General features: G+C 59.8%; 2 protein-coding genes and 1 pseudogene across 8 annotated transcripts; 1 reads left to right on the forward strand and 2 right to left on the reverse strand.

The window, feature by feature from the left end:
• Positions 1–12,633: 12,633 nt before the first annotated feature.
• On the forward strand, positions 12,634–18,397 carry LOC133750527 (transcription initiation factor TFIID subunit 9-like; annotated as a pseudogene).
• On the reverse strand, positions 17,903–42,118 carry LIMK1 (LIM domain kinase 1). Its single transcript, XM_062180384.1, has 16 exons — positions 42,031–42,118; positions 40,441–40,537; positions 33,572–33,710; positions 33,196–33,305; positions 31,761–31,967; positions 27,365–27,470; positions 27,108–27,277; positions 26,008–26,191; positions 25,449–25,535; positions 25,108–25,239; positions 23,813–23,872; positions 23,356–23,421; positions 20,689–20,845; positions 19,433–19,488; positions 19,147–19,304; positions 17,903–19,050 (listed from the first exon to the last, which is right to left on the reverse strand). Exons 1-16 carry the CDS (start codon positions 42,083–42,085, stop codon positions 18,888–18,890), a joined length of 1,947 nt encoding a protein of 648 aa, XP_062036368.1. The 5' UTR covers positions 42,086–42,118; the 3' UTR covers positions 17,903–18,887.
• Positions 42,119–48,705: 6,587 nt separating this feature from the next.
• ELN (elastin) lies at positions 48,706–76,547 on the reverse strand. 7 transcript variants are annotated; one of them, XM_062180319.1, is made up of 37 exons: positions 76,393–76,545; positions 71,820–71,894; positions 71,369–71,398; positions 70,917–70,949; positions 68,913–68,942; positions 67,795–67,830; positions 67,372–67,464; positions 67,146–67,214; positions 66,987–67,061; positions 66,269–66,316; positions 65,594–65,665; positions 65,337–65,366; positions 64,880–64,951; positions 64,200–64,241; positions 63,828–63,887; positions 63,485–63,529; positions 62,068–62,172; positions 61,912–61,968; positions 61,358–61,468; positions 59,239–59,292; positions 58,770–58,886; positions 58,561–58,599; positions 58,171–58,257; positions 56,978–57,037; positions 56,163–56,303; positions 56,018–56,077; positions 55,541–55,672; positions 54,863–54,901; positions 53,495–53,584; positions 53,335–53,394; positions 53,021–53,122; positions 52,479–52,517; positions 52,304–52,354; positions 51,712–51,756; positions 51,303–51,332; positions 50,818–50,868; positions 48,706–49,914 (listed from the first exon to the last, which is right to left on the reverse strand). In XM_062180319.1, the coding sequence occupies exons 1-37, from the start codon at positions 76,475–76,477 to the stop codon at positions 49,871–49,873; spliced, it is 2,409 nt and encodes an 802-aa protein (XP_062036303.1). In that variant the 5' UTR covers positions 76,478–76,545; the 3' UTR covers positions 48,706–49,870. The 7 variants fall into 7 exon arrangements, with proteins under 7 accessions (XP_062036303.1, XP_062036302.1, XP_062036304.1 ...); XM_062180318.1 differs by having other exon boundaries at positions 58,561–58,602; XM_062180320.1 differs by having other exon boundaries at positions 53,045–53,122; positions 58,561–58,602; positions 76,393–76,544.
• Positions 76,548–138,194: the final 61,647 nt, after the last annotated feature.

A 138,194-nucleotide genomic window follows, 5' to 3' on the forward strand; every position in this document is an offset into this window, starting at 1 on the left:
TCTCTCTCACTGTCCACTCTGCAGCAGATTAATTGTCAGGAGAGCTTTTCTGGGGCCAGACAAGGAGCGTGCAGATGAAGGAAGGGTCGCTCCAGGTTAAGAGGAAACAGCTTGGAAGCCCTCATCACCCAGCTCCCATGGACCTGATGCAGAAGACCAATAACCAGCGATCGCTGGATGAATCTCTACAGGGGTCAGCGGGGGAGTTCATTGTCATCCCGGAGGGTTCATTTTGTACTGACCGACTATCAACTACCAGCCTCCCAGTAGGCTGGGGACTGGGATTTATTCCCGGCCAGTGTCTCCATAAATGCCTGCCAGCGTGTGGGTGACGCGCTTCAGGCTGGGACACCCCTTGGATAAGGGGGTCACAGTGTGAGGCAGGATGTTGGACGTTAGCCTATGTGTGCGAGAGAGGCTGGAGATCCAAAACATGGGACTTTTGTGTGGTTGAATGAGGGAAGAAAAGTAGAAACGAGCCTTGGAAATAGACCAGCGTCTGCACCCCTGGAGTCTGGCCCATGTCCCACGACCGTGTTGGGTGGGCCCCAGCCATCTCCTGGGGGGCAGCTTGGGAAACTTCCCCGCCTTGCGCCAGGGAAGGCTTTTGATTTCAGTTACACGGTGCTGATAGGTGCTAATTCCATGCCTGGAAAGCCCTTCGCCCAGTAAGATCCCGGAGAGGGAGCGGACAGGAGAAAAGTTGGGTCCACCCCTGTCTGTGGACACGTAGACTGGGCTCTCAGTCCCTCACGGAGGGCCCGCCTGAGCCGTCACAGCAGGTGGGGTCTCTGCTGTGCTGACTGCTCCTCTCTGTCTGCCCTGAGAGGCTGACCTTGTACAAGGGAGAGGACCTGTGATCCGGCCATCCCTGGTCACATCAGACCAGGGGAGGGGCTGGCTGGTGGGCGGATAGGACGGGGGAGGGGGCACCTGGGAGAGCAGTGGAGGGTAGAGGTGGTTCTGTAGAGACATAACAGGAAGTGTCAGCTCTGAAGTCAACTCCCGCTCATGGATTATCGTATCTGATGCAGCAAGACTTAGAATTCTATTTCTGTTCTTAAAAATGTACTTGATGGAGCTGGCGTTGTGATGTCACCTGTAACACCAGCATCCTATATGGGTGCTGATTGGAGTCCCAGCTGCTCCACTTCCAATCCAGCTCCCCGCTAATGCACCTGGGAAAAGCAGTGGAAGATGGCCCAAGTGCTTGGGCCTTTGCCACTCGTATGGGAGACCCAGATGGAGCTCCTGGCTCCTGGCTTAGGCCTGGCCCAGCCCTGGCCATTGCAGCCACTTGGAGACTGAACCACTGGATGGAAGATCTCTGTAACTCTGACTTTCAAGTAAATGAATATATCTTTAATAATAAAAAATGTACTTGACAAGCAGAGAGACAGAGAGAGCTCTTCCATTTGCTGGTTCACTCCTCAAACGCCTACAGTGGATGGGTTGCGGCAGGCGAGGCCAGGCAGAGACAGGATCCCGGGGTCTCATTCTGGAAGAACCCAACCACCTGAGGCATCATTGCTGCCTCCCAGGGTCTGCTTTAGCCCGCAGCTGGCATTGGGAGCAAAGCCAGGACATGGACCCACACGCTGTAGTGTCCGACATCCTAACAGGTGTGTAACCCCTCGGCTAAACGCCTACCCTTGATCCAATGGGATTGAGATCAAAGTTGTCAAAAGACAAAGCAGTTTAGAGGTCTTGGTTGGTTTTGTGATTCTAGGACCAGGCAGCACTGAATTCCCTAAAACAAAATGAGTGTTCTAATGGGCTGAGAAGAGGTTGGTTTTAGAGGTAGAGATAGGCTGATGCAGAAACAAAGGGTGATCGGGCATTTCAAAGGAACGTTCCTTGTAAGGGGGACGGGGACAGCAATAGGACAACATTGATGGGGCTGTCATAAGCCTCTGCTTGAGACTTTGGCATCCCATATGGGAGCTGGTTCGAGTCCCAGGCGCTCTGCTTCTGATCCAGCTCCCTGGTGATGCACCTGGGAAAGCAGCAGTGGATGGCCCAAATACTCAGGCACCTGCTACACCACAGCACCAGTCAGCCCTAAAAAAAAAATCTTGTGCCAAAACAAACTCACTTTTCTTTATTTTATTTGAAAGGCAGAGAGACAGAGATGGTCCATTTGCTGGTTCGACTCCCCAAATACCCCCAACAATGGAGGCTGGGTCAGGCTGAAGCCAGGAGGAGCTGGCAATTCCATCTGGGTCTCCCAGCAGGAGGCCAGGACCCAAGCACTTGAGCCATCTAGGGCGGGCGCTAGTAGGAAGCTAGCATCAGGAGTGGAGCTGGGACTTGAACCCAGGCACTCCAATGTGAGATGCAGACATCCCAATGCTCTAACCACGATGCCCAACAACCCATAATCCCATTGGCCATTGTCTTTTTGAAATGCTCTCCAATACCCAGGCATTTGTATTTGATTTGTGCTTGCTTTTCCCATTGGACGGGCTCAGAGGTTTCCAAAATGAGCCACGCTAAACAGCAACTGTCCAGGGTGATACAAAATCCAGCAAATTCATATAAAAGGTGGAATCATCTCTGAACTTTTTTTTCTTCTTTTCTTAAACATTTCTTTCTAGCCAACAGCTAGGACCAAAAAGCCAGGCAGGATGGAAGGGGGTGGTTGAGAGTGGAGGATCTGTGAAAGGCTCTGAACTCAAGGCTGGGAGAGGACCCAACAGAGCACAGGGCTGGGCTGCAGGAGGAGCCTGGTGCCCAGCCCCCACTTGAAGTTTTTCTTTCTGGGGGCTGGCATTGTGGTGCAGCAGGTTAAGCTGCTGCCCGCGGCACTGGCATCCCATATGAGCATGGACTCCAGTCCCAGCTGCTCCACTTCTGATCCAGTTCCCTGCTAATACACCTGGAAAAGCAGCAGAAGATGATCCAAGTGCTTGGGCCCCTGCACCTACATGGGAGACCCGGATGGAACTGCAGCCATCTGGGACGTGAACCAACAGATGCAAGATCTCTCTGGCTTGGCTCTCCTTCTCTCTCTATAACTCTGCCTTTCAAATAAATAAGTTCCTTTAAAAAAAAAAAAAAGTTGCTTTTTGGCATGGGACTTCTGCTCTGGTAGCTGAAGTTCCCCCTTCCAAGGGGAAAGTTCACACATTGGTGTGAAGAGGGGGCCAGGGAGTTGGGGCAAAACTGGGAGATGATCAGAAATAGCAAGGCAGGCAGGAGGCAGCGAGGGGCTGCGTGGAGGTGCAGCTCCCTCCCCAGGGTCCTTCAGGGGCCATCGCTGTCAATCAATCCAGAAGCAAAAATCAGGGAAGCAAAAAAGACGTTAGCTGGGGTCTTAGGAATTACAGTGCGTGAGCCGCAGTTAGATGGTCTCGGATTCAGTGTTCGCAGAGGGCGGGAAGAGTGGGAGCGTCCACGGGCCACTGGATGTTGAAAAGGAAGAGGGGCTGAGACCCATAGAAGATAAAGACGGTATACAGAGAACAGAAGCAAAGCAAGCGTGAGACAACCTTCGATCGGCATCTTGAGGCAGCAGGTGCACTGCGAGTGTCCAGTCGTCTGGTCGTGGGAGACGCCCGCAGCCAGTGGGCGGAGGGGACAAAGTCCAGGCCGGAACGCCTGCCCCTGGCGCTTCCGCAGAGCTCTCTACCATTAATTTGCACATTCCTGAGACGCCGCGGACAGGGGCTGGAGTGATGGCCATCTGTATTTAGAAAACCTGGTGACTCTGGGGCTGCAGGTCTCGCCGCATTGGGTCTCGGAAGTCATCGTCTGGCGCCGCACCCCTGGCCAGCCCCATTCCCATCCTGCGGCCCCCGTCTCCCCCGAGGGTGCTGGCCTCCCACTGGCCTCCACCTACTCCCCGTCCTTTGTCACCCGCCTTTGTACGCGCTGCCCCCACATCCCAGAATGCCCTTCTCCCTTTCCCGCCCGTTGGCTGACGAGGTAAAGGTCTCGCTGCGCGTGGATCATCTTTGCTGCCGTGTGGTGTGCACCAGATTCTCTCCTACACCCGGGAGAGGCCAGCCTTCCCGGCGCAGCAAGCAACCTGCTGCCCCACGGATCACCCTCGGTGTAACCAAAGGACTGGTTCTTCCCAGCAAAATGTGCGCGGCTACCAGGGGAGACTGCTGATTGGCTCTCCTTGGGTCATGTGCACACTGCCTGCGCCAATCAGCACGCCCAGGGGGCGGGCACTGGAATCTGCCACGCCTGGGTCCTGTACCCAGCTTGTCTGCGATATTTAATACTACACGCTGATTGACAGTCTGGATGGAATAGGAGAACTGGCAGTTTTCCAAGAGAGACAGAGATTCTAGGGAGATAAAAACCAATAGGTATGTACTACTTGGCCTTAAAGATGGCATTTGGTGTAGCCTGAGAGCCATAGTTCACTGCGCTCTCAAAAAGAGCTTGCAGACATCTAGAAATTCTAAAATGTTCTTGTGAAGCCTTCCCTCCCTCCCTCCCCCCTCCCTTCTAATAATGCACACCCCAGGAGGCAACAGGTGATGGCTCAAGGACTTGGGTCCCTGCCCCCACATTGGAGACCAGGATGGAGTTCCTGGCTCAAGACTTCCGCCTGGCCCAGACCTGGCTGTTGTGGACATTTGGGGAGTGATCCAGCAGATGGAAGATCTCTCTGTATTTTTGAATAAATAAAAATCCGTTAATTTTTTTTTTCCAAAAGATCAAGTAACCATCATTCCAGCACTTGTTCCATGGGGTCTCCAGAAGCTTAGTGTCCCCCCCCCCATTGGATGCCCTTGAGGGCCCCTAGGGAGGGTCCAGCTCCACTTTGTCCCTTGCCACCTCTTGCTTTGCTCTGCTGCTTTGGACAAGCGTCCTTGTTCCTTGATTTTGCTCCAGTTTTCTCTGTCCTGTTCACCCCCAGATGTAGATCCTCCCAGTCTACATTCCACACAGCACGGCTCACATAAGACACTCTGCCCTGGGTAGCCGACTCTAATGCTTGAGGTTGAACTAAAACTGAGATGGAGAAATAGAAAGACAGGTGTCGGGCATCAGAGTCCTAGGGTCCACCCAGGGACTTCCCCTTGGCCCCACCCTGCCGTGGGTTGGTCCTCATTTAGGTGAGCCCCTCTTTGCTTAATCTCCTTCCTCCCTGTTGACCCCGCACTCTACCAGGGGGAAATCGTTGTCAAAAGCAAACAAGCAAAACTAACACCTCCACCACCAAGCTCTCCGGGGAGCAGGAAACCACCCTCTGCCAGCCCCGTGGTCTCCCCAGTAATGGGCCTGATGGCTTTAAAAAGTCAAGAGACAGAATGGTGGGAACCATGTTTTAGAGTCTGAGAGAATGGACAAGACAAGCAAACAGCCCTTGTGCCTTGAATGGAGCCTGGTTTGGCAATCAAAACAACAGAATAGCTATAAACTTTTTTTTTTTTTGAGGCGATTAGGGGAGCTTGAGTGTAGACTAGATATTAGATAATAGGAATTATAATAATTTCTAGTTTATTTTTATATTTATTTGAGAGAGTAAACTCCTATCTGCTGGCTCACTCCCCAGATGTCCACAGAGCCAGGGGCTGGGTTGAGGGATCAAAGCCAGTAGCTGGGAACTCAACCCAGGTCTCCCAAGTGGGTGGCCGGAAGCAGCCATTATTTGAGTCATGGCTGCTGCCTCCAGCCTGCGTTAGAAGGCCAGGTCGTATTTATAGCGGAAGTGACGGAGAGCGGAAGTGAGGTAAGCGATGGTCTGATTGGTTACACCGGGTCAAGTGGCCGCCGGTGATTGGCTGAGACTCGGGGGCCGGTTCTAATAAGTCACTTCTTATTTCCACATCAAGTTAGGTTACAGCTCACTATGCAGAAACCTTGAAGCCAAAATGGAAGTGTACGGAGGCCGCTGTAGACCGCACCTACCAAACTGGTGGCTCATTGCAAAGCAAAGCAAAGCATAACCCTGTGGAAGGCCGACGAAGCGCGCCTGAAGCCCTGGCCTGAGGCAGGCAGTGACGTAACAATGCAGGGGCAGCGGCCCCCAGGGGCTGGGCAGCGGCGGGCTCGCTCCAGGGGCACCTGTGACCCTGCAGGTTGAGAAGGAGGGAGGGCAGAGTCCAGGGCAGCTCCCTGGTGTCCGGTGGGGACTACCGGATGGGTACAGAGGACACACCGGCGTCCAGGCCGCGAAGGAGGAGCAGGATGCTGGGCAGTGCCTGCCCGGGGACCTGGCTGGGGCCCCGCGGAGTAGTGAGGCTCCCCGGGGTGTCCTGCCGGAGGTTCACGGGGCGGGAGAGGGCGGAGGGCAGACTGCGGGTGCTGGTGGTGACGGGTTGGGACGCCCGCCGAGGGAAGCCAAGGCCATTGCGGTTCTGTGAGTCAAGGCGTCCCAGGTCTGTCTCAACTTTGTGTCTCATCCCACATGCGTAAACAGGTGGGGCCTAATACAGAATCCCGAGGCCTCTAGGGCCTGCCCTCCAGTCCAGCTGACCCAGTTGTGGGGCCAGGGGAACTGGGCCAACCCAAATCCTTCCGTCCTGACCTCCATCTGGATCCTTAGAGACCCAAGTCCTGACCTCCAGCTGGATCCTTAGAGACCCAAGTCCTGACCTCCATCTGGGACCTTAGAGACCCAAGTCCTGACCTCCAGCTGGATCCTTAGAGACCCAAGTCCTGACCTCCATCTGGGACCTTAGAGACCCAAGTCTGACCTCCCTCTGGGACCTTAGAGACCCAAGTCTGACCTCCATCTGGGACCTTAGAGACCCAAGTCCTGACCTCCATCTGCGACCTTAGAGACCCAAGTCTGACCTCCAGCTGGATCCTTAGAGACCCAAGTCCTGACCTCCATCTGGGACCTTAGAGACCCAAGTCTGACCTCCATCTGGGACCTTAGAGACCCAAGTCCTGACCTCCAGCTGGATCCTTAGAGACCCAAGTCCTGACCTCCATCTGGGACCTTAGAGACCCAAGTCTGACCTCCATCTGGGACCTTAGAGACCCAAGTCTGACCTCCATCTGGGACCTTAGAGATCCAAGTCCTAACCTCCATCTGGATCCTTAGAGACCCAAGTCTGACCTCCATCTGGGACCTTAGAGACCCAAGTCTGACCTCCATCTGGGACCTTAGAGATCCAAGTCCTAACCTCCATCTGGGACCTTAGAGACCCAAGTCCTGACCTCCAGCTGGATCCTTAGAGACCCAAGTCTGACCTCCATCTGCGACCTTAGAGACCCAAGTCCTGACCTCCATCTGCGACCTTAGAGACCCAAGTCTGACCTCCATCTGGGACCTTAGAGACCCAAGTCCTGACCTCCATCTGCGACCTTAGAGACCCAAGTCTGACCTCCATCTGCGACCTTAGAGACCCAAGTCCTGACCTCCATCTGGGACCTTAGAGACCCAAGTCCTGAGCTCCATCTGGGACCTTAGAGATCCAAGTCCTGACCTCCATCTGGGACCTTAGAGACCCAAGTCTGACCTCCATCTGCGACCTTAGAGACCCAAGTCCTGACCTCCATCTGGGACCTTAGAGACCCAAGTCCTGAGCTCCATCAGGATGGAAGAGCTTGCTCACTCTAAAACTCTGCCTTTCAGTAAATAAATATTTTTTAAGACTTATTATTTATTTGGAAGACAAAGAGTTACAGAGAGGCAGAAGCAGAAAGAGAGGTCTTCTGTCCCTGGTTCACTCCCCAAATGGCCGCAACGGCCAGAGCTGAGCCAGGAGCCAGGAGCTTCATCCGGGTCTCTCGCGCAGGTGGCAGAAGTCCAAGCTCTTGGGCTATCCTCTGCTGTTTTCCCAGGCCGTTAGCAGGGCGCTGAACCGGAAGTGAAGCTGCCAGACACGAACCAGAGCCTGTCTGGGATGCTGGCTTCGCAAGCAGCGGTTCAACCCGCTACTCCACAGCACTGGCCCTGATGCAGATAACAATGTGGCTGAAGTGGACATCCCCCCTATGCCCTCAGCAAGTGGATTTAATACCAGGTGGATACAGTGAGAGGATTAGCGAACTGGAAGACAGGTTGGAGGAAGCAGAGAGAGCTGGAGTGATGACCGTGAAGTTAGGAGACAAGGACAGTAGAGCAAGAATACTCAACACTTGTCGAAGCTTCCAGAAGGATACAGAGAGGATGGAACAGAGATAATATTTGAAGAGGCAATGACAAAGAATTTTCCAGAACTATTGGGTCTTGAGTCTAAAAAATTGAACACTAAGAATCCTAAGCAGAGGGGCTGGCATTGTGGCACAGTGGGTTAAAGCTCCGGCCTGCACTGCCTGCATCCCATATGGGCGCTGGTTTGAGTCCCGGCTGCTCCACTTCAGATCCAGCTCTCTGCTATGGCCTGGGAAAGCAGTAGAAGATGGCCCAAGTGCCTGTGTTACTGGAGAAATGCAGGGTTCTTGTCTTCGTGCAAGAAAGAATTCAGGCGTGAGACAGAGTAGTGGAAAGTGAAAAGTAGCAAGGTTTATTAGGGCAGGGACATCCGCAAGAATGGATGGGCACCTCTCCAGACAGGACCTGAGAGAGAGTGCAGTCGCTCGGGCTGGGGGAAGGAGCGAGGTTCCATGGTTGAGTGGAGAGTTTACACCTGGCCAGGCAGGCGGGCGGCTCAGCAGAGAGGCAGAGGGCTGAGCGCGCAGTCCGGTTGAGGCCGGGGGTTTTTAAGGAGATGGGTCTCTGTCTTCACAAATCTCCTCCTGAAACAAAGGATTTTATGGATGTAAATATTAAGAAGCTCCTGAGTTTTCCCTTGAAGGTATCAGACAGGAGGAAGCCTAGCTGGCGCCATCCTGGGTTCAGAGGAAGGGTGAGCAGGGCCCCCTAGAGAATGGGGATCCGGAGCAGGGTGTTTGAGATGCAGATACTGGGCTGCATCTGGGAGATTGTGGAGGATTTGTCAGGCAGAAGGGGCGGGGACCTCCACCTGGCAGGTTATCCGGTAGAAGGGGGCAGGGCAGGATGCGAAGGCCAGGCTGCCCCTGAAACATTATCCGGATGACTCTGAGATGTAGATGCATATGCAGGACGTAGAAGTCTTCTCTTTAGGCCTTTGTCACACACACATAAGCTCATACCTAACTTCCTACCTAACACTTGGACCCCTGCACCCACGAGGGAGATACAGATAGAGTTCTGGCTCCTGTCTTTGGCCAGGGTGACCATTTGGGGAGTGAACCAAGGGATGGAAGCTCTCTGTCTCTCCCTCCCTCCTTCTCTATTCTACCCACCAAATAAATAAATAATGAATAAATAAACCTTTTGACAAAGAACAGAACATGTATACTCCATACAAGTGTCCGTAAAACAAGCGCCAGTGGGATGTTTTACATCCCGAGTCGCTGGGTGCACCTGCTGTCCAAGAGTGAGGCTGAGCAAAGTGCCCATCCCCTGTGCATCAGTCCCGCTTCCCTTAGGGTCGGACCCGGCTGGGCTCAGCTCTCCCCCACTGCTGTCCTCCGGATTTTTTTCCCCCTCCTCTTTGAATTTGCATACAAAACGGCCAGTGTAACATCTTCCAACCCAGAGGCCAAGAGCACATTTCTGGGTCACCATCGATTAAATGCCCAAACTGCAGATCTGACTGGTTCAGTAAAAATAAGTATAAGGACATTGATGGTGGCAGTGTCCGTAGAAAAAGGACAATCAGATGGGTGGAAAACGCCAGGACACACTCTCACCTCACCCTCCGAAAGCTGGCAGTGCATTTACCTGTCTGTTTTCGTACCTTGTACGTAACCTGTTACGTACAAGGCTCAGCTGCATACCACATGTACTTATTATTGTTGTTTTTTGCAGTAGGTATGTATGGATTTGCAGGGTAGAGAGAAACAGCAGTCACACTCTCATTCACTCCCCGAATGCCCACCCAGCCGGGCCTGGGAAGCCAGGAGCTGGGAACCCCCATCTGGGTCTCCCCCATGGGTGGCAGGAACCCAAGTACCTGAGCCACAGGTGCTGCCTCCCAGGGTGCGCATCGGCAGGGAGCTGGTGCCAGGAGCCATGCCGGGATTCAAACCCAGGCCACTCTGATACAGGGTGCAGTGCCCCAAGAGGCATCCTTTTTTTTTTTTTTTTTTTTGACAAGTAGAGTCATAGACAGTGAGAGAGAGAGACAGAGAGAAAGGTCTTCCTTCCATTGGTTCACCCCCCAAATGGCCGTTACGGCTGGCACTGTGCCTATCTGAAGCCAGGAGCCAGGTGCTTCCTCCTGGTCTCCCATGCGGGTGCAGGGGCCTAAGCACTTGGGCCATCCTCCACTGCCTTCCCGGGCCACAGCAGAGCGCTGGTCTAGAAGAGGAGCAATTGGGACTAGAATTGGCACCCATATGGGATGCCGGCGCTGCAGGTGGAGGATTAACCCAGTGAGCCATGGCGCCAGCCCCTTCAAGCGGCATCTTTTAACTGCCGTGCCAAACGCCCGTCCCCGCTAGGCACACGTCAAAATAAGAAAGAAGGAGACTGAGTGGTGAGAATGGGTGGGATGGAGCTTCCATACCAGAGCAGTCGCCACAGGGAGTGCCCGCGGACATGGCCATCACCAGTATTTACCAGTACTGGAAAAATAATTTTGACTTGGTATTGGCAGATCTGAGCTTCTGCAGGTAGAATTTTAAGCGTTTTACCGAGTGGTTTTGGACCCACCCCAGAAAGAAACAGCACACGGATTGCCCTAGCTGTGACCACTCAGCAGCTTGCGAGAGAAATTCACTTTAAAGGAAGGAAATTGTATAATTTTTCAGAACCGTATGAATTTGTACGAAACATCTGGCTCTACTATAAAGTCTCCCGAAAAGCCCTGGGCATTTGATTTTGTCTTTAAATGGTATTTTTGCTGTGGAAACGGTCATTAAAGTAATTTATAACTCCAACGAAAACATAGCTCGATTGTATTACAGAGCACCGTCTCGGCTTGCCAAAGTTTTATGATTTGGAAAAGGTAATGCCTTCTTTAGATGTGTGCTTCCAGAAACCTTTCTGATTTATAAGGCCGGGTTGTAGGCTGATAATATCCACTGAAAAATAAGTACTTCCGTCTCCAGGCGCTCTGAGCCCCGACAGAGGGGCGGCTGCTCTACCGCGTGCAATCACCACGTGTCAGTCACACTTCTGTAATGGCTAAGGCACGTGAGGTTAGATTTTGCTCATGTAATTCCGTTTGGAAGTAATTGTGTCCACAAACTACTCTTGTTAAAGGAGCCCTTGTACGTTATTTGACTCTGACTCAACCCCAGCATCATAAATCCCAGGTACTAAATGCTTTTAATACTCGGTGCCACAGTGGGGGGGAGGGGTGGTGGTGGGGGGGAACCTGCACAAACCACTACCTGCACGCAGAGGTTTCTATTCATGGGGAAATACTTCATTCTGATATTTGAAGGCTGGGTACTATCTCTTTTTTTTTAATTAATTTATTTGAAAGGCAGAGTTACAGGGAGAGAGGGGGAGACAGAGAGAGAGAGAGAGAGAGAGAGAGAGGTCTTCCATCTGCTGGTTCACCCCCCAAATGGCCACAACAGCCTGAGCTGGGCCAGGCCGAAGCCAGGAGCCAGGAGTTTCATCCGGGTCTCCCATGTGGGTGCAGGGGCCCAAGGACTTGGGTCATCTTCCGCTGCTTGCCCAGGTGCATTAGCAGAGAGCTGGATGGGAAATGGAGCAGCTGGGACTCAAACCGGGGCCTGTAAGGGAGGCCATGGTTTAACCCTCTACGCCACAGCGCCGGCCCCTTGGCGCTGTTTCATAATATTTCATGTAAGTGACCAACTTGCCAGGTTTCCTATAAAAGTGGAAGCTACTACGAGCATGGCAGCCATGGAAATGATGTACCGAGCAACCTGGACATTAGTATTTTTATATCTACTTGAAATGTTGTCCGGCCAGCGCCGTGGCTCACTAGGCTAATCCTCCGCCTGTGGTGCCGGCACCCCAGGTTCTGGTCCTGGTTGGGGCGCCGGATTCTATCCCGGTTGCTCCTCTTCCAGGCCAGCTCTGGCCTGGGAGTGCAGTGGAGGATGGCCCAAGTCCTTGGGCCCTGCACCTGCATGGGAGACCAGGAGAAGCACCTGGCTCCTGGCTTCGGATCAGCGCGGTGCGCTGGCTGCAGCGGCCATTGTGTGTGTGGGGGGTGAATCAACGGAAAAGGAAGACCTTTCTCTCTGATTCTCTCTCTGTCCACTCTGCCTGTAAAAAAAAAAAAAAAAAAAAAAAAAAATTGTCGTCTACAACGCTCACATGATCGTCTCTGGAGGTGAAGAAAAAGCACCGGCCAAGATTCAGCACACTTTCACGACAGGAACAACCAGCCAATGAGGGACAGCCGGGAGTGGCCTCAGGCTGATGGAGGACAGGACGTTGTGGGGGAAGGCAGGAAGACTGAACATTTATTTCCTCCAAGGTCAGGAAAAGACCGAGGCGGGCGGGCCTGTGGCACAGCGGGTGTACCTGCTGTGCTATTAGGGCGCCTGCCTCCCATACTGCATGGATTAGTTTGAGTCCCAGCTCCTCTGGGCTTTGGATCCAGCTCCCCGCTAAATGTGCCTGGGAGATGATGTCCTGAGTGCTTGGGCCCGTGTCACCCCCTTGGGAAACCCAGAAGAAGCTCCTGGCTCCTGGCTTCCGATCAGCCCAGCTCTGGCCTATTTGGGCTGTTTCTCAAAAAAAAAAAAAAAATTTAAAAAAAGATGGCTTCTCCCAAGAGCATGCCGCCAGACACATGGATGCCAGCACAAATCCCGAAGGGTTCGGGCATCACAGAGTATGCGCCAGGAGTTCTCAAACAGATGCTGGGCTTTGCCTGCCGATAGGCCACCACGGTTCCAGACGAGGTAGAACTTTGTTGGAGCCACCACACTAAGTTACTGTGGTCGTGGACGATGTACGACTGGCAATCCAGCATCCTGCCAGCCAGTCCTTTCCCTCTCCTCCCCCAAGAGAGCTTTTTTTTTTTTTTTTTAATTGGATTTTGCAAGGCAAAGAAATCAACCCCCTTTGCCATCAGCCAAGCCATATTTGGTTCCTGGATTGCGACCGACAGATAGTGCTTCACAGCTCCAAACGCCAGGCTGAAGTTGTCACACAGAAAGACACCGACTTCTGCACACCAGCGGTTCCACGGTCAAGTGTTGGGTCAGGGACCAGCAGACCAAGTACCCACACTGGGCACAGCAGGTGCACAAGCCACGGGTGTTTCAACCGAAGCAGCTACTCCGGTGCCCCTCCCGCGATGCAGGTCCACAGTACAGATGCCTGCCTCACAGCCACCTGCTGGACAAGCATCCATTCCTGCTGCATCAGAATGTTCGGAACGTTCAGACGAATCGTCATTAACTGGGTCCCAAAACATGCTCATGGCTACTCATACGGTGTCTTCACAAAATCCTATCAATGCATCAGATACGCTGGAAATGTGAAGATGATGATGACGATGTGTTATCTAACTTCATGTATGTAACATGGATACTTGGTCTTATTAAGATTTATTTGAAAGATAGAGTCAGAGAGAGAGAGAGAGAGAGAGAGAGAGAGAGAGAGGTCTTCCATCTGCTGGTTCAGTCCCCAATTGGCCGCAACGGCCAGAGCTGTGCTGATCTGAAGCCAGGAGCCAGGAGCTTCTTCCAGGTCTCCCACCCGGGTGCAGGGGCCCAAGGACTTGGGCCATCTTCTACTGCTTTCCCAGGCCACAGCAGAGCTGGATTGGAAGTGGAGCAGCCAGGACTTGAATTGGCACCCGTATGGGATGCCGGCGCTGCAGGCTGGGGCTTTAACCCACTGCGCCACAGCGCTGGCTCCCCACGTATTTGGCCTTGAATCTATTATGTACTGAAATTTAATGAGTGTGTTTGATGTTCTCAAGTTGTGTTGGAGAAAACCTATATAGTATTTCATAAGTAAATAGAGTTTTCAGCTGAAATGGTGGATTTTCTTTAATAGGATTAGTAATGGGCTTTCATCAGCCTGTAAATGTAAAAAGAAATGTTTATTCATTAAAAAAAAAAAAAAGGAAACATGTGTCCTTACAGAGATGTGTAATACCCCAAACAAACCCGGAAACAACCAAGATCTCCAGCAGCAGCAGAATGCATGCGCGAGCTGGAGTACATTCGTACAGCAGGACAGGCATCAGCACTAGAGTACCTGAGGCCGGCGCTGTGGCATAGTGGTTAAGGTGCCACCTGAGAAGCCAGCATCCCACGTGGCTGCAGGTTCGAGTCCCGGCTGCTCCACTTCCGATCCAGCTCCCTGCTAATGGCCCTGGGAAAGCAGCAGAAGATGGCCCTTGTGCTTGGGCCCCTGCCACTCACGTGGGAGACCCGGATGGAGTTCCAGGCTTCCGGCTGTGGCAGCCCTTTGAGAGAGTAAACCTGAGGATGGAAGATCCCTCTCTGTAACTCTGCCTTTTGGATAAATAAATAAATCGGTAGGGAAGAAATAATGCATAGGCCACTGAATGTCACGAGGCTATTTCTGACAGGCAAATTGCGAGCATTCGCTAAAGTCTTCTGCATTGTCGAGGGAAGGCTGGAAACGTACCACGCTGTCCTCATTTTTAGCTGCCACTCAAAATGAGTCTTTTATGATACCTAAAGCCATGTCCTTTTAACCGTTACAAATAATCCATGCAAGCCTGCATGCTGCTGATCATATTTAATAATGTGTTGCCCTTATAATAATATTGAATTTGATGTCTGTGTTTTCTGAAATGCATACATAATTGAGGGTCTTTTTTGTTAAGCCAGAAAAAGACTGTTGGCACTTTCTTCTTTTCTCTAGCTGTAAATAGTTCACTTAATTCCAAGTATAGTTTATTTATTCTTTTTTTTCTGTTTATTTATTTGAAAGGTAGAGTTACAGAGACAGAGAGAGAGAGAGAGATCTATGCGCTGGCTCACAGCTACCAACAGCCGCAAAAGCCAGGGTTGTTTCAGGCCAAAGCCAGCAGCTCCAAACTGATCTCCCCCATGGGTGGGTGGCAGGGACCCAGGGACTTGGGCCACCTTCTCTTAACTCCACAAGTCCTCAAATAAACACGGTAGAGTGGGTCATTTCTGAACGCCCTGCAGAGCTACGGAGAAAAAAGAATTAGCCTGGGACTTCAGATTCTCCGCTCAGGTCACGGCCAGGGGAGCGAAGAAGCCAAATCAGCCACCTGCTCGCGGTCTAACAAATGACCCGCACACCTGGCGACTTGAAGTACCAACAAGCATTTCTCTCCCACAGCTTCTGAGGGCGTGGATCCAGGGGTGGCTTTGCTGGGCGGCTCTGGCTCCAGGTCTAAGTCTCCAGCTGAGGTCCTGGCTGGGGCCGCAGTGGGCCGAAGGCTGGGCTGGGGCCAGAGCTACCTGAGAGGCACAGGCACTTAGGGCAGTCTCTTTTTCCTGGAGCTCTATCAGGTTTTGCTCCCTGCATTCTGAAGATTTATTTATTTATTTGAAAGAGTTCAACAGAGAGAGAGAGAGGGAGAGAGAGAGAGAGAGAGAGAGAGAAAGGTCTTCTATCCGATGGTTCACTCCCCAATTGGCCGCAACAGCCGGAGCTGTGCCAGTCTGAAGCCAGGAGCCAGGTGCTTCTTCCTGGTCTCCCATGCAGGTGCAGGGGTCCAAGGGCTTGGGCCATCCTCCACTGCCTTCCCGGGCCACAGCAGGGAGCTGGACTGGAAGAGGAGCAACTGGGAATAGAACCGGTGCCCACGTGCGCTGCTGGCACTGCAGGCAGTGGCTTTACCCGCTCCGCCACAGCGCAGGCCCCAGGTATTAAGTCTTGAGGTGGGCGTTCAGCCTAGTGGTTAGGATGCCTGCATCCCACAGCGGAGCTGAGAACCTGGGTTTGAGTCCCGGCTCCATCTCCTGACCCCAGCGTCCCGCCAGTGCACACCCCGGGAAGCAGCAGTGATGGCTCAAATCATCGGGTTCCTGCCACCCGCGTGGGCGACCTGGGCTGAGTTCCCAGCTCCTGGCTTCAGGCCTGGCTGGTGTGGAGTGTGAGCCCGGAGACAGGAACGCCCTCTGCCTCTCAAATACGCAAATGAAAAGCCGACATTTCTCTCCTCTGAGTTCCCTCCTTGATATGAAAGCATCCGCGATGCTGGTGAGTTCACTACGGAAGTCTCTCCCTGGAGCCCGCAGTGGAAGCCTGAGTGGCAACCCGACGTGGCTCAAAGGTGACCTTGGCTGTGGCTGTGGCCTAGCCGCAGGGGTGGGCTGTGCAGGGTTACGGGGTCCCAGGCGCGCTCTGTGTGAGGTTACCGGGTCCCAGGCGCACTCAGTTCGCCGCAGGGGTGGGCTGTGCAGGGTTACACGGGGTCCCAGGTGCGGTCCGTGCGCCGCAGGGGTGGGCTGTGCAGGGTTACGGGGTCCCAGGTGCGGTCCGTGCGCCGCAGGGGTGGGCTGTGCAGGGTTACGGGGTCCCAGGTGCGGTCCGTGCGCCGCAGGGGTGGGCTGTGCAGGGTTACGGGGTCCCAGGTGCGGTCCGTGCGCCGCAGGGGTGGGCTGTGCAGGGTTACGGGGGTCCGTGCGCCGCAGGGGTGGGCTGCGCAGGGTTACTGGGTCCCAGGCGCGCTCCGTGCGCCGCAGGGGTGGGCTGTGCGGGGTCACCGGGCCCCAGGCGCCCTCCATGCGCCACAGGAGTGAGCTGTGCGGGGTTACCGGATCCCAGGCGAGCTCGGTGCGCCGCAGGGGTGGGCTGTGCGGGGTCACCGGGCCCCAGGCGCCCTCCATGCGCCACAGGAGTGGGCTGTGCGGGGTTACCGGATCCCAGGCGAGCTCGGTGCGCCACAGGGGTGGGCTGTGCGGGGTCACCAGGCCCTACGCGCACTCCATGTGCCGCAGGGGTGGGCTGTGCGGGGTTTCCTGGCCCCAGGCCCGCTAAGTGCGCCGCAGGGGTGGGCTGTGCGAGGCCACGGGGTCCCAGGCGCGCTCGAAAACCACGCTTCCTCTGTGCCAGCTGTAGGGAACCAGAGGGCGAAAGGGGAGGGACTTCCTCCCGCTCGCCTGCGCTGACGGACAGGCAGGAAGTCCGCACCTGCCCCTCCCTTCCTGGGCCCATCAGCCTTCCCAGTCCCAGAGCTGGGTCCGGGGGCGACCCCAGCGGGCCTTCTGGGTCCTGGTATTCGCGTCCAGTGCGGCCCCCTACACTGGTGATCAATAGAACTGGGGGAAGCGATGAGGGGACCTCCCAGTCTGGGTCACAGAGCCCTTCGGTCGCCCCTGGACATCCCTTGCCGCCGGCCAGCATCGGCTTGCTGACCGCGAGCCCCGGCAAGGGGCCTGGACCTGGATCCTCCAGCCCGAGTCGGACCCGCAGCGTACAGCAGCCCTGGGCAGTATCTCAGCACTCTGCAGAGACCCCAGACCCTACCCAAGCCGCTCAGGGATGCTTTGTCACGCAACACCAGGGACACTCTCCGTGTGGCGGCCCGTCCCTGAAGTCCCCCTCCCCACCCAGTGGGCCCCTCGGCATCCAGGGATTTCCCACACCTGTAGGACCAAGCCCTGCAGTAAAGAGCGCATGGAGAATAAGAGCGGCACAGCCACGCCTCCTCTGGACGTGAACCCTGGGCCGAGGTCAGGCGCTCTCGTGCCCTCCCCATCCCCCATCTGCCCCTCTGACTCCTGGGGGCGCGGGGCGAAGAGCTTGGCACAGCAGCTCAGACAGCACTTGGGATGCCCACGCATCATTGCAGAGCGCCTGCTTCTAGCCCCAGCCACTCTGCTCCCCACTGCTGCGCACCCCAGCAGGCAGCAGGTGCTGGTCCCTGCCACCCACGTGGGAGACCTGGATAGAGTTCCTGGCTCCTGGCTTTCGCCTGGTCCAGCCCCAGCCACTGCAGCTACTTGGGAAGTGAACCAGCCGATGGAAGACCTCTACCACTTTCCAATAGTTAAAAATCAAACCACTTCAAGGAAATCAACCAAACGTACCATTTCTTTCTGGATCGCTTCCCCGCCCCCTCCCGCCCCCATTCATGGCACCGCAGGACCCGCGTGGGGAGCACAGAATTTATTTCGCTGTTCCCAGCCTGGGTTTTGTTCTTGGACGGCATGGTTCCCGGATGGAAGCGAGCGTCCCCCGGGGGGGCCTGTCCGGAATGTTCTCCAGGCTCAAAGTGCACGGAGAAGGCTTCACAGTTTTAATACTTCCGAGACGCTCAACTGAGGCAAAGTGACAAAATGGCCCTCCCGCCGGAAAAAAAATAAACCCCCTAAGCCCCCGGCAGCTGCTGCTGCTGCAGCCGTTATGAAAAAATAATACAAACTCTTCTTAAAAAATAGATTACACAGAAAGGACCCAGAGGACAGGACCGCCGAGGAGGGGGTAGGGGCCTCCGGGGATGAACCTCAGGGGCGGGGCTGCTGGTGGACACGCCCCGCCTGCGCCGCCCCGCCCCCAGGGCCTGGCCGCTCCCTCCAGCGCCCCCCACCTCCCTCCAGGGACCCCGCTTCACCCTGAGGCCTGGTACCTGCTTCCCACGAAAGTGGCTTTGATAAAGAAACAAAAAGGCCCAAAGCAGGAGGGGGGGGGGGTGGGAGTGCTGCCTGGTCAGGGGGCGTTCCCGTTCCGCCCCCAGACCCCTCCCTCCTGCGGAGAAGGCGTGGACACCTGTCAGTACCTGCCGCCACCCACCGTGACACCCAAGCCTCTCCTCCCAGCCCAGCCTCGGAGGAGCTGGGGTCCGGGCGCAGCGCTCAGTTAGGCCAGGACGACCCCCCCCCCCCCCGGCCCATGCAGGGAGAAGCGAGGGTGGCCCCACCAAGGCAGAGGTAAGGCGGGGCGGGGAGGTGGGGGGAGGCGGGTGTGAGGTCTGTGGCTGGCAGGGAGAAGGCAGGGCAGGGTCTGGCTCGGGGCAGAGGGGAGCTGCACACGGGGCCGCCCCCTCGGAGAGATCTGGGGTGGGCGGACTGCCCGGCGGCGGGGGCAGGGGCAGCTGGGTGGGCCGGGCTCAGTCAGGGACCTCGGGGTGGGCAGGCAGTCCGCTCTCGCCGCGCCGGTAGGTCTCCCAGAATCCCCTGTCCAGCTGCTCCAGCTGCGCGCCCAGGGGCAGGTGGCCCGCCAAGTGCATGCGCAGGGTCTCCAGCCACTGTTCCAGCTTCGTGAAGGACGGCCTGGGATGACAGGCAGGGCGGCCGCTGGGGCAGGCTCTCCCGGGGGGCGGCGCCAGGCCGAGGCCCGGCCCCCACCCCTCACCCCCTAGGCCTTACCTCTTCTCAGGGTCCAGGTCACAGCAGCGCACAGTGATGGGGAAGAAGCTCGGGGGGCAGTTCGGGGGGCAGTAGCGGTCCAGGAAGCCTCGCACGTTGAGGCCGAAGTCCATGGTGCGGGGCAGGTAGTCGGGGTCCGCGTTCACGCGCCCGATGATCTGTGTGGCCAGGCCCGGCAGTTACGCTGTGGGGCTCCCGGCCCAGGAAGAGGGTCTGCAGGGGGTCCCCAGGAGCCTCCCCGGCCTGCAGCCCGAAAGGATGGTGACCTGCCCACCCCGGGACCTACCTCACACAGGACGATCCCAAAGGAAAACACATCCACCTTCTCGTCGTAGCTGCGGCCTGCACAAGGGGACGGAGCATCAGCCGGGGTGGCAGGCCAGGGCCCAGCCAGCTCGGGGAGGTGGGGACACGGCTCATGGGGCTCTGGGTGCGCAGGCTCTGAGTGGCACTCTGGGAAGTGGGGGGAGGGGGCGGCCCTGGGCAAGCGCTCCGGGAGCTCCTGGTCTAGCCTGGCTGTGACCAGCTGCAGGTCTCCAGGGAGGTCACGGACTCAGCGCTGGCCATGAAACACAACGGGCTCCAGTCCCAGGAACCCTGCCACTGTCACCCTCCGGACAAAGGTGTCTTTGCAGATGGAAGGAGCTGTGATCAGCCGGGGGGTGAGGGGGGGAGCTACTGTGGCACTACCTGCAGAGCTGGCATCCCATATACATCCACTTCCGATCCAGCTCTCCGCTAATGCACCTGCGAAAGCAGTGGAAGATGGCCCAAGGCCTTGGGCTCCTGCACCCATGCGGGAGACCCAGAAGAAGCTCCTGGCTGTTGTGGCCATGTGGGGAGTGAACCAGCAGATGGAAGATCTCTGCCTCTCCCCTCTTTGTAATTCTGCCTTTCTTTTCTTTTCCTTTTTTTTTTTTTTTTTTTTTTTTTTAAGATTTATTTATTTGAAAGAGTTACACAGAGAGAGGGAGAGGCAGAGAGAGAGAGGTCTTCCATCCGGTAGTTCATTCCCCAATTGGCCACAACGGCCGGAGCTGCGCCAATCCGAAGCCAGGAGCCAGAAGCTTCCTCTGGGTCTCCCACGTGGGTGCAGGGGCCCAAGGACTTGGGCCATCTTCTACTGCTTTCCCAGGCCATAGCAGAGAGCTGGATCGGAAGTGGAGCAGCCAGGACTCGAACCGGCGCCCACATGGGATCCCGGTGCTTCAGGCCAGGGCATTAACCCACTGTGCCACAGTGCCGGCCCCTGTAATTCTGCCTTTCAAATCAATAAACAAATCTTAAAAACAAGAATAACAACAACAAAAAACAGTGTGGCCAGGCAGGGGAGGCCGCAGTTTCCCCAGAGATGCAGTACAAGCCGGAGCTGGGAGAGGCAGGGGGCGGCGCCTCCCTGGAGCTTCTAGAAGGAGTGTGGTTTGGTCTGGCTGGTGGGAGCGAGGCTGCACTCCTGAGCGACAGGGAAATTGGTTATGGAATTGCAGGGTGTGTGGCCTGTGCCACTGTGCCCAGGCCCCGCCCCTGGGGGAGGGGCCTCACCGTTGATCATCTCGGGCGCCATCCAGTAAGGGTTGCCCACCACGGTGTAGCGCTTCTTGCGGTCCGGCTTCTTGAGGCTGCGCAGGTCCTCGGCCTGACTCTTCTCATCCACCATGAGCCGTGCCAGTCCGAAGTCGGCCACCACCACGTTCTTGTTCTGGGGACAGGGCAGGTAGAGACGCGCTGGGCCACGGCCCTGGCACTGCCCGCCCAGCCTGCTCCCAGCTGGGATCCACCCCAGGGCTGGCACAGGGTGGGGACCCCTTCCAGCCTTGGCCTCTCCCCAGCCTGCTCGTGCTTCCTCCACCTCCCCAGGCCCGGGAGGGGGCACACCCATGGGCTACAGAGCCCTGGCACCTGCGATACAGGAGTGGGGGCACTGGAGCAGCCCCCGCTCCGATCCCTGGGACCTGTGAGTGTGCCACCTTCTGTGGACACATGCAGAGGCCACTGAGGGTCTTGGCAGACAGGGGCCAGCCTGGATTAGCCCTCGCCAGAGGGAGCTGGGAGGACCCACAGCCAGGGACCAGCCAGGAGCTGGAACTCCGCGCGGAGACCCTGTCCTAGGTGTGGTGGGTCACGGATTTTTATCTTTCTGCCAACCACCTGGTGATGTGGGTGCTATTTTTAATCCCCACTCGACAGAGAAGGTGACCCAGGCCCAGAGAGGCTAAGAAAGCCACCCAAGGCCACCCAGCTGGTCAGTGGCAGGGCTGGGGTCCCACGCCGGGCCTCTGCGTTTATGGGCACCCCAGGGCCCCGCCCAGACCTCTCTGTACAGGATGAGGCACTGACTGCTGGTTCGGCCCAGCCAGACGGAACCCTGGGAGATGAGGCCGGGGGGACCTTGGGCATTAGAGCCGAGGCCGGGGGGCTGGACAAGTGCTCTGTGGGTCCTGGGGCTGACTCCCAGCCCCAGGGTGGGCTGCTGTTTCGTGGGCACCAGGAGGATGAGTGGGGGGGGGGCCTAGCCAGGTGGGGGTTAGGAGCTGGCTCCTCTGCAAGGGGGGCCCAGAGCTGCTGTAGAAGTGACACGCGGGAATGCAGCCGGCCTGCTTTGGCCGCGGGGGCTGTCGGGCTGTGATTCCACGTGGCAGCTGGGTCAGGGGGTCCTAGGCCGTCCTCTCCACACCGGGCAGTGCTTCTGAGAGGCCAGTGTCCCCTGGGGGACTGTGCCAGAGCCGCTCCTGCCCCACCCCTTCCAGAAGGTGGGGGTCGGGGCTCCAGGGCAGGCACTGGACGCTCAGAGCTAGCGCTCTGGCTGCGCAGGGATGGCTTTGAGGACTGGAGGGCTCACGGCTCCGGACTCTCAAGGGGTGGAGGCTGTGAGGGTCCGTGAGGGTCCACACGGGCTGGGCCTGCCGGGAGGGACTCCCTTCCGGGCAGCGTGCAGGCACCCACTGGGAGGCCTGGGAGACCCACCCTCGCCCACCACTCACTGCTCCCTGCCGCCCGCAGCCTGCAGGCTCCTGGAGCTTTCTGACCGCCATCTGGACTCATCCCGTGCTGAGCTTCCTGTCTCAGGGCCTTTGCACGTGCTATTCCCCCTCCCTTGCAACTCCCTGTACTGCCCAGAACTGTGGGGGATAACAGTGTCCCCGCCCCCACTTCCCATCAGCAGCGACCTCACTCAGAAAGGGGCCTTTGCCTGTGGGCTGAGCAAAGGCGGGGTCATCGTCCTGGGGGGGTCCAGACAGCCGCGGGAACAACGGGGAGGCAGAGGCAGGAGCAGTGTGGGGGGTGCATTGCCAGCAGCCGGCACCGAGGTGAGCGACACGTGGGCCCAGAGCTGCCAGAAGGAACCAGCCCTGGCCACCCCTTAGCTTTTCTTTTCTTTTTTTTTTTTTTTGACAGGCAGAGTGGACAGTAGAGGGAGACAGAGAGAAAGGTCTTCCTTTTTGCCGTTGGTTCACCCTCCAATGGCCGCCGCAGTAGGCGCGCTGCGGCTGGCGCACCGCGCTGTTCCCATGGCAGGAGCCAGGTGCTTCTCCTGGTCTCCCATGGGGTGCAGGGCTCAAGCACTTGGGCCATCCTCCACTGCACTCCCTGGCCACAGCAGAGAGCTGGCCTGGAAGAGGGGCAACCGGGACAGGATCGGTGCCCCGACCGGGACTAGAACCCGGTGTGCCGGCGCCGCAAGGCGGAGGATTAGCCTGTTGAGCCACGGCACCGGCCGACCCCTTAGCTTTTGACCCGAGCTCTCCTAGCACCCCTTCCTGTGGTTGAAGCTGTCAGGTCCACGGGACTTGAGGCCAGCAGCCCTGGGACCGAATCTGTCCCCTCCCAGGCTGGGTGAGGCGACTCCTGCCCCCTTGAGCACCACCTCTCAGACCCGGGCTCTCTGCCTCCACCCCCCAGAGCTGCCACCTTGCCATGGGCCGTGCTCTGTGAGGCTACACTCCTGGGCCCTTCCAGCCTATGTGTCTCTAAACACCCTCCCCCCGCAACAACCCAGGGTGCTGAAGGCCCCGAGGGTCATAGCCACAGTGTGAGTCCACAACAGAACCAGGGCTCGGACCCAGGTCCACCCACCTTTGACCTTGAGCTGCTTCCCCACAGGCTGCTGCCCCCACCTCTCCCCAGGCTGCAGCTGCGGGGCCACCCAGGGGCCCCCGGGTCAGGGATGGCTCCTGCCGACGACCCCACCCCGGCCCGGCAGCTGCTCACCTCTCGGACCAGGCAGTTGTGCGAGTTGAGGTCCCGGTGGATGATATTCATGGAGTGCAGGTAGGCCTGGGAGGGAGGGGGCACAGGAGTCGGGGGGCAGCCGCACTGAGGGGCCCCTCCCCAGTGAGCAGTGGCCCCGTCCAAGGCTGCCTTGTGGGTTGTTTCATTAGTTTTTTAAAAATTTACTCCAGAGGTTTTCACTACAGAGATTCCCCCCGCCCCCAATCCACTGGTTCACTCCCAGGCTGGGGCCGAGACCCGGAACTCCATCCAGGTCTCCCATGTGGGTGGCAGGGACCCAAGGGCGGCCTCCAGGGGTGTGCGTTAGCAGGAAGCTGGAGCCAGGAGGTGGAGCCAGGGGCTCACCTGTCCTAACCATTAGGCTAATGCCTGCCCGCCCGTGGAAGCTCAGGATAGCACAGCCTTCGCGAGTGGGGCTGGGCCCTGGGCCACTCACCATCCCCGATGCGATGTCCTTGGCGAAGCTGACCCTCTGACTCCACGGGTACTGGCTGTCCTGGGGGTGCAGAGAGAATGGCCAGGATGGAGCCCGGGGGGCCCCGGTGGCCGGAGTCATGTGAGAGACAGGTGTAAGGGGCAGGTGTCCCCACGCCCTCCTGTGCCCTCGGCCATCTGCCTCTAGGGGGCGAGTGTGAGCAGCTCCAGGCATCCGTGACCTCCAGTCACGTTTCCTCTAGAGTCCCCAGCCAGCCCCCCTCACAGTGCAAGACTCTCCCGTGGCCCCTGGCCTCTGTGGGGGGGGGGGGACACGGCGCCTGCACCCCTACAGACACCCACACCTGGGGCCCTCAACTCCCTTGTCTGCCAAAGGGAAGAACCTGTGAAATCTCCCAGTGGCTTCCAGTCCCTCTGGACCAGTCATAATGCCTAGGGCAAGGGCAAGGTTGTGCCAATGGCTGGCATGACCTCCTGTGGTCTGGGGGACAGGAACAAGGGAGAGAAGTGTGCACGTGCTTAGGACAGACAACACCCCCCCCCCCAATATTTCTGATCCACAGTTGGTTGGATCCAAGGATACTGGCTAGTACTTGTCCTCCACAAAACCCCCTGCCTCTCAAGTTTTGCAACGGGAACAGGCAGAGGGGAGGGCCCGGTGACGTCACTCCCGCAGAACAGGGCTCTGGGCGCGAGCCATCCTTCTCTGATCCCCTCCCCCGGCAGCCCTCGGCGGGAGGGGACAAGGAGGAGCTGGGGTGCCAACAGGAACAGGACCCTTCATGAGAAGTGACAGCCCTCGGGAGCCCACGGGAGATGAGGTCTTTCTGGGTCTCAGGGTAGGGCCAGGCCTCGGTCCCACGGGACGAGTGACGGATGGCTCCGGCCAACTGTTTGTTTTTCTGTGCGTGGATCTGCATTTTCAGCCAGACCCTCAAACTGACACATCTTGTGGCCCGTGTTAAAACAGTGAAAATGAATTTGCTTTGCAGCGAGTCAAGTAAAAGCCCATGCATGGGCTGTAACTGCCAAGGTGCCTCTCTCGCCAGGTGTTCTGCCCACAGCAGGTGCAGCAGGTGCAGCCGGCTTGGGCTTCTCTGGGTCAGGCCCAAGGCCCACTGGATGGCTAACCCCACACGGTCCGTGTGTCCCCTCGGTGACGCTGCCGGCTTCTCTGCGGCCCAGCCTTCTCCCGGCTTGCGATGGACTGGGCGGCTCCCCCTGCCTGGCTCAGAGGCAAGGCCTCTGGGACCCCAGGGCAGAGCTCCGGAGACCCGGGCTGCCCAGGACACTCACCATGTTCTTGATGAGGGCCCGCAGGGTGCCGCCCTTGATGTACTCCGTGATGAAGTTGAGCCTCTTGTCCTTGTACAGCACCCCGATGAACTTGAGCACGTTGGGGTGCTCCAGGCAGCGCATAACCTTGACCTGACAGAGGACACACGGGCTGGGCCCAACGCGATGCCCAGCCGGGGTCTCCTCCTGCCTCCCGCATCCCAGCAGGGGCCACACCCAGTCCCAGAGACTGTGCCCGGCCCCTACCACCCCTGGCTGGAGCCGCTGCGCTCTTGGCCAGGGCTGCTTCCCTCCCCTTCCCTCCCCCAGCAGGCGCAGGGCCCCGGCCTGGCGTCACCGACCTCCTTGAGGAACGTCCTCTGGGTGTCCTCATCGAAGCGGATCAACTCCTTCATCACCATCACCTCGCCCGTCTCCCGGTGTGTCACCTGTGTGGGGGACAGTGCGGCGGCAGCACGTCTCAGGGCAGGCATGGGCTCTGGGGAGCCCCACCCCCACCCTGGGACTGCTGGGGAGATGAGAGACGGCGTGAGGCTCTTCTGGGTGGGGAGCTCCCACCCCCGGACAGTCAAGGACACTGAGGGTCGAGCCCAGCACGGCCCGAGACCACCCAGCAGGGAAGGGGGCTGCGGGTGCTTGGGTTTAGTTCTCCAGGCTCTGCCTCCTGGAGTTGGGACAGCAGCTCAGCCAGGGACCAGGGACAGCAGCTGGTGACACAGGCAGGTGATGTCAGGGCTAGGATGGCTCCTGTCCCAGCTTGGGGCGGGGGGGGGGGGGGAGACAAGCACCTGGATATCAGCAGGCTCATACCCTGGGGACAGGACTGCTGGGTCAACCTCCCGTCCCCCTGCTGGGCTCCAGGAGGCCCCCGGAGCCCCAGCCCGGCTGCCCACCCCGTACCTTGATGGCCTGGCCGAAGCAGCCCTTGCCCAACACCTCGCCGTGGATGAGGTCGGATGGCCGGAAGATGCGGTGTGGCCGGCAGACCACACGCAGGGACTCTGAGCGGCCCAGGTCCCTGTGCTGGGAGGCAGGCGAGCCCAGTGAGCTGGCCCCCGGGGACCTGTCGATGCTGCAGCTCCTCCTGGGGAGACACAGAGCGCCCAGTGCCATGGGGTGGGGTGGGGGCAGGCTCCGCCCCTTCCTCCTGCCAGGTCCCCTCCCTGCCCCAACCCAGTCTAGGAGGGGGTGGCACAGCTCTGCCCTCTGGGACAGTGTCGTGCTGCTTGCTTGTCCCACCCTCACGCGGGCCCCAGCACCTGCTCCCCCAGCCCCGCTCCACCCTCCTGTCTGAGGCCCACCACAGGGCTTGGTGCCTTGGTGGAATGTTTGGCCTCGGCCTCCTCTGCCTGGTGGCCCTAGGTTGGATGCTGTCTCCCAATGCATGGGGACAGAGGCAGACACCTTGCCTGACACAGAAACGCCACACAGAGGCAGCCCTACGTGGCGGCCTGCGCTCCAGGCAAACGTAGGCAGGAGGAGGGAGCAGGCCTCTAACCTCACTGTGTCTCAGGCTGTCACCCCAGAAGGCCCCGCAGTTGGGGAGAGGTTGGGGTTGCCCCTGGGTTCTTCGTCGTGCCCCTCTGCATCCTCCCCAGGTTCAACAAGCTGGGGGACCCTTGGCACCTGCTGCCTGAACCACTCCGACAGCCTGTGCGTTGTCTCTGGCCTCGAGTATCCCACCACATGCCCCCCTCTGCACAAGGAACCAGAGTGCTGTCTGTGAAACTTGTCACTTTGCTGCCACACCACCAGTGGGGGGGCTGCCGTGGACGGGACCCCATCCCCAGCCACACCCTTCACCCTGACCCCGTCGCTGGCTGCTCCCTGGACACCTCTGCAATTCTCTCAGCTTCCTGCTTCTCAGAACCCGTCCTCTCCCCCATCCCTGGCATCCCGGGGGAGGCCGTGGGCTAGCGGCAGGTGGGGACCAGGTCCCACGGCTCTGAGGCCCGGCACCGCGGCCGTGCCTGGAGACACCGAGACACAGGTTCACTTACAGCACGGGTTTCTGCCGGGGGGAGCTGCCCGCCTCCCCGCCGGGAGTGTGTGCGGCTGGGGAGCCCAGGGGGCTGGGCTCAGGCCCCAGCCCGTGGCCCAGCGAGTCGTGGGGGTCATGTTCGAGCGTCAGCTGAAGCAGGCGGCTGGTTTCCTGGATCAGCAGGTCAATCTGGGGAGAGCAGGGGCAGGGACAGGTGAGATGTTGGGGGGGTGGGGAGGACCGCCCCTGACCTGGCCCCCGCCCCGGGACCCCTACCTCATCCAGGGGCACGTTCCGGATGGGCGTGCCATTGATCTCCAGGATCCGGTCTCCGACGTGGATGGAATTCTTCACATCTGGGCTCATGCAGCCTGGGTCCAGTCTGCAGGCAGAGAGCAGTGATCACACCCATGTCCGCCCTGATCCCCCCCAAGCCCCGACAGGAAACCAAAGCCAGGCGGACCAGATGGGGCCAGGCGGCAACTCTCCAGGTCTCTGGTGGGGTGAACTCTGCAATCAATTACTGATGTCTGCCGTGGGTGGGAACGGGAGGCAGCTGGCTTGCCAGAAGGCACTTGCCACCCTGTGCGGGAGGTTCAGCTGCTCCCATTCAACACAAGGTCACTTCCACCAGGGAGGACAGACCCATCCTTCTAACTGCCTGCCATGCTCCGGGCAGACTGGCCCACGACAAGGCTGCACTGGCAGGCGGGCGGTGGTGGGGGTGGACTGCAACTTGCCCAGAGCCCCTACTGCAGGGTGCAGCTGGCAACGGTGCCCTGGGGTACAGGATGCTAAGCTAGCTCACAGACTGGCCCATGTGCCCCCCTCACTTGCTGCTTTTCTGTCTCGGGTGTGAATTATCTGGTTTTCATTCTGTCTCACGAAAGCCTTTGCAGGAATGTCCTGGGGTCGGGGGGAGAGTGTGGGAGCTTTAAGAGAAACAGATGCGTGGAAACTTCCCTAGGCAGAGTCTGCTCCCGGGGGGGGAGGAGCCTGTGGGGACAGCAGGAAGCGTGGGGCCAGATCTTGGTGGGGTCACAGCCACCGCGCAGGCGTGGATCACCGGCAAGGAATGCTAAGGTTGCCTGGCTGTTGGGGCCCAGGGCATCTGCAGACCGGGTGGGGGCCGGCGCTGTGGCGTAGCAGGTAAAGCCACTGCCTGCAGTGCCAGCATCCCATATGGGCGCCGGTTCGAGTCCCAGCTGCTCCTCTTCCGATCCCGCTCTCTGCTGTGGCCTAGGAAGATGGCCCAGGTCTTTGGGCCCCTGCACCTGCGTGGGAGACCTGGAAGAAGCTCCTGGCTCCTGGCTTCAGATCGGCCGAAGCGATCTGGGGAGTGAACCAGCAGATGGAAGACCTCTCTCTCTCTCTCTGCCTTTCAAATAAATAAATAAAAATTTTTTTAAAGCTCACAGATGGCTGATTACAAAGGGTTGAAAATCCTTTGGGGTTGAGAAAAACGAACCAAGGAACCGACGTTACCCTCTCGGATGGAGGGCGTGCTGACATCACGCGGCTCCCGGTAAGACACAGCCCCTACGCGCGCAGGATCGGGCCAAGAGGCAGCGGCTCAGTCTACCGCCCCCGGACGCGGAGGAAGGCCTCCGGCACCGGACCCTCAAGGTCACGGAGGGCAAAGCTGAGCAACCGCTGGAGACCCAAAGAGGCTGCAGAGGCGCTGAGGACGCCTGGATGGGGACGGGGGACCCTGCCATGGAGGGAGAGGCCGGCCGCAACCGGCAAAGCCTAATCGTGGAGTGGACGCTCCATAACGGTATCCATGTCAGGTCTCCTAAACGTGAAGTCACGTAAGAGCGCGCCCTGGACTTTAGCAGACCGTCTACAGCATTTGCAGGGTGTGTGTGTGTGGGGTATCCGCATCTGTCTACACAGTCACCCGCTACCCAAGGACACTGCGGTCCCGGAATACACCCCCCCCCCAGGACGCATGCGCAGCGTCTCAGCTTGCCAGTCGGCTCTGGGATGAGCGCTGATGACGTCACCTGAAGACACGCTTCAATCCACCATGCCTGATCCTGTCTGGTGGGAGACCCCCGCCTCCCATGCCCAGACAGGGCAGTTTCTTTCTTTTTTAAAGAGTTATCTGTTCTACTTGAAGGCAGAGTTACAGAGTGGCAGAGGCAGAGAGAGAGAGAGAGAGGGAGGTCTTCCATCTGCTGGTTCACTCCCCAAATGGCCACAACAGCCGGAGCTGGGCCTATCCGAAGCCAGAAGCCAGAAGCTTCTTGGTCACCCAAGTGAGTGCAGGGGCCCAAAGACCTGGGCCATCTTCCCAGGCCATAGCAGAGAGCTGGATCAGAAGAACAGCAGCCGGGGCTCGAACTGGTGACCATATGGGATGCCGGCACTGCGCGTGGTGGCTGTACCTGCTATACCACAGCACCGGGGCCCCAATGGCAAAGTTTAAACTTTGTGAATCCAGGTGGGAATTACACAGGTCATCAGCGCGTGTACCATTTTAGCCTAATTCTCTATCACGTTCAAGACGAAACGTTGAGAAACCAGACTATAGGAGGCCTTTGGCGGCCACGGCTTAGGGAGCCTTAGGCATCCACCCTGCTAAGGCCACCAGGGCCGACGGGCCCTAATGGATGGAACCTTCCCGGATGAAGACTCAAAGGGACCCACCACGTCCGGTGTGCCTTTGGGCTCCTGGGAAGGGCATGGCTCCTGACAGGCAACCGCTGGACCACCAGATGTGGCCCCACTGCAGGGGACAGCCCCCCACGGCTCCTCCTCACCTCGGCTGGGCTCTCCTGCAGGAGCCCTGGACCTGGGGGGCTTCCTGCCCGCTGCCCTGTCTGCGCACGCGCAAGGTGGCTGCTGCAGATACAGCGGCCAGCCCACCGTCCCACCTTCCGTCTGACTTCTCGCAGTGCCCAGGCGTGCTGCCTGGTTACCTGGCAGGCGTGTGAGAAACCTCGGCTCGATGCAGTGCCCACAAGTCAGGGCATTAGCATCTGGGGGTGCCAGTGAAGGCGCAGGACAAAGGTAGGTTTCCGCATCCTGCGCTATCCAGGCGGAGCCCGGTCCATGGAGGGCACAGGAGCTGCTTGGTCACATGGAGCGCTTACAACCCGGCCAGCTCTCGTCTTCATCCCTGCCGGCACCTCGGGTCTCTCCTACACACATTAGAATCCTCTTCAGAACCACCTGCCTCTTCCACCCTCATCCTTGAAGGGTGTTATAGAGAATTCTGGGCAAGTTACATTTGATTGGTGCACTGAAAACAACATCCTCGGGGCCCGCGCGCTGGCACAGTGGGTTAAGTTGCGACCTGCCACAGCGGCATCCCATGTGAGTGCCGGTTCGAGTCCTTGCTGCTCCACTTCCAGCCCAGCTCCCCGCTGATGTGCCTAGGAAGGCAGCGGAAGATGGCCCAAGTGCTTGAGCCCCTGCACCAGCGTGGGAGGCCCGGATGGAACTCTTGCGCTCCTGGCTTCCACCTGGCCCAGCCCTGGCCACTGTGGGCATTTGGGAAGTGAACCAGCAGATGGAAGATCTCCGTCTCACTCTCTCACTGTTCTCTCTCTCTCTCCCTAGCTCTGCCTTTCAAATAAATAAATACATTTTTTTTTAAAAGAAGAAATTAGCTTCTGATTTCTGGCTCCCCCTGTTTAAGAATTCAGCAATCTTTGAAGGTGGTTTCTTCCCCCCACGGTTGCTTTGAAAGTCTTGTTTTGCCGTGAGTGGAGTCCTTGATGGCTCTGCCTCCGTTTGAGACCTGCAGGGCTGGCAGGGCTGTCGTCCGTCAGCCAGCCCGCCTCCCAGGGCTGCCTCTCGGTCCTCCTCCCGGGACTGCAGGCTTGTGAGGGCCAGGAGCCCTCCCTCCGGCCCCCGCGTGTCCGTGTCTGAACCTCTCCCACAGCTTGCACCTTGCTGTCCGCTTGTCTTCTCGCCGGCTGTCCCCAGCACCCCTCTTACCCCGATGTTTCTGTTTCTTGTCATTCGACAGACTTCGCTGACGGGGTTCTAGTAGCTTCTTTTCTTTCCCAAACCCTGTTTGTCCTTTATGCATTTTAAGGCTTTTTTTAGGAGACTCCCAACAACTGGAGGTTTTGCAGGTCTCGCTCGGCCTTCTCCCTTCCATCACGGCGCCGGTCTGCCCGCCCTGTTCAGGGACTACTGACTACACAATTGCTCATCTTCCCGGGGCCTCTCATTGAAGCAAACACAGCGGAGCCCGCAGGTGGGCTCTCCCCGTGTCTCTGAGTTTGCCTGAGGTTTTCTGAGACACCCAGGCAGATGGCTGTGGCTTGGAGACCTGAGTGGATTTGATTCCTCCCCAGCTCCTCCATCTGGGTTCCCATCAGCCCAACTTTGTAGGGTCTGCCTCTCATACACCCTGCTCCCAAGGCCCCCTGGCTTCCCGGGGGCCCACCAGGCTCAGCCTGGAAGCGAAGCCCAGGCTGCCCCAATCTGGCTTAGCCCTGGGCTCCCTCCTTCCTGACCTGTGTACTCTCTGACCCTCACACCGCACCTGGTTTTATCTGGCATTTGATGGTTTTTCATAGGCAGGACCTTACATACCAGGGACCTGGTATCTCTATTACCGGAGCTGGCCTCCACCTGCACCCAAATGCTCTGCCACCCCCGGGGTCTCGCCACCTGCCATGGCCACCGCCCGCCCTCCCTGCAAGCCACTCACCCCTGGACGCGCACGGTGTGGGAGTGCTCCGTGCCGCAGCCCGGTGGGCCGAGAGGGGGGTCGATGGACACCGAGAGGCCACGTTTGCCATGCGCCGAGGCCGGGATGGACACAAGGGTGACCGTGTGGGGCAGGTGGGAGCCGGGGGAGTCGGGCAGGATGTGTTCAATGACGGGGGTCACCACGTTCTGGTAGTAGCAGTGCCCGCTGCAAGAGCCAGCGACAGGGAGACAGTGTCAGGACAGTGTCAGCAGCTCCACCTCCCCTCCACCACTCCTCCCCTGGGGGACTTAGCCGATGGGCGGGGCTGACAGCAGCTCCTCCCCTGCCCCTCCTCCTCCCAGGGGGACTTAGCCGATGGGCGGGGCTGAGTAGGAAGTGAGCACCCCACCCCCACCCACTCTGGGGTCATTCCAGTCTCTGGGATGATGTCGTGAGATGTGCCCGCCCCGAGGCAGGGGCTGAGTCCAGTCCAGGAGGAAATTCTAAGTGCTGAGTAGGGGAGGGTCTCCCGGGTCCTGGGGGAGGGGTGTCGTCGCAGCAGAAGCGCCTTGATTATGCATGAGCCCCGCCCCCTGCCGCTCTCGGCAGAGATGACTCAGGTGGGGGCAGGATGACTCAGGTGGGGGCGACTGCCACCAGGACAGCCACGCGCTGCGAGGGCTGGGGTTGTCAGTCACCCGCCCTCGCACCCAGGAAGGGCACCAGCGGCTGGAGGCGACTCGGGCGGCCAATGATTCGATGGCTGCTGACTACACAGCAACACCAGGGTGAAAACTCTGCCTGCCCAGGGTGCTGTGGAGGGAGAGGCGTCCCTGCTGGAGACCGGACCCCAGCCCCAGCACAGCCCTGCCTGACTCCCGCGAGTCACTTAGCGACGCCTGGCAAGGTTGTCAGGGACTGGCTGAGCTGGGCAGCGCCAGTGGCCTGGGGACCCTGGACACACGGCAGGTGTCTGGCCTGAGGATGGCTTTGTTGGGGACCATCCTTAACGGGTGCAGTCCACGCTGGCTTTGGTGGTGGGTCCTCCAGGTGGCCCCCCCCCACCGAGGCAGGCGGCTGCCTCGGGGTGGGAGCAGTGGCGTGGGGAGGGGGCACGTCTCGCGCAGTCCACAGGGCCCTGCGTCCGTCCGTGCGCGCCGCCGCTGGCCCAGGGGCGGGTGCGCATCCGCGCGGGTCTTGTGCGCTCGTCCGGAGGTTCTTGCGTGCGTGCGTGCGCGGGCACAGGCATGCTGGCTTTGGTGCCAGCCAATGCATGGGCAAGCAAGCCGGGCGAGGGCTGCGGCGGCCTCCGTGGGACCCCGAGCCTTATTTCTCGCTCGTTTCTACAGTCTGGGGAGAGGGTGGGCACGCACGCTTGCCCCTCCAACCTCACCCCGTGGGAAGGGCAGGGGCTCCGGGGGCGGGACCCGGGAGGGCAGTGTGCGACATTCACCAGTACAGCTTGGAGTGCTCCACCAGCGTGTAGGTGTCCCCGTCGCCGATGAAGGTCCCACACGTCCGACAGATGAAGCACTCGGGGTGATACTTCAGCTCCCCGGCCACCTAGGAGGGGCAGGGCCCAATCAGCAGCCGCTTCGGTCGGCAGCTGGGTTCCTGCACGGAGCTGGTGCCATGGACAGGGCTGGGGGAGGCCAGGCACAGACAGCACGGGGGTGGGAGGGGCTCCGAGGGGCAAGGGGGGAGGATGGGGGAGGAGGTCAGGCAGCCACGCCCAAGAGCACGTGTGCACAGGCACACAAGCGCCCGCAAGCGCTGGTGAGGCTGCGGGAGGGGCTGTGGGCGGGGCTGCGGGCGGGGCGGGGCCTCACCATGACCAGCCCCTTGGTGATGTGCTCGGAGCACCCGTGGCAGGATTCGCCATAGCGGGCCCAGTAGTCTTTCTTGCAGAAGAGCTGCCCATCCTTCTCGTAGTACTGGTGCGAAAGGGAGGCACTGCATTCACAGCACCTGCGTGGAGAGGGCGTGGCTGAAACGCGGACCCGCCCCCTCTGGCCCCACACACACATCTGGGCCTGGCCACAGTCCAGAGGCGCCTGGGCAAGCTCGAGGGAAAGGCACGCTCTCTGGGCAGGAGCAGCCTGCGCTGGGGGCACGGGGCTTGGCCAGTGGAGGCAGGGATGGAGTCGTGGCCGCTCAGCAGGGGGCCTTTGTGCAGTGCACGACCCGCACAACTGCCCACCGTGCTTCTGCCCACCGGCTAGCTCCAGAGGTGAGGGATGCTTCTCATCTCAGCCCCGTCTCTTGCTTGCCATGCAAGGCAAAACGGCCCAGAGAGGGCAGGCGCCGTGCTCCTGGTCACCAGTCAGGCAGAGGGAGGAGCGGAAGCTGGGAGCCCAGGAAGCAGCGGCTGGGGTGGAGCACACGGCAGGCCTCCCTCCCCTGCCCCTGTCCCCGCAAGACACAGGTGGGCATTCCACTCAATATGAACCCACCAGGATCGCAGTCAAGAACCCAGGCCCCAGCTGGACAGGCATTGCCAGTCACAAGGAGGGGCCGGGGCAGCTGGGCACCCCGCTTTCCTTCCAAGAGAGGTAGCATCAGGTCCAAGGTCAGGGGACCTGCCAGAAGGCCCGGCAGAGATGGGGAGGGCTGAAGTGACCTCTGGCCTCTAGATGGTACACAGGAGCTGCACCTGCCTGCCCGGCTTCTCCCCCAAGCAGCCCCCCCACCGTGGGGTGGGGTCCAGCAGTTCAGCTGGGTGGGGGCGGTAGGCAAATGCAAATATCGGGGGGGACCCCGTGAGCTCACAAGGGCATGGGCCCTACGGGGTTCTGGACTGTCTGGGCCACAGCACAGCCATGCAGAGAACAGGCCAGGGAGTCAGGCCAGATCTGCCCTGGGTCCCATGGTGACAGGAGCACAGGGCTTGAAGGGCAGCAGTGCGGGAGGGAGGGAGGGAGGGAGGGAGACAGGAGGATGGGGATCCGGTGAGCCCGCCACCCCCCCCACCCCCCGACTACAGCTGTGCTCCAGGCCCGGGGGTTAATATGGTGGACCTGGGGGGGGTGGGCGGTGGGGGGTGGAGGGCGGCAGCAAGACAGTGGGTGGGACACTGTCCCTTTAAGAGGATCCACTCGGTTCCCCATTGTCTGGGAGCCCTGAGGGGCGGGGCTGGGGCTAGAGTGGGAGGGGGAAGCCTGTGGGTGGGAGGTTGGTCCAGGAAGGGGGCCTGCAGAGCCTCCCCGCCCCCTTCATGGAGTGGGCGGAGTGGGCGCAAGAGGGCCAGGGCAGGGCTGTGACGTCAGGGCCACAGCCCAGGGCGGGGGCGGGCACCTCCGGGCAGGGGAGGAGTCAGGGTGGGGAGGTCCCCGGGGCACTAACTTAACCCCAAGAGGGGCTTCCCCTGGGTCCCGTCCTCCCTGCCACCGCGGAGGCCCAAGGGTCCCCTCGGCCTCTCTGGCGGGTGGGAGGCTCGGGGGGGCAGCCGCCTCCCTCCCTCCTGGCTGAAGATGCTCTTTACCCACCCAGAAACTCCTCCTCCGCTCCCAGAAAACACTCATCACTGTCGCCGCGGTGACTCACCAGAGGGCTGGGGGGCAGTGGTGAGCTCCCCGGCCCCACGCCTCCCTGCCTTGAAGCCCCCAGCTCCCCGCCCCTTTGCAGCCACCACCGGCCTGCATCTGCCGCTGCCCACAGGCTAGGCAGCCACCAAGCTGGGCCCTGGAGAGACCCCAGCCAGGGCCGGGCCTGCTCCGTGCTGCTCTGGCCCCGGCACCCCCAGAGTGGCTGCAGGAGCCAGGGACCTCAGCCCTCCTCCAGGGATGGCCCCTGTCCTCACAAAGGGTGCCAAGAGGGGTGTGGCCAGGTGGAGGAACTCCAGGGAAAGGTGTTGCCTGGACCCCTGTACAGACTCCTGGGGGCGAGGCGGGCGGGAGGGGGGAGGCTGAGAGCAGCAGCATCCAATCACAGGCCGGAACCCAGTCCTCTCAGGGTGCCCTCTGCCCAGGGCCCAACCCCTGGCCTCCAGGGAAGAAGCAAGTGGGGCCACAGGGCCAGGCTCCCGGGGCGGCTGCACCGGCAGGGCCGGAAGCCCCAGCAGCTCCCCCTATAGCTGGCCATCGTGAACACAGTTTCAGTTCTGCCTCCCAGCCAGAGCCCAGGTGGGTCTGCCCCTTGCTGGGCCTCCAGCCCCAGGCCTCGCCCAGGGTGGGTAGGGGAGCCCAGCCTCATGCCCGGGGCAGGCTTTCCACTTACTTAGGCCTCCGCAGGCCGTGTCTTCTTTGCAAGGCTGAAGCCAGCAGCATCCTCCCAGGCCCACGGCAGCGCAGGGTGGCCTGACGGGTGCTTCCCTGTCCTGCTCAAGGGGCTCGGGATTGGAGGCTGCAGAGGGTGTGGCCAGCGTGGCCACACCACTGGGGAGGAGAACCCCGCAGTGTGGGTGCCGAGAGGACTTGGTCTGAGCCTGCAACAGGAAGCAGCTAGGGTTCTAGTACTCTGCTAGGGCTTCAGTACTATTGGGGACGGAGGGATCTGACCCGGGCAGGGAGGTGGGGAGGGGGGGATCCAGGCTCTGACCCAGGCAGGGAGGGGGGGAGGGAGGGATCCAGGCTCTGACTGGGCAGGGAGGTGGAGGGGGGGGATCCAGGCTCTGACCTGGGCAGGGAGGGGGGGATCCAGGCTCTGGCCGGGCAGGGAGGTGGGGAGGGGGGGATCCAGGCTCTGACCCGGGCAGGGAGAGATCCAGGCTCTGACCGGGCAGGGAGGGGGGAGGGAGGGATCCAGGCTCTGACCGGGCAGGGAAGTGGGGAGGGAGGATCCAGGCTCTGACCAGGCAGGGAGGTGAGGAGGGGGGATCCAGGCTCTGACCCGGGCAGGGAGGGGGGGATCCAGGCTCTGACCGGGGCAGGGAGGTGAGGAGGGAGGATCCAGGCTCTGACCGGGCAGGGAGGGGGGGATCCAGGCTCTGACCGGGCAGGGAGGGGGGGAGGGAGGGATCCAGGCTCTGACCGGGCAGGGAAGTGGGGAGGGAGGATCCAGGCTCTGACCAGGCAGGGAGGTGAGGAGGGGGGATCCAGGCTCTGACCCGGGCAGGGAGGGGGGGATCCAGGCTCTGACCGGGGCAGGGAGGTGAGGAGGGAGGATCCAGGCTCTGACCGGGCAGGGAAGTGGGGAGGGAGGATCCAGGCTCTGACCAGGCAGGGAGGTGTCGAGGGAGGGATCCAGGCTCTGACCCAGCACCAGGCCCTCAGCCGTGTACACCTGCAGAAAGGCTCCTTGCGTTCTGCCCTGACAGGCACCATGGGACAGGGCCTTTCTGGGGACAGGGCCAGGGCCAAGTTCAAAAGCAGCTGCCTCTTCCTCCGCAGCCCCCTGGGGAAAGCAGTCTGACTTCCCAGGGACAGTCTGTCCTCCTTGCTGGCTCCGAGCCGGCCAGCTGCACGCTCAGCCCTCCTCACTCACCAGGGCTGGCCCACCCAGCCTGGGGGAGCTGCTGGGCCTGGCACCCTCTAGGCCTGCCCATAATCTTTCGGGAGGTAGGGCTCCTCCCTGCACCTGCCCTGCTCCATGCTCCTGAGCCCAGTCCCTCCCCACAGGCCAGGTGTCAGGAGACTCCTTCCACAGCCCACTGAGCCCTCTGTTCTCTGGCCAGGCTCCCTCCAGACACCCACCCACCTGGCCCAGCTCCGCCGTGCCGAGCACCCTCTCGCCCCAGGGCCTTTGCATGTGCTCAACCTCTGGAGCCTTGCTTCCTTCCGCTCTGCACTTCAGGTGCTCCGTGGCCCCTGGCCCTGTATCTGCTGACCGCCTGGCTGGTCTGCTACAAGGCCAGGGCCCTGTGTAGCCAAGGGCTGAGCTCCTCACTCCCAGGGAGACTGGGCAGTCCCTTGTGTGTAAAATCCCCTGTGTGTGTGTGTGGGGGGGGGGCTGGTACTTGGCAGGTGCCCCCAGATGGCCTGTGCAGGCCTTGTCACCTCCCTCCTGCCCAAGTACCCGCAGATGGGCTAGGGGGCCTGGAACCAAGACCTCAGTGATCCAACACGGGCTGGGCTGAGCCCGGCCTCAGAGCCCAGGGCCGGCTGCTGGCCCCCTGCCATGGCGCTGCGATGCTTCCAGAGGGAAACTGGATAGGGCCCCGAGCTCCGAGGGGCCAGCCCCGCTGCCGGCGCCTCCCGCCCGGGCAAGCAGTACCCCTCTCCGAGCGGCTTTGCTGACTGTCATGGAGGGAACATTGGCTTCACCCAGCTTCTGGGGGTTGGCGGGCCAGGAACACGGTGGAAGCCACGGTCTGGGGAGGCGACCAGGCCGGGGCAGCCCAAGCGTGCCTGCTCCCTGCGTCCCCGCCATCTGGGGCCTCACCCAAGGCAGGTGGCTCCCATGGCTGTACTCCCAGCCTGCGCCCCTGTCGCTTACACCCCTTCTCCCTCCCCACCCCAGCCCAGGGCCCTCCAAGTTCTTCTCTGGGTTTCTCGCATAGCTGCTGTCCAGATCCGAGGGTGCGTTCTCTCCCCACTTCCTCCCCGCCTCGGGACTTGGCTCCTCCCCTCCCCCTAGCCAGCACCACCACTGTGGCTCCCTCCCACCCCGCCTCCACCAGAGCCAACAGCCCAGCCCATCAGCCTGCACCCCTCACCCTGCAGCTGCTGCAACCTCCAGTCACCCCCACCCCCCACCCCGCGCCCAGTGCCTGGCATCTCTGGGCCTGCATTTTCCCTGCAAATACAGTGCCTCAGGCTGTTATGGTGAGAGCTGAGTGACCAAACAGCCAGAGGGCTTGGCAAATGGCAGCCATCACTACCAAGACAGGCTGTGGGTGTTGCACCTGGCGCCATGACAGAGCGGGTTAATCCGCGGCTGCCTGTGATGCCGGCACCCCATGCGGATGCCAGTTCGAATGCCAGCTGCTCTACTTTTTAAAAAAAATTTTTGAGAGGCAGAGTGACAGAAAGAGGGGGAGACAGAGAGAGAGGTCTTCCATCTGCTGGCTCACTCCCCAAATGGCCGCAAAGCCGCAGCGGGGCCAGGAGCCAGGAGCTTCTTCTGGGTCTCCCATGTGAGTGTAGGGGCCCGAGGGCTTGGGCCATCTTCCACTGCTTTCCCAGGCCACAGCAGAGAGCTGGGTCAGAATAGGAACAGCAGGGACTTGAACCAGCGCCCATATGGGATGCCAGCACTGCAGGCGGCGGCTTTACCCACTATGGCACAGCACTGACTCCTGCTCCACTTCTGATCCAGCTCCCTGCTAATGTGCTTGGGAGAGCAGTGGGAGATGGTCCAAGTGCTTGGGCCCCTGCACCCACGTGAGACACCCAAATAGAGTTCCTGGCTCTCGACTTCGGTGTGGCCATTGTGGCCATCTGGGAACTAAACTAGCAGATGGAAGATCTTTTTCTTTCCCCTTCTCTGTCTGTAAATCTTCCAGATAAATACAATACATCCTTTAAAGAAAACGAGTGAACGGGACCAGCAGTACTTTGGATCCTCCTGGCTCTGGGGCCCACTGCAGCCGTGCAATGCTGCGACCCCGGGGTGGGGGGGAATGACCTAAGTCTAAGCGCTCTGCACCGGCTACACAGAGGTCAGGGGTGGGACTTCCCACTCACGGCCTTGAGGTGTCCCGGATTTCACAGATTTCAGACGCGCCATCTGCCCTTGCCCAAATCCCAGGCACCCTCAGCCGCCATCCTAGGTCACACCTTGGGACCCCAGGGTCCCTGGACCATGGCCTCTCCCCGCCCTCTCCCCCGCCCAGCCACACAGTGGGGTGTGGGGGGTGGCACTCTTTAGCAGCCAAAGGTTCTCATCTCGGCATTCAGGCCCTTTACAGGGCAACCCTAACGCTGCTCCCTCCTGCTCACGCCCTCTGGCTCCCAGGAAGGCCACCTGAGGCAGAAGCCCAGGATGCACGCTGCCTGCCTCTGGGGGTCTCATGGGGCCCCCACCTGGGCATCTCACCCGCTGGCTGAAATCCAACCCGCCTCATCGGTAGGCTGGAATAAGGTCCTGGGTGTCAGTGCGGGGACCCTGGTGGACAGGGGGCCATCAGCTGCACCCTCCTCCTCCACGGCCCGCTCCCCTGCCCCACCCCCACCCCTCCTGCTGCTGCCCGGAAGTCCTTCCCACTCGGGAAATCTCGCAGGCCTTGAGACCCCTCAGCCCACCCCAGAGCTTTCCCTATACCAGGCATCCGTCTCAGGAGGGCCCCCCACCCGGAGTGGGAGACAGGGCTGCAGAGTCACCAGGGGCTCTACCCCTATCGGCAGCCATGGCTCCGGCCCACTGTCCTCCTGCCCACGGGTATGTGCAGGCCGGGGCTGGCTTCCCTGGGCCATCAGCCTGGGGCCCACTGGCAGTGGCTCGGTTCCTCTCCCCTGGGAGCGTGAGCACCCGGAGGTGGAGGCACGGGGCCCTCCAGCCCCCTGCCCCGCTTAAGCACCAGCAGGCCGGGGTCCCCCAGCCATGCATTCAGGCGACGGCAGATTGGAAATGTAAAAAACCTAAACCACAACCAGCAGGTATACAACGGGAGCAGACTTCTTGTCATTGCTCCCTTAACGACACAGCAAACAACGCCTTCCCCAGCGTTTCCCGGGCCTGGAGTGTCTGAAGTCACTTAGAGGTGACTTAGCGTGCACAGGACCGCACAGGTCACAGGCTGATTCCTGGCCCCTCTGGCAGGCCTGGCTCCTGGCCACACGGGCCCCAGGGCCGCCCGACCCCTTGCCCAGCCCTGGCCTACCTGAAGCAGTCCGAATGCCAGTCCGCACTCAGGGCCTGGAGGTACTGGTCGTCACAGATGCTCTGGCCGCAGCTCGCACACACGGGCAGCTCGCTTCCTGCACGGGCGGAGAGGGGATTAGGACGTGCGCTGAGGCCTGGGAGAGCCCGTGTGCACCTGCACAGATCCTTGTAGACTTGTGCACGCTCGCCCAGCTCCGGGGCGAGCCGAGCGGCTAAAACAGCGCACTGGGCTGAGTCCGGCCGAGACGCTGGCACCCTTACCCAGGGTCTCTGGCCTCAGCGTCCCTAAGCAGAAAACTGCAAAGGAGCGGAGGCCCAGCCCCCCGCAAGAGCACCCTTCAACTCGGGGTGAAGCAAGGTAAACGGGGAGAAAAGTCAGCCGTGACATTTAGATAGGGCAGTGCTGAGCCTCTTGTTACAGCTCCCCCCCACCAATCCTTCCCTGCCTACCCAGGAAGAAGGGCTGGGAAGACCCCATAAAGGCAGGGACCGGACAGGGCAGTGCTGGTCCTACCCAGATCTCGGCTCTGTCTGGCTGGCCACCAGGCGTGCTTAGTCATCCCTGGGACCTGGCACCTTTGGAGCTGGTGGGCCCTGGAAGATGTCCCAGGCCTGACGCCCCTCCCCCCATTTACAGATGGGGAGCTGGGGCCCCAGGGTGCGGGTGGGGGGCGCACCTTGCCAGGTGGCACACACAGGCTCCAAGGCCACGGCCTGGCCCCCTGTGAGCACCCGAGCGGCAGGGGCTAGGGTGTGGGGGAAGGGGGGAGCCTGGGGGAGGGCTGGCGGAGCCAGGACCTGCCTTGGGAGCAGGTGCACCCGGGTGATGGCACAAGGAGAGAAACTGAGGGATACAGACGCCAGGCCCTGTCTGCGCGGACGCCTGCCAGGGTGGTTGGGGGGGGGAGGCTTTGAACCCTAACCACTATGCAGCCCGAGGCCTTGGTCCTCAATGAGGGGGAGGGATTTAAGGGCGGCTAGGTCGCCAGTCATCCTCCCAGCCAAGACTGTGGCCCGCAAGGGGCTTGGCGCAATCGGAGGGAGACGGGTGGGGGGTCCCCCAGAGTGGGCCTTTCTGGTCCTCAGGGCACATCTCAGCTTTCTGCCCGTCAGCCCCCCGCCCCGACTCTACAGCAGGGAAACTAAGGCCCAGGGGGTCAGCTTCGGGCTCAAGGTCACGGAGGTGGCCAGGCGCGGGGGCAGCCACTCTGGACCCAGGGAGCGGCTTCCCCCAGGCCACTCTTTCTTCCCAGGCAGGGCCAGAGAGCGGCTCATTGGTGGCCCCAGGGCGAGGCCCCGGGGACAGAGCAGAGGCCGGTGGCGGGCCTGGGCCTCCTCGGTGGGGGGTGGCCAGCGGTCAGGGTGGGGGAGAGGTAAGGGAGCAGGGACCCTCGGCCGTCTGGAGCGCAGCCCACCCAGCCCACCGAGGGGAAAGCGGGCGGGACGGCGGCAGGGAGGGGCCTGCGGGCTGCGCCGGGGCGAGCTCATCCCCCTGGAGACAGGGGCGCGGCCTCGCGGCGGCCCCGGCCCCGCGCCCCCCGCCCACGCACCCCGCAGCGCCCGCGCCCGCGCCCCGAGCCCCGCGCACCTTCCTCTCCCATACGTTCTTCCCTCCAGGTGCAACAAAGTAGCGTCAACCTCATGCACTCGGCGGGGGGCGGGGCCGGCGGGGCCGGGGCAGGGGGCGGCCGGGCCCGCGAGCTCGCCCACCCGCCGCCGGCCCGGGGAGGCGGAGGCGGGGAGCGCGGGCCGGGCCGGAGGCTCGGGGCTCGCGGCGCCGCCGCGCCGCCTCTCGGACACCGGTTGGGACACCGGCCCCGCGCCGCGGCGGCCCGGGGAGCGCGCGGAGGGGCGGGCCGAGGCGGGGCCTCCGAGCTGCGGCACGGGGCGGGGCCGCCGGCTGGCCGCAGAACTGCCCTGCGCGGCCCCGCCCCTTGGCGGAGGCCCCGCCCCCTGCGGCCCGGCGGCGGCGCTGAGAGCCTGCGCGGCCCCGCCCCCCGCGGCAGCCCCGCCCCCCGACGGCGGCCGCGCCCCGCCCCGCCCTGCCTGCCCTTTCATTCATCCCGGGCCGGCGACAGCTGTCGCTGGACGCGGCGAGGCTGCGCAGCGGGTCGGGGCTGCACGTCCCCAGATGGGGCAGCCCGGGGAAGGGAGGGCGTAGACGCCCAGAGAAGGGGCCGCGGTGTCCCCACAAGGAGCCCCTCTGTTGCAAGCCAGCTGGAGGCCGGGAGCGCAGAGCTGAGCTGGGGGAGGCCTGGGAGACACGCGCGCGCTGACCCCATGCGCTCTGGAAGGCAATGGCCCCGGGTGGCAGGTCCTTCCAGGCTGCCCAGGGCGTCCGGACAGTGGACAACACCGTCTCCCCTCGTCCCTCCTCCCGCTTGGTCCTCATTGCCCAGGAAGCTGTGAGCCACCAGCCCCAGGGCGCCCAGCCGACAAGAGGCAGAACTAGGCCAGGCCCCGGCTCCACCCTGCCGCTGTAGGCAGGGCCTCAGGGCAGTGTGGACATCACCCCGGATGTAAAACCATGGCCTGCGCAGGCAAGAAAATATCGACGTCTTGATTTCGGATACGATAGAGGCGAGACTTTTTTAGTGCTGATACTGAGTGGATGCTGGGTCTGTTGGTCGGGTGGCGCTGGGGTCTCTTAACGTCCCAAAGGGGCTGCACATGAACATTTCACTCGTTTGTTGCTTTTGCACAGATGCTTCAGAAAGTTGGTGGGAAATAGAGTTCAAACGTATGTTTAGGGACTGGTGCTGTGGCATAGTGGGTAAAGCCATGACCTGCAGTGCCGGCATCCCACAAGGGCACCAGTTCAAGTCCTGGCCGCTTCACTTCTGATCCAGCTCCCTGCTAATGTGCCTGGGAAAGCAACAGAGGATGGCCCAAGTCCTTGGGCCCCTGCTCTCCACGTGGGAGACTCAGAAAAAGCTCCTGGCTCTGGCTTCAGCCTGGCCCAGCCCTGGCCGTTGTGGCCATTTAGGGAGTGAACCAGCATTGGCAGATTAAAGATCTCTCTGTCTCTGTTTCTCCCTCTCTCTCTGTAACTCTGCCTTTCAAATAAATAAATTAATAGCCGGCCCCGTGGCTCAAAAGGCTAATCCTCCGCCTTGTGGCGCCGGCACACCGGGTTCTAGTCCTGGTCGGGGCACTGGATTCTGTCCCGGTTGCCCCTCTTCCAGGCCAGCTCTCTGCTGTGGCCAGGGAGGGCAGTGGAGGATGGCCCAAGTGCTTGGGCCCTGCACCCGCATGGGAGACCAGGAGAAGCACCTGGCTCCTGCCATCGGATCAGCGCGGTGTGCCGGCCACAGCGCGCCGGCCGCGGCGGCCATTGGAGGGTGAACCAACGGCAAAAAGGAAGACCTTTTGCTCTGTCTCTCTCTCTCACTGTCCACTCTGCCTGTCAAAAATAAATAAATAAATAAATAAATAAATATAGTTTTAAAAATGTACGTTTATTTTGGTGCAAAAATATCTTGAAATCTGGGCATATAAAAGGAGCTTCAACAAATTCATAGAAAATGTGTATGGTGAAAAACACTGTGCATGAATTTCAACATCTTTTTTTTGCATCAAAATAAACATCTTTTAATTCCACTTCCATGACATTTTGGAAGTCCCCTGGTGTGCACGTGTCAGGCAGGAAACAGAAGGCGAATTTGGTGGAGTAATTCCGGAGTGTTTAACAGCAGGGATGCACTGGGCTAAGACAAGGGAGATCGGCGTGGACGGGCACAGTCGTGGGGCATCCCTGCTTCCCCGTCACCCCTCAGAGCCCCTGAGTGTGTGGTCCAAGTCCCTTCTGTCTAAATCCACACACCTGACTTTGCTCCTGGTTTCTTCTTTGTCCGTATTCCTTCCCTCCGTGGTCACCTTTGTTTAAATCGATACAGCCCCTGCTCTCCTAAGAGTGATTTGTTTGAAAGGCAGAAGGAGAGCGAGAACGCGTGAGAGAAATCTTCCGTCTGCTGGTTCCTTTTCCAAACACCTGCCAAGAATCCCATCCGGGGCCAGAGCCCAGAGCCAGGAACACGATCCATGTCTGTTACTTGAGCCACCGCTGCTGCCTCCCCGGGTTTGTCTCCACAGGAAGCCGCAGGTCTTCCATCTGCTGGTTCACTCCCCAGTTGGCTGAAACGGCCTGAGCTGTGCTGATTCAAAGCCAGGAGCCAGGAGCTTCTTCCGGGTCTCCCACATGGGTGCAGGGGCCCAAGCACTTGGGCCACCTTCCACTGCTTCTTAGCCTGCTACGCAGCAGCACCTACCCCTCTCCCAGTCATTCTTCTTGCTGTGTTTGTGACTTTGATAACTGTCGCAACCTCATCAACGAGCAGTGATACAACGTGTGTTATTTTGCTTTGTCACCTAAGTCCCTTCATGTTGTGGCAAGGGACAGGATTTCTTTCTGGCCCATCCCTTCAGCCACGTGGGCTGCTCGTACCTCCGGGCTATGGTGAATTCCACTGTGTGCAAATCTGTCTGAGATGGCTTTCAGTTCTTCTGGACTTACGCTAAGAAGTGAGGTTGCGACATCACGTGCTGGCTCTATTTTTAATTCGTGGGCAACTGCCCTGATGTCTTCTGTAGCGGTGGTGTCATTTTACCTCCCTGCCATCAATGCGAGGATTTTTTTTTTTTTTTTTTTTTGGACAGACAGAGCTAGACAGTGAGAGAGAGAGAGAGAGAGGTCTTCCTTTTTGCCATTGGTTCACCCTCCAATGGCCGCTGCGGCCGGCGCATCACGCTGATCTGAAGCCAGGAGCCAGGTGCTTCTCCCGGTCTCCCATGCGGGTGCAGGGCCCAAGGACTTGGGCAATCCTCCACTGCCTTCCCGGGCTTTAGCAGAGAGCTGGACTGGAAGAGGGGCAGCTGGGACAGAATCCAGTGCCCCAACCGGGACTAGAACCTGGTGTGTCAGCGCCGCAAGGCGGAGGATTAGCCTGTTAAGCCACGGCGCCGGCCTCAATGCGAGGATTCTAATCTTTCTTTCTTCCTTCCTTCCTTTCTTTCTTTCTTTTCTTCTTCTTCTTTTTTTCTTGACAGGCAGAGTTAGACAGTGAGAGAGAGAGACAGAGAGAAAGGTCTTCTTTCCGTTGGTTCACCCCCCAATGGCTGTTACAGTTGGTGCTGCGCCAATCCGAAGCCAGGAGCCAGGTGCTTCTCCTGGTCTCCCATGCGGGTGCAGGGCCCGAGCACTTGGGCCATCCTCCACTGCACTCCCGGGCCACAGCAGAGAGCTGGACTGGAAGAGGGGCAACCAGGACGGAATCCGGCGCCCCGACCGGGACTAGAACCCGGTGTGCCGGCGCCGCAAGGCGGAGGATTAGCCTAGTGAGCCACAGCGCTGGTCTCCTGTTTGCTTTTAGAAGTTGTGCAGTTTGGGGTCTCAGTTTCGATCTTTATTCTGACTCCATCTTTGCATGTGGCGTAAGAGAGGACCCAGTTTCACCCTTCTGTGCGCGGCTACCCAATTTTTCCAACGCGGCGACAAGACTGTCCTTTCCCCACCGAGCATCCTTGACCACCTTCTTAAAGGTCCCTTAACCACAGATGCTGGGCTCCTCCTCCTGCCGCCTCGGTCTGTCTGCTTGCCTGCCAACACCACGCTGCTTGCATGACCGAAGCTTTGCAGCAAGACCTGAAATCAGGAAGTGTCAGTCCCCCCTTTGTTCTTCCTTTAAAGACTTATTGGTTCATTTGAAAGGTAGAGTTAGACAGAGAGAGAGAGAGAGAGAGAGAGAGAGAATCTCTATCCACTGGTTCAGTCCCCAAATGGCCACAACAGCCAGGGGCTGGGCCAGACCAAAACCAGGAGCCAGGAACTCCTTCCGGGTCTCCCATGTGGGTGGCAGGGGCCCAAGCCCTTGACCGAGATCTGCTGTCTTCCCAAGCGCGTTAGGAGGGAGCTGCGTGGGAAGCCGAGCAGCTGGGACTCGAATGGAGACTGACAGCAGCCCACTCACTGTGCCCCTGACTCTTACCTCCGCCTTCCAATGTGAATCTCTCTTTTCTTCCCCTACCTGTTTGTTCTGGCCAGGACTTCCAGTACTGTGTTGAATAGAAGCAGTGCAAGTGGGCATCCCTGTCTTAATCCAGATTGGCGAGGAAAAACTTCCGATTTTCTCTGATGTCAGCTCTGGGCTTTGCATATATGGCCCTCGTTGTGTGTGTGTGGGGGGGTGTTGCAGGAGTGTGCTTCTGCCCCTAGTCTGGTGAGTGTTTTTATTTATTTTTTTTTTGACAGGCAGAGCTAGACAGTGAGAGAGAGAGAGAGAGAGAGAGAGGTCTTCCTTCCGTTGGTTCACCCCTCAAATGGCTGCTACGGCTGGCGCTGTGCCAATCCGAAGCCAGGAGCCAGGTGCTTCCTCCTGGTCTCCCATGCGGGTGCAGGGCCCAAGCACTTGGGCCATCCTCCACTGCACTCCCTGGCCACAGCAGAGAGCTGGCCTGGAAGAGGAGCAACCGGGACAGAATCCGGCGCCCCGACCGGGACTAGAACCCGCGGTGCCAGCGCCGCAGGCGGAGGATTAGCCTAGTGAGCTGCAGTGCCGGCCTGGTGAGTGTTTTTATCATGACACAGGGCCGGAGCTTGTCAACTGCGTTCTCTCTACCGTAAGGTTTTGGTCTTATGTCCTCTTCATCCGGGTAATTCCACGATCGAGTGTGCTGAACCATGGTTGCATTCCAGGAATCAGTCCCTCTCGGGGTGTATAATCCTTTTTCCTATGCTACTGAATTGGCTTTTGCTGGGATCTCGTGGAGGTGTTTTGCACCCAGCGCTCCTCAGGGAGACGCGAGTGCAGTTTTCCTGCGGCCTCGTCTGGTTTTGGTCTTTGGTAAGGCTGGCCTCCGGAATGAGGTTGGAGGTGTTTCCTCCTCCACGGTTTTCTGGGTGGGCTGCGGGAGGACTGGTGTTAATTCTTTACGTGTTTGGCAGGAATTCTCCGGGGGAGCCATCTGGTCCTGGGCTTTTCTTTCTTGGGAGAGTTTTTATGACGGATTCAACTCCTTACTCAGTATTGATCTGTTCAGCCGCCCCGGTGCCTGCTCCGTGAGTCAGTCTTGGTAGGTTGTGTGTTTCTAGGAATTTGCTTCTTTGATCTAGATTTTCCAGGTATTCTCAGCTCTGCCCCTCTCCGGCCAGGCCCCCTGACCTCTCCCCCGACCCACTCTTGGCCTGAGTCACCTCCCCCTTCTTTTTGTCCCCCCCCCAACTCCCTCAGGCACCGCAGGCTCCTGGGACACCTGACACCCCAAGAAGCCTCCCTCCCCACCCCATCCCTGGCCACACACTTTAGATTTCTCCATGTGCCTGCTGGCTGTTGGGGTCTGAGCCTCGTGGGACCCAGGAGCAGGCTGGATGTTGTGGGGAGGAAAACCCAGCACCTGGTTCTGGGATCATGGTCTGGGGTGGTGGTGGTGGGGGCTGGGCCTAGTGGATTTCTGCTCTCAAGTGAAGGGGGCGGGGCCCTGGGACTTGGTGCTTCTAGGTGTGACCTCAGCACAGGCCCCATTTCCTACCCTGTAGAAAGAATCGAGGGTGCTGGTGTTGTGGTACAGGGGGTCAGGTCACCATCTGCAACACCTGTATCCTCTCCCCTCCCCAGAGTGCTGGGTTCAAGTCCCGGCTGCTCTGTTTCTGATCCAGCTCCCTGCTACTGATCCAGCTCCTGAGAGGCCACTGATGATGGCTCAAGTGTCTGGGTCCCTGCCACCCATGTGGGAGACCCAGGTGAAGTTCCAGGCTCCTGGTTTTGGCCTGGCCCAGCTCTGATGGTTGTGGGCATTTGGGGAGTGAACCAGCAGATGGAAGAGTTCTCTCTCTCACTCTCTCTCTCTCTGCCCTTGAAGTAGAAGAAAATAAACAAACATTAAAAGAAAGAGAAGTGGGTGTGGGTGTGGGTGTGGGAAGAACTGGGCTGCCCTTGACCATTGGCCGTGTTCTCGGCGGGTGGTTCTTCAAGGCCAAGGCTGTGGTCCTGGTGGAAGGGTCGTTTCTGACCATGCCGGCTGCACCCTGGGTCCTGAGGCTGCCCACGGGCACCACGCTCAGGGCCTTGGGCCCAGGGGAAGGTGCCGTGCAGCGAGCCAGGCCCGCTTCCTCTCGCAGGTGCTTTCGTTGCTAAAGGATGAGCCGAGCCACGAACCACCAGGAGGCGGCCGGCTGCAGGTGCTTAGGGTCAGCGTGGGTTCTGCTCTCCACCCAGGCCAGGAGTGAAGGCAGACAGCAAAGCACGAAAGAGACCACAGCCATTTCCTTTCAAAGGTTTTCCTTTATTAGCTTTTCCGAAGCAGTTAATTCTCTTCTTATTTAGAAAAAAAAAAGAGTATGTTTCTTCCAGAGTTATACCACAGTGATTAAAATGAGTTTTTTTCTCCTAGGAATATAGTTCCCCAGATTTAAAAAAAAAAAAAAATTGCAATGAACTACAAAAATAAAACCCAAAGAGGACTTTGACAATCAAACATCATCCCCAAATATCCAGGACAAAAAATAAAATATTTATTGTTCTATCACAGCGAGACACAAAGAGACAGGTGGGGCGGGGGCAGGGCATGCTGGGAGTACAGTGGCTCGAGCGAGGGACCGGGCATACAGTACTGCGTGTGGGAGACCCAGGTCGGGGGAGACTCCAGCCGCCCCAGGCGCACCGCCCCGCGCACTCTGGGCTGCCTTGATGGGGTAGCCAGGTTGGGGGTGGGTGTGCCCAGCCAGCTAGTGGCAATGGGCACCCAACTGGGGACAAGGACGGATGGACAGACCGATGGACGGATGGATGGACGGATGGATGGTTCCACGAGAGCAAGGGAGCTGTTCCCCAGCTCTTCTAACCCAAAGGTGACCCGGATGTGGGATCAGCCATTGGTGGTGTGGTGGGGAGTGGTGGGTGGGGGGAGACAGGGATGGCATGGCCGAATCCAGCTTTGAGGCTTAAGGTGAATGGGAACCAACTGGACCACAGCCAGGGTGGACCCTGGTGGGCAGGGGGAGGCGGGGCTGCCCAGGGAGTGTCGGCACCATCTTCAGAGGAGCCCCAGCGTTGGGGTCCCCCCTCGGGGGGCTGCCCTTCCCTCCTCCCTCCCCCCCAAAATGATGAAAGCACCAGCGCATACATAGCACCATGTTCCCCTGGAGATGGACACTGTGTGGAGAGGGAGCTCCTGGGTGGGAAGGGGCTAGGGCCGGGGGGCTGAGCCCACCCACCTGCCCGCCCCTGGCCTCTGAAGTAGGCGGTGGGGGGGAGCTTCCACGCTCCGTTCCCATGCCCTGTGGGTTCCCAAGGCCGCCCAGCCGGCCCTGCCCGGCCCCTCCCGGGGTTGGGGATGAGGAGGGGGTTTGGGGAAGGGGTCACAAAGGGTTTACATTCTCCACCAAGCAGTAGCACCAACGTTGATGAGGTCGCAAGTCAGGGGTCCCGGGAGGCTCACTTCCTCTTCCGGCCACAAGATTTCCCCAGGCAAGCCCCACCTGGGAGGGAGGGTGGGAGCAGGGCCTCAGATTTCCAGGATGGAGGGGGGAGGCTCAGAGGCTGGGGAGGGACCCAGCCTGGACAAGGGACCCCCCCCTCCCCGCCCTCAAACTCTGAGTTCACTGCTTCTGGGAGCCCTGCAGGGAGGGGCCCAGGGCAGTGCCCATCCCCCACCCAGGAAGTAGGGCAAGTTGGGGGTGGTGACAGTGTCTGCAGGGGTGGCCCCCTTAGGGAGAAGGGTGAGCCGGCACCAGTCAGGGAAACCGAGGCCCAGAGAGAGGGAGAGAGGCTCTTAGCCACATAGCCAGTGGTCTAGGCAGGACTCGAACCCAGGATTCCTGGCGCTTCCTAGGCAGGCACTTGTTCAAGCCAGCCTCCGGGAAGGAAGTGTGGCTCGCTACCGCCACCTGGTGGCAACGAGCTGATGAGTGGGGCATCTAGCGGCTGAAGCCCAGCCTGGGTGGTTGGAAAGCCCCGCCCTGAGACCACAGGCGTGGTGCCAGGCCCCTGCCCTCCCCACCCCCGGCCTTAGCTGTCTCGTAAGTGGGGTCCTGAGCAACCACAGGGGAGGAGCTGCAGCCTATTTGGGAAGGCCGGGGGTAGGGTCTGCATCTCCTTGCCCAGCCCCATCAGCTTGCTCTGGCTCCATCCCATCCTTCCTCCCCCCCGCCCCGCCCCTCCTCTTTCCCAGGCCACTCCCTGCAGGTGGGGGTGGGCAGTAAGCAGGAGAAGGGACTTGGATGGGGCCTGGGGTGAACCAGGAGGGGCCTGCACCTGCTCTTTGCTCTGAGTGACTGTGCTGGGGCATCCAGCTCTCCACAATTTCCCTACTCCCTCCCAGGTAGGGGGCCCTATCCCCACGCCTCGCCTCTGCCTCTTCCAGGGGCTCGGACTCAACTCACCTTGATATCCAAGTGCTCCTAGGGCCCCTCCGTAAGGCTTGGGGGGTTTGCCTGTGGAGGGGAGGGCAGCCATGGGCAGAGGCCCTCCCACTGTGGTTCAGACCCCACGCACTGGCTGGTCTCAGCCTGGCCCATCTGGGCATACCCTCCCCTGCCTGCCCCCCGCCCACCCGCTTGTCCTGATGGCTCATCTTTTCATGGTTCACGGCCATTTGCAAGGTCAGTCTCTCCAGGCAGATTCCAAGCCCCGGGTGCCCAGGTCTGTCCTGCTCTCAGTGCCTCCTGAAGAGCCAGGCTGGGAGCCCCAGGAATCAGGGTCCAGGACCCCTGGCCCCATACCCCAGGGTTGAACGTCCAGCCCCAACAGTTCCCCCCGGGGCTCCATCCAGGACCAGCCCACAGCCACCACCCATGGCCAAGGCCACAGCCACGGCCATGCTCCCCTGCCCCTCCGAGCCTGGGATGCCTTCTTATTTCACACTCACCACCGACTCCCAGGCCCCCGGCACCGCCACCTGCAAGGCAAGGGGAGAGGCTGTGAGCGCGCGCCCCCACTCCCCGGTCCACCAAGCCCCCCAGTAGGCATGGACCCAGCCCCAAGCCAGGGTGAGCTGCTACTATTTAGAGTCCTTAGCTCAATGTGTGACATTGGAGCAGCCCCTGGTCCCCCCCCCCCCCGCCCCCCTGATCCATGTCTACCTCCTGGGGAACTGTGTGACAAAGCTACCTGTCCCCTGGGAGCCTTAAGGAACATGAAATGAGTCTCAGACCCTGAGGCCGTGGGCCCCACCCCTGGGTGCTGGCTCAGCCGTTCTGAGCAGGAGATGAGGAGGGGGTGGAGGAAGGAGAGGCCAGGGCTGAGGTCAGGGCCAGGGGCAGCGAGCCTGGGCGTACCTGGAAAAATGGGAGACAGTCCGAAGCCAGGGCGCGCTGCGACTCCTGTGGGGGAGGGGAGCCAGTGGAGTGGGGACCAGGCCTCCCGCTGGCCCCATCACCCCCCGCCGCCGGCCCCAGCACTGTCCTCTCTGAGCCTCTGTCTGGACTCCAGCCCCCAACTGGGCTCAGGGCATCTTGCTTCCTCTCCCTTTTAATTCGAGAGGCAGACAGACAGAGAGCTCCTACTTGGGTCACTCTCACTCCCCAAATGCCTACAACAGCCAGCGCTGCACCCAGTTGAAGCTAGGAGCCGGGAACTCCATCCGGGTCTCCCACATGGGCCGCAGGGACCCAAGCACTTGGGCTGTTACCTGCTACCTCCCAGGGTCTGCACCTGTAGGAAGCTGGCATTGGGAACAGAGCCGGGATTTGAACCCAGGCGCTCCGATACGGGCAGTGCGGGCGTTCCGACCGCTAGGTCGAATGCTTTCTTAACAAAGTTTGTCAGCACCTAGCACCGGGCGACCTGTGTAGCCTCAGACTGAGCTCGGCCTGGCCCGGCCCCAACCCTGGCGCCTCCTGAGGGCTGCAAAGTGGAGTCGGCCCCTACCTCCTGGGAATGGCCTGGTGACTCCAAGGACGCCTCCAAGGCCAGCAGCACCTGGAGAGAGGCCAGATGGTGATCAGGACAAGGCCCAGTGGAAGGGCGCTGACATCCCCTCTGGGTTTGGGGTCAGAGACATCCGGGGCACCGCGGGGGCGGGAGGGGGTGGGGGTTCACTCACCGTATTTGGCCGCCTTAGCAGCTGCAGCTGGGGACACACCTGGAGAAAGGGACACAGAGGCACTGAGGAGTGTCCCCTGGTGCCCAGAGCCAGGCCCTGGCTTCTCCCCTACCCACCTCGCGCCAGCTGCCCCGCTAAGTCGTGCTGGCCCCACCCCGCCACGCCTTCATCCACTCATCTCTCTAAGAGTCTTTATGGAGCCCTACTGTGTGTCTGCTCTCGGGGTGCACACGGAGCTGGGTGAGGTAGGGAGGGGGCCTGGCTTTAGGTCAGGCGAGCACTCGAGGGAGAGGGGGCGGAGTCAGTGCGTGGCCTGCCTCCATGGTGGAGATGTTGAGAGATTTATTTACTCTCCTTTTCTGGACAAGGGGCCTAACTGTTGGGATCCTGATCGCCTTGCACCTGCCAGCCGGGCTCAGGTGGATCGAGAGAGCAAAGAGAGGGAGGAGTGTGACCCTGGCTAGCTTGTGCTGGCCACCCTGAAGGCTGGAGGCAGAGGGGGTGGGAAAAGGAGGTTGTGGGCCTGTCTCTGGCTCACTTACTCACTGCTCCGGGAGCAGCCTCACCTCCAAAGGCCCCGGCTCCTGGGATGGCTCCACCGGCCCCGAGCCCAGCAGCTCCGAGCCCTCCAGGTCCCCCTAGGCCTGTGGAGAGAGCCGTGTGTCAGCTCCCGCAGGTCGGAGGGTGTGGAAGGGGCAGGTGTCACCCTCCACCCACCCCACTCTGACCCAGGCAGAACAGGGACTCCCTGGAGGGCCCTGGACAGGCCTAGAAATCCAAGTCTCCGACACTTGGAAGAGGATCCCCCCGAGCCTCGGGTCTGGCGGCCTCCCCTCCCACACCCTGCAGTACCCACCAAACTGGGAGGCTTTGGCTGCCGCTTTAGCTGCGGCAGCGGCTGCAGCAGGTCCAGCATCTGGGGACAGAGAGGGAGCTCAGGGAGGGGTGCTCCACAGTGCTCAGGACCCTCCCCCTCCCCCCTCCCTGCCCCGCCCACCCCGGGGGTTCCAACTCACCTACCGCACCTGGGACACCTGCTCCGCCCAGCCCCCCGGGCACGCCGAGACCCCCGGGCACACCGAGAGCTCCAGGCACGCCTCCCGCTCCTGTGGAGAGAGGGTGGAAGGATGGAGGGACACCCGGCCCCGGAGCAGGGGGGGCGCTGCCCAGGAGGTCCTTTCTAGAACGCCTGGCTGTGCCCCTGGCAATCAGGCAAGGGCCAGCTCCCTCAGGCCTTGGCCTTCCCGTCCCTAACACAGGAAGGCGTGGACCCCTGTCTGACGGCTTTTCCCAGGCGTATCAGCAGGGAGCTGGCTCAGAAGTGGAGCAGCTGGGTCTCGAATTGGCGCCCATGGGATGCCGGCGGTGAAAGCGGAGGCTTAGCCCACTGCGGCATAGTACCAGTCCCCTTGCTGCTATTTTTTTTTTTTTAAATTTGTTTGAAAGGCAGAATAACAGATAACAGAAAGCAAGCCAGTAAGACAGAGAGAGAGAGCGCTTCCACCCCATGATTTACTCCCCAGATGCCCACAGCAGCTGGGAGGTGGATCAGGCAGAAGCCAGGAGCCCAAAACTCCATCCAGGTCTCTCATGGGGGTGCCAGGGACCCAAGCATTTGAGCTGTCACCTGCTGCCTCCCAGGAGGTGCCTTAGGAAGAAGCCGGTGGGAAGCAGAGTGGGGATTTGAACCTGGGCACTCCGACAGGGAGTCCTCTAATTGCTCCACAAATCCGCTGCGCCGCCGTTCAGCCCACTGGGCATTGCAAGGGGAAAGCTAAGATCTCACCACCCCCATTCTGCAGACGGGAAAACTGAGGCCAAGCAGAGGTAAAGCACGTGCTTGAGGCCGGCTGTGGAGCCAGCGCGCTGTGCCGCACCACGTAGCCTCCCCGAAAAAGTGGCTGCTGAGTCAGGCCCGGCCCAGCCGCCAGCAAGGAAGGGCAGAGGGGGCCGCGCGGGTTCCCGGCCGCTGGGGGCGGGGGCCGAGAAAGCCCGGGGTTTTTCCGAAGTGGAAACTGGCCCCAAGTGGACCAGCCGGGCTGCTTGGCAGATCCCTGGAATGTGGGGCCCCGGGCGGGCGCGGAGCTGGCCAGGCGGGGCCGCCAGAGTGCCACGTCCCTGGGCTGGTTCAGGCCCGGCTGTCTGGAAGGCCGGCAGCAGGGGCCAAGGGTGTGGCGGGGAGGCAGGGGCCCCTCCTGGGGTTCTCGGCAGGGTGCAGCTGCTCCCCTGGGGGTCTGCAAACCGGATGGCGAGTTCTTCAGAGGCACCGCAGGCATTTAGTAGCAGCGGCCAGTCTGTGACGGCCCCACAAGTGGACTTTTCCTGTCCTGACCAAGCCTGCCGGTGCCCAAGGCGACCGCGGGCGGCGGGGATGCTGCACTCACCGTATTTCGCTGCCTTAGCTGCAGCCAGGGATCCAGGCACTGGAAGGGAAAGGGAAAGGGAAACAGAGCAGGGTCAGCGGCTGAGCTCTGGGCCTTGGCGTTCTTTCTGCCTCCTCCAGGGAGCCCTGCCTGATTTCCTCAGCCTCCGTTGCTTCCTCCAATCCCTGATCCCGTGACTGCTCCATCGGGAGCTGCCAGAGACGGAGTCCCTCTCCCTCACTCGAGCTTCTTCCTTCTACCCAGCCCTTCCAGTTCCCTCTAGAGGAGCCTGCCTGAGGTTGGGTGGGGCCCGGTAACCACACAGTGAAGAGTTGCAGGTCCTAGTGGTCTCTTTGCCATGGGGCATCGCTGAAGAAGTACTAGACCAGCTTACCCTGGCCCTAGGGGCCCCCCACACCCTTCTTCCCTGCCTGGCAGGTGGACTTTTGCTGAGTTTGGAGCCCAGTCACCCCTCCACCAGGGAGGGAGACACTCTGGAATCTGGGATTTGGGGGTCCCCTGGCCCATCCTCCCCCCCACTCCCAGTCTGCTAGCCCACGTGTCTCTGACTGCTCAGAAAAAGCTAATGAGGAATTCACTGTGCACCCTTGGGTGGTAAAGGGGAGCAGTGGAAATGACGCGGTGGGAGGAGAAGGGGGTTTCCTTCCTCTGAACTCGGGGTACGAGAAGGCCCCTCACCTGCACCTGCTCCGAAGCCAGGCACACCAGCACCAACTCCAAGCCCAGGCACACCAGCACCAACTCCAAGCCCAGGCACACCAGCACCAACTCCAAGCCCAGGAACGCCAGCACCAAGCCCGGCAGCGGCCCCTACAGAAAGCGGGGGGGCAGTGGGGTGGCGTCCGCAGAGAGGGAGCCCACCCTGTGGAGGTGACCTCTGCCAGGAGCTGACTCGGGCCCCGAGGGGAGGGGCCCAGGCGGGAGCAGCAGCTTCCTCCACGCCTTTGCACCCGGCTCCACACTTAGCCAGCTCCATCCCTGTTCTCCATGCCCACACAGTCCGGCCCTGCTCCCCTCCGGCCCCAGGCTGGCCTTGGAGACCGCCCACTGTGGATGCCACCTCCCTCTCCCAGGGCCTCTCCTGCTCTTGGGCAGCTTCTGCATCTGCTCTGGGCTCGGTGGGGGACAAGGTGGGGAGGCAGAAAGGGCACTCACGGTACTGAGCCTTGGCGGCTGCCTTCGCAGCAGACTTGGCCGCAGCTGGGGTCCCCACTCCTGGAGGGAGAGAGGGTGCTCACGGACGGGATCCAACAGAGAGGACTCCAGGGGTCCCTCAAGCCCGCCCGCCCCCGCGGCTCACCAGGGACTCCTGCCACCCCAGGGCCGATGCCGCCGGGGACAACGCCAGGAACTCCACCGATCCCAGGGCCGACGCCGGGAATCCCGCCAACGCCGGGAACCCCACCGACGCCGGGAACCCCGCCGACACCAGGGCCTAACCCTGCAGAAGTGAGAACAGTCAGTCCCTAAGCAAGGCCCAGCCAGTGAGGGTGAAGCTGACAGATGGAGCACAGGGCTGGGAGCCTGGAAATGGGGTTCTCATGGCAGCCCTGGCCCAGACTCGCTGTGTGACCTTGAACCTGCTACTTGGCCTTGATGGGCTTCAGCTTTCTCATACCTAATCCTGGGCAGGTACAGTTTCAGATGCTGCTAACTTCGAGAGGGGCAGGGACCCCTTGGAGACTTCGAGAGGGGGCAGGTGGCAGGGGTATGTGGGAAAGGGGGTTTTGCCAGGCAATCGGGCCTGGGTTCGAATCCTTTCAGCAGTGTAGCTGTGGGCGAGGTAAAAAAGCTGTAGGGGCCTCAGTTTGTACACCTATAAAATGGGAATAGTAACGCCAGCTTCCCAAGATTGGTGTGGCTCTGAGCTGGGGGGCGGGGTCAGTGAGACTAGGAGGCAGCAGGGGCTTGGGGGGGGGCACAGAGTCTTCTTCTCACCCTGTAACCATAATCACGCTCCATCAACGCCCCCAGTCACACCCCTACACGTGCCCCCAGAGTGGTAAGGGAGGCCCACGCCCAGAACGTGGCAGACCCCAGAGCCTGGGACACAGAAAACGGTGCTCTGGTACCAGGGCTGGGAGCAGGTGCACTGGGGGGCGGGGCGTCACTTACCAAACTGAGCAGCTTTGGCGGCTGCTTTGGCAGCAGCGGCAGCTGCCGGGGTCCCAGCACCTGGAGGGGAGAGGAAAGGGGGTGCTGTGGAAAGCCCTCCCAGAATCCATCCTTAGGGAGCTGGCCCCTCCCGGAAGTCCCTCCCCGTGCACATGTGGAAGAAGGAGGTGTGTGGAGGCGACCCTGGGGCAGGCAGCCTGGGGGCTCCATGCCCAGCTCTGGGGGACACCGCCTGGCTCCTGGCCACCTCCTTGGGCTCAGTGCAGATGCAGCTCTGAGCCTGTGAAATCCCAGCCCTGAGCTATGGCAGGGGGGAAGCTGTGTTTGGAGAGGACTTGACAATCTTGTCCTAAAACTATTCTAGAAGCCCAGGGAGCCAGGGGCAGGTGATTGGAGCAGTGGTTTAAGACGCTGCTTGCGATGCATCTCATGTCGGAGGGCCTGGGTTCGAGTCCGGCCTCTGCTTCCTATTTCAGCATTTTTGCTAATGCACACCCTGGGAGGCAGTAGTGACGGCTCAAGTACTTGGGTTCCTGCTACCTACGTGGGAGACTCAGATGGAGTTAGTTCTGGGGAACTGGTTCGGCCTGGCCCAGTCCTGGCTGTTGCAGGCATTTGGGGAATTAATAAGTGGATGGAAGATTCCTCTGTCTCTGTCTCTCTCTCCCCCTCCCCCTTTTGAATAAAAACCAAGGATTGGATGGGGAAGCTTCGTGCTAAGGATGCTGTCATTTCAAGAATTCTAATAGGGGCAGGGCTTGAAAGGGGAATTTTCTCCCAGAAAGAAAAAATGCAGATGAAAGTTTTCTGATGGGGACAATAAAAACCAAGCAAGTGTGTCCCTGGATGTCACGGTCACTTAATTTCATCATCCCTTTGCCATCTGATAAGTGGAGAAGCAAAGAGTGATGGGTCCTCCACTTGGTAAGAAACCAGAAAGGACCCTTGGGAAAATGAAACTCTCCCCCCCCAACTGGGCAGTGCAGGGCTCCCATAGGCTCACCCTTGGAGCCTCCCCCAGCCAGAGACGGGCGGCAGGTACCCATGGAGGGCCCGCCCTCTGCTTCAAGGGAGACTGTACGCCCTGTGCCCCATCTCTAGGCTCAGTCTTCCTGTCTGGGAAATGGGTCAAACTCTAGGACCCCTTCTGGGAGACGAAGCACACCGGTCTCCACCTTGGGGCCTTAGCTCACCTGGAAGGCCTCCAACGCCTGGCACCCCTGGTACTGCACCTGCTGCGCCTGGCACCAGCCCTCCCAGGGCTCCGGCTCCTGCAGCACCTGGAGCGGGGACAGTAAACCATGTCCAGTCTTGTCTCTCCCAATGCCCCTCCACCTCTAGGGGGCGCTGGGGTGCGGGCAGAAACAGCAGGGCTGGGGTTCGGGCGGGAAGCAAGGTGCCAGCAACCTTAATGGGATGACTGCATGGGCAGAGCGGTGGCTTTGGAAAACAGGAGATAGGGACCAGAGACTTGTGACCCCGCCCAGGTCCCTTGGCCGCTGGATGCCTGCACTGGGGAGCTGCTCTAAGCTGGGGCCCCACTGACAGCAGGGTCTGGGGTGTGGGCAGGGACGAGCACTCACCATACTTGGCAGCTTTGGCTGCAGCTGCTGCCTGGGCTGCTGCTGAGAGGAAACACAGGGACCCTCAGAAACCTTGCTTGCAGCTCCTCAGGGTGGGGTCTATAACAACCCGCCCCCATCCCGCCCCTCCCCCCCAACACAGAGCCAGACAGAAGAGGCGTTCCCCACCCCTCCCTCTGGTGTGTTCCCCAGACAGAACTAAGGCTCACGGGAAATGCCAGCTCCAGGGACTCCACCAACTCCCGGTGCGACGCCGTAGCCAGGAAAGCCCCCAGCACCCACCCCGTAGGTGGGAATGCCTCCCACGCCTACTCCGGCTCTAGCTCCTGGAGGGAGAGAGAATCGGGTGGAAAGGACCTCCATGAGTGAGGCTGGGAGGGCTCCGGGGTGGGGCGGGCTAGCCGACAGGGGAGGAGGACACAAGGGTCCTCCGAGCCTGGTCTAGGGCAGGACACCATGTGATGCAGGGACCAGCTCTTGTTGGATACGGGGAGCCTGGGGGCAAGGCTCGTATCCCCAGCCAGGAGGGGGCCATCCTGGGACCTGTGGCCTCGTGGGGGTGGTGTAGTCCTTGGGCCCTCCAGGTCCCCACCCCTGCCCCCTGCTCTGGGTGGCTGCACGTGGGCCCCTTCAATGCAAGCGCAGAACGGGGGCCAGAGCTCGCAGAGCGGCACTCACCGTACTTGGCCGCCTTGGCGGCTGCTTTAGCAGCTGCAGCTGGTGACACAGCCCCTGCAGAGACCCAGGGGGACACACACGCTCAGGGCGGGATGGAGGGGAGACCCTCTGCCCACCCACCTGTCTGTCATCTGTCTTCTTTCTATCCATGGAGCCAACACCGAGTTGTCCACTCCTCCACTCACTGGCTCCTGTCTCCAACCACTGTCTGACTCACTTCTATGTCTGTTATTTATCTATCATCCCTGGACCTCAACGCACCCACCCAACCATCTAACTCTGCCCAGCTACCCATCCACTTACCCAGCCATCTGCCCCTCTGCCTATTCACCCAGCTATTTGCCTAGTGGTCCACGTGGACACTTACCTGACCACCCAGCTGTCCATCTGCCCACCCATCCACCCATCCACCCATCCACCCATCTACCCATCCACCCATCTATTTATCATTTACTGAGCACCTATTCAGCTAAGGGCTAAGAAACAGAGATGAAAGACAGTTCCTGCCCCTATCCAACCACCTATCCCTCTACCCTACCATCTATCCAACTACCCTACCATCTATCCATCTACCCTACCATCTATCCAACTACCCAACCATCTATCCAACTACCCTACCATCTATCCATCTACCCTACCATCTATCCAACTACCCAACCATCTATCCATCTATCCAACTACCCAACCATCTATACTTATACCCAGCCATCTATCCATCTATCCAACTACCCAACCATCTATCCAACTACCCAACCATCTATCCAACTACCCAGCCATCTATCCATCTATCCAACTACCCAGCCATCTATACTTATACCCAGCCATCTATCCATCTATCCAACTACCCAACCATCTATCCAACTACCCAGCCATCTATCCATCTATCCAACTACCCAACCATCTATCCAACTACCCAGCCATCTATCCATCTATCCAACTACCCAACTATCTATCCAACTACCCAACCATCTATACTTATACCCAGCCATCTATCCATCTATCCAACTACCCAACCATCTATACTTATACCCAGCCATCTATCCATCTATCCAACTACCCAAACATCTATCCAACTACCCAGCCATCTATCCAACTACCCAACCATCTATCCAACTACCCAGCCATCTATACTTATACCCAGCCATCTATCCATCTATCCAACTACCCAACCATCTATCCAACTACCCAGCCATCTATCCATCTATCCAACTACCCAACCATCTATCCAACTACCCAGCCATCTATCCATCTATCCAACTACCCAACCATCTATCCAACTACCCAACCATCTATCCAACTACCCAGCCATCTATACTTATACCCAGCCATCTATCCATCTATCCAACTACCCAACCATCTATCCAACTACCCAACCATCTATCCAACTACCCAGCCATCTATCCATCTATCCAACTACCTACTTTGCATTTGCCACTCATTCATCTGTTCATCTGCTCACCCGACACTGTCTGTCCATCCATAGATCCATTGATCCATCAATCTATTCATACATCCAACCATGCCTCCATCCATCCATCCATCCATCCATCCCCCATTCTCCCATCTAATCCCTTATTCAATTCCCCACTGGCCTATCCATTTGCCTTTACACCTACCCATTCATCTACCCACTTAACTTTTTATCTATCATCTATCACCCGTCTGTCCCTCCCTCCCTCCCTCCATGTGTCCACCCATCCTTTTATCTGTCCGTCTACCCATCCACACACCAACCCACCTCCTCATCCATAAATTTGCCTACTCATCCACAGGGACACTCAGCTGACCGCCCAGCTGTCCATCCACCCATCCATTCACCTTTCCCTGAGCAGCTAGCTACTCAGCTAAGGGCTCAGAAACATGGAGATGACGAAGGCAGAGCTCCTGCCCCCAGGAGCCCACTGGCAGCCAGGATGTCAACTGGAGAAGATGACACAGGTTGTAGCTAATCAGAGATTGTTACGGTCAAGGGAGTGTATGGCCAGGGATATGGACAGAGGGATGAGGTGCCAGAAAACCCAGAGGTATTTGCAAGTCTCTCTCTCTCTCTCTCTCTCTCTCTCTCTCTCACACACACACACACACACACACACACACACACACACAATGCCCAGCTCACCTGGTACACCTGCAATGCCTGGGACCCCAATACCTGGGATCCCAGCCCCTGGAATCCCGGCACCTGGGACTGCAGCTCCTGGTCCACCAGGCACTAAGCCTCCAGCAGCCCCTGTGGAAGGAGGAGCGAGTGTCCTGGCCTGAACCCTGCAGCGGTTCAGGAGGAGAGATAGCTGTGCGGGACTGCCGGCGAGGCGGCCTTGCATGGATGCAACTGGTCAGAGGCAGGGAGAGAGCTGGGGGCTCTGGCTCCGCGGCTGTGTCTAAAGCACACGCAGAACCCTGCTGCTGGGCCTCCAGGCCCCAATGCAGCAGACACCTTATGGGGGCAGCCCTGGGGGTGGGGAGGAAGTAGGAGGAGCAGGTGTCCCCTCCACCTGCTGAGCCAGCTGGCTGGCATCCCAGGTAGGGTACAGCCAGAATGGACAAAGGCGAGGAGACAGGAAGACCACGTGCTTGGGGAGCAGGATAGGGAGGCTCTGTAGGTGGACAAGGGCAAAGTGACCCTCACGGGCCTGGGATCTCCAGGGCCCAGCTCTCTGGGCTTGCACTCACCATACTTGGCTGCCTTTGCGGCTGCAGCGGCAGCAGCAGCAGCGGGAGCTCCGGCCCCTGGAAAGGCAGGCACGGCGAGTGAGGTCCTTGCCACGTGGCCTCGGGGCACGGGTGGGGGGGGGAACCCCTAGCCTGCCCCGCCCCGACCAACGCTACCTGCGATGCCTCCGATCCCAGGAACTGCCCCGGGAACGCCGCCCACACCGACACCGGGGACACCGCCCACGCCAACTCCAGGGATGACTCCGGCTCCTGCAGCACCTGCCGTGGTGGGGGAGGGGCGCTCAGTGTGGCTCCCCTGAGGCCGGGCAGGATGGCCACTGGGCTGGAGGCATTTTTTTAGCTGGCACAAAGCCATGGGGGAAGGAACCCCAGATGTCTGCGGCTGGGCCTGCTTGGGAAGGCACCCCGTTCCTGCCTCCCTCCCCCTCGCCTGGCCCCCGTTCTCTGATTGGCCCCCAGAGTGTCCATTTCAACACGCTCATTAAGACGACTTGCATGTTTTTGGACAAATCCCGTTCTGATCGCTGCCACATATTGAGAAACCACAAGCGGCCGCTGGCCGGGCCAAAGGGGCCCCCGAAGGAATGTTCAAGCCTTCCTCTCCCTGTGTTCCGAGGACCCGGCCAAGTCTGTAATCCAAGCGCCTGGCCGCCTGGCGCTGCCCGCTCTCCACTCCTGCATTCCAGCCGGCCCCTCCACTCCCGGCCTGGCCAAGGAGCCCCAGCGCCTGGGAGCCTCGGGGCGGGAGGGCTCTGGGGACAGGGACCCGGCTCAGTGCTGCTGCAGCTGCCACCTGTCCCACCCTGGAGGCAGGAAGGGCCCCCTTGGGGCTGACCCCTAGCCAGCTGGGGTTGCTCTGATGCCCACTCCGCCCACTGCACGGACAGGGGAAAATCACGATGCACCCACAGTTGTGCTATCCAAGGGGATGTGGGCTCCAGGCAGTTTCAAATTTTTATGGGACACATTAAATTGATACATCGCTATTAAGTTTTTAAAATGCTCGTATATATGCCACCTAAAATTATCTCTGTAACCGCTGCGGAATGCACGCCTCTACCCAGGCTCCGCCTTCCCGTCCTAACCACAGCGGCATCTGTATTTGGAGGCTTGAAGCAAATGTCACTGTCTCTGGGGAGCTTTCCCCAGGTAGAAGCTGTAGAAGCTCTTTCTCCAGCAGAGCCCTCGCCTGCCCTGGACCCCAGAGCTGGAGGAGGGAGGGAGGCAGGGAGGGAGGGAGAGAGAGAGGTGGGAGCGGGATGGAGGGAAGGGGGGAGGGAGGATGAAGGGTGGGTGGACAGAGGGATGGGAGAAGTTCCGTGGGGGGATGGGAGAGATGAATGGGAGGATGGAGGGAGGGAGGGGATGGAGGGAGGGAGGGGTGGATACTTGGATGGATAGATGGAAGGATGGATGGAGGGGATGGATACATGGGTGGGTGGATGGATGGAGGAAGGGAGGGATGGTGTTGAAAAGCTCCATAAACGAGGGTTAGCTGTCTGTGAGGCAGGTTCCCAGCCATAACAGGGCTGGAGAAGTTGGGGACAGCGGGGGGATCAGAGGTACTCACCATACTTAGCTGCTTTGGCTGCCGCTGCAGCCTGGGGACCAACTCCTGGGGCGAGGGAGAAAGGAGAGGCAGGGGGAGACTCAGAGAACAGTGCACCTGCATCTCCAGCCCACCCGTGCCAGCCCCGAGTGAGCCACCCATTGCCGTAAGTTGTGGGCAGGGGCTTCCCAGGAGGCAGAGGCTGACAGAGCCACTCCTGATCCGGATCCTTCTCCAGGGTCAGACCAGGGTCTGGGTGAGGGGAGCCCGCCTGCTTCCTGGAGGGAGCCAGATAATCCAGACCATCTCTAGAGCCTGGGTCATCGGCTCCTCTTTAGCCACAGGTGGGTAAGGCTTTCCTTACCTGTGCCTGTCGGGTAGCCGGCCTTGGCCCCTGCACCTGCCACTCCTCCGGGGCCATAGCCTGTGACAGAGGCGCTCGGGGTCATCCATACAGGCCTGACCGCTGCTGCCTTCCCCCTGCCCTGCTGCCCTGAGTCTCTCCTTGTCACCCGCCCCCCAAAGAGGGAAAAGAAACAGCAGGGGGGTCCTCCCACTGGACAGATGGACACAGAAGCTCAGGGGGGAAAACAGGGCTTGCCCAAGGCTTTGCATTAAGCAGGAGGGTTTGGAGAGAGAATCAGGCTGGGGGGGGGGGGCTGGGGCCACAGCGCCCCCACCAGGCCCCTGAAGCAGGGAAGATCTAGAAGCCAGGCACCAGGAGGGCTGGGCTCACCGTAGGGCAGTTTCCCAGTGCTGTAGGGCAGTCCGTAGCCACCTGCGGAGAGGGCAGGGGGCTCAGGGGTGCCTCATCGCCACCCCGTGCCTTGCTGGGTTTCCCCTCACAGGTGCTGAGCCTGAGGGACCCCTCCCAGGGCCCTGAGCGCGCAGGTCACAAGAGAGCAGAGGGCCTGAGGACACCAGTCCCCTAACAGTTCAGGCCACCCCATGGGCCGGAGGTCTGAGTGTCTTTCTCCTGTCCCCTCCCCCACCAGGCAGCACCTGTTGTGCCGAGTGAGGGAGCAGGGGAGGGGTGCCAGTGGCTGATGTCGTGCCAAGACAGTCTTGCCAGTGAGTTATGTCTTCCCAGCTGCACCGTCAGGGCTATGGATCTCTGTGGGCGAGTGCGTGTGTGCACGTGCATGGGCACACGCGTGCAGGTGTGCTTGCATGTACTGTGTACATGTAAGCATGTGTGTGCACGCATGTGCGTGAGTACTGTGTACATGTAAGCATGTGTGTGCACACATGTGCGTGAGTCAGACCCCTGCGGGACTGACCTCCCTGGTCTCCTTGGCTGAGATGTGGCTTCCATACCCAGGTTTCCTAACCCCCACGGGAGATACTTGTGCTGTCCTAGGCCCCGCCTCTGACTGACCCCGCCCCCCAGTGCCTCCTGAAGCCCCCCTGACTTACCGGGCAGCTTGGGGGCCTTGATGGGGTACCCCAGAGGGACTCCAGGCTGCTGGCCCCCAAAGGGCCCGACCCCTGCGGGAACCAAGCGAGCAGCCTCAGAGCCCAGCTCCTGGGGCCCGCAGCTCCCGCTTCTTAAGCCTTCCACCTGACCCTGCAGCTTCTGCTCCGACCAAATGAGCTCCCTGCCCCCCAAGCATCCGGCCTGGAGGCCTTCCCAGTGTCTCTGTCCTGGGTCAGCCGAGCACTCCCCAGCAACAGGCCACTTCCGCCAGGAAGCTACGGGGCTTTCTCTGTCCAGGGGACTTGGGCTCCCCGTGGGCCTGCAGTCCTGGCTGCCCTTGGCAGAGACTGGTGGCTTTTCTGGGTCATGTGGGCTGTTTCGCAGGTAGGGGACAAGGGACAAGGGCTCCTGCCTGTTGCTCCTCCCTCCTACGGGGTGGGGGGCTGTTGTGCTCACCTGGGATTCCAGCAAAAGCTCCTCCAGCACCTGGAAGGACAAGGAACCAGCTGGCGCCAGGGGCTCAGGCTGCGGCACATGGCGGCATGGAGGGGCCAGTGCTCCCGGGTCCCCTGGCTCACGCTGCCCTGACATGGGCTCTGGGGTCTCTGGTCAGTGTCTGTCCATCGTGGCCAGCGGGGCCAAGGCTGGGACACACCAGGTGCCCACCCAGAGGGCTCCCAGCCCAGCCCAGCCCAGCCCAGCCCGCTGCATACCTGGGGCCTTGGGCTTCACTCCTGTGCCAGTGGGAACTCCAGGGAGCACCCCAACTCCAGGAAAGCGAGCTCCTGGGGGGAGCAGAGGGGAGTCAGACAGTGAGGGCTTGGAGGGCCCGCGGGGAGTCGCACAGCTGACTTCCCTCAGCACTGATCGTCTAGGACAGGCAGGGCTGGCTAGCCTGTCCACCCCCTCCCCACCCCCGCCCCGCCCCACCCTGCACGCTGGGGCTGGGCCAGGAGTGGGAGATGGGGCCCAATTGTCAGCACATCTTGCACCGTGGCCTGAATCTGGGCTTTTTGGGGAATTCAGGAGGTCATGTGTTGGGTGGGGCGGCTGGGGAGGGTGTCGATCTGAGGGGTCCCCTGTGGGGCAGGCTCGCTAGGGCGGGGTAGGGTGCTCCCCGGTGACTCATGGCATTTGGGAAACAGCTGGCCACACTGGGGACTCATTCTGTCCTCCGGGACCCGCCTCAGGGTTTGAGCCCGGGGTCAGGGCTTGGGTGGGGCTGGGGGAAGCTGCCCTTTGTTGGGGGGGACGGTGACTAGGACTTGATGTCCATTTAGCCTGGGTGCTGGGGCCTTGGGAAGCACTGCTGGCTGGGGCCCGTGGCCTCTGGTGGCCTCTGGTACAGGGAGGGCGGGGACAGGGCCCTAGAAGGTCCTCCTTCTCACCTGTGCCTGGAAGCACTCCTCCTGGGTACACACCTGGGAGCCCCACACCTGCAGCCGGAGGAAGAAGGAGGCTCAGCCCCCAGGGACCCCTGCCCAGCCCTTCCTACGCAGGCAGCGTGGGGGCAGCCAGGGACACGCGTGGGGCGGCCACGGCTCCCCTCCACCAAGTGCCCCCCACCTCCCCGAGTCATCTGCCAGCCCTTCCCGCATGTGGATCTCTCTCTGTCTCCTGCAGCCTGTTTACACGGCCCCTGGCCAGCCCACCTCCAGCTAACAGCTTCCAGATGTCCCCTCCCCACTGTGTGGACCCAAGCAGCCTTTTGTTGAACCTGAAGTCACTTCCTAAAGGGCTTGGCGCAAACGAGCACCAGATGCAGGAGCGGGGGACCACGCTGTGGCCAGCTGGGGGCCGTCCACCCCGACTCTGTGTCCTGTGCCTCAGTTTCCCCACCTGCCTGCCCCAGGGCCTGTCTCTGGGGACGGGGGAGGGGTGTCTTTTTTTTTTTTTCTGCTCCAAGATCCTGGGAGAAGGGAGTGGCAGCCAGGGCCTTCCGTCCCCATTCCACAGATGCAAGTATGGGCCTGGCCATTCTCCACCCTCTGCCGCTACCGCCCCAGGGCCTGTCCTCCCCACCCCCATGCCCCCCACCTGCAGTGGCCAGGGAGGCTCTGTCCCTTCCTGACCTCTGCCCTCCCACCCCGAGGATTCTGCACTGACCCGGCACTTTCCCCGGTTTCGCTCCAGCTCCAACTCCAACTCCGACCCCCGCCCCTGGCTGAGGCACCACAGCACCTGGTGAGGAAGTGAACTGGTCACAGATGGCTCCCCCAGGGCCTGCAGCCTGCCCCCTGGGGAACTCAGGTTCGGCCACCATACCTGTGGACACTCCCAAGCCACCAACACCAGCCACGCCACCAAGTCCTCCAATACCGCCCAGCCCAGCACCTGCAGAGCCGGGGAGGGGCCGGGAAATTAACAGAGCCCTGGGATCCAGCCCAGCCACCAGGCAGAGTGCTCTGGGACCTCTGCCTCCTGCCAGCTGCCCCTCCGTGAGCCCCCTGGGGTGGGAGAAGAGGGTCCTGCCCCAAACAGCACCACGTACCGGCCTTGGCAGCTTTATAAGCTGCGGCAGCACCTGCTGGTCCACCAGGCACCAGGGCTCCCGGAAAGGCACCTCCAGGGAAGGCACCAAGCCCTGCAGGAGGGAAGACCGGGTGAGGCCCTTGGCAGCCGCACAGGGGGAGGGTCCCGAGCCCCTGCCCCACTGGGGAAGCACACTGGGGCCAGATTCACTGCAGCAGATGGCTGCGTGCAGCCTGACACAGCCCCCGGAGGGCTGCCTCCCTCCAGCCCTCATCACATAGAACAGCATCACTCCCCAGTCTGTGCCTGGGACAGCTCACAGCCCATACCCCCTGACTGCGTGCCCCCTACCCCCGCCCAACACTGGGCAGCCGCTCTGAGCTGGCCTTGGGGGCTGCCTCCCGGAGGGACGCCTTGCCTCAGTGCTGATACCAGTACTAACCTGCGCCGGGACCGACCCCCGCCAATCCTCCAGGGCCTGTGGGAAGACACAAACACAGATAAGGAGAGGCTGGTGTGCACCTGCTCTCTGGGCCCAGGGTGAGGAGGGACTCATGGAGTGGGGGCAGGGACCTGGCAGCGCGGCCACCGGGGGCCCGAGTTTGCCCCTAAGTCTTGGCTGCCCAGACCATGATGAACAGAAGAGCAGCCACGGCTTCCTGAGCAGCTACTGCGTGCGGCTCCCTAACCAGCCTGGGCCAGGCCTGTGTTACCCAGGCCAGCTCTGCCCGCTCCTGCTACCTCCTGGCAGGTGCACCCAGACTCCGCCCCCTCCCCTGCACCTATACCCAGGAGCCCTGTCTGGCCCCCACCGTCTGTCTGCCCTTCCGTGCAGCCTGCCCTGAAGTCCTTGCTTCAAGGGTGAGTAGACACGTGGGTGCCTCTGGCTCCCTCCCTGCCACATCTGGGCCCGATCACAGCCTCTTTCCCTTTGGGAAAGCTCTGGCCCCGAGTGCTGGGCCATCAGGTTGGAGTTTGCAACCACGCCAGGTTTGTTACGTGCGAATCTTTCCTGCAAATGCCAGGGTGCTGAGCCCCAGCTGCGAGCGCTCTCTCTGTCTCTCTGGGGACTGGCCTGAAATACGGGGCCTGCTGGGCACTCCCTGCAGGGGTCCACCTGGCTTCCCATGGGCAGGTAGGGTCCCCTCCTACTCATTTCCTACCTGTGTGCCTGGGCTCTGGGAATCTCAGCCAGCCCCTCGGTAAGAGGGGTCTCTAACCCCAGGTGCGGTGCTGCAGGCAGGGCCCCGGGAGGGTCCTGTTCTCCCCAGCACCGCTGTCTTGGCCCTTCCTGGCCCTGTCAGTGGCTTCTCAGAGCCAGGCCTCTTTGCCCAGCTCCCAAGTGGCAGGGGACACACTCAGATCTTTCCCGTCCACAGAGACAGGGTAGAGAGGGTGTGGGCTGAATAGGAGGAGGGAGGAGGCTGGGACGGGGTTGGGGGCCAGGCCTTGCGGGGTGGGGGCGGCGGAGGCAGCCCCTCAGAGGTCCTCTGCCCCTTTGCCACCATCCCGGGGCGTGGCCAGCTCCACCTGCGCCTGGCCCACTTCCTTCCGACTCACCTGCCCCAAAGGCCCCAGGAATTGCAGCACCTGGAAAGGAAGAGAAAGGGGACTCAGAGCTCTGGGTTCAGATCCCACAGCCCTTAGCCACTCTCCATGGGCCCAAGCTGGTCACGTGGCCTCCTTGTGTCCCCTCCCTTCCCGGGAACCAGCAAGCTTGTGAGCAGAAAGCACCTACTATGTGCAACGGGCCAGGGCGCACAGTGGGTGCCCGCTGGCTGCTTGCCGCCCTTGTCCTCACCCCTCTCGGTGGGCGGCTGCCTCCAGCTGGCACAGGGGTGTGGGTAGTGCAGGCGCCCAGCTGCCTGGCCCCCCGCTGAGAGCCAAGGCAGGGCGGGGCCAGCCCGAGGCGCCCATGGGGAACAGCAGCTGCCAGGCCACCCACCCTCTATCGCCGAGGGATTAATTGTTCCCAAGTACGACACTCACAGCCTGTGCCCCATTCCATCCTGCCTGGGCAGGCCCGGATACCCCCCCCCCCGCGCCTCCAGCCCGGATGTGGGGAGCTTTATGGGGGGGCCCTCAGGCTGAAAGATGACCTCAGCAAGGTCATGGAAGCCAGCCCCCTGCCTGGGGACAGCGCCCTCTTCATTAGAACATGCCCTGCCTTTAGTCCTCCACTCTGAGCTGGAAGTTCTTTCCGAAGTCTAACTTAGATCTTCCATTAAGAAAAACTTGATGCTAGCAACCATCTCAGTGGAATCCGTTCTCCCTCTGATGTTTAAACACAACCAGCCCCGGGTCCCCCAGTGCGACTGGGACCAATCTGTGCGCCCTCCAGCTGCGCAGCCATGACCCCCACAGTCAGGATCTTTGAGGCTTTGCCCAGGCGTCCAGACACAGCTCTGCCCACCAAGCCCTTCCCTGTGTCCCCTCCGCTCCCCGCCCCTCACCATCAGAGGCTCTGCTGGGAGCCCGCACTCTGTAGGAAGCCAGGATACTGGTTCCGGCAGCAAGTGGCAGCGCGCCCCAAGGACTCCCGGCCTTGCAGACCCTGGCCCGGGGACCCAGCTCTTGGCCTCCCCCGTGGCCCCAGCCCTGGGGTTTCACAACCCAGATGGGCTCTCATCGGGCCGGAGAATCTGGGTCTCTCAGATTCATTTGCGCTTGGATCATCGGCCATCAGGATTTCGTAAGAGCTGTTGGACATGCAAACTATGTCCCAGAGCCTGGGGCTTTGGAGCCAGGGCGCACAGCGTGGGGTGGGGGTGCCGAGCCCACATGGGCTACAGCTCACACAGACAGGGGGCCGTGCGTCTGGCCAGAGACGCCACTTCCTCCACCTGCTCCTTGGCCACCAGGGTTTCCCCCTCCTTCCCGAGGTACATCCCCTGCAGCTTAGTGGGGTCCCTGGTGGCAGATCCCAGCACCGTGGGCGAGGCCAGGCTAGCTCCAGCCACACCTTCTTACTGGAAAACACCATGGACTGGACACAGCTGGAAAGGGATTGGGGCCAGGGTCAGCGCTCAGCCTGGACTTGGGGCTTGGCTCAGTCGGGGTTCAGCCTGAAACCAGTGCTGAAATAAAACAGCTTGGATTGACATCAAGGTCAAGGCTGCCTGGGGTCTTGGCCTGGGGTTAGACAGGGCTTGGGCTGGGGCCAAGGGTCAGGGGATGATCCGGGTGGAGTCTGGGGACTGCCATCTCCGTCTGAGCCCCTAGAGACTCATTTGAGAGGCACAGGGACCGTGAGACCCTCACTCCCCATCTCTGTCTCCAGCCCCAGAGCTGTGTTGGAGGCCCAGGACGAAGCAGCAGCAGGTGCACCTGGGGGCCCTGGGATAGTGCTCGGATGCTCCTTACAGCAAGAGGAACGCAGCCACCTCCAGCCGGTGTCCCCGGCTGCCACCTGCTGATACCTGGGCCTGTCTCTGCCCACACCTCCCTTCCTTGCTCCTGCCAGCTGGGTCCCTGGCTAGGCCCACACCTCTGCTCTGTTGGCCTGTCTCAGTGCTCCGAGGCCTCAGGTCTTACCTGGCCAGGCCTTACCTGGCAGGGTCTTACCTGGCTTGGGTGGTTTGCCTCCAGGCCCCAGCGCTGTACAGGAAAGAGATGGTGGTGAACAGGGAGCTGCAGCTCCCCGGTCTTTCCACCTATCTACCCTGTCCCCCACCTTGCAAGGGGCTGTAGATCTTAGGTCCCAGGGCTGCAAGGCAGGGGCCTGTGCCGCAGACACAGAGCCACTGCAAGCCCAGCTCTGCCTCTGGGCTGTGGTTTGCCCTAGCCCAGCCAGCCCCAGGTTCTCAGTCTCAAAGTGGGACAGGGACACACGCTGGCTTAGCACACAGGGTGCTGGGGCTCAGGCAATACCCCCCAGGGCACACTCGGTGTGTGAAATGCAGGACACCCCCCCTACCCCAATGCTGGAGGCTTGGGCCTCTGGGGGTCTCAGGTCTGTGGATGTACGTGGGCTGGGAGCACACCCAGACCCCTTCAAGTTGGGATGCTGTGCTCACCTCCTCCTCCCAGGCCTCCGAGACCAGCTCCTGTGTTGAGAGATGGCGAGAGAGAGTGGGGTGGAGAGAGAGACATCAATACCCCTGACAGCGAACCTGCCCCTCTCCATCCACAGTCCCATCATCAGGAACCTCAGCTCCATGCCCTCCAGGGGGTCCTATCTCTGCGAACCTCCATCTGTACATGTGTTCTTTTTACTTTCTCTCTCTCTCTCTCTCTCTCTCTCTCTCTCCAGGATTCACTTCGAGTGGAACTGACAGTGCCAAGACCGTGCCCGCCTCCCAACAGCCTCTCGGGCGCTCTGTCTCATCTTCCAGAGAACACGCCCCCCCAGGAGTGTCATGTGACATGGAGGGTGTTTTCAAGGGGGCTTGGCCGGGCACGTGAGCATCCCGAATCTCTGCAGGGTTAGAATGCGTCATCAGGACCACGGACCCCGGTCTGCCTTACCTGGAAAAAACCCCCCTCCGGGAACTCCTCCCGGAACTCCTCCTGGAACTCCACCAGGCACAGCCCCCGGGACCCCTGGGAACAAGCAGAAGGAATCCTCTGTTAGCTACAGCCCGGATGGGGCTCGAACAAGCTGTGGTGGCTGCTTACCAAGTATTTTCTCCCAAGGACCCAGCGAGGTAGGAGGAGTAGGGTTCACTCTGCTGGTGCTGGTACCTGGGGGGAATCAGGCTGAGAGGGTTTGGAGGCGGGGGTGGGGGGGTACGCCTGAGGCCACCCAGTTGTAACAAGCTGGAACCTGGGTTCGAATCCAGGTCACTCCTCTGAGTCTGATGGTGGTGGTGGAGGAGGGATGTCTTCAGCCGGGGAGAGGGCTCCTGCTCAGGGCTGGGTACGAGCACTGGGCAGCGAGCAGCAGGGGCAAGGGTCAGTGTGGCGGGAGGCTGGGTCGCAAGTGTGAGTGGCCAGGACGTGGCAGGTGCTGCCAATAGGGCCGCCGTTCCCACACTTCGAGGAGCCGTGCATGAGCTCAGCACCCTCGGCTGCCGGGCAGCCGAGCCTGGGCGGGGCGCTGGCCGTCTGACACCCGGCTGTCTTGGGAGGCGCCGCGGGGGCCCCAGAGGGGGGACACCGTCAATGAGCGAAGTGCATAGTTTGTTTCCTAACTCACTGGCCAGGGCAGGCGAACATCCTGGCCAAGGTCACGAGTTCAGGTCCATGCATCAGTGAAGCTGTCCCTGGGGAGATGCTGGCCCCACACCCAGCCAGGCCTGCGCTGCTGTCATGGCAACACACAAGGCCTAGATCCATCCCAGAAGGCTCCTGACCTTGACCTTGCTCCACAGAGGGGCTGGCGGGGCGTGCGCACAGGGCGGGGTTGGAGCCTGGAGTCGGGCAGCCATGCAGGGCGCCCGGGGAGGGGGGGGGCCCATGCAGCCAGATGGCCGGCGACATTACACATAGGGCTGGGCTACCACCAGGCTGTCATGGCCACCGCCTCCCAGGGCCCAGCCCCCCTCCCATCCCCCAGGGACTGGGGTGTGCCCTGCCAAGTTCACATGCAGCCTGCCTTGGCAGGTGGTGAGAGCAGGGGGCTCGGGCCACAGCCCTCTGGCTTCTATTCCTGGCTCTGCCGCCTTTTACCACCTGTGTGACCTCGGGCCAGTCGCTTAGCCTCTCTGAGCCTGAATTTTTTTTTTTTTCCAGCATGAAGCTGTGTCCCCTCCTGCCCCTGGCATGTACATGGTTTCTCTCTGTTCCCACATCGTTGCACGGTACATGGCCCAGGGCCAAGTATACAGTAGGTGCTCAATAAATGGTGGTGATAGTGGGCAGCAGGGAGGTTGCCTGTGGACCCAGGTCTGACCTGCTCCATCCCATCCCCACCTGCCCTAGGGCTCTGCCTGCTTTGGGTTTGTCGAGCCCTCCAGCCTGGGGCTCTGCCCGCCTGTACCCCACCTGCGGCCAGCCCCCCTCTAGGGAAAGACTTCTCTTCTCCCGGCTCAGTGAGTCAGATCCCAACAGCGCCCGCCAGCTCCACGCCCGCGCCGTGACAGCCCTGGAAATGGGAGCTTTGCGTGCCTGTTTCGCAGCTGAGTGGCTGCACAGGACCCCGTCCGTGTGTTCCAGGCCCGGAGAGCTGAGAGCCCCACCCGCCAGGAGCTGTCCAATCCCCCCCCCCCCCAGCCACCCTGGACCCCTGGCGTGAGCGGGCAGCCTGCTCCGGGAATGCCCCTCGCTGCCCCCCCAGTCCCGCCTGTGCGCCACAGCTCAGCCCCGCTCTCCCTGCTGCTTCCTTTGAGCCCCCCTGTGCCGCTCGGCTGGCGCTGGCCCGGAGCCGCTGTCCTGGAACGCACTTGTCTTGTTTTATGTGGGTTTGGCTCGTTCCGCCACCAGTCCAGGGGTGGAACTTGTTTCTTGCCTCTCACAGCCACAATCCTCCACTCCCCCAGCAATCTTCCGCACGCCTCACTCGTGCTCCTGCTTGCAGACCTGTCGCGACGGGGAACTCACTACCTGGCAATGCGGTCAGCTCTGTCTTCAGAGAGCGCTTCCTCCCGTGGAGGTGGAACCTGCCCCTCTGTTTGTCTGCTTCTCTCTGCCCCAGCCCCTCCTCTCATCCACTGATACCCCCCAACCTCGACCTATGTTTCAAGGTCGAATGTAAAGGTCACTTCCACCAGGAAGTCCTCCTGGATTTCCTGGGGGGGGGGGAGGCTCCTCTAGGCCACCCCATCTTCTTTCCTGTTGGCTTCTGTCACACGTATTTACAGCCACCCCAGCCAACAGACAAAACACAGAGTGAATAACCCCAGGGAGAATTCAACCTTGGAGATGTCTACTAGTTCCCGGGATCCAGCCATCTGAGTTACAAATTCTGAATAAGAGAATACATTTTTTTTTTAAAGAGCATTCCCACGGTCCTCTGATTTGATGCATTTTTGGCAGGCGTGACATTGCTGGAACCTTCCGCCGGCCCCTGGAGGTGCACAGCTTTGCAGCCAGAGAGATGAAGCGCCTGGCTCGGGACCTGCGGCTCAGCCCAGTCACAGGCAGGTCCCTCTGCCTGGGGGCCCTGGGCTCCCACTTCAAAGACCTGGGAGAAGCATGTTTGGGATGGAGCTGCGGGCCAGTGGGCCACAGCAGCAGCGGCGGCTCTGCCCAGCCAGCATCCAGGGGACCAGTTTGGCAAGATAAGCCGTGTGTTGCTTGCGTGAACAGCCTGCCAAGGGCTTTTCAAAAGCAGTGCGTCCAGTGACGTTGGGTGGCATATTTGCTTTCCTGCCAGATGCCCGGGGTGGGGGGGGGGTGAGGGGGAGGGTGTTCAAACCCTAAACCAGCGCTTGTCGGCACTGGCGGGTCATCCGTCACGGGGGGAGCCATGCTGGCTCCCCTCCCCCAGCGCAAATCAAACAGGAATTCTGCGGGGTGAGGGTTTGGGGTGGGGACATGGCCACGGTCAGAATTACTTGGAGTTCCCCAGGTATGGACTCCCCCCCTCCGACCCCAGGACAGCTAGGGCGGGGGATGGTGGCTGGGAGTGTGTGATTAGGGTCCCTCCAACATCCTTGACCTCATGGGACACTGGTGGTCCCAGTGCACAGACCCCCCTTGTCCAATCAGCGGCCCCGTATTTAAAGCCCCACGGGGTGGAGCTGAGGTTTATCTTCATGGAGAAGGACGCGGGTTCGAGGCGGCCCCTCCCTGCGTGTCGTACCCGGCTCCCCAGTGCCCATGTCCGTGTAGCTGGGGCAGACGGGGCTGGCGGGTGCTACCCCCAGCCTGCCTCTGTCTCCTCACTTGGAAAGCACAGAAGCTAATTCCCAAGCCTCGGGTCCCTGTGACCCTTCGCTGTTGGCTCCCAGCAGGCAGCAGTGTCTGGGGACAGGGGCGAGCAGGTGTTTGGGGTCGTCCTGGGCATGGAGGAGGGCACTGGCCTGCAACCCTCAGGCTTCCCCCTGCTCCAGGTCCAGGAGTGGACCCCGCACAAGGAAGCTCCGGCTCCCAGCAGCCGAACCGGCTGGACAATGTCACAGAAGCAGCTGCTGTTCCTGGCCCGCCTCTGGCTCCGGGCCCGGGGACGGGACGCACCCTGCTCCGCCCTGCGGCCCCAGAGCCCCCCGACTCCAGGTCTGCTGGACGGGCCTCCACCCAGGCCGCCCTCTGCTCTCTCTCCCCACGGCCGGATTCACCTGGTCCCTGCGGGCAGCCCCCTGGAGGCACTGGATCAGGACCCATCGAGATGGCCCAGCTGTACCCTGGGGCCCACAGTAGCACCCCCGCCACTGGCTGCACTCTGTCTGCCGGGAGGCGGACCCCTTCCCCGGTTGCCCACCCCTGGGGGCACCCATCTCACAGGCACACACTCACAGGTGCAGCGACAGCCCTGGAACCAGCTCTTCCATGTGTGTGTGACTCCCCCCCTGCCCCCACCAGGGCTACCTGCTCAGGAGCGACAGGCAGAGCCTCCCAGGAGCCCCCACCCTGCCTGGCTGCTCCATGACATGTGTGAGCACATGTACACCTGTGTGACAGCACGTGGCATGCGCATCTGTACACTCACACGCACGCATGCAGGGGTCACAGCTCCCCATCACCAACGTCACCCTGCCCGACCTCCCGGGGGACAAGGGACCTGCTGAGGTCACACAGCTCCCGGCGGCTCAGTGGTCTCAAAGCCACATCCCTTGTCCCCAGGGTCCACAGGTGTGCAAACGGCTGGTGCCTGCAGACTGAGGGGGGTCCCGCCGAGCTCTTCCCAGCGGGTCCTGGTCCCTCCCTCCGTGGGGAGGGTGTTTTGGCCAGAGCGGAGCGGCACAGCCTGGACGCTTGGTTGGGACCAGCCTGGGTTGTGGGGGTCTCTCTTTGACAGGTTCTTCTGCAGTACAGGGGGCAGCTCTGGGGACCCGGTGGCCGAGGGGTACCTGGAAGCCCCAGAGGCCAAGAGACCAGCTCCGTCAGTCCAGCCACCTGGCCAGGGGAGCCGCGGGCTCGTGATACAGACACCGGGGTAGGGACAGGCAGGGGGCGGAGTGGCGGTTACGAGGGGGCCAGGGGCGCGGGGGGCCCTTACCTCCAGGCTGCGAGGGGTGCAGCAGGGACAGCAGGAGCAGCAGGAGTCCGGGCCGTGGGGCCGCCACTGCCGTCACAGCCGCCATCTCCCGGAGAAATGCCCCAGCCTGCTCTCCACGCCGCGTTTTATCCCCAAAGCGTAATTGCCGCCTGGTCGGCTGCGAGGGCGGGCGGGGGGAGGGCGGGAGGAGGGGGAGGCTGGGGGAGGGGGCCAGAGGAGGGGGCAGTTACGAAAGGGCCGGGCTCGAGCCTCCCGGGCTGGGCCTGCCTGGGCTGGGCTGAGGGCTTTTTCCCTGCACACACACACACACACGCACACACACACACACTCTTTCCCCATCTCCTTCCCCTGTGCCTGTTCTCGAGGCTGGCTCCGTTCCCGCCAGAAAGTGTGAGGGGGCCTCTGCCAGGACAACCCTCGGGGAGAGAGGAAGCAGGAGGGAGGGCCAGGCAGCCCGGCCAAAAAATCCCGGCCCCAGCCAAGGCCTGAGTGGCCAGGCCCCCACCCCTCCGGCTGGGCCCCAGGCCCAGCGTGGGGACACGGGCCAGCTGTCCCGCGCCTCGGCCCCCACCCCAGGCCTCCAGACTCCCCAGCACCCCCAGGCCTGGCCAGAGACGGGCCCTGCCCAGAGCTGGGGCGGGGTGGGGGGGTGGGGGAGGAGGTGGAGGAGGCACTGGACAAGGCCTCGGGGTCCGGTGCCAAGGTCTGCGGAGGTCAAAGGGGCTGCAGGCAGAATGTTCTGGAAGGTGAGATGGGGGCAGCTGGAGGGTGGTCCGGGGGACCCTGGCCCACTCCGGGCCTCCGTTCTGCATAAAATGAAGTCATGAGGTCCTGCCTGAAGTCCGGGGGAGGGTACGGGATGTGTTGCGGGGGAGGTTGGGGCTATTGTCCACCCAGGCCAGGGGCTGCAGGCAGGGAAGCGGCCTGGGGGTGCAGGCCATGTTGACGCTGTCCCCTGGGGCACCTGGGGACCCTGACACACTCAACTGCACAGTCCAAGTCGGCCCTGTCGCCAGCGCCACACAGGCTGCAGCCCAAGAGCCCCGTGAGTCCAGGGACGTGGGAGCCCCTTGCAGACAGACAGGCAGCCCAGCCTCGCCCCTTGGCCACCACCTGTCTCCAGCAAGGCTGAGCCCCCACCAGGCCTGGGAGCGCCCCCTCATGTCTTGTTCTCCCTGGGAATGCCCGGGGGACTGCCATTCCTCCAGTGGCCAGGAGGGGGCGACCTGCACTGAGACAGCCCAGAGGGGATCCAGCTGAGCTCTGAGCCTGGGTGCCGCACTAGGTGCAGCTGGGACAAGATGGGGACCCTAGGGGTTTGGGTGGGCATGGGGGGGTGTGGAGCTGGGGAGTCCCGTTTCTTCTTACCCCTGCAAGTGGGGCAGAAATAGGGGAGCCAGGAGAGGGAAGCTGGCCCAGTTAAGACCATGGAACCCGTGGGTTCAGAGGGGTGAGTGCGATGTCCCATCCTCCATCACACACACCAGGAGCTCTGGGGCTCGATTCTGTCTCTAGAATCTTCTAGAAGGTCCATTTGCAGACTCTCAAAGGGTGTTCCCACCCCTACCTGGGAAGCTGCTGACAGAGATCAATAAAATGCGTCGGCCTTGCTCTGCACCTGTCCCGTCCCCGGGGCCGACACCGCCATTGCGAGCCCCACTCCTGCTTCCATAAAAGAGGTCAGCCCGGCTCTGCAGGGGCTCACCCTGGGACCCTGCACGGTCCCTCCCTGCCCCTCCTGGGACTCTGACACGGCGGCTTCGGCTTTTCGCTCGGTGGCCGAATAGGCTAGGGGTGGCTCTTTGTAGCTGTGCTTGTGCAGCAAGTGTGGGTTTATTTGCGGGGTGCTTTGGGAGGGGGTGGCTGATGGAGCTTTGGAGGGGCTAAAGGGCCCTAGGTCAGTGCTCAGGGCCAGGGTCTGAGGCTGGATGTTCCTGCTGGGGCAGGGGACGGGAGGGGAGGAGAGAGAAGCATCTGTGTGCCTACACTCCCCCACCCCGCCCCGAGGACGTGGGGAGGGAGAAGGTGTGGGGGGCAGCTGGGCCCCACTCTTCTCGGGGCAGTGACGTGCGCAGGAACCGGCTCTCAGACTTGCAAACCGCAGTCTGCTCGCGCTTTATTAATTCCAGGACCAGGAGGGAGGCTGGAGCCAGCGGGAGAGGGCTCTGCTGTGGGGGATCCAGGCATGACGCTGGTGCAGGGGGCACTTGCAGGGAAGGTCTTGAGGCTGCAGGGCCAGACCTCTCCCGTCCAGAGCCAGGCCCCCCCCTCCCCAGCCCGGCTCCCACCCCCGTCTCTCCCCCGCGGCTCGTACCCATTGCACCAGCCTCGCTCTCTTGTCTCTGATGAGGCTCTGGGTACCTCCTTACACAAGAGACCTCCACTGGGAACGATACATGTCGTGGTTTCTCACGTGTGAGCCCAGTGCATGCGGCCCAGGATGTGAGGATGTGTCGTGCCGCAACCTCTGCTCGCTCATTCATTCATTCATTCACTCACTCATTCATTCATTGGTTTGTGCATCCAGCAGCTTGTTCAGTAGCCCTCCATGTCATCAGGAGAAAGGCCCTTCGAAGGACAACCTCCGAGGCCTTGCGTCACCCAGCTGCCTCCTCCCCCCGGGGCGGGATGGCCCCTCTCTGCTGCTCCCCGGCGCCCACCCAGCCCTGTCCTGGACCTCGCTGGTGAGGTTGGCCAGGCCCAGCTCCCCCTCTGCCCCAGGGTCCTTGTCCCTGTAAACTCCCCGAGCATCCTGAGTGTGGACCCCCACTTTGGTGGAGCTTGGCCATCCCAGAAACAGTTTGAGGGTCTTCCCCGTCATCCGGGAACGTGGAGGCACCTAGCATGGAAGTGCCTTCTTCCCGGGGTTGGGACAGAGGCTGCTGGTCTGATGGACGCCCTGAGGCCCCTGGGGTGTGGTTTCTGGTTCTTTCCTTGTCCACACCTGTTCCCATCACGCACCTAGCGCAGGAGATGCTGCCACACGGGGCCTTGGGCCGACGAGAGGGATGGATGGGCTGCTGGGCCGGCCGGGGAAGAGTTGGCGTCAGCCAGGTTGGAGGCCGCTGTGGTGCCTGGATGGTGCCGGGCAGCCGGCAATCATTCACACCTTAGTGTGAGCGAGGGTCAACCCCAAAGAAAATAGGATCCAGGACACATGGATAGGGGAGCGTAAATTTCTCATACGGACCGAACTGAGGTTTGGGAAAGGTGGATTCAGGGCACAGGGAGGGACCTCCGTGTGTGCCTCTCCCTCCCCTCCCCCCATCCATCTGCCCCTACTTTGGGCATCGAGGCCATACCCTAGCTGGCCTCTGCTTTTAAAACCTCTCATAGCCACATAAGAGGGCACGTAAGTAAAATGAATTGAAGTCATTCAGAGTAATGCGATCTGTCTAAAGCAGTATTGCAGCCTGCCGTCAGTGTGGGCACGGGCTGCACTGGCTACTCCAAGGGCTTGGGAGCCACACATGGCCCACGGCTCTTACAGGGGGCAGCGCCCCAGGGCACCGGGGAGGAGGATGACTCAGTTTAAAACGAGTGAGGAAGGACCGTGGGGCCAGCCCCAGGCAGATCCTGCTCCATCCAGTAGGCTCAAGGTGGGACCGGCTGGAGTCCACGAAGGGCAGAGCGGGAGGGACATCTTCAGGGGCGGGAGGGAAAGTCCCACGGGAGAAGCCCAGCCCTTGTGCTGGTGACCGAGCCAGAGAGGGCGGCCACTGACCTTGGTTCCCCTGGTGGCACCAGCCCAGAGCCAGTAGTTCAGCCGGAAGTGGACGAGGGCCTCTGGCCGCTTGGCCCTCGGCACACATAGCTGGGCGTCCCTTGAGCAGACGGCAGCGGATCAGGTGAGAACGGGCCCAGGTGGCCGACCCCCGTGCAGGGAAAGGGGTGGGAAGCCACAGTGTCCTGCGCTGGGTCTCGATGCCTGGCCCAGGGTCAGCCAGGAGCAGAGCATTGGGTGGGGGCGGGGCTGGAGTGTGCACAGGTGCAGGCTGGGGGTGGGGGGTGGGGAGTGGTCACGGCATGTCAGAGGTCATGACCGTGACATCAACGATAATTCACCCCAGCAAGCTACATCCCCTGTGGGGACATCGGGTGGACATTCGGCTCTACAGCTAAGCCACTGCTTGGGACGCCAGCATCCCACATGGGAGAGCCTGGGTTCGAGTCCTGGCTCTGCTCTGGATTCTAGCTCCCTGCTGATGTGCACCCTGGGAGGCAGCAGGTGATGGCTCAAGTACTTGGGTCCCTGCCACCCACCTGGGAGTCCCAGATGGAGCTCCCCAGCTTCTGGCTTCAACCTGGCCCAGCCTCAGCTGTTGTAGGCATTTGGGGGAGGGAGTGAGCCAGCAAAGAGACGCTCTCCCAGTTCTCTGTCTTTTAAATAAAAAAGATGGAAAATTCATGTCCTGGAAGGGTCTGGTACACAGCGCGTGCTCAACCGCGGGCTGGGCTGCACGGCTCCATCTTGGGCAAGGGGAGCAGACGGCTGAGGCACGGGTGTGCAGGGGGCGGGCCCAGGAGGGAGCCCCCGCTGGACCCCCACGCGCCCCGAGTCTGACCCAGCCCGAGGTGTTTGTGTGTCTGAGTCATTTGTCAGTCTGGGGCCGGGGCCGGTGGGAGCCGGGGGGGGGCGGGTGGGTGTCCTGGACAGGCGGACCGGGTGTTCTGCTCACACAGGCTGTCTGGGGGCAGGAGAGGGAATATCCCCCACCCCACCCCCACCCCGGGCCCCTTGGGACCCTGGACGGACGGGTCCAGAACACACGTCTCATTTGCTTGGCACTTGACAGTTTACAAAGTGCAACTGCATCTTTGCTGGGGTTTATTATGATCCTCATGTATAAACACAGGGGTTAGGAGCCCTGTCTATGCGCCTGGCCGGCCAGAAACGGCTCTCTGGGTGGCTGCTTGGGAGCGCTTCCCTTTGATTCTAAGCTCCTGTCACTCCGGGCCGGCGGCAATGAATTCCAACCCAGTTACGGGGCCTCTCACCCCACTCCCTCCACTCCCTCCCCCATCCTGGAGACAGGATGGGGCCCCTCCTTTGAGCCAGCCTGTCCCGGTGCACCCCAAGCCTGCTTGAGTTGCGGGAGCCCAGGCTGGGCTGAGCCTGGGGATCTTTCCCGTTCTCTCCTTCTCGGGAGATATTCCCTTTGGGGTCTCCTGCCCCTGTGGGCCCCTCACTTGCAACTCAACGCCAAGTTCTGCCTCCTACCCCGACCCTGGGAAGTTCAAGAGGGGAGGGTTCCAGGCTAGACCCGCAAGGATACTCCTGACTTCTGAACCATCTGCTCTGCAGGGCTGGAAGTCCAGTCTTGAAGAAGCAAGGTCGCCCAAAGGCACTGTGGCCAGCAGCCCTCCGGGGAGGGGGGTTCACTCCCTCTCCCCCCACCACCCCCCAGGTTCAGCAGGGTCTCTGCTCCTCGGGGCCAGGCACACAGTAGGGCCTGGAGCTGAGCTGGCATGAGGAGCTGCCCGGCAGAGCGGCTGTGTTCTCCCCACCCTTGCACCCTTATCTCCTGGCCTCCCCCAGTCTGCCGTGCCCAGGAGCCCTTCCAAGAGCCTGAGCCGGGAGCTGCGGGCGGGGAGCTCTCTTCCTCCTGGGTTTTGCCGGTCTCCATCCCCACACCACGTTTCTCGGCTCCCCGCCCTGGGCAGAGCCCTCCACCCATGCCCGGAACCCTCAGCTGGCCTGATCCCTACGGCGCCAGGCGGGTCCCACGGGCGGCCAGGGCAGCTGCCAGGATGCTGGGTGGGAGGCTGCTGGGTCAGGGGCTCCTGCTGGGCCTGGGGTTATCCACATTCCTGAGTAGGCTGCTGGGGGGTGGGGCTGAGGCCCAGGCAGGGGAGCAGCCCTGGGCTCCCAGCTCCGAAGGATCAGGCAATCAGGGAGACTTCCTGGAAGAGTTGAAGGCAGAGCCCAGACTGGTTTCCTTCTCTCACTGGGAGCTGCGTGCTGGCTGCAGGCAGCCCTGGCCTGTGCCCTTCAGCCCACACACGCACGTGCAGCGGCTGCCTAGGCGGCTCCCGGAGCACAGGTCCTGGCTGCCCCTGCCCTCCCCAACCACGGCCCGGCTCCCGACTCAGGCCCCTCCAATGCTCTCCAGCACTTTTCAAATGTGAGGTTGTGACCTGTTAGTGGAGTGTGAAATCAGTTTAGTAGATCAAGAATAGCATTAAAAAATTTATTTATTTATTTCTAAAGTCAGAGTTACAGAGTGAGGCACAGAGAGAGAGATATATATATTTTCCATCCACTAGTTCACTCCCCAGATGGCTGTAGCCACCAGGGCTAAGCTGGGCTGAAGCCAGGATCCAGGAGCGCTCTCGGGGCCTCCCACGTGGGTGACAGGGGCCCAAGCACTTGGCCCATCCTCCACGGCTTTCTCAGGCGCATTAGCAGAGAGCTGGATCGGAAGTGGAACAGCCAGGATTCGAACCGGCGCCCATGTGGGATGCCGGCACTACAGGCTGGGGCTTTAACCCACTGAGCCACAGCGCTGGCCCCCTGGCATAGCATTTTAAAGGGACACAGAGTGCATTGCCATGGAATGGGATGGGCTAGACTAGACTAGAATGGACCTGACTTACGATGGCTCTGCTGTATTGAGATTGCACAACCTCTCGGCTTGATGACGTATGTAGCACAAACCGGACGCCAGATTTTGAGTTCTGAGCCTCTCCTGGGCTAGCACTAGGTGCCCTGATGGTCCCTGACAGTACTGGGCAGTGGTGGGCAGCCCTGTGGTCACTGGCACTCTACGGCGTGGATTGAGGGCGCGTTCAACTGAGTGGGTCAGGGTGGAGCCCATGCGAACGAGCACAATGCAAGTGACCAGATTCAGCACTGGATCCTGTGTCTCTGGTCACGGGTTGGTGGGAGAGAGAGCGAGAGAGAGACAGAGACAGAGAGAGAGAGAGACAGAGAGACAGAGAGAATCTTCCACTTGCTGGTTCACTCCCCAGATGGCTGCAATGGCAAGCCAAAGCCAGGAGCCTGGAGCTCCACCCAGGTCTCCCACGTGGGTGCAGGGACCTAAAAACTTGGACCATCATCTGCTGCTTTTCCACGCACATTAGCAGGGAGCTGGATTGAGCTAGGATTTGAGCAGGTGCTCCAGTATGGGATGCCAACATCACAGATGGGGGCTTAACCAGCTGCACCCCAACGCTGGCCCAGTAACACTTGCCTTTGAAAACCCCACCCCACCCCACTTTCCAGACTGGAAACCTGAGGCCTAGGGAGGTGAAGTGACTTTCCCAAAGTCTCACAGGCAAGAAACGGCAGAATCGGGACCAACAGGTGCACCTCACTCCAAGTCCAGCGCCTGCTCACTGGGCGGGCGGGGCCTGGGGTGAAGAGGGGAGGAGGGAGACGGGGGGGGGCACAGGAAGCCTCTTGGACTGGCCCTTAGTGCCGACCCCCCACCCCCTCCCTGCTGCCTCCGCTCTCTGTAACCTGGAGAGAGGTGCAGGGGAGGAGGGAGAGATACCAGCTCTGTCTTGGGAAGAGGAGGCAGACCTGCCTACATCCTGGCCTTTCTCTGGGGGTCAGGAGTCTCCATGTCCTCGCCAGGATCACTTGGGGACTGGAGCTGCCTTGGTCTCTCCCTGTCCCCAGCCTCCATCACAGCCAGGGGACCAGAACACACAGCAGGGAGGTGGCAGAAACCGAATGGACCAGTGGCTGTCTCCAGCTGTCTCCTCTCCACCCCTCGGCCCCTCGCCTGGCCATCTCTCGCTGTCTCCCACCCATCTCTATGCATTCCGGCCTGTGCCTCTCTCTGCACCCTGGGGTTCACTCTTGCAGGGTCGGCTCCCCCGGTTGGCTTTCGGCTGCTTTTCCAATGCAGCCCAGATTCTGAACCCTTCTTCCAGGCCCATGAGAATGTGGAGGCACAGAGGGGTGGTCTCCGTGTCCCCCCACCCCGCTACCCTGGGACCACATAGTCCCTCGCGCTCCTCCATGCTTAAAATCACCAGGGCATGAGCTGGCGCTGTGGCATAGCAGGTAAAGCTGCCTCCTATGGCGCTGGCATCCCATACGGGAGCTGGTTTGAGTCCCGGCTGCTCCACTTCAGATCCAGCTCCCTGCTAATGCACCTGGGAAAGCAGTGGAAGATGGCCCAAGTGCTTGGGCCCCTGCACCCATGTGGGAGACCTGGAAGAAGCTCCTGGTTTCAGATCGACTCAGCTCCGGCCATTGTGGCCATTTGGGGAGTGGACCACTGGATGGAAGACCTTTCTCTCTGTCTCTCCCTCTCTCTCTTAATGAATTAAAATAAAATCACCAGGCTGGATGTACCCTCTACCCCGGACAGAGCAGGATGCTGGGGCCAGATGTGTTAGCAAGGAGCTGGATCGGAAGTGGAGCAGCCGGGACTCAAACTGGTATCCATCCAGATACAGCTTTTACCCACTGCTCCATGGCGCCAGTCCTGATTTTTTTCAGTGAGGTTCTCTTGTGCTGTGTGTTCTGCTGGGCTACGATTCCTGTGACTGCGACCCCCACAATCCAAGTCGAAGTGAGGGCAGCCTCTTCCTCCAGCCCTCGCTGGGAGCACCCTGGTCTTGATTTTGGACTTCTGGGAGGATGAGATCGGAAGCCTTGTTGTTAATTACAGTCACCGTGGCAGGCTGTGAACGCACTCACTCCATTTGGAACTCTTTGAATTTTTATTTGTTTATTTTCACTTTATTAGAAGGGGAGAGAGAGAGAGAGAGAGAGAGAGAGAGAGAGAGAGAGAGAGAGAGATCTTTCATTGGCTCATTCACTCCCAATTGCCCACAACTGCCAGGGCTGGGCCAGGCTAAAGCCAAGAGCCTGGAACTCCATCCGGGTCTCCCACATGCGTGCAGGGGTCCAAGAACCTGGGCCATCTTCTGCTGCTTTCCCAGGCGCATTAGCAGGGAGATGGGTCGGGAGTGGAGCAGCTGGGACTCGAACCAGTGCTCCCATGTGGGATGCCGGCTTAACCCACCGTGTCACGACGCAGGCTCCTTAATGTTGTATTCTGATGGACCAAAGTCCTCCAATGTGGTCCCTGGTTGGCTAGCGCTGCGTGCTGTGGTGAGGATCTGTCCACCCAGGGGTGGGGAGGCCTCTTCGGTTTCCTTTGCATTCACCCTTCACGGGCGGTGTGAGACGTGCCCGGGCACAGAGCATTTGCGAGCTCGGCACGTGTGGGGCTCAGCCTGCCCGCCCGCGGCCGCCCCAGCATTTGGGGGGAAGTCTTCCCTCCTGGGTCACCAGCCGCGCAGCCTCTTTTGACGGCCCCAGCCTTTCCTCTAGGCCCTGGAGAACTGACAGAAGCTCTGAGCTGCCTGTGGTTTTCCGAGGCCAAGAGCTGGTTCCAAAGCCTGTCAGGATTCAGGCAGCCCGAGAGGGGCCTCCAAGCCCTCTCCGTATCCCACGGTGGGACAAGCCCACCTGCTCGTGCAACTCTGGGGGTCCCCAGACTGGGATTAGGACTCTCCAAGGAACCTCCTGACCGGTTCCTGCCCGAGAATAGCCAGGCTTAGCAGGTGAGAAGTTCGTAGTAGATTAGTAATGTTTGCCTGGGAGCGAGAGGTGGGGGTTGTGCCTTTAATAACCTGGATCTAGTGTAAGTCCCTTATCTCATTAGGGTTAATCCAATGTAGAGTTTAAATGTTGTGTTCATTTTTTAAAAAATATTTATTTTATTTATTGAAAGGCAGAGTTACAGACAGAGGGAGAGACAGAGACAGAAGATGTATTTATTTGAAAGGCAGAGTTACAGAGAGGCAGAGGCAGAGAGAGAGAGAGAGAAAGAGAGAGAGAGAGAGAGAGGTCTTCCATCTGCTGGTTCACTCCCCACTTGGCCACCATGGCTGGAGCTGTGCTGATCCGAAGCCAGGAGCCAGGAGCTTCCTCCAGGGCTCCCACACAGGTGCAGGGACCCAAGCACTTGGGCCATCCTCTGCTGCTTTCCCAGATGCAGTAGCAGGGAGCTGGATCGGGAGTGAACCATATGGGATGCTGGAATCCCAGCAATGGCTCTGCTTGTTATGCCACAACCCCGGCCCTTCATGTCCTGAGCTATAGCTCTCAGATATTAATAAAGATGATTTAAAAGCTCAGGCATTATGCATTTGACAGAGAAGCACTGATTCATGTATGCAGGAAATAGTGGCGGAGCACTTCCTATACAGGGTACTTTAAAAAAGTTTGTGGGGGCCGGCGCTGTGGCGTAGTGGGTAAAAAGCCACCTGCAGCGCCAGCATCCTATATGGGTGCCAGTTCGAGTCCTGGCTGCTCCATTTCTGATCCATCTCTCTGCTAATGTACCTGGGAAACACAACGGAGGATGGCCCAGGTGCTTGGGCCCCTGCACCCACAACAGAGACCCACAAGAAGTTCCTGGCTTTGACTTGGCCCAGCCCTGGCCATTGAGGCCATTTGGGGAGTGAACCAGTAGATGGAAGATCTCTCTCTCTCTCTCTCTCTCTCTGTAAGTCTGGCTTCAAATAAATAAATGAATCTTGAAAGGAGGATGTCCACAGATGAGTTCTGCAGATAAATGGGGGACTCTGGGGTCTTCAGGGAACACTGTTGATGGCAAGGCCCCCATTTCTGCCCTGCTGCCCTGCCTCTCTGTCACTGAGCCGGCTTTGGGGCCTGCCCCCTCCCAGACTCTCTCTCTGTCTCTTCCCATGTTCCACTGCGGTCAAAGCCAAGATCCCGGCCTCCCACCGCCTGGTCCCCACGGTTCCACTTCCAGTCTTCTGCTCCGGCCTCAGTTTCCCTACGTGCTTGTTCATATTAGTTGCTCACGAAACGTCAGCCCTGGCTCACCCTGAACACCTGCTCGCTCGCCCGGTGTGCTGGCCTCTGGGCCATTGCAAGAGACTGGGGCGAGGTGGGGGGTGCTGGGGAGAGAGAGCTCTCTCTCCTGCACCCCCAGCCAGGCGCCTGACACTCAGGCCAGACTCAGGAGGGACCCCCGGGCCTTCGCCCTCAGCCTCCCGGTTTTTCCCCATCAGCAAAGCCCCTCTTTGTTTTCTAGGAGCAAAGAGTCTGGGTTTGCCTATTTCCTGGACCTGCCAAGCCAGGGAGAGGCCGCGCAGGCTCGGCGGGAGCAGAGGGGCTCCAGGAAGGGGCCCCCATCCCGCTGCTGGGCCCCCACGCCGCCGAGGCCCGCGTTCTAGGCTTTCATCCTGTCCACCGCCCTGGCTGGGCCCCCGCCAAGCCCTCGCCGGCCAGCGAGCGCCAAGCCCCGGCCGTGCCAGGCTCAGCAGAGGCGCCCAGCCAAGAACAGCAGAGCCGTTCTCAGGAAAGCTGGGAGATTAGGCCGGCGGGGACTCAGGTAGCGGCCCCCTGCCCCAGCCTGGGGACGTCGTGGCTGTGCACGGACGGACGTGCGTCACCAGCTGGGGACGACGTGGGGACACCGTGCAGCCTGGGCCAGCTTCGGGGGGGACAGGGAGCGGGGAGTAGAGGCCATGAGCCTCCTGCCCCTGTTCCTAGTAGGACCAGCTCTCATGACCCCGAGCTCCGTCCAGCCCAGCCCAGCCCAGCCTGAGTCCTGAACCCTCTGCAGATGGCACACTGTGTGACACTGACCTTGGACCTATCTCAGGCCCTGGCAGACCCGGGCTTCCCTGGAGGAGTAGGGTGGGGAGGGTGTGTGTGTGGCTGTTCTGGGGTCATCTCCGTGCTCAGCTGGGCTGGCGTAGTGGGGCTGGTCATGGGGTGGGGGTGGTCGTGGTTACAGTGCCCTCTGCCTGTACCCGCCAAGAGGCCGGGGGTCCCAGTGTGGCTCAGGGAGGAGTCTCTGAGGCCCCCACCCTGAGACTCCCCCCCCCCCCCCGCCCAGGGGCTTCTGCCGCTCGTTCCCCCACTCCTGTCCTGTACAACGAAATCCAAGCCCTGTTTCTGGGCGCTCCGGCCCTGGGACGTCTCCTCTGACCCCAGGCTGGGCTGAGAGTCCCTTCCGACTCCCTTAGCCCCTACTTCTCCCTTTGGGGGACACTCCCTCTCCTGGTCCTCCCACCTCCTCTCTCTCCTACTCTCCAGTCTCTGTCTCCTGCCCCCATGCCAATCGCTTTGCCCCCTGAGCGGTGCCGGTCGCTGGCTGGGCCCCGCCAGAGCAGGTGGCCGGCCGACCTGGCCTGGGTCCCCATCTGGGCCGCCCCTAGCCCCCTCCCTGCAGCCCAGCGGCCAGGGGCGTCTGCAGGGCTGCTGACTCACTTGTTATTTTGGGCTCCCCTTGGGCCTGGGGAGCTCTGGGGCCTCAGACCTGTTTAGACGGCTGGGCCGGACATGACCGATTCCAGGCCCTCGGGCCTGCACTGGGCTGGGTGAGAGGCAGGCCAAGGCAAACGTGCTGGACGAGGGGCAGGCCTGGCAGGGCTGGGGAGCCAAGGGGCTGCCTGGCGTCTCTCTTGGACTCCTTTGGCCCACCTTAGGGGCCCCTGCTGAGCCCTTGACACTGAAGGCAGCTGTGCCAGGCCTTGTTGTCTGCTGAACCCCAGGGTCCCTGGGTTAGGGGGCTGATCGGCGGGAGCCAGGTCCCCTGTGGCATTCCTCAACCCACCCTTTGCCCTGCCTTGCCGACGTGCACCTGTGCCCCTCATGGCAGGGGTGTGGGGCCCGGAGACAGGGGGAGGGGGACAGGCCCACCCCAGCCTGAGTCTCTGATCCCCAGTAGATGCCCCCTTTGAGCCAAGTGTCCCCTTCTGGGCAGCTCCCGGCCTCCCGCGGACCCCGACTGTCCTGGGGCGTGAAGCCAGCCCCTGGCCCTGCCCTGAGTGTAGCGGATGCAGCCTTCCAGGCGGGGAGCAGAGGGGCCTCGGGTCCCGGGGGCCACGGGCCTCACCCTCCAGCTCCTGGACTCCTCTCCCTGACCACATCTGTCCTCAGCTCCTGCCCTGGGCCCCAGCCCAGGACTGGAGAAGACACACAAATCTCGAAGCTGTGTCCACCGCGTCCAAATTGAAAACAGACGATGGCCAGAGTGCTGCTATGGTTCGCCCCTGCGGGGCAGGCGAGGGGTCTGCGGCTGGGGGCTGGGGCCACCTGCCCACCTCCGCCCCTGAAAGCTTCCAGCCCCTCCAGGCTGGCCCCGCGTGCACAGAGCTGCCGCCCGCTCCGGCGGCTCCCATGGCTGGCACATTTGGAAGTGGCTGGTAGGCTGGGTTCATGGTACCTGCCGACCTCACGCTAGGGCCAGGGATACCCAGACCCGCCGCCTGGGTGGTTGGAGGGGGGTGTCCGAGGGAGGTTGGGGGCTGCAGCTGCAGAAGTGCCAGATCAGGGGCACCCTCACTCCCTGGGGACCCAGGGGAGACCATCCCACCCCAGAGATGTTTCTGGGCCTCCTGGGAGCTCGTCACGGTGGCATAAGAACAGGGACCCGCGTGGGACTGGAGGAAACTGGAGGGAAGGGGGCTGTGGCTGGTCTCCATGCCCGGAGCCGGGAGAAGGAGGAGCGCCAGGGCTGGGGGGAGACAGCAGGAGCAGAGGCCGGGGTGTCGCTGGTATCCTGGGGTGTAGGCGTGGTGCCTGTTTCTGTGTCCGGGACTTAAAAAGACAGGGCGTGGTCAGAAGGGCCAGGGACCCAGTAGGGGTGACCTCTGTGGCTTGCAATTCCTTCCCCCGAGATCCTGGCCTCCCACCAGTTGGGAGAGCTGTTCCCACTGGTTTCCCAGGCAGGTGGCGGAGGGGGTGGCTCCGCCAGGGCCCGAGGACACGGCTGGCACGCGCAGCCCGCTGCTCCGGCAGCTGCCCAAGTATGCGGCCGGCTGCTCTCCACGTTCCCAGAGCGCGCACCAAGGAAAACAGGGAATGTTTTCAGGATGACACAGTCTCCAGCCAGAGCTGTGCGGGCCCGTGGGAGGCGACAGGGCTGCCTGCAGGGTCCAGGAGCTCCGCCGAGGGCACACAGGCCCCTGCCTGGCGGCGGACAGCTGCCGACACCCGGCTACAAGCAGCCGCGGGGGTGGGAGCTGGTGCACCGTGGCGTGGTGTCCCCTTGCTGTGTCCCCTCGCACGTGGGTGGTCAGAGGCAGCCCGCCCATGTCCGCAGCTGACGCCCTGGCTGGGTTTCCTGTCTGGGATACTCAGCCGGTCCATCTCTCTGTCCCTTGGGGACAATGGCTGTGACTCTGCCTACGTGGGTCCTTAGCCTCTGACCTTGGCCCTGGCGGATCTTTCCCTGGTTGGTGCATCCTACCGGGCACCAGCGAGTGTGTCCCCTGTCCTGTGCTTGTGGCCGAGGCTGTGTGGCCAGCCGGTGGTTCGTCACAGCATAGAGGGCACACCCAGGGCACTGGTCATCCCTGAGCCCAGGACTGGGCCAGGGGGACAGCAGCAGGTGCCAGGAATGTGTTTTGGGGGTGTGGGGGGAGATCATGCTGTTTCCTGTCAGTGTGGGGCCACTTTGCAAAACAAGGGATCCTCTAACCTTGCACTTGGGGATTCTGGAACCTCAGTGACCCAAGCTGGAGGTCTGAGACACCCCCCCCCCCCCAACCTCAGAAGACACATTCGAGGCCTTTGCCTTCTGGAACAGGGCGGGCTCACAGCGGGTGCTGAGTCTTGTAACCAAGAGGCTGGGTGAGGTGGAGGCTGCCCTGTGTTGCAAAGACCAGAGGGACTCTGCAGGAAGGCACATACACAGCGGGTTTTGAAGATCGAATAGGAGTTGGCCAGCAGACCAAAGTGAGGAAGGGCCAAGGTGATGTGTGTGCAAAGGTCCAGAGGTGACCAGAACCGGTGGGCACACTGAGCGGAGTGCAGAGGGCCCAGGAGGCTGCATTTGAATGGCTGTGAGGGGCCACAAAGGAGGGGACACGGGCAGGCGGTAACCCTGAGGGTCAAATTCATAAGAATGGGGAGCTGACACTGTGGCGTAGCGGGTAAAGCTGCCGTCTGCAGTGCCGGCAGCCCATATGGGCACCGGTTCATGTCCCGGCTGCTCCACTTCCAATCCAGCTCTCTGCTATGGCTTGGGAAAGCAGTAGAAAATGGCCCAAGCCCTTGGGCCCCTGCACCCACCCAGAAGAAGCTCCTGGCTCCTGGCTTCGGATTGGCCCAGCTCTGGCCATTGCAGCCATATGGGGATTGCACCAGCAGATGGAAGACCTCTCTGTCTGTCCCTCTCTCTGTAACTCTGCCTCTTGAATAAATAAACAAATCTTAAAAAAAAAAAAATTGGGAGAGTAGATGTGGTCAGCCAGGGGACAGAGCAGGTGGCTGGGCTCCGAGGAGGTGAGGGGATTCAGGACAGCCGTGGGGGAGGTTTGCCCCGAGCGAGAAGCAGAGCTGGGCAGAGCTCCAATGAGGAGGGCACAGGGGTCTTGTGGGAACGACAGCCGACCATGGCATGGAGGTGGCCGTGTAGGGGCGGTGGAAGGGTCCACAAGGGCTGGGGCGAGGGCAAGCCAGGCCCAGCCCTGGGTCTTGCACTTCTGTCCCAGGTGGACCCAATGCCTGCGGGTCCCAGCGTCTCCGGCTGGTACAGGGGAGTGGGGAGCCGCAGCGCCCGCCCCCTGCTGTTTACATGGCTTGCATACTTCTGGGTTCTTATCTGTGAGGGTCTGTCCTGCGTGCCCACCTTGCCAGGTGGGCCCATCACTGCTTCCCTCGTAAATCAGGCAGCCACTCCCCAACGCCTCCCTGCTCCTGCCACCCTACCCTGGTTCCCACCCAGCTCGGGAGGCAGACGGGGGCCCCAGGGGGCAGCCTGGAGTCTTCCCGGGAGCTCCTGGCTCTGCAGAGCTGGTGACCTGGTGCAGAGGTCTCCCCTGAAAGTGGAGGAGGTGTCCCCTTCTGTGTGAGGACCACAGAATGGGGTGCAGGTCCCAGCTCCGGGGAGGCCCCCAGGGCCTCACAGAGTGGGCGTTGCACAACCCAGACCACAAAGGACAAGGAGAGGAAGGACAGCTGGAGGGTGGGGTGTGACCACCCCCGGCCCCGGGGCCTGGCACAGACCCAGGACTTGGGCAGCAAGCATGATTTTGGGGACAGCCTGGGTGTCGAAGGCTGCATCTCCGTCCACGTCTATCCTGCTCTTGTTGGAATCTCGGGTGGACGAGGCCCCTCTCCATGCCTGTGAGGTGGCCGTGGGTCCCCAGTGCCTGCCCTGAGCATGCTTTCCCACGGTGTGTGCCTGGGAAGGCAGGAGCGAGCCCAGAGGATTCTGGGAGCCACCCTCTGGGTTCTCACTCTCTGGCTGTCCTCCGCCCCTCCGCCAGGGTCAGGGGCATAGAGACCCGGCCCCTGGGGTTCTCCTAGTGGAAGGCTCCTGGGAACATTGGGAGTGGGCGTGGGGGAGGGATGGTCCACAGGGCACAGGCTGCACCGAACGAAACAGAACGAAGTAAAAGGTACTGCAGCCACATGCGGCAGCCCTGAAGGATCCGGGATGCGCAAGCAGACACAAGCCGAAGCCTCTGTGTGCATCGGGCTGGAGGCAGGGCTGAGGGAAGCGGGAGCGAGGGTGGGAGGGAGCAGGTACGGGCGGGGAGGGGGCAGCCTCGAGGAGGGGCTGCAGGGCCCAGCCGGGTCCTGCACGGGGGTCAGGGTGCTGTCCACACAGACGCTTTCTGCTGGTGAGAATTCACGTCCCACTCCCCGTGGGCTTGTAGAGGACGTGCGTGTCCCCCTGCAAATCACAGGCCCTGCGGCTGAGAACCTCGGCCCGCAGGTGCACCTCGCCGTGTGCGCCCTGAGCGACAGTGTGAGGCAAGCCCAGATTTCAAAACTTTGCACCAAAAGAAACTTGATTTTTTTTTTAATTTTACTTGAAAGGCTGAAAGAGAGAGAGAGAGAATCTTTTATTTGTTGGTTCATACCCCACATGCCCACAACACCAGGAGCTGAGTCACCAGAGCTCCATCCGGGTCCCCGTGTGGGCGCAGGGACCCACGTACTTGAGCCACCCCCCTGCCGCCTCCCAGGGAGCGCGTTAGCAGGGAGCTGGTCAGAGCAGAGAAGCCGGGACTTGAACCAGGCGCTCTGGAGTGGGGTGCAGGGGTCCCGGGTAGTATCTAAACCACCACACCCAAAGCCCGCCCCAGCTCACCTGTTAATTCCAGTCTCCATGGACTCTTGTAGTATCCTTATGTGTGTGTGTCTGTGTACCTGTGTGTATCTCTGTGTGTACCTGTGTCTGTGTATCTGTGTACCTGTGTGTATCTCTGTGTGTACCTGTGTGTACCTGTGTCTGTGTATCTGTGTACCTGTGTGTATCTCTGTGTGTACCTGTGTGTATCTGTGTGTACCTATGTCTGTGTATCTGTGTACCTGTGTGTATCTCTGTGTGTACCTGTGTGTATATCTGTGTTTGTGTATATCAGTGTAGATATCTCTCTGTGTATATCTGTGTGTGTACCTGTGTATCTCTGTGTGTGTGTCTATGTGTGTGTATATCAGTGTGGATCTCTCTCTGTGTGTATCTCTGTGTCTGTGTATCTGTGTGTGTCTGTGTGTGTGTCTATGTGTACCTGTGTGTGTATATCTGTATGTGTGTATTATCAGTGTGGATCTCTCTCAGTGTGTATCTCTGTGTGTGTCTATGTGTGTGTCTGTGTGTGTGTATATCTGTATGTGTGTATTATCAGTGTGGATCTCTCTCTGTGTGTATCTCTGTGTGTGTCTATGTGTGTGTCTGTGTGTGTACCTGTGTGTATGTGTGTGTGTCTATGTGTACCTGTGTGTGTATATCTGTGTGTGTGTATTATCAGTGTGGATCTCTCTCTGTGTGTACCTGTGTGTGTGTCTATGTGTACCTGTGTGTATATCTCTGTGTGTATTATCAGTGTGGATCTCTGTGTGTACCTGTGTGTGTGTCTATGTGTACCTGTGTGTGTATATCTCTGTGTGTGTATATCAGTGTGGAGATCTCTGTGTGTGTATCTCTGTGTGTGTCTATGTGTACCTGTGTGTGTATATCTCTGTGTGTGTATTATCAGTGTGGATCTCTCTCTGTGTGTATCTCTGTGTGTGTCTATGTGTACCTGTGTGTATATCTCTGTGTGTGTATATCAGTGTGGAGATCTCTGTGTGTGTATCTCTGTGTGTGTCTATGTGTACCTGTGTCTGTATATCTGTGTGTGTATTATCAGTGTGGATCTCTCTCTGTGTGTACCTGTGTGTGTGTCTATGTGTACCTGTGTGTGTATATCTCTGTGTGTATTATCAGTGTGGATCTCTGTGTGTACCTGTGTGTGTGTCTATGTGTACCTGTGTGTATATCTCTGTCTGTGTATATCAGTGTGGAGATCTCTGTGTGTGTATCTCTGTGTGTGTCTATGTGTACCTGTGTGTGTAAATCTCTGTGTGTGTATTATCAGTGTGGATCTCTCTCTGTGTGTATCTCTGTGTGTGTCTATGTGTACCTGTGTGTGTATATCTCTGTGTGTATTATCAGTGTGGATCTCTGTGTGTACCTGTGTGTGTGTCTATGTGTACCTGTGTGTGTAAATCTGTGTGTGTGTATTATCAGTGTGGATCTCTCTCTGTGTGTACCTGTGTGTGTCTATGTGTACCTGTGTGTGTATATCTCTGTGTGTGTATATCAGTGTGGAGATCTCTGTGTGTGTATCTCTGTGTGTGTCTATGTGTACCTGTGTGTGTATATCTCTGTGTGTGTATTATCAGTGTGGATCTCTCTCTGTGTGTATCTCTGTGTGTGTCTATGTGTACCTGTGTGTATATCTCTGTGTGTGTATATCAGTGTGGAGATCTCTGTGTGTGTATCTCTGTGTGTGTCTATGTGTACCTGTGTCTGTATATCTGTGTGTGTATTATCAGTGTGGATCTCTCTCTGTGTGTACCTGTGTGTGTGTCTATGTGTACCTGTGTGTGTATATCTCTGTGTGTATTATCAGTGTGGATCTCTGTGTGTACCTGTGTGTGTGTCTATGTGTACCTGTGTGTATATCTCTGTCTGTGTATATCAGTGTGGAGATCTCTGTGTGTGTATCTCTGTGTGTGTCTATGTGTACCTGTGTGTGTATATCTCTGTGTGTGTATTATCAGTGTGGATCTCTCTCTGTGTGTATCTCTGTGTGTGTCTATGTGTACCTGTGTGTGTATATCTCTGTGTGTATTATCAGTGTGGATCTCTGTGTGTACCTGTGTGTGTGTCTATGTGTACCTGTGTGTATATCTCTGTCTGTGTATATCAGTGTGGAGATCTCTGTGTGTGTATCTCTGTGTGTGTCTATGTGTACCTGTGTGTGTAAATCTGTGTGTGTGTATTATCAGTGTGGATCTCTCTCTGTGTGTACCTGTGTGTGTCTATGTGTACCTGTGTGTGTATATCTCTGTGTGTGTATTATCAGTGTGGATCTCTCTCTGTGTGTGTATCTCTGTGTGTGTCTATGTGTACCTGTGTGTGTAAATCTGTGTGTGTGTGTATCAGTGTGGAGATCTCTGTGTGTGCACCCACATACACCTCTCTCTCATCCACTGCTTCCTACTTGGGTGAATCCAGCGAATGCCTTTCACTCCGGTGCAGCTGGGCCCCGTGCTGAGGGAGGCGCAGACCGTAGAGTGGGCCCCCTGCGCCTGCCCCAGCTCACCCTGGACGGAGACCCTCAGGCCTGGTGTCCCAGGAGGGGAACAGGCTCCAGCGGGTGCCTCCACCGGCAGAGATAAACAGTGGCCCTGGCTCGAGGGGGCGACCTGGGCCCCCTCCCGGTCCCTGCAGGCTGGTGGGAGGAGGCAGACTGGACTAGAGGCTAGTCCTGGAGGTCTGGCTGCGGGCACGGGTGAGGACCCCACGTGGAGGGGTAGGATGTCAGCTGGTCTCAGGTGTCAGGGACCTTCGGAAAAGGGGCCGCTGGTATGGCCAGACGAAGCAGGAGTTGCCGCCCATGTGTCCATGTCATACGTGGAGACCCACGGGGACACCCGTGCAAGCCCCGGCCCCCGACACAGGCCTGGGTGTCACGCACCCGAGTGTCAGGACCCAAATACAAATATACAGTGGACTCTAAGTGCCTCGGAGACAGGCCTGGGGCTGGCGCTGGTGTCCCCACATGGGGCCATCTCCCAGGTGGGCCACCGGGATCCAGAGCATGGCAGGGAGACCCCCCTCCCCACTGCTCCAGGTGTGAGACACCCCCCTTCCTTTGTTCTTGGGGTCCCCCATGTCTTGTCAGCCCCAGAGGTCAGTCAGGGTCTGCATAGCTTCCCTCCACTCCCAACAAAAGGACAGCAACCTCTGACCACTCCCTGACCCTCCGCTGTCTCCAGCCCTGACCTCATGTCTGTGGGTAAGGATGAGATAAGGGGGGGCATTGCCTGCTGCTCCCTCCCGGGTACCCCACGGGAAGGGCGGGCCAGGCTGCCAGCCTCGGGAGCCGGAGCGCGGCCCATGAGTCACACGTGGGCAGGGCCCGGCCGCGTCCGGGAGGAAACACCACTTCCTGTGGGATAAGGCCCGGGGGCCGCCTGTGCCCGCAGAGCGTGCACTGGGAAACCTTCTCCACCCGTGCAGTAGGGCGGCTCACTTGGCCCCTGAGGTCTCTCTTGAAGGCGGGCTCTGTTTCTCTTTCTAGATGTGATGAGGTCCCTTCCGAGGGAGCCCACTCCCTCCTCCCGGTCCGTGAAGCCCCTCTCTTGCCGGGCTCTGTGATGGCCAGACTGCGCCTTTGACCAAGCCGATATCATCCCAGCTGGGTTCTCGTGGCTCTGCTCCAAGTGCAGACGTCAGATGGGATGAGTCCTCCAGCACGTTGGCTTTCTCAAGGTCGCCATGCTGTGTGCAAGTCTTTATTCTTCTGTGTGAATTTTAGAGCAAGTTTATTGAGGTCCTTAAAAAGTGCCCCGTTGGCATTAGGGGTTTCTGCTCAGTGAGGGATTCCATGATGAAGTGACATGTTGGGGGATGACATTTGTGAATTTTTTTTTAGAAGACTTATTTATTTGAAAGGGAGAGAGAGAGAGAGAGAGAGAGAGAGAGAGAGAGAGATCTTCCATCTGCTGGTTCACTCCCCCAAATGGCTACAATGGCCAAGGCTGGGCCAGGCTGAAGCCAGGAGCCAGGAGCTTCATCTGGGTCTCCCACGTGGGTCCAGGGGTCCAGGGACTTGGGCCATCTTCTGCTGCCTTCCCAGGTGCATTAGCAGGGAGCTGGATCAGAAGTGGAGCAGCAGGGACTTGAACCAGTGCTCCGATATGGAATGCCAGCATCGCAGGCAGTGGCTTCACCCGTTGCACCATGCCTGGCTACGTGATGAAATCTGAAGCCCCCTGCTCCATCCTGCCCAGGACGGAAACCACTCCTCTGTCTGGCGTGTCCATGCTGTATGCGCTACCCTCTCTGTCCGGCGTGTCCATGCTGTATGCGCTACCCTCCCGGTAGTCCCTCGGCGGCCGTCTCAGGATCGGATCAGCTGTCCGGGGACTGCAGTCCCCTTGATCGCCCCTAACAACGGCCTGGAGGTGCCGGAGTGGCGCTGCTGGCAAGTGCTTCCTCTGGGTGAGAGGCAGAAAGGAGGTCATGGGTATGGATCCGTAGGGAGAAACCGAGGACACCATGTACAGTTTGAGGCATGCACTAGGGGTCTTGGAATGACCCCTCCACCAAGGATAAGGAAGCAGTGAAAGACCTCTGCACTTGGGAGCCAAAAAGAGATTTTAAATTATGTGTGAATATATATATATATATATATATATATATATATGCTGAAGTTCAGACTCTTTCTACCCCGTGCCCCCAGGGAGCAGAGAAGGACCCTGAGTCGCCCCTCTGCCATGGGGGGAGGCACCCGACATCCCTGGGGAGGCAGCCATGGAGGTGGGTGAGGAGGGCACGGGACGGAGGCAAGGAGAGGGGCCCCTCTGGGGGGCACCTGGGGTTGGGGTGGCCTGGAGGAAGGAGCAAGGACCTGGCACCATCCGGCCTTGTTCTCTGCTGCTGCCTGGGCTCCTGGGCAGGCCAAGGCCTCACTTTCCAAGCAAGAAATCCAGACATGGGGTTTGCCAAAGCCCATTTTTTCTTTTGGATTTGAGAATGTATTTATATGAACAGTCTTACCAAGGTATAAACACGTTGGGCCTTTGCACATGCCGCAGACTTAGCTGGAATGCTCTCCCCCTCCCCCACAACGTGTCCGCCCGTGAACCCTGGACGCTTCTCAGGACGCAGCTCCTCTGGGGCCACGGTCCTTCTCCTCACCCCCACGGCGGTCACTCTGTCCTCAGAGGACCCACAGCCTCTCCTGGCCTCGCGTCACGCTCCGCCACTCTTCCCTCTGCCTCGCTCTTCCTGCACGGACGAACCAAGTGACAGGAGAATCAGTGGCCACGTGGCTGGTGACTTGCCTTCAGGGCCTCGAGGCTCGGTGCGGGGGAAGGGGGAGACGGCCTCCTAGTGTCCAGTCATCCGGGCACTGAGTGCTCACCATGTGGGGGCCATCGGGACCCCAGACAGCCGAGGGACACGAGGCGACACAGGCTCCCCCTTAGGAGGACTTTGGGACAGAGTTTGGGGCTCGACTGTCTGAGGATAGGGCTCCGTGGGTACCCTGGCACCCCAAGGGGACACGGGGGCTGCAGAGCGGGGGTCTCAGATCCTCTGAGGGTCCAAGAGACCCCCGGGCAGCAGCTGCACAGGCCCCGTCTGCCAGAGGTGAGGGGCGCGTCCAGGCCAGGGTGGGTGACTTCGTTTGAATTCCCAGGTTGGGAACTGGAAGGGGAGAATTTTTTTTTTTTTAATGCAAGGACTTTGGCTTTCTGTGCAACGCGCGTCTCGAGTCGCGTCCCCCTCCCGCCTGGCAGCGCCGCCTGCCTCGTGCTGTTGACCTTGGCTGCAGGGTTGTGGGGGCTGGAGCTCTCACACCATAAATTCCTGTCTTCTAGGAATCCAGCCTGGGAAAGAAAGGAAACACGGAGGAGAATATTTGATGAACATTTTTCCAACGTGACCACATCACAGGGGCGTGCGGCCGGAATTCTCACCCTGGCCGGGCGGGGTGGGACTTGGCCTGTGGTCCCCCGGGGCTGGGGTCGGGGTAAGGGGGGTGTGGGTTTGCACGAGGTGGAAGAGTGGTGTTTCGGAACGGCATGTCCCCGGGACTGTGGCCGGAGGGTTCTTGGACAGAAGGCGGGCCCCAGGAGTCACCTTCAACCCCAGTGGGTCCAGGGGGTCGCACTCTGAGCCTAGAGATGGGATCCAGTGTGTGTGTGTGGGGGGGGGGGGGGTCTTGGCCATCTGCCTGCACTCCGCAAAGCCCTCTCTGGCCATCACCAGCCCAGGCGCTCTTCCCTCGGGAGTCCTCGTGTTGCACTGGCCTGCAGCCTGTTCTCTCCTCCTGTCCACAGGGAGAGAGGCCGTGTCCTCCTCCCCAACCCCTCCCCCACGGCCCTGGTGCCGGCCACCTCTTGTGACGCCTCCCTTGTCCTTGTCATTTCGCTGTCCCGCTGAGATGACACCAGGAGCTCTCCCAAGCCCCACATCCCCCTCTGGCTATCCTTGTCTCTCTCCCTTGAATAGCTTGTCCCCTCTGCTCACTCCTCCTCGGCCTGTCCTCCACCCTGCCCCCTCTGGGGCCAGCAGGGGCCTCCCTGGGGCTCCACCTACATTGTGGCCCACCAGCTCCCCGAGACCCTCGCCCCCATGTTCCTCTGCCCCCTGTCCCGCCCTGCTCAATGCAGGCCATCGGTGTCACCTTCAGCGGCTGTGCCTCAAACACCTCGCCCCCTCACCCCAACTGTGTGTCCGGGACCGCCCCCTCCCAAGGGCTCACATCAGCCCCGTGGCTCGACCCCCAGAATCCTTCTCCACGCCTCCAGCTCCTAGTCCCAAATCTGCTGTCGCCCTCCCTGTTCCCATCTGTCCACTTGTCTGTTCCTGCACCTCCCCCACCCACACCCCGACCCCCTCCACATCCCACCCCGCCTCCCCCATCACCCCACCTCCCTGCACCCTCAGCACCCCTCGTCACCATGGTCACCACACGCCATGGGCATCAGCCCCGATGTCCCTGTCACCTCCTCCACCCCGGCCCCCACTTCTCACCTGCCTTCCTGGCTCTTTTTGTTGTTGTTGTTTGTTTTAAAAAATTTATTTATTTGAAAGGCAGAGTTACAGAGAGGCAGAGAGAGAGGACTTCCATCTGCTGGTTCACCCCTCAAATGGCCGCTACAGCCAGCGCTGCGCCGATCCAAAGCCAGGAGCCAGGTGCTTCCTCCTGGTCTCCCATGCGGGTGCAGGGCCCAAGCACTTGGGCCATCCTCCACTGCCTTCCCGGGCCACAGCAGAGAACTGGACTAGAAGAGGAGCAACCGGGACAGAATCTGGCACCCCACCTGGGATTAGAACCTGGTGTGCCAGCGCCGCAAGGCGGAGGATTAGCCTAGTGAGCCGCGGCGCCGGCCCAAGCAGCAAAGTTCTTCAGTGACTCCCCACCAGTCTGACTTGAAAACCCATAGTCAGGAGCTGGCAGTGTGGGGTTGTAGGCTCAGCCACAGCTGCTCCGCTTCTGATCCAGCTCCCTGCTAATGCGCCTGGGAAAGCAGTGGAAGATGGCCCAAGTGCTTGGGCTCCTGCACCTGCGTGGGAAGCCCAGAAGAGGCTCCTGGCTCCCGGCTTTGGTCTGGCCCAGTTGTGGACATTACAGCCACTTGGGAAGTGAACTAGTGGATGGAAGCTCCCCACATCAACTCTTTCAAATAAATACAATACATCTTTTTTTTTTTAAACCCCACAGTTCGGTAGTTTTAACTCTTGGGCTGTAAAAGCTTCAATGAAGCATAATCTAAAGGAGCCATAATTCGATTGTGCTATACTGGAATGAAATCAGAAGTACATGCCATTGGGACAGAACGTATAGCAGCGATTACACGGAAGAACCCATCCCACCCAGGATACAGCAAGCGCGACCCGGCCGTGAGACAAGGGGGACCAGCAGCTCCGGGGAGAGGAAATTAACCGACACTTCATGTTCGACATTCCGCGATCTCCAGACGGATTATAAACTTGAAACTTACACAAATAAGTAATAAAACTCTAGACCAGCTAGTAGGCAAGAAACCAATTTCTTTCTTACCCTCTGGAAAAGCATTTATAGATTTTCCTTAACTTCTTCAATGTTCCTTAAACTTCCAGAAGAGCTTTCTAAGGTTTTAAGTGATAATAAAAAAAAATTTGCACGGGGAGAGAGGATCTGACTTGGCCAGGTGATGGGTGGTATGGGAGGAAGGGGCAGCCAGGGCCCCTGGGAGTGCCACAGCCACGGGCCTGCACAGGGGCCACAAACCAGGCAGGAGGGAGCCGCAGCCCCTGGCGTTGGTGAGAAACTACGGGGACAGAGACACGGACACAATCCACTCGTGTGACTGTCACATCACTGGTGCTGGATCCCCTGGGAACCCCCGGATGCCCACGCAAGCCACACCGCCTGTGCACACTCACGCGCTTGCTTGCACACAAGAGTGCACGCCCTTGGCATTCCGCACATGCACCTGCTCCCGGCTCCACGCACCTGCTCGGTCTCTCACTGTGGCCGGGAGGAGCTTTCAGGTTCAGGTGCACACCGCTGGGAGGTGGCAGGCAGCAGCTGGGGCCCCTCCCTCTGTGCAGCCCGGGCTTCTCTGGGTGGCCTGGGCAGCTGAAGGCCCCGCTGGCCCCACCCCACAGTGGGGCCCGAGGCAGACCCAGGCTGGCAGAGCGGGAGCCTGGAGCCCCGCTCACCCCGCCACTCGGCTCTGGCTCCTGCTGTCCCTGTAGACATTGCCCAGCCCCAGAGCCCGGGCCAGGGCCACGCATGGGAGTGAAGGGAGGTGGCAAGTCCCAAGCAGGGATTCAGGGCCCTGCTGTCAGCTTCCTGTGTGTTCGGGAGGGGACAATGCATTGCCGTCTCCCCTGGGGTTGGGGAGTCCTCTCCAAGGGGGCACACGGACTTCAGCCTCATGCCTGCTGGCCCTAACACTGTCCATCAAGTCCCAAATGGCCCTGTAGGCTCCTCCTGAAGGCGCAGCCCCAACCGCCACCACCTCCAGCCTTACAGCTCCTCCTGGAACTCAAATTCTGTCCCAGGTTCCTCCTGGATCTCCACGGAGCCCTCCTCCCCAGGCCCTTGCAAGCCCCTTGGTGGGGAGGCCGGACCCTTGCCTGCCTCCACGCCCCGGGACTCCCGTCGGAGCTGAGCACAGCGCCCCCTGGCACCCAGGAGGCCTCAGCAGGAGGCCAAATGGGTCTCTTCCTCCACTGGCCGGCGCCCTCAGCCTCCTCCCTAGGGATGGTGTGAACTCTGGGCTGCAGCTCTGTGTTCCCACCCTCCATCCCCATTCCCTCCACCCCTCCACCTGCACCCTCCTTTCCTGCTCCTCTCCCCAGGGAGGCCGCATCTCCTCCAAGTCCAAGCACCTTGCCCTGGGCACACCTGGCAACAGCTCCACTGCAGGGCACGCCCACAGACAGCCCTGTCTGTCATGTCCACCCAGGGCGTGGCCTCGTCTATTGTCCTTGGGCCTCCTGCAGGCCTGGCTCGCCCTGTGCCACAGCCACCCGGTGCCATCTGACAGCCTGGGCCTCCCCCCTCTGACTCTGCCCCACCAGGCCTCCCCCTTTTGACTCTGCCCCGTCAGGCCTCCCCCCTCTGACTCTGCCCCACCAGGCCTCCCCTCTCTGACTCTGCTCCCCCAGGCCTCCCCCACTCTGACTCTGCTCCCCCAGGCCTCCCCCCTCTGACTCTGCCCCATCAGACCTCCCCCCTCTGACTCTGCCCCACCAGGCCTCCCCCTTCTGACTCTGCCCCACCAGGCCTCCCCCCTCTGACTCTGCTCCCCCAAGCCTCCCCCCTCTGACTCTGCCCCGTCAGGCTTCCGCCCTCTGACTCTGCTCCCCCAGGCCTCCCCCCTCTGACTCTGCTCCACCAGGCCTTCCCCTTCTGACTCTGCCCCGTCAGACCTCCCCCCTCTGACTCTGCCCCACCAGGCCTCCCCTCTCTGACTCTGCTCCCCCAGGCCTCCCCCCTCTGACTCTGCCCCATCAGACCTCCCCCCTCTGACTCTGCCCCACCAGGCCTCCCCCTTCTGACTCTGCCCCACCAGGCCTCCCCCCTCTGACTCTGCTCCCCCAGGCCTCCCCCCTCTGACTCTGCCCCGTCAGGCTTCCGCCCTCTGACTCTGCTCCCCCAGGCCTCCCCCCTCTGACTCTGCTCCACCAGGCCTTCCCCTTCTGACTCTGCCCCGTCAGACCTCCCCCCTCTGACTCTGCCCCACCAGGCCTCCCCTCTCTGACTCTGCTCCCCCAGGCCTCCCCCCTCTGACTCTGCCCCGTCAGACCTCCCCGCTCTGACTCTGCTCCACCAGGCCTTCCCCTTCTGACTCTGCCCCGTCAGACCTCCCCCCTCTGACTCTGCCCCGTCAGACCTCCCCACTCTGACTCTGTTCCCCCAGGCCTCCCCCCTCTGACTCTGCTGCCCCAGGCCTCCCCCCTCTGACTCTGCCCCGTCAGGCCTCCCCCCTCTGATGCTGCCCCATCCGATCTCCCCCCTCTGACTCTGCTCCACCTGGCTTCCCCCTCTGACTCTGCTCCCCCAGGCCTCCCCCCTCTGACTCTGCTCCCTCAGGCCTCCCCCCTCTGACTCTGCTGCCCCAGGCCTCCTTCCTCTGACTCTGCTGCCCCAGGCCTCCCCCCTCTGACTCTGCTGCCCCAGGCCTCCCCCCTCTGACTCTGCCCCGTCAGGCAGCCCTGGTCTCCCAGAGTGTGTCTTTCACTCTCAGAGCCTGACCGCGGGGTCCCAGCTGGCCCCAGCCCCTGGCCGCTGGAACAGGTGCTCCCGGGACGCAGCCTCCCCTTCTGGGCCGGCCCTCTCGACTCTGCCCCCTCCTCCTGTGCCATCTTTGGTAAGAAACAAACGGTCAGCAACATGAATGAAAATCTGGACTTCTTTAGACTCGAGATGTGTGCCTGCTTTTCTCACCACACACTTTCCATGAACGTTGGGAGACCAGTGTGCACAAATTACATGTTGCTTTGTACCAACATAATGTATGCTTTACTTTTCCATTTTTAAAAAGATTTATTTTATTTGAAAGACAGAGTGACAGAGAGAGAGAGAGACAGAGCGAGAGGTCTTCCATCTGCTGGTTCACTCCCTAAATGAGTGCAACGGCAGGGCCTGGGCCAGGAGCCAGGAGCTTCGTCCAGGTCTCCCACGCAGGTGCAGGGCCCAAGCACTTGGGCCAGTTTCCGCTGCTTTCCCAGGCGCATTAGCAGGGAGCTGGATGGGAAGTGCAGTGGGGACTCAAACTGGAGCTCCCATACAGGAGGCCGGTGCTGTTGGTGGCGGCGTCACCAGCTGTGCCACATGGAGGCTGGTAGTCTTTAAATTTTTAATTTTCCCTAAACTTGCAGAAGTGCTCTGGCACCTCTTGATCGTCCCGGACGACCCCCCTCCTCCCCCCAGCCTTGCCTGGAGGAAAGCTGTGTGTCTCTGGTCCCGAAAGGCCGCTGTCCCTCGGCCCCGGCACGTGCCCCCTGTCCAGCTGCAAGTCCTCCACACAATAGACAGCTCTAGGGAGCGACCCGCCCCTGGGGGGAGTCATTTCCGCCCCTTGGCGGTGCCCCCCCGGATCCTGACCAGGCTGTGAGTCCCCAAACAGCACGGTGAGATCCCCCACCCCGACCCGTTGCCCAGGCAACACTCCGATGCTCAGAGCTGCTCCCAAGGGTGGGCTCTGTCTGGGCTTCCACACAGATGACCTTGGGGCTCCTCAAGGTCACTGACCTCTCCAGCAACCCCCCCCACCCCCACAACAATGACCTCATGAGCCTCCATGCCAGCCCCTGGCTGGACCCACAGCCAGCTCCTGTGGCTACCCAACCCCAAGTCTTGGTGGAGGGAAGAACATGTTTTCAAAACCCAAAAAGCCCATCCTGTCTGAGCTGAACATTTTCTCCTGCTTGTCCAACACCAGCCTTCACGTTCCTGGGCCCGCCGGCGGCCAGGCTATTTATAGCGCTGCCCTGGCACTCCGTCTTGCCTAATTGGCGTGGCCCGACGGGGCCCCCATCCGTCATGGTTAAGTGGGCCTTTCACCAGCCTCCCGTGGCTCCTAGCCAGCCCAGACGTTCCCAGGCCGGAGCTGGGGAGGCCGCCCTCCACCCCGCCTGCTCCCCAGGGCCCTCACGCCGGCGGGATGGGGGGAGCCCCCCAGAGCCAGCCCCAGAGATGGGGGGGGGACCAGGATTGTTGGTGGTTTCTGCTCCCAGCATCCTTGGTGCTGGCGGGAGCCCCATCGCGCCCCATTCGCGAGGGTAGCCATGTCGCTGCACTGCCCGATGACCCCAGGAAAGAAGCCCCAGCTCCCCCATCAGGCCGGGCAGGAGCTCTCCCATCTGTCCCAGGACCACCCCCCGGCCTGCTCTCTCCCTCTCTGTTGTAGACACAGGCAGCAAGGGAAGGCGTGTTCCGGGCCTTGGCACCGACTCTCTGCTCACTCCTTGGGCCCCAGGTGCGGCGTCCTCCCTGGCTTCAGCCTGCCCTGCACCTGATCCTCACTACCCTGGCCTGGCGGGCTGGTGCCCCTCCCCTGCACCCCCAGGAAGCGCCAGTTCCTCCAGCCAAGGTGCTCCCCACGTGGCATGGACCTTGCCCACCTTCCTGCAGGGCCCTGAAAGTCTCCAGGGCTGGGAGCGGGGCTTCCCCAGGGTCCCTGGGGCCCTCAGAGCAGCCCTCGGCTCTGGAATCCAGTTTTTATGTTTCCCATTGGGTCCTAAGGATTGAATGGTTTTGCTTCCCAAATCCTGTGTTTCATCAATTCTCTGGAAACATGACTTTCCCATCTCTGAAACAGAGACAGCAGAGTTACAGAAAGAGGGGGGGGGGAGAGAGAGAGAGAGAGAGAGAGAGAGAGAGAGAGAGAGAGAGAGAGAGATCTTCCATCTGTTGGTTCACTCCCCAAATGGCTGCAATGGCTGGGGCTTGGCCAGGCTGAAGCCAGGAGCCTGGATCTCCATCCTGGTCCCCTACACGGGTGCAGGGGCCCAAGCACTTGGGCCATCTTCCGCTGCTTTCCCAGGCGCGTTGGCAGGGAGCTGCATCGGAAGTGGAGCAGCCGGGACTCCTGCTGGCATTGCACGCGTCGGCTTAACCCGTGGCACCATGATGCTGGCCCCCTGAAGGCTATGGCTTCACTGTCTGGTTTTTAATCCTTCTGAGTGGCCCGTGAGACAAAAACGCACAGAGTGGATTATTGAGAGCAGAGTGTTAGAAACTCACACCTGGAATTTGACAAACTCCAGTTCTCCACTTGGCTCTCGCCCTCTCTGTGCCATAACCACGCGGCTCAGCCAAGCTTCCACATCTGGAAAACAAAAACCAGGCAGCAGCAGTGTTACCAAGCTCCCCACACACCTGCTGATCTCCCGGATGAGATAGGACGGGACGCGCTCCCTGGCTAGCAGCTGCTGCTGTGACCTCTGCAGCTCGGTCACTTCACAGATGTTTAAGCCCTGCCCCTGGGGATGGTGGCAGAGTTTAAGGTCAACACACAGTGATAACTCTAGGGGCTCTGAGGGAGGAGAGAGGGGAGAGAGGGGCGCCGACGGATGAGGAGGGGGCCAGCTGGGCTGCGGATGTGGGAACAGCTCCCAGGCACAGGAACAGCAGGTGCGGACACACCAGTGCCGGGAGAAGAAGACAGTGTGGAAGTCCAGCAGCCCCAGGTCACCATCGGGGGGCAGGGGGACCGCATCTACAGGGTACAGGGCTCTCCTGGCCCCGTGGGTGTGGGAGAAGGTTCTGGAAGGGACAGAGCGGAGACAGGGAGGTGGTTGTGCTGCGGTCCAGGGGAGCGGGGAGGCGCGGATCCCGGGGGTTGACTTTGGAGGGAGAACTGACAGGTCCTGGCCAGGGCGGGGATGTGGGTGGCCACGGAAGCCTCCCAGCGTTCTGGCCTGAGCCCCGGGGCGGGTGCTGGTGCCATTTCCTGAGACAGGCGAGACTCGGGGAGGAGCAGGCTCGGGGTGGGGGGGTGGCAAGGAAGGGCCGCCTTCACAATGGATTTGGTTCCAGCTGTTGCCTGCAGGAGCCCCCACCCGCCCCTGCCCCTGGAGCTCAGAGCTACAGGAGCAGCCCCCAACCCCGGGGCCCCCGTGTGGAAAGTGGTCACACAGCCTTCGTCCTCTGTCTCGGCGCCAGGAGCTGGAGAAGCCCCCCCGCGGCGGCACAACTGGGAATCCCACACCTGGGAAGGGACAGACCTGGGAGGGGAGGGCAGGAGTCTCCATTCACGTAGGGACCCCTCCCCCCAGCCCTCTGGGAACCCCCGGCTCTGAGCCCACTTCTCCCCTGTCCCCCAGCCCAGCCCCCAGCCCCTAGACTCTGTCTGCAGAATTCCTGCTCGGCTCTCACCTCTGGCCCCCACATCTGTGAGCCCTGAGCTGGGTGGCCCAGGCAAGGGGCCTGTCCCCTCCCAGCTGATGCTTTCAAAGATGTCCCCCAACAGCTGCTGCAAAGCCCGTGTCAGAATCCCGGCCACACTCTCCCCGAAGCCCTCTCGTGGCCTCGAGTGTGGCACCCCCAAGTCAGGGCCCCCCTAGAGTCAGCTCTCTCCTGCCACCACACCACCCCGCCGGGCACCCCTAAGCTTTGAAGGTGGGATTCCAGAAAGGGCTGCTCCGTGGGCAGGGAGGGCCTGAGTCACCCGTGCTGGCGCGTGGCGACCGCTGGGGCCAGTGGGCAGGGCCGGTCTCCTCCGATGCCTGGGGCGGGCGCTGGCCGGGGGCCGGGAAGGGGGACAATAGGCCCTTGTCTCTGCCCAGCTTGCTCCTTCCAAGATGCTCCAACCCCCAGACAAATATGACCTCATTCCTCCTGCAAGGCTCCAGGCTCGGAGTGTCGGGGTGGGGTGGGGGTGGGGCGCCCGCCCCATTTCACAGACTGGAAAACCAAGTCGCGGTGGGACAGGAAACATGAGGGCTCTCTGTGGCTCTGGCCTGGACCCCACCTGGATCCTGGGTAGGGGACACCCAAGGAGGTCTCTTCCCGACAGCAAAGCCCTGGGAAGTCAGGTGGGCTGCGGCTGGGCGCCGGCTCTGACCGGGTCACCTTCTCTGGGCCCTGCTTCCCACGTGAGATGGCGGTCAGGCAGCCCCTTGCCGCCTACAAGGTCTGTTTCAAAACCCAGTGTCCCAGCCGGCGCCGCGGCTCACTAGGCTAATCTTCCGCCTTGCGGCGCCGGCACACCGGGTTCTAGTCCTGGTCAGGGCACCGGATTCTGTCCCGGCTGCCCCTCTTCCAGGCCAGCTCTCTGCTGTGGCCAGGGAGTGCAGTGGAGGATGGTCCAAGTGCTTGGGCCCTGCACCCCATGGGGGACCAGGAGAAGCACCTGGCTCCTGCCATCGGATCAGCGCGGTGCGCCGGCCGCAGCATGCCTACCGTGGCGGCCATTGGAGGGTGAACCAACGGCAAAAGGAAGACCTTTCCTCTGTCTCTCTCTCTCACTGTCCACTCTGCCTGTCAAAAATAAATAAAATAAAATAAAATAAAACCAGTGTCCCCTGCCCCATCTAAGGGGGCGGGTGGTCTTCCATGACAGACATGTTTGATTGGCGGTGGGGATCAGGGCCCGCCCACTCACCCCAAGTCTCTAGAGCCCTCCAGCATCCCCGTGCCCCAGGGGCTCCCCGACCAAGGCAGCCCTCACTTGCACACCTCAGCCCTGCACCTGCCCCAGAGGGTGTCCTCCCAGCCCCCAGCCGGCCTGGGGTCCCCATGGCACCCCAAAGCCATAAACAATTCAAGATGCAAGATGCCAGCGTGGGGCAGTGCAGGGGGCTCCCCCTCGGTGGAGGAGGTCACAACCAGGGACCTCAGGGGCCAGCCTGGGGTGGGGGCGCGGGAGGGGCACAGGGGCTGCGCCTTAGGGAATGACAGCGACAGATCCTTGGTGTCCAGAGCAACCTCTGTTCCCTAGAGGAAAGCGAGGCCTGCGCTGTGGGTCCTCGGCCCCTCCCTACCATGCTGGGGCCTTGGCTGGGGGGAGGCCAGGTGAGGGGGGGCAGGGCGAGCGGGGCTGGGTTTCCTGGAGGCTGCCCAGGCGCTGGCCTTTCCCTTGGCCCCAGCTTCCACCGGGGCCGTGTTCCCAGCGAGATAAACAAGGGACCAGTGGGAGCAAACTGGATGAAGTAACGGGGAAGAAATGAGCGGCCGCACCCAGCGCCCGGCCCGCCCCACCCGCCTGCCCCACCAGGAGGGCTCTGGAGGAGGCCGGGGACCCTGCCAGCCTCAGCTCGTGCCAGGCACCAAGGGGGCTCAGCCCAGGCCAAGCTCTCCCGGTGCCCGGCTCAGGCTGCAAGCCCCTTGGACCCGGCCGGGGCCCTGTCCCCTGTCCCCCGCCCACCCCCACCCTCTTCTCTGCCCTCCCGGGCCCCGTCCCTGCCTGAGCTGGGATTCCTGCAAAGCCCGAGCCAGCCGAGCTTTGGTGGGCTCTGGGGACACTCGCCCGCGTGCAAACCCGCATGGCCCGGGAGCTGCGTGGAGCAGACCTGGGACTGCCAGCCAGGCTTAGCGGCTGCTGGGGTTCAGCGCTTCCTGCTGGCCCTCTCTGGTAGCGGGGAGGCCTCCCCCTCCTCCACCCCACTGCCAGCCCCCCTCCTTGCTATCCTGACGGTTCTCAGAGGAGCCCCGGAACCCAGGAGGCTGGCCGCTACTGACCCAGCCTGGACACCACCCCAAGCAACTCCATCTACCGGACAGGGCACCTCCCCCTCCGCTGCGGGCACCCGGGGCCCCTGTAGGCTAGGCAGGGAGAGGCTCTAGTGCCCACCAGGACCCGGAGCTGGGAGCCTGGCACAGTCAAGGCGTGGGACGAGCACCCTGGGGCTTGCCCGTCCAGCTCCCTCGGGACTCAGGTACCCTCAGAAAACAACAACAACAAACAGACCCTACACTGCCTTTGCCCCTGGCCAGGCTGAGAGGGGCTGTTTCTCCTCACTCAGGTTTCTCGGCCACCAAGGCAGCCGCAAGTGAGGAGGACGGGCCCTGGAATCTGCATTTTGCGACATCTCTGGCAGGCAGCTTCCAACCTCACCTGGAGAGACTCAGTTCCGGTGCCTTCCTGCTCACCGAGCCCTGGCTCCAGCGGGGTCTTCTCCCTGAAGCCGGCTGAGCCTGCATCACCCCAGATGCCCCCCCACCTTCCTGCTGACCCCCTGCCACCACCAGCCCCCACCCCCACCCCCACCGCCTCCACCATAACCTCTGAGCGCCGGCCTGTCCGGGTGACCTGACTGTGCACCTGCTATGTTTCTACCCAGAGCTCCTCCATCTTGTCCGCCCCAACCCCACATCCTGACCCATCAACCCTGTAGCTCCACACGCCTGACCGAGACCCCTCCCCTCCCGGAGCCGACCAAGGACCAGGCCTCCAGCCTGACACCCCCCCCCCCCGACAGCCATTCGTCTCAGGGGACGGTCCCCACGTCGGGCTCAGCGCTGGAGCCGAGGGTGGCACAGAGGGCTTGTGGTCCCCATTTCTCCAGCCTTGTCCCTGGGGGGTGGAGCTGGCCCTGGAACCCCTGGGTTGTTCCTCATGGACCCCGTGCGACCCCAAGTGCCCGCTGTCCCCCGGCTAGGCCTCGGCCGGCTGCATCGCGTGAAGCCACACACGAGAGCTCTGAGCTCAAGGCCTTGTCCCAGAGCTGCGGCCCGCAGCCAGGGGGCCCGGATCCAGAACGTGGAACCTGGAAGCCAGCGCTCAGGACACATGTGTGACACGTGTGTGCGCACGCGGCTCGCAGGAAGGGCAGTGGTGCGCCTTGCAGGCCCAGGACCCCCGGCCCAGGGCGCCGCTGGCCACCGAGCCGTCTGTCGGTTCCCGGAGGGGCTGCTCCCCCCTGCCTGCCCCCCAAGAGTCCCCGGGGGAAGGGGCTGGAATTGGGGGTTGACACAAAACACGGTCACAGACAGGCGTGGGCCGCGCCCCCTGAAAGGGGCTGGCGCTGTTTGGAGCAGAGCGCCGGGGGATGAGGTGACCCCTGACTGCCTGCCAGGAAGCCACTTAGCGGCCGCCTCTGGCGCACCGGAGACACTAATCTATCAGCACGGGCCACGTGACGGGCTATGGCCACGGGGGCAGCCACCAGAGAGCAGCCAGACTGGCCCAGGGCCCTGGCTCAGTGCGAGGAGGGGGCGGAGGGGAGACGGCCACCTTGTCACATCGAAGCTGGGGTGATGGAAGTGGGGGGCTCATGTCACACACACACACACACACACACCTGCCCCCCAGCTCCCAGGGGGCAGGGGGGAGCAGGGATGGCCTCGGAGCTTGACCTGAGCCCCAGGATCTGAGATCCAGGCCTGTGCCTGGGGCTGAGCAAGGTGGCCGAGTCTGACCTTTACTTTCCCCACCTGTGAAATGGGCCAAAGCTTTCAGGGCCAAAGCCCTGCAGGTTGCCGCTCCCAGTGCCCGGCTCCGGGGGGCTGCTAGGCTGGGCCTCGGCTCCCCTTCTCGGCGCCCTGGGGACACACTCCCTGCCTCTGTGAGTCCTGGACTGCACCCACGGCCCCTGTGGCCGTCCCACCGCCGCTTTGTCTGCCCCCACCTCCCACGGTGCCCAGGGTGACCGAGAAACGCTGGGCTCCACACCCCTCCGAGTTCCCCTGGGCCCCGGATGCCCGTGCTCGGTGTAACACAGGGACTGGAGAGGCCGGGAGGCTGGGCCACAGGGGCTTGAATGCCGAGCCAAGGAGTGCTCCCCCCTCCCACCGTGCCCCCGCCTGGCCAGGACCTCCAGTTTGTGGACCCCCTGTGTTCCAACCTCTTCAGTCCTTACTGGCTCCCCTTCCCATTGCACTTTTTTTTTTTTTAAGATTTATTTTTTACTTGAGAGTCAGAGTTACACAGAGAAAGGAGAGGCAGAGAGAGAGAGAGAGAGAGAGAGAGAGAGAGGTCTTCCATCTGATGGTTCACTCCCCAAATGGTCGCAATGGCTGGAGCTGGGTTGATCTGAAGCCAGGAGCCAGGAGCTTCTTCCAGGTCTCCCACGTGGGTACAGGGGCCCAAGGACCTGGGCCATCTTCCACTGCTTTCCCAGGCCATAGCAGAGAGCTGGATGGGAAGTGAAGCAGCCGGGTCTCGAACCAGCACCCATGTGGGATGCTGGCACTTCAGGCCAGAGTGTTAACCCACTGCACCACAGCACTGGACTCCCCATTCCACTTTTCTATTGCTGTATCTGCTGGGAAATTGTTCCATCAATCATGAACAAGAGACCACGCACAGTAAAAGTAGATTCGACAAGGAAGAGTTATTTCTTTCCATGAAAAGCTTAGAGGGAGGCCAGCTGGGGTGAGAGTGGCGATTCAAGAATCACCGGCATCCCAGGAACCTTCCATCTGCTTCTCTGCTGTCATCAACATCAATGCAGCTCATGGTCCAAAAACAGTTGCTTAAGCTCCAACCATTGCGTCTTCATCCCAATCCTCAGGAGGCAGCACGTAGGGGGAAAGCAGCATATCCTCTTGCGTTTTGGCCTCCATGCTTGCTTTTGTCTGTTCTTGACCATCATAAAAATTGAGTCATATGGTCTAAATTCCCTGGTGGCTGGTTTATTTTGCTCAGTGACTGTCTCTGAGAGTCAGCCATGTTTCGAGTGACTCAGTAACTCCTTTTTTATGGCTCTGTGGATTCCGTCGTGTGCGTCCGCCCCGCTCGTGGATCTGTTCTCTGCTGGTGGACGGACGCGTGAGTTGTCGGAGTTCGGGGTTTACGGGTTAGGCGGTTGTGGACGCTCACGGGTCCTGGGGGTCTGACTTGGGGACAGACGGTGGACGTGCCTTTAAGCTCTTGTGTGGGGAGCCGCTCCTGTATTCTCGGAATGTAACTTCCTCATCAGATTTATGTGTTATAAATGTCTCCCGCCTCTTCCCGCCTCGCGTGGCAAACTTTCCTTGCTCTTTCCTGTCTTCTTATTATTTTTAATGTATTTATTTATTTGAAAAGCAGAGAGGAGGGGGGGGTCTTCCATCCTCTGGTTCACTCCCCAGATGGCTGCAATGGCCAGAGCTGGGCCAATCCGAAGCCAGGAGCCAGGAGCTTCTTCCGGGTCTCCCATGTGGGTGTAGGGGCCCAAGCATTTGGGCCATCTTTCACTGCCTTCCCAGGCCATAGCAGAGAGCTGGATCGGAAGTGGAGCAGCTGGGACTCGAACCCACGGCCACATGGGACGCTGGTGTTGTAGGCAGTGGCGTCACCTGCTGCACCACACGCCAGCTCCTCCTGTCTTTTTAATTCGCCCACAGTAAAGTGCATGGAGCTGAACCACACAGCCTTTTCTAGGACGCATGCGCGATGTAACCCCCTTCCCTCCCCCGCCGGCGCCCCCGCTGGACGCCCGGCGCCGTAAATCAAGTTCCCCTCTGGTGAGCAGAAGTCTTAAACTTTTACGAAGTCTCGTTTATCATCTTTTCTCTCAGTCACTCATGTTGATGTCATTTACTAATAAATCTTTGTCCGCTCCAAAGCCTTAAAGATTCTCCTGTGATTTCTTTTATCAATTTTGTGGGTTTTTTTCAGATCCCACTTTCAGGCCTGCGAAGAGACTTCCAAAAGTTCGTGGACAAATAGAATTCAAAGATAAGCTCATTTTGGTGTAAAAGGCGTTGAAATCCATGCATAGTTGTTTTATTTTTAAAAATAATATGTCTTTTTCATGAACTTTTTCAAAGTCCTATGTGTGATCCATCTTGAATTGAGTTTTGGGTATGGTGTGAGGTAGGGATCAAAGTTAATTTTCTAAAAAAAATTGTTTATGTATCTGAAAGGTAGAGAGGGAGAGAGAGAGAGAGAAGGAGGGAGAGAGAGAGGAGAGAGAGGGAGAGAGAGAAGAGAGAGAGGGAGAGAGAGGGAGGGAGGGAGAGAGAGAGGGGGCAGAGAGAGGGAGGGAGAGAGGGGGGGGGGCAGAGAGAGGGAGGGAGAGAGGGGGGAGAGAGAGGGAGGAAGAGAGAGAGGGGGGTAGAGAGAGGAAGGGAGAGAGGGGGGAGAGAGAGGGAGAGGAAAGAGGGAGAGGAAACAGAGAGACAGAGAGGAAAGAGAGAGAGAGAGGAGAGAGGGAGAGGAGGGGGGGAGAGAGAGGGAGAGGAAAGAGGGAGACAGAGAGGAAAGAGAGAGAGAGAGAGGAGAGATCTTCCAACCACTGGTTCACTCCCCCAGTGTTGGCAACAGCCAGGGCTGGGCCAGGCCAAAGCCAGGAGCTCCATCCAGGTCTCCCAGGTGGGGAGGGGCCCAGGTACCCAGCCTGTCACCCACTGCCTCCCAGGGACTCAGCAGGAAGGTGTCAGCAGTGTGGAGCATCCGGGTCCTGAGCCAAGCACTCCGACACGGGGGGCGTCCCAAGCAGAAGCTCCATTTCTTCCCCTGGCACACACGAGACCCGGGTATACCAGTAGCCCCTTGGTCTGCGGCTTTGTTTAACATCCGGTTCCCCTACAGGCGAGGCCTCCGTCTAGACTCCGTTCTGGTCCATGCTGGCCCCTGTCCAATTCTCCCCATGGTGACAAAAGCCCAAGACCCCGAGTGCTCTGCTCCCCTCGCCCGGCTGGGTGCATCTCCTTAGCGCTTAGCGACAGCCCCGCCGTGAGCACTCACAGGGCCCTTTGCAGGGGCACACATCACATCTCTGCTCTCCCGGGGAGCACCTAGGAGTCCAATGCTGGGTCCCACGGGAGGCATGTGTTCAGCTTTTCATAGAACTCAAGTTTTTTCTTCTCAATGAAGTCCAATTTACTGATTTTCACCCTTTCATATTTTATTTCAGAAACATTGGCTTTGATCAACCAAGATCCCCACCCGCCACCCCTGTGTTTTCTTCTGAAAGTTGTTTAGCTGTGGTTCTATTTGTAATATTGTGGCGCCCTCTGGGTTACCTCTGCTGTTTGGCGTGAGGTAGGGATATTGTCACCTCCAGTCTTCTACCTCCTCCCCCTCCTTCTCCTCCCCTCCTCCTCCCTCTGCTCCCCCTCCCCCTCCCCTCTTCTTCTTCCTTCTCCCCCTCCTCCTCTTCCCCTCCTCCTCTTCCCCTCCCCCCTCCTCCCCTCCTCCTCCCCTTCCTCCTCATTGAGAACAGGTATTGCCCCAGTCTTGATCTTAACAATGTTGCCACCCTGCCCACCCCGCCCCCTCCAGCCTGGCCTGGTAGTGGGCTCTGAGCACAGCCAGCCCTGTCCACGCCCCCAGCCTTCACCTGCCTGCCCCGTGGACACCACGAGCCCCTTCCCGAGAACAGCAAAGCTTCCTCTCTGGCCTGGAAGCGCCGCCCCCTTGTCCCCTCTTTCCCCACGACCTCCCGGCCTCTCTCGCGGGTCCTTCAGGGGTTCACGTAGACGATGCTCCCCGTGGTCCCATCCCGGGGGCCTCAGCCAGGGCCAGGGGCTTCCTTTGAGCCCCCAGGCTGTGCTGAGCGCTGCTCCACAGTGACCAGCAGCTCGCCTGTCCAGGCCGTGAGCTTCCTCTGGGCAGGGACAGGTGTCCCTTTGCGGTGGGTGTCGTCGATCTCCCCTTACCAGCTCTCAGACGCTGCCTGGCAATCCGGGCCCCGGCAGCAGCAGTGCCACGTGGCACAAAGCGGCGTGGGCCTGGGGGCTGGCTGGGGAATGATGGACCCCCGGCCCCGATCCCACCACATCCTTGGGGGAGCAGAGACGGCAGAAGCGGAAGCTTTGGCAACACAGATGGAGGAAGTCGGGGGAACATGAGCCTGGAGCCAGGGGGTCTGGGACAGGGCACAGAAGGGGGTGCAGGGTCCGGGAGCCCCCAGCGCGAGACCAAGGGGGTGGGGGGCCCTCGGCGGCTGGAGGGCTTTTGCAGGATCCTCCCTCTGCGCTCCGACCAGGCGAGCGAGGGGTGAACACGAGGTCGCCCAAGGCCTCTCGGCGCTGTCAAACAGCCCGCCTAGCACAGGGGACCCAGGAGGCCAAGTCAATAACCCGAATCATAAAATCGCGAAGGCGTTGATGGTTTGGACGGGGGAGCAGACGCGGCACATGGGGCCTCTTCCCAGGCAGCTCGTGTGGAACAAAACAGATTTATGAACGTCTGGTGGAAGCCGGCGGGTGGGGGCCGTGCAGGCGGCGGCTCCAGCGCGCAGGAAAGATGAAAAATGGAAACTAGCAGCCCGGTCCCCAGGACGATGATCTAAGACGCGTGACCGTGGGATTCCGAGAACCGGGAACGCACCGCGCTCTCCTTGCGCGCGCTGTCCCCAGTCCCCTTCCGTGGGAAAGGCGGGGCCGCCTGGGAGTGGGCCTGGCGCCCGTCCTTGGCCTCCACCGTGGACTCCCAGATGTAGCCTGGACCTCCCCCAGCCCCTTTCCGCACCCGGCTAGAGCGAGACCTGAATCTGGGTCATGGGCACTGGTCGGAGTCTCTGCAGACTGGCGGGTGGAGGCGCCGCACATGCGCAGGTGGCTCCAGCCGCGAGAGCTTCTCCCTCCCTCCTGCCGGCTTCCTGGGACCCCACGAACTTGCAGGGGGGCCTGAGGTTGCCTGCTCCTTAGTGGGGAGCCTGCTGCCCGCCTCTACTTTCCAGCCCTGTCCGGGAAATGGGCCTGTCTCTGCTCCCAAGCACATGGCCCTGGGCTGGTGCAGACAGGTGTGAGCTCCCCAGGGTCCGGGGCAGCCTCAGGGTGGTGGGATCCTGCAGATCCTGTTGCCGCTGGCTCCGAGGGCCCCTGGGGAGAGCCCCTTGTCCACTCAGGCCAGTGGAGATGGGTTAGGAGACCCAGGGGACACCTACCTCTTGGTGGGGGAGGGGCGGCAGTCACACTTCTTCCTGGTCCACAATCCCTACCTGTGAATCCCTGGGATCCCCCAACCGGCCCTGTGTCCAGGTCCCTAGGACAAGGGGGAGACCAGGGGGCCACAGGAGCATAGAGCAGCTCTCAGGGGCCCGGGAGGAGTCGTCCTAGGCAGGTGGCCCTTGGGGGCCCATGTCCCCAGGGAGTCTACAAACTTCCAGGTCTGCCTTAGGAAAGTCCCGGGAGGTGGGCTCATGACCACCGTGGTCAGCCTCTAGGGCTCTGGCCCAGGGTGTGTCCTGGAGAGAGTGGGCACACCGTGAAAAACGGGCGAACTCCACAATGCTCCACCCCCCATCTCACTCACACAGGCCCTCTCCTAGGCCTGGAACCCCCTCCCCACCCTCAGCACAGGGTCACCCGGCAGCACGAGCCCCCCGTTTCTAGAGGCCGGAGGAGGCTCTGGTCCTCCTTCACCATCCATCAGGGTCAAGCTGTGGCCGCAGGGCACCTGCTGTGGCCAGGGCTGGGGCTGGCCTCGGGGCATCTGTTGTTTGTTTCCTGGGGGACAGAGGAGCTGGGTCTCAGGGGCAGCCCTGGGTCTCTGGGTGGCCGCTGGAGCCACCATGGCGATGGCCACCTCAGTGCCTCCCCCATGGAAAGATCTAGATTCCTCTGCCAGCCCCACAGAGCAGACTGAGAGCCTGCAGACTGAGGGAGAGACTTCAGGAGCTTGTGGAAGCTGGCATGCTGGTGTTCGGGTGTGTTTTTCCGAGAACAGCCCCCAGGACTGACGGCCGAGGCGGGGCCTCCCGAACCCAGTGCCGCATCAGCAGGTGGACATCACACGGGCAACCGAGACCCAGAACGGTGCGGGAACCGGCCTGAGGCCACAGCCCCTGGAAGGGGCCGGTGCTGGCCTGGAGGGATCTGTGCACATCCAGAGCTTTCCAGACTGGGTTCGTCAGGCGTGGCTGGGAGGCAAACTTGCCCCAGGCCCTAATGGGCACACGCACACACACACTCACATACATGCACACACATGTACTCATGTACACGGCCACACTTGCACATGCATGGTGCACACATCCACACGCAACACACATGTGCGGTTGCACATGTGCCTGGTACACACGTGCGCACACAGGCTCCCACTCGCCGTGCACCAGCAGGAACACGCCCCCCCTCCTTTGCAGGGTGACAACCCTCCTCCCACGGCCGCCACGAGGCTCAAGGAGATGATGGATGAGCAGCCCAGGACCCAGGCGCCAGCACGCAGGCCACGTGGAGACTGCAGGGCACAATCCCCGGGCACACGGAGCTCAGCTGTGCACACGGGCACACAGCAAGGGGGACAGGCCCCCGGCTGCATCGGGAGCATCCGGCCAGGCCCCAGCTCGGGGCGGCTGAGGGGACGGCAGGCGGGGGGCTTGGCCGGGCCGGGCGTCTCGGGCCGCGGCTGGCCCCGTCCAGCTCCGAGTTGGCTGGGAGGCCTGGCCTGCGCACAATAAACAAGGGAGAAGATAAATCGCGGATGTGTCTGGAGCTGGTGGGGACCGGGGAGAGGTGAGCGGGGGTCAGCAGCAGGCCCGCCTCTGGCTTTGGCCTTGGCCTCCCCCGAGCTGCAGTGGGGGAGGGGGCTTGGTCCTGGCGCCCACAGGGCTGATGGGGGTGGGCCCCGGGGGCGTGCACAAACCAGAGAGAGCCTTGGAGCAGAATTCCACCTGGGAAATTCTAGAGGCTTAGAGGGCTCAGGTTGAGGGCAGAGGCTGGGGGAGGAGGGGAGAGAGCAGGGGCGGGCATCAGCCCAGGGCAGGTGGGACTCTGGGAAGCCCGCAGAGCCTTCCTAGCCAGGGTGGGAGGGTGGGCGGGAACTTCACGCCCTCTGCCCCTTCCTCTCCCCTCCCTCAGTGGCAGCAGGGACCCCGCCCCAGGCGACCTCAGGCACAGTGACTGCACCTGCACCTCGGAGGTACAGCTGCACCTCCATGGCTCCCGCCCGCCCCCACCTCTGCTCCTGCACACCCTGCCTGGGCTGCCGGCTCCGTGCACCTCCCCTAGGCCCCTCTTCCTCCCCAGGAGGCTCCATCTGTCCCCCCTTCCCCGCCCAGCACCTGACATCCGCCCCCACCCTGCAGTAGACCCTGCCTCGCTGGCCCGAGGGAGATGCCCTCGCTTCCCTGCCCACCTCCCTGGCTCACCCAGGCTTCAGGGGCCACAGCGCCCTCCCCGCCCCCAGCCTCTCCCCTCTCATCCACTTCGCCCCCTCCCACACAATGGAACAATGTTAGGGCTTTGTGTTGGCCAAGATTCCCGCACCATCAGGTGCTTCTCATGCCACTGTCTTCTAGAATGTTCTTTTAAGGTCTTCCCTGGTCTGGGCAGGAGGCAAGGATGTACCCTGAAAAGCCAGTCAGTCAGAGGTCAGGGAGACACAGCCTTGGCCTAGAAAAATCCAGTCTGGGGGCCGGGGGTGAGGGGTGAGGGGTCAGGGTCGGGGTTGGGGGAAGCACAAGGTCTTACCTTTGGGAAGCCCCAGTCGGGCTGTAGGGGAGGGGCAGCGATCCGCCCTGGCAGCTGGGACCTCGGAGGAGGAGCCCCCACTCATCAGGGGCCCCTGGGGGGGGGTCAGCGGGTGCTGGCCTGGTCCCCAGGGACCTGGTCCCGCAGGGAGCTGGTGCCCAGGCAGTGCCAGCAGGGATGCCAGGCACAGACCCGGGGCCATGACACAATGGCGCTGCCAGCAGCCGGGGGGCCGGTGCTGGGTGTCCCGGGTGCCTGGCCCACGGGGCTGCCGAGGTGCACAGAGGGTGGGATGGCCTGTGGGCAGAGCAGCACAGCCCCTTCCCCCAGGGTGGGGAGACCCTAGGGATCACACTCCCGGGGGTCACATCTTAGTGACTTCCACAGGCTGGTGTGGGTGAGGGAGACCCCAAGCTTTCCACAGCAAGGCTGAAACTCCCCCAAGAAAGAGGGGGTGTGGAGTAACTCGTGGGGTGCCTCCCTGCCTACAGCTGAGAAGACAGAGGCTCAGAGAGGATGAGCCGTCCACCTAGCGTGCACAGCTAGCACCTGGGAGAACTTAGCATCAAGCCCCAGCCAGCCCCGGCGCTGGGGGCTAAGATCCCAGACGGCAGGAAGCAGAGAGGGTTCTGCCTCTGTAGCTGTCATGCGCAAAAGGCCCAGCCCAAATCAGGGTACACAGCAGCCACGCAGCCTGAAGGCTTCCTGGAGGTGGTGGTGTCTGGGCACACCTGCAGGGAAAGATGCGCCAGGCCTGGGGCTGCGGAGCCCCGAATTCCAGGTCCCACCTGGGACGTGCGTGGGTCAAACTGAGTGATGGGTGGGTTTAGGTGGGGGGAGCCTAGGGGGCCACCAGGACCCAGGTGAACTGGCAGGTTCACCCACAGAGACGACAGGCCCCAAAGGACAGGGGGGAGGCGTGTGCAGGGTGAGCCCCCAGGGCCACCCATCTCCTAAAATGCCCAGTGACTGCCCGCACCCCAGCTCCCTCTCCCGCCCTCAGATCCCACCTGGCTCTGCTGTCGGGTGGGCAGTGGGCAGTGGGAAGGGGCAGCAGCTCCAGGTCCAACCCAGAGAGGCCCAAGCCCACCCTAGCCAGAGGCAGTCGCAAAGGCCTCGTGCCACCCATGAACCCACGCATGCCCGCAAAGGAGCCCCAAGAACCCTGCTCAGCCCCCAGTGCGGGCCTCGTGGCTGGCCGTGGCTAGCCACGGGCCCGGGCTTGCCTGTGGCTGGTCTCTGGGCATCCAGGCAGGCCCACTGGTGCAGAGAGCCGTGCCAGGCTGTGGGGAAGAGAGGGCGGCGGCTCAGGGGCCTGGGCGTTCCGGCCGCCCGTGGTGCAGCAGGCAGCCAGCCCTGGCAACTGCAGGCTGGACTGTGGGTGGCACGGAGCCCTGGCCCGCAGAGGCTGGCTGGGAGCAGCTGCTTGTCTTGTTCCCGTCTCCTCCCCGGAGCACGAGCCAGCCAGCCCAAGGAAAGGTCCTAGGGGGAGGTCAGTGGGCTTAGGGGCTCCCGGGTGTGTGTCCAGGGCAACCCCAGGCTCTGCAAGTTCCTTATCCTATGTAGGTCGGGCCTCAGTGTCTCCATGATGACACCGAGGTGACCAGGTGGCCCAAGCCTGCCATCCCAGCTCAGCCCCCCAGCCCCTAGAACAAGGGGAAGAAGCCCGGGACTCGGGTCTGCCTCTGACTGCACGTTTAGCTGGCGGTGAGGAAGACCACGCAGCCCTAGGGGGCAGGGAGAGGGGAGCTGGGGGCCCCAGCTCCGGCTCTGCACCTGCCCTGTCCTTCTCTGCCTCTGGTCCTCCCGAGACCAGCGCTCTGACATGGGACGCCAGTATGGCAGGCAGCGGCTCAACGCACGGTGTCATAACACCTTCCTTGACTCTGTCAACCCATTCTCCCTTGGATCCACTCCACCTGCCAGCTCTGTGACCCCTATATAAAGTAGGGTTCTCTGGGGCCGGCACTATGGCGTATAGGTTAAGCATACGCCTGCAGTGCTGGCATCCCATATGGGCGCTGGTTCGAGTCCCGGCTGCTCCACTTCCGATCCAGCTCCCTGCTATGGCCTGGGAAAGCAGTAGAAGATGGCCCAAGTCCTTGGGCCCCTGCACTCGCGTGGGAGACCCGGAAGAAGCTTCTAGCTCCTGACTTTGGACTGGCCCAGCCCTGGCCATAGCGGCCATTTGGGGAATGAATTAGTGGATGGAAGATGGATCTCCCTCTCCCTCTCCCTCTTCCTCTCCCTCTCCTTCTCTTCCGAAGGCATTTGTAAGATCAGGGCCTGGGATTGAGACAAGTGGTGGTGACGATGATGGAGATGCTGAAGATGTGTGTGACAATGGGGGCAGGGGCAGGTCCCCCATGGAGACACAGGAGGTGCTGAGGTGGGCTTCTCGCCCAGAGCCTTTGTCCATCATCAAAGCTCACGCAGGCACCCGGGGACCCCTTGATTTCAGTCCCCAGAGCACCTTCTGCCCAGGGCTGGGTATGTGCCTTGGGCTCCAGGCGAGGCCTTGGGCAGGAAGGGGACCTGGGTCCTTTAGTGGAGGGGTTTCCTATCTAGAGAGGGGGCCAGATGTCCGGGGAAGGCTGGGGCCAGCGGGAAGCGAGACCCTCGCTCCGAGCACAGAGAGGGGGACAGGTCTTGCTGGGTGGATACAAAGCAGCCCCCACCGCCTCTGCTGGGCTGGCCAGCGGGTGTGCAGGGAGCGCCAGTGCCAGGCGAGGCACTGGACTTGGGAACAGGGGCCAGGAGGCAGATGGTGGCGTCTGAGGCCGGGGGACCCCGGGGGTCTTGCTGGCAGCAAGAGGAAGATTCTAGACATGGTCCCAGCATGTGCTGCGAGCTGGTCACTGGGACTCGCAGCCTCCCAGTGGCCCGTGGGCCGCTGCCATGCCACAGTCCCCTCCCCCGCCCCACCGTGGCGCGCCTGCTGCTGGCCTACGCCAGGACCCCCGCGAGGCGCTGGCCTGGGCAAGCCTGGCAAGGAACTCAGGCCAGGCTCCCCGACTTGCTGCCTGGGGCTGCGGGCCTTGCCAGGTGTCAAGTTCAATTTCCTGACCCTCCTGCTCCGGGAACCAAACCTCTCATCCCCCTGCCCAAGGCCGGTCCTCCCAGGCCGCCTCCTTGGCAGGGGAAGACCCCCGGGGGGTCTGTCTGTCTGGCCAGGCAGGGCAGAGTGGGGACGGAACACGGGGGAGGCTGCTCTTTCTTCCAACTCATCACCCACCTCTGGGCAGGCCGCCAGCCACGGGCAAGGCCACGGGCAAGGCCACACAGTGGGGCTGGAGCGGCAGGGGAAGCGCTGGCCATAGGCAGGGCCACAGGGGGTGGGTACGGGAGGCTGGGCTGAGCAGCCTGAACCGTGACGTCATTCACCTGCCTTACAATTCACCCATTTAAACCACACAATGCGACAGTTTTCTTTATTTTGTATGATCGTCTCTCCAGCCAGTTCTAGAGCATTCTCACCACCCTGAAAAGGAACTGCGTACCTTGTGGCTGTCGCAACCGCCCCTCCGGTCCCAGCCTGACCCCTGACCTCTCCACCACCAGCAGCCCCGGCCCCCAGCCCTTGGCAGTTGCACCCCTCTCTCTGCTCACACGAGCCATGATTTTGCACAGAGGGAGTGCACGGGACCCGCCTGCCGCTACCACACCGGCTCCCCTCCTGTCCCCAGCCCCAGGTTCCAGGGTGCAGACTCCTCCCTGCCCCCTCTCACCTGCCCTCTTGCTCTCCCTCCCATTGAGTGTGTCCCCTCCTGCCCCTGCCCCCGCGGGCCACTGTGACAGCCTGCCCTTGTCACTGTGGCCAGAGGGACCTGGGGCTGGTCTGGAGTCAGAACCTGGCCACGGGGCGCCTCCCCGCACAGGGTGCAGGTGTTTCAGCCTGGGTACCCGCCAGTGCAGTGCCCGGGCAAGAGCGTGTATCTGGGAGCTGTTTCCACGAGACAGGCAGCAGGAACAGGGAAGGCCTGCCCCCCACCTCTCACCTCTCTCACCTCCCACCTCCCGCCTCCTGCCTCTAGGGACTCGCGTGCCACCAGAACCCGGGAGAGCTGTGCAGATGTCACCCTGATGTGTCCGATGGGTGTTTGTTGATGGCTCCCAGCCCCCTGGGGCGGGGGGGGAGGCATTGCTGCTGGGTGCGGGAGGCTGGCAGGTGAACCCCATTCCCAGAGTTCAGAGCCGCAGGTGCTCCTAGGCAGGCGGGGTCCCGGCTGGGAAGACGTCACACGGAGATAGGACGTCCTGAGTGACAGTCCTCTGGGCTTCTGTTTCTCCAGGGAGTGGCCCTCGGCTGGTGGGAGCCTCCAGTCACCGAGCAGCCGAAATGGGGGCCTCCTTGTGCACTCTGATGCAACGTAGATGTTCTAGAATCTTCCCTAGGGGCCAGACCGGGAACAGACTTTACCTGTGGCTGCCCTCTCGAGGCACTCCTGGGCACGTCGCAATCTCTGGCCCAGGCTCTGCTTCTGGGGAGCCCCAGTGTAGCCAGGCGTGAACGTGGGGGGCCGCAGAGGACTGCACCCAGCTGTCAAATCCACTGTCAGACCCAGTGCCGGGCGACCTGGGGCTGAGCTGCAGTGGGGTGGGATGGAACTGCTTAAGTCTCCCCTTCGGCTCAAGGCAGGCCCAGCTGATCCTAGGGTCCAAGAGGCACTAAGCCATCAGGGAGAGTGAAAGGCTCCAGCTCACGGGGATAGGGGGCTGCAGCATTGCAGGCTGGCGGCCCCGCCCAGGGCAGGCTTCGGTCTACACCTGCCGGCCAGGAGCTCTCACGGCCATTGGACAGGGCTGTTGTGGCCACCTGGGGAGTGGACCAGTGGATGGAAGGTCTCTTTCTCTGTCACTCCCTCTCTGTCTCTTACTCTGCCTTACAAATCAATAAAATAAATCTTTTTTTTTTTTTTTTTTTTTTGGACAGGCAGAGTGGACAGTGAGAGAGAGAGACAGAGAGAAAGGTCTTCCTTTTTGCCGTTGGTTCACCCTCCAATGGCTGCCCCGGTAGGCACGCTGCGGCCGGCGCACCACGCTGATCCAATGGCAGGAGCCAGGTGCTTCTCCTGGTCTCCCATGGGGTGCAGGGCCCAAGCACTTGGGCCATCCTCCACTGCACTCCCTGGCCACAGCAGAGAGCTGGCCTGGAAGAGGGGCAACCGGGACAGGATCGGTGCCCCGACCGGGACTAGAACCCGGTGTGCCAGTGCCGCAAGGCGGAGGATTAGCCTAGTGAGCCGCGGCGCCGGCCAATAAAATAAATCTTTTAAAAAATGAAGATCTCAAGTCAATCACCTTGCTTCCACCTTAAGGGGAAAAAAAAAAAAAAACTGTACCAAGCTAAATCCAAAGCGAACAAGGACGTGAACAGAGAATGGAAGAACAATAGAGAAAGGTGATGAAACCAAAAGCTGGTGCTTTGAGAAGATCAGTGACGTTCACAGCTGGCTAGCCACACTGACCGAGGAAAAACTCAATTCACCCAAATCGGACTGAGAGGGGAGACATTGCAATCAAGCTTACAGAAGAAAAAAGGGTGACCAGAGAACACTACGAACAGTTGTGCCTAACAGATCAGCTATCCCAAGATTCATCAGAGTCTCAGAACGCTCCCAACACCTAGAAAAGGCTCAACAAGAAATTCAAAACCTACACGCACCTATACCATACAGAGAGCGTGAATTAGTCATTTACAAATGAAATAACATTAGCAACCAAAGTTCCCACAAAGAAAGGCCAAGGACCAGATGGTCTCCCTGGTGATTTCTGCCAAACATTTAAAGAAGAATTAATATTAATCCTTCAAAAAAAAAAAAAGCCTTCCAAAAATAGGAAGGAACATTTTCCAACTCATTCCCCTCTGAGGTCTTGCTTCCAAAACCAAGCAAAGACAACACAAAAGAAGAAAAGCACAGACCAGTCATCCTTAGGAATGGAGACAAAAATATGCCCAGCAAAATGCTGGCACGTGAGTCCACGACACACAACAGGCATTGCACGCACACCGGCCCCGCGGGGCTGCCCCAGGAAGGCAAGGTCGCTGGACCTCCCCAAAGCAGGCGGATGGAGACCCAGTCACAGTCACACAAGGAGCAGAAGCACACGGTCACCTCCCCGGAGGCAGGAAACACCTGGGCAAATCCAGCCCCCCCCCCCCCCCGAGGATAAAGTCAATCGACAAACTAGGACTGAAGGGAGGTCTCTCGGCCAATAGAGAACCTCTGTGGAAAACCCACAGCTAACAGCATCCGGGGAGACAGCGTGCAAAGCTCTCCATCAAAGGTGAGGAGCAAGACAAGGCCATCCCTTCTCCTATGCTCCATGTAGCCAGAGAAATTAGGCCAGAGAAATAAAGGCATCTGGATTGGGTATGATAAACTACAACTCTATCCTCAGATGATATAACTTTTTATATAGAGGATTCCAAGGACCACATACACACACACAGACACACACACACAGCTCTTAGAACTAACACAGGATTCTGCAAAGTTGCAGAATATAAGATAAATATACAAAAATCGACTGTATTATTTGGAAACGAACACAGTCCAAAAATAAAAGTAAGACATCAATTCCATTCATAAGCACGTCACAAAGAATAAAATACTTGGGAATAAATTTAACAAAAAAAAAAAAAAAAAGCAAGGCTCACACTCTGAAAACTACAAAACATAGCTGAAAGAAATTTCTAGAACATTTCGGGAAATGGAAAGATTTTCTGTATTTTTTTGATGGGAAGACTTAATACTGTTCAAATGGCAACATCCCTAAACGTGTGCAGATACAAGGCAACCCTTAATCCCAGCTGCCTCTTTTTGTAGCAACTGATCCTAAAATCCACATGGAAACAAAAGACCCAGAATATCCGAAACAAGCTTGAAAGAGAAGGAAAAAAAATGAAAGCACTCACATTTCTCAATTTCAAAATTGGCTAGAAAGTTATGGGGGCATTAAGGTACTTTCAGAAGACTAGACACACAGGTTATGGGGTAGAACGGAGACCCTAGAAATTAACTTACACATCTGGCCCTCTACCTCACACCACACACAAAAAATGAACTCAGAATGGGTCATTGACCTGCATGTAAGAGCTAAAACCACAAAGCTCTTAGAAGAAAATCTAAGTGTAAATATTAGAAAAAATATTAGACCTGGAAGGAGTTCCTGGCTCGTGGCTTTGGCCTGGCCCAGCCCCAGGTGTTGCTGGTATTTGGAGAATGAACCAGTGAATGCAAGACCTCTGTCTCTCAACTTTCAAATAAAATGAAAAAAAAAAATTAAGATTTACTTTATTCATTTGAAAGACAGAGTTACAGAGAATGGTAGGGACACACAGAGAGAGAGAGGTCTTCCATCCGCTGGTTCACTCCCCAAATGGTCGCAACAGCCGGAGCTGCTCCGATCCAAAGCCATGAGCTTGGAGCTTCCTCCAGGTCTCCCATGCAAGTGCAGGGGCCCAAGGACTTGGGCCATCTTCTACTGCTTTCCCAGGCCACAGCAGAGAGCTGGATTGGAAGTGGAGCAGCCGGGACTCGAACCAGTGCCCATGTGGGATGCTGGCCCTGCAGGCCGGGGCTTTAATCCGCTGTGCCACAGCCCCAGCCCCAAATTAATTTTTTTCTAAAAAAGCAAATGTTGAACAGGATATTTCCTAACTAATTTTATGAGGCCAGGGTTACTCTGATTCCAAAACCAAACAAAGACATTGCAAAGGGGAAAGAAAAACAAACGTAGACAGGGGTCGGCAAGCCAAGGCCTGTTGGCCAAAACTCGCCTGGGACTTGTTTGTGTAAATCAAGCTTCAGAAGTAAACACGGCGCCATGCACTAAGTGACGAATTGTCTGTTGCTGCTCTCGGCTGCACTGACAGATCTGAGTAGCTGGAGCCGAGATCACGCAGCCAAAGTATTTAGTCTCTGATTCTTTTTTGTTTTTTAAGAGTTATTTATTTATTTGAAAGGCAGAGTCACAGAGAAAGTAGGAGAGACAGAGAGAGACAGAGAGAGAGGTCTTCCATCCGCTGGTTCACTTCCCAAATGGATGCAATGGCTAGAGCTAGACTGACCCAAAGCCAGGAGCCAGGAGCTTCTTCCTGGTCTCCCACGCGGGTGCAGAGGCCCAAGCACCTGGGCCATCCTTCACTGCCCTTCCAGGCCACAGCAGGGAGCTGGATCAGAAGAGGAGCAGCCGGGACTCGAACCAGCGCTCATACAGGATGCCAGCCCTTCAGGGCAGGGCGTTAACCCGCCACGCCACAGCGCCGGCCCCAAATCTCTGATTCTTTACAGAAAAAGTTTACAGATTCCTGATGTACACCAGCGGCCCTCCTGAGACAGGTGCAAATACCCAGGAGAAAGGTTAACAAATAAAACCCAGTCATTACAGCAGATCAAACAAGAGCAAGTGGAATGCATTCCTAGTTCACACACCTGTGTCGCACGGCAGAGCGCCTGGGTTCGTTTCCACATCCTGGCTCCTGACTCCGGCTCCCTGCTGGCACAGGCCGGGGAGGCAGCGGTGACGGTTCCAGTGACTAGGTCCCTGCCATCCACGTGGGAGACCTGCGTGGAGCTGCCAGCTTCCAGCTTCAACCTGACCCAACCCCAGTTGTCGTGAGCATTTGTGCCGGAAGCGCTCTCTCTCTCTCTCTGTGTAACTCTTTCGAATAAATAAATAAATGTTTTTTAAAAAAAGTAATGTAATCCCATGTTAACAAAGGTTTAAAATGATGTCTTTCTCAGTGGTCACAGAAAAGAAGCCATTGACAAAGTGCAACATCCATGTATAATAATTAAGAAAAAAACCCACACCTCTCAGCAAACTCAAAACAGGAGCGGAATCGTGTTCACCTGATCAAGGCCGGCTACAGCCACCTGCGGCTAAGGTCACACTCACTGGTAAAAGACCGAATTCTTTCTCCCTGAGATCAGAGACGAGGCCAGGACGCGCACTCTGCCTGCTTGCATTGAGCGCCCGTTGTGACGAAAGCGGACGCTACGTACAGTGAGAGCCTATCTTCACCACACTGGATGGATCCCAGGAACGCAAGCTCAGCCGAACATTTGAAAATCAATCAATGGAGTTCATTTTCCTAACAGACTAAACAAAAGCAAAAACAAAAATAAACTAGAAACAGAGGATGTCTCAGTAGATGCCAAGGAAGAAAAGCTTTTGCAAAAATTCAACATCCTTTTCTGAGAACACGAAGTAAACAAGAAAGCGTCACGCACGTGATGCGGACTTAGCACTTTCCTCCTAGAAGCAGGAGCAAGCAAAAATGTCCACTCTCGGGGCCGGCGCCGGGGCTCACTTGGTTAATCCTCCACCTGCGGCGCCGACATCCCATAGGGGCACCGGGTTCTAGTCCCAGTTGCTCCTCTTCCAGGCCAGCTCTCTGCTATGGCCCGGAAGGGCAGTGGAGGATGGTCCAAGTCCTTGGGCCCTGCACCTGCATGGGAGACCAGGGGAAGCACCTGGCTCCTGGCTTCTGATTGGTGCAGCGCCAGCTGTAGTGGCCATTTGGGGGATGAACCAATGGAAGGAAGACCTTTCTCTCTGTCTTTCTCTCTCACTGTCTAACTCTATCTGTCAAATTAAAAAAAAAAAAAAGTCCACTCTCAGAATGATTCCAAGTGGTGCTGGCACTTCTGGCCAGTGCAGCAGGGCAGTGAGGGGAGATAGAAAGTTCTAGATGGAAAAGAAAGGGCCGATCCACAAACTGCCTTTATTTATTTTTAATTTATTTTTTTGACAGGCAGAGTGGACAGTGAGAGAGAGAGAGAGAGAGAGACAGAGAGAAAGGTCTTCCTTTGCTGTTGGTTCACCCTCCAATGGCTGCTGCGGCCGGCGCATCTCGCTGATCCGAAGCCAGGAGCCAGGTGCTTCTCCTGGTCTCCCATGGGGTGCAGGGCCCAAGCACTTGGGCCATCCTCCACTGCCTTCCTGGGCCACAGCAGAGAGCTGGACTGGAAGAGGAGCAACCGGGACTAGAACCTGGGGTGCCGGTGCCACAGGTGGAGGATTAGCCTAGTGAGCCTTGGCGCTGGGCACCTTTGCTCTTAGAAGACACTGCTAAAGTTGTTGTCACCAGCAACCCCGTGACTTTTACAGGATAACGGCAGCCAACTCGCTGGGGGTCCCCGTTATGATCTCTGACAACCAGGTGGTAGCAAGCCCATGGGGGCAGGTAGCACTGAAGCCACAGTGAAATTTCTCTGCTTTCCTCTTTTCTCTGCTGCCTCCCACGCTGGGGTCAAAGGCAGCCCCCGACCTGGAACAGCGTACCAAGTACAGAAGTCCCCAGCCGGTCAGAGAGAATGGAGACATTCCCGGGTTTTGAATTGGAGGGGAGAGGAAGAAAGAGAGAGGGAGAGAGAGAGAGGAGAGAGAGAGGAGACAGGAGAGAGAGAGAGGAGACAGGAGAGAGAGAGGAGACAGGGGAGAGAGAGAGAGAGAGAGGAGAGAGAGAGAGGAGAGAGAGAGAGAGGAGACAGGAGAGAGGGGGAGACAGGAGAGAGAGAGAGGAGAGAGAGAGAGTGAGAGAGAGAGAGGAGAGAGGAGACAGGAGAGAGAGAGAGGAGAGAGAGAGTAGACAGGAGAGAGAGAGAGAGGAGGGAGGAGACAGGAGAGAGAGAGAGAGAGGAGAGAGAGGAGAGAGGAGAGAGAGGAGAGAGAGAGAGTAGACAGGAGAGAGAGAGAGAGAGGAGGGAGGAGACAGGAGAGAGAGAGAGAGAGAGAGAGAGAGAGGAGAGAGAGAGGAGAGAGGAGAGAGAGGAGAGAGAGAGAGATCCATTCCATCTGCTAGCTCATTCCCCAAACGCCGACAACAGTCGGGGCTTGGCCCAAGCCAGGAGTGAGAAGCTCAAGGCCGGTGTTCGCGTGATCGGCGGGCACTCCATGCATTGAGACCTCAGCGCTGCCTCCTGGGAGCAGAGTCCATGGGACTTGAACATCTTAACTGCTCGGCCGGCTGCGTGCCCCTCCGGTTTGTTTCTCGGTGCTTCTGGAATGCTCTGTTTCTCTTGTTGCTGGGTTGGTTGGTTTGGGATTTGTTTGTTTGTTCGTGCGCTGTTCTGGACTCTCGGGGTTTCCAGGCAATGGCGGGGCGGTCATGGGGGTGGACGGAAGCCACCGGGTAGCCATCCGATGCTCTCCGAGAGGGAATCCCCTCTCACAAGCACCGCGCGGGGGCGGGAAGGGGGGGACCCTGTGGCTTTTCTTGGCTTTGTGCTTCCGTCACTTGGGAAGGTGTCGTTGGGAGTAGGATTGAGAAGAGGGCGATCCGGGGAGCTGGAAGCCGTTAGCGAGAGAGTTCAAGAAAACGGTTTGACAAGGCTGTGTCTGAACTCCTGGGCTCAGCCCGAGCTAAGCCTGGAGGGCTCAGGCTTTGGGAGCCGAACCGTGGGACAGGCCAGTGCTCATGGGCTGGAGCTGAAGGTCTTTTGGACGTGCCCACCCCAGCCCGCAGAACACAGGGCGGAAATGGCAGCCAGGACCCAACCCAAAGCATCGCCCGCTTCGGAGAAATGAACCCTCTTCCTCAGACGTGTAGCAAGAGCACAATCGCGTGAGGATGCCTTCAAGGCAGGCAGGATGCAACCCCGAAGGACCCAACGTGTGAAGGGACATCTAAACACCGTACAAGGAAAAGGACCATTAACGGGTGCCAACCCCAAGACCGTCGGTGCCGCTCCTGGGGTCATCAGACCAAGACCGGAACGCCCCACTGTGGTCCAGGGGAGCCTCTCTGTGAAAAAGAGGGGAGGGAAGAGATTCACAGGAGAAAAAGAGAAGCCATGGGAAGGAACCGGTAGATAGTTTAGACCTGGAAAAAAAGAAATCCAGTGAGCAAAATTTAAACTCGCCTAGCTGAATCAGAGACAGAGCAAACTGGGGGAGCAATGCAGGGTCTCGGGGGAGAGGGACACGGTGCAAAAGATGCTTGAAGGAGCAATGGTTTAAAACTCCCAAAACTCGGGAAAGACGGAACCTTAGAGAGTGAAGAAGCCCCGAGAACTCCAACGAAGGTGACCCCAAAGGAATCACCAGAGGAAGAGACGGTTCCCAGCCCGAGTGCTGGAAACCAGAGACCAGAAAAACGCCTGGAGAGCGGACAGAGGGGATTGACCCAGGGGGCAGCGCCTATGCGAATGAGCAAGGGTTTTTTTTTTTTTTTAAGTTTTTTTATTTTATTTTATTTTATTTTATTTGAAAGACAGAATTACAGAGATGCAAAGGCAGAGAGAGAGAGAGAGAGAGAGAGGGCTTCCATCCGCTGGTTCACTCCCCAGATGGCTGCAACAGCCAGAGCTGCACAAATCTGAAGCCAGGAGCCAGGAGCTTCCTCTGGGTCTCCCACGCAGGTGCAGGGGCCCAAGGACTTGGGTCATCTTCCATTGCTTTCCCAGGCCATAGCAGAGAGCTGGATCGGAAGTGGAGCAGCCAGGGCTTGAACTGCATGGGAGACCCAGAAGAAGCTCCTGGCTCCTGGCTTCAGATCGGCTCAGCTCTAGATGTTGAGTCCATTTAGGGAATGAACCGGCAGATGGAAGACTTCTCTCTCTGTGTGTGTCTCCTTCTCTCTGTCTGTAACTCTGCCTTTCAAATAAATAAATAAAATCTTAAAATTTCTACTCTAACAAAAAATAAATAATGATAAAAACGTCACCATCGCTTAGCTAGTGCGTGGTGTAGGACATTAGTGACGCACGGTGCTCTGCGGGCTGGGCCTGTTCCCACGTTTGCTGCTCCTCACTTCGTGCTGGGACTGTGTCCCGATACTTGAAAATACCCCAAGTCAAAAAGCACACGTAACACGTATAACCTCCGAGCCTTGTAGCCCACCAGCTCGGTACACTGGAGGGCACTGGGCACGGACCCTGGGGGCTGAACTTCTGCTACTGCCTCGCCTCCCCCAGACAGTACCAGACCACAGAGAACCCCCAGGGAGGAGACCCCCACATGGAGATTCCAGGCCCGCCTTGCTTTCCCACCGCAGGGAAGCTGGTAGGCTCGTACGTAGAATCACATCCTGTCCCAGAAGCGCAGAACACACCCAGCCGGTGGGAAGGAACCGATTCGATGTGCGTGCTATTTTCCTGGGTGCCATTGTACTATTGTGATGTGACTACTTGCACTTTTTATCTTGACAGCAACTTTGGAAATTGGAATTACGGAGAAACCTGAAATATGCTCATTTTCCATTTTGATAGCATTCATTCCTTCTCCCAGTTTAAAAAGTAAGTACAGGGGCCGGCACTGTTGCTTAGCTGGTAAAGCCGCTGCCTATGACGCCGACATCCCCTATGGATGATAGTTCAAGTCCCGGCTGCTCCACTTCCTATACAGCTCCCTGCTAGTGCACCTGGGAAAGCAGAGGAGGATGGCCCAGTGTTTGGATCCCTGTCATCATGTGGAGACCTGGATGGAGCTCCTGGCTCCTGGCTTCAGCCCAGCCCAGCGCTGGTCTTTGTGGCCACCTGGGGAATGAACCAGAGAATGAAAGATTCTCTCTCTCTCTCTCTCTCTCTCTCTCTCTCTCTCTCTTTCTCTCTCTGTCTCTCCTCTCTGTAGCTCTGACTCTCAGAATGAATAAATAAATCTTTACAAAAATACTAAGCCAAAGGTAAGTACAGACAAATTTAAAAATGCCAAACCCAAGCACAATCCGGGTTTCCAACCCAGACACACGAGCAAGCCCCATGGCCGTCAGAGGAAAGAAAGAAAGAAGAACACGGAAGAAGACAAGCTGTGAATTTCAGGATGAACCACAATTTGGCGGCAGCGAAGCAAGTCAAAACAAAATAAAATCTGTTTTGTGTGAAATATTTTTAACGCATAAATAGGCGATCTTCAGAGATAATTCCAGCAAATGCGTAATAAATTTGACAAAAAGTTTCCTCTCGATCATAAAAAAAAAGGACAAAATTAGTCCATCGAAATTAGAATGTTAAAAACCCTTTAAATGATTTTTATCAGCATCTAAGCTGCTAACTTTGGCCAACTATAAAATAGCTTGAATTGTTTTTTAATGTTTATTTATTTCTTTCCATTGATTTGAAAGGCAGAGCGACACAGAGAGAGATCTTCCACCTGCTGGTTCTCTCTCTGAGTGCCCACAGCAGCTGGCGAAAGACCAGGAGAAGCCAGGAGCCCCATCCTGGTCTCCCACACTGGTGGCAGGGTCTCAGGACCTGGGCCATCCTCTGCTGCTTCCCCAGGGAGCAGGAAGTTGGATCAGAAGGGGAGACAGGACTCAGACCTACGGAATACAGATGTCCCAAGCAGCAAACAAACCCACCACACCACAACTCCTGCCCCCAGTGCTTCAATTCTCATACGTAAAGGAAAATTGTCTTTATGTAGACGTAGAATGAAAGCAATTATGATTTTGGTTGTGTTAGAAAACTATGAGAAAAGATATTTTACTAAAAAGAAAGATCTTCGGTTAAACTATCAAAAAATTGTCCATAGGAAAAAAACTTAATAATATCAAAGGTCAGTTCATTTACATTAAAATTCAAATGAGAAGTTACAAGTAAACTTTTAGCACGCTTTCAACGAGCAATTAATCGACCAACGCTCTCAGTAATTTTGCCTCAAAGGACTTCTAAATTCACCAGTAAATTGCTCTGTGGTCTAAAATCTCCTACATTGTAGCTATATTGTTAAATCTTTTGCATCTGTCCAAGAATATCTCCAGCCTTGTCTGGAAAACGAGTTTATATCCCAAGTGCAGTAGAAGACAGTAGGCTTCATGGTCTTTGTTCTTTGCCAATCCTGCGTTTTGTTTTGTTTTGTTTTGTTTTAAGATTTATTTATTCATTCAAAAGGCAGAGTTAGAGAGAGAGAGAGAGAGAGAGAGAGAGCTTCCATCCACTGGTTCACTCCCCAGATGGCTACAAGAGCCAGAGCTGAGCCAGGAGCCTGGAACTCCGTCCAGGTCTCCCACGTGGGTGCGGGGCCCAGCACTCGGGCCATCTTCCACTGCTTTCCCAGGTGTGTTAGCAGGAAGTGGAGCAGCAGGGACTCGAACTGGTGCCCAAATGGGATGCTGGCATCACAGGTGGTGGCTTAACCTAATGCGCCACAATGCCAGCCCCTGCCAATGCTGTTGATTGGCTTGTAGAAGAGTTTTTACAGAGAGTCCTCATTCATTTCCATTTAACATTTTCTTGGAGGGGCCAGCGCTGTGGCATAGTAGATGAAGCTGCTGCCTGTGGCATCGGCATCCCATATGGGCGCCGGTTCAAGTCCCAGCTGCTCCTCTTCTGATCCAGCTCTCTGCTATGGCCTGGGAAAGCAGTAGAAGATGGCCCAAGTCCTTGGGCCCCTGCACCCACGTGGGAGACCTGGAAGAAGCTCCTGGCTCCTGGCTTTGGATCGGCGTGACTCCAGCCATTGCAGCCAGTTGAGGAGTGAGTCAGTGGATGGAAGACCTCTCTCTGTGTCTCTATTTAATAACCAAAGACAAAAAATAATAGCATTATGCTTTAGGTTTAGTCACCGACACATCCTAAGTACACGGCAAACTTGAAGCCCCAAGGACAGAAAAATTTCATTTCCTACCTGTCCAGGCCTCAACATTTACATGGAAGCAGAAATCTTTCACAACGTGAGTACCCTGATAATCATGTCGCATTTTGCAAAAGATTTTTTTAAAGATTTATTTATTTATTTGAAAGTCAGAGTTACACACACAGAGAGAAGGAGAGGCAGAGGGAGAGAGAGAGGGAGAGAGAGATCTTTCATCCACTGGTTTATTCCCTAAATAACCAAAGCTGCGCCTATCCGAAGCCAGGAGCCAGAAGCTTCTTCTAGGTCTCCCATGTATGCAGGTGCAGGGGCCCAAGGGCTTGGGCCATCTTCTACAGCTTTCCCAGGCCATAGCAGAGAGCTGGATCGGAAGAGGAACAGCCGGGACTTGAACCGGAGCCCATATGGGATGCCGGCACTGCAGGCAGCAGATTTACCGGCTATGCCACGGCACCGACCCCTATAATCATTTTTATAAGCTGCAAAATTCTGTTTTCTATCATATTATTGAGAATATTACACCTGGAGGAAGCTCCTGGCTCCTGGCTTCGGATCAGCCCAGCTCCAACTGTTGTGGCCATTTGGGGAGTGAACCAGCAGATGGAAGACCTCTCTCTCTCTCCCTCTGTCTCTGTCTCTGTCTCTCTCTCTCTCTGTCTCTCTCTCTCTGCCTCTGTCTTTTGAATAAGTAAATAGCTAAATCTTTTTAAAAAATGATTATACACCATGACTAAGTGGGATTTACCCCATGAATGCAAGCTGGATTCAACTTTATGGAAATCAACCATACGTGATTTTAGTAGCATATTAAAACATATGATCATCTCAATGGCTGCAGAAAAAGCAATAAAACCCAAAATCTTTTCCTGATTGAAAACACAACGCAGGGGCCAGCGATGTGGCAGCGGGTTAAACCTCTGCCTGGGACGCCAGCATCCCAGATGGACGCCAACAGATTGCATCCTGGCTGCTCTGCTTTGGATCCAGCTCCCTGCTGATGGCCTGGGAAAGCAGTGGAGGATGGCCTAAGTGCTGGGGCCCCTGCACCCATGTAGGAGACCCGGATGAAGCTCCTGGCTCCTGGCTTCAGCCTGGCCCAGCCTCTGCCGCTGTGGCCATTTGAAGAGTGAACAAGCATATGGAAGATCTCTCTGTCTCTGTCTCTCTCTCTCAATCCCTCTATGTAACACTGCCTTTTAAATAAATAAACAAATCTTTAAAACACTCACACACACACACATGATACACAACACAACAAAAACTCTTATCAACCTAGAAATGCAAGGGAATTTCCTACACCCAACCAGATGACATCCACGAGAAAGCCACAGGGTTCTCAGATGTAATTGTGAGTGACAGCTTTATCCCCTAAGATCAGGAACAAGGCAAGAATGTCCGCTCTCATCACGTCGATTCAATAGTGTGTGGAAAATTCTAGCCAGGGCAATTAGGCAAGCAAAAGATGTAAAGAGATCCAAGTTGGAAAAGAAGAAGTAAAACTATCTATTTGCAGATGACACGATATTATGGGAAAATAACAGGCAAAAGAGTTCAGCAACACCGCGATACAAAATCCATAGAGCAGGACCAGTTGTTCCTTTAGACACTAATAACAAAGAGCCTCAAACTGAATTTTTAGAAAATGTTCATTTACAGTGGCATCAAAGAAATACAACACGGAGAACCTCAGCTTGAAAACAAGTGTGAGACTTATAGCGAAAACTTCTAAACGTTGTTGAAAGAGGTTGAAGAAGATCCCGACGCCTAGGAAAACCGTCCTCGCTCATGGGTGGGAACACTCAGCGTTGTAAGATGGCAGACAGCCCCGTGTATATTCAACAGAGACCCGATCCAAATTCCAATGCCTTTTCTGCGGTTGGAGAAGCTGATCTTAAGATTCAAATGGAAATGCAATAAACCTCAAATAGCCAAAACAATCTTGAAAAATAAAATTGGAGGACTCACACTTCCCCATCTCAAAACTTACTACAAAGCTATGGTATTCGAGACTTTGTGGCACTTCCAAAAGCATAAATCAAGGGATTCGCATTCAGAGGCCAGAAATAACCTTTATGCACTCATAGTCAGTCAACTGGGGACAGTGATGCTAAGGTCGTTCGATGGGGGAACGAATCCTGTTTCCAACCTACGGTGCTGGGACAACCATAGGTCCACACGCCAAAGAGTGAAGCTGGAAGTTAGCCTCTCATGAATGTCTTTGCCCCATAGCATCCGTTAAAGTGGACCAAAGACAACAGTGAGATAAAGGGAACTTGGGGGATAAATTTCCATGACCGTGGATTAGGCAATGGTTTCTTAGATGTGATAGCTAAAGGTCAGGCACCCAAATGAGAAAGGATGAATTGGAGCTTATTAAAATTTACAGCATTGGGGCCAGCACTATGACACAGCGGGTTAACGCCCTGGGCTGGGGCACCAGCATCCCATTTGGGTACCGGTTCAAGACCTGGCTGCTCCTCTTCTGATCCAGCTCTCTGCTGTGGCCTGGGAAAACAGTGGAAGATGGCCCAAGTCCTTGGGCTCCTGCACCCATGTGGGAGACCAGGAAGAAGTTCCAGCCTCCTGGCTTCAGATTGGTGTAGCTCCGGCTGTTGCTGCCAATTGGGAAGTGAACCAGCAGATGAAAGACCTCTCTCTCTCTCTCTCTCTCTCTCTCTCTCCCTCTCCTCTTTCTGTGTAACTCTGACTTTCAAATAAATAAATAAATCTAAAAAAAAATTAAAGCACTGATGCACCCAGGGACACATCAAGAGTGTAGGGGTGAGTACAGTTTAAGTTGCTATGTGTAGTGCCGGCATCCCATATCAGAGTGTGTGGTTCGAGTCCTGCTCCTCCACTTCTGATCCAGCTTCCTGCTAGGGCACACTCTGGGAGGCAGCAGGTGATGGCTCAAGTGCTTGGGTCACTGCCACCCACATGGCAAACCCGAACTGAGTTCCTGGTTCCTGACTTTGGCCTGACTTAGCACTGATTTGTGGAGAGTG

The sequence above is a fragment of the Lepus europaeus genome, chromosome 21 (assembly GCF_033115175.1).
Source record: "Lepus europaeus isolate LE1 chromosome 21, mLepTim1.pri, whole genome shotgun sequence".
Classification (NCBI taxonomy): domain Eukaryota; kingdom Metazoa; phylum Chordata; class Mammalia; order Lagomorpha; family Leporidae; genus Lepus; species Lepus europaeus.

What these genes read in the sequence shown, in the direction of transcription:
- LIMK1 (XM_062180384.1), bottom strand. Translation starts at nt 42,085, where the DNA reads ATGAGGTTGACGCTACTTTGTTGCACCTGGAGGGAAGAACGTATGGGA. An exon ending in GCTTCGGCCAGGCCATCAAG is followed by an intron (nt 25,536 to 26,007) that starts GTACGGGGTGGG and finishes TCCCCCACACAG; the next exon opens with GTGACACACCGGGAGACGGG. An exon ending in GGGCCCTCATCAAGAACATG is followed by an intron (nt 23,873 to 25,107) that starts GTGAGTGTCCTG and finishes CTGCACCCCCAG; the next exon opens with GACAGCCAGTACCCGTGGAG.
- ELN (XM_062180318.1), bottom strand. Translation starts at nt 76,477, where the DNA reads ATGGCGGCTGTGACGGCAGTGGCGGCCCCACGGCCCGGACTCCTGCTG. An exon ending in TGGGATCGGAGGCATCGCAG is followed by an intron (nt 61,969 to 62,067) that starts GTAGCGTTGGTC and finishes CTGCCTTTCCAG; the next exon opens with GGGCCGGAGCTCCCGCTGCT. An exon ending in TGGGGTGGCAGGAGTCCCTG is followed by an intron (nt 56,078 to 56,162) that starts GTGAGCCGCGGG and finishes CTCTCCCTCCAG; the next exon opens with GAGTGGGGACCCCAGCTGCG.